Source organism: Styela clava, chromosome 1, assembly GCF_964204865.1.
Source record: "Styela clava chromosome 1, kaStyClav1.hap1.2, whole genome shotgun sequence".
NCBI lineage: Eukaryota > Metazoa > Chordata > Ascidiacea > Stolidobranchia > Styelidae > Styela > Styela clava.
In genome coordinates, this window is record NC_135250.1 from 29,284,184 (window position 1) to 29,409,371 (window position 125,188).

At 35.8% G+C, this 125,188-nt stretch overlaps 3 protein-coding genes across 4 annotated transcripts; all 3 read right to left on the minus strand.

Moving 5' to 3' along the window:
* Window positions 1-3,649: 3,649 nt before the first annotated feature.
* On the minus strand, window positions 3,650-95,095 carry LOC120334720 (uncharacterized). 2 transcript variants are annotated; one of them, XM_039402216.2, is made up of 20 exons: window positions 94,853-95,095; window positions 92,009-92,115; window positions 91,578-91,657; window positions 39,234-39,370; window positions 38,330-38,485; window positions 15,679-15,790; window positions 14,911-15,063; window positions 13,778-13,879; window positions 13,251-13,363; window positions 12,849-12,959; window positions 12,449-12,571; window positions 12,076-12,186; window positions 11,508-11,621; window positions 10,689-10,842; window positions 7,733-10,160; window positions 7,246-7,395; window positions 6,924-7,022; window positions 6,395-6,543; window positions 5,909-6,095; window positions 3,650-5,234 (listed from the first exon to the last, which is right to left on the minus strand). In XM_039402216.2, exons 1-20 carry the CDS (start codon window positions 94,940-94,942, stop codon window positions 5,129-5,131), a joined length of 4,782 nt encoding a protein of 1,593 aa, XP_039258150.2. In that variant the 5' UTR covers window positions 94,943-95,095; the 3' UTR covers window positions 3,650-5,128. The 2 variants fall into 2 exon arrangements, with proteins under 2 accessions (XP_039258150.2, XP_039258152.2); XM_039402218.2 differs by lacking the exons at window positions 91,578-91,657; window positions 92,009-92,115; window positions 94,853-95,095 and adding an exon at window positions 45,126-45,346.
* A 6,304-nt stretch (window positions 95,096-101,399) lies between these two features.
* On the minus strand, window positions 101,400-110,493 carry LOC120334988 (cytochrome P450 2U1-like). The gene is made up of 9 exons (XM_039402504.2): window positions 110,189-110,493; window positions 109,460-109,605; window positions 108,860-108,962; window positions 108,088-108,197; window positions 107,337-107,458; window positions 106,205-106,326; window positions 105,252-105,396; window positions 104,300-104,463; window positions 101,400-103,631 (listed from the first exon to the last, which is right to left on the minus strand). Exons 1-9 carry the CDS (start codon window positions 110,450-110,452, stop codon window positions 103,317-103,319), a joined length of 1,491 nt encoding a protein of 496 aa, XP_039258438.2. The 5' UTR covers window positions 110,453-110,493; the 3' UTR covers window positions 101,400-103,316.
* Window positions 110,494-113,585: 3,092 nt separating this feature from the next.
* On the minus strand, window positions 113,586-120,799 carry LOC120334989 (cytochrome P450 2U1-like). The gene is made up of 7 exons (XM_039402505.2): window positions 120,697-120,799; window positions 120,231-120,340; window positions 119,695-119,816; window positions 118,042-118,163; window positions 117,393-117,537; window positions 115,399-115,562; window positions 113,586-114,033 (listed from the first exon to the last, which is right to left on the minus strand). Exons 2-7 carry the CDS (start codon window positions 120,299-120,301, stop codon window positions 113,719-113,721), a joined length of 939 nt encoding a protein of 312 aa, XP_039258439.2. The 5' UTR covers window positions 120,302-120,340; window positions 120,697-120,799; the 3' UTR covers window positions 113,586-113,718.
* Between the last annotated feature and the right edge of the window lie 4,389 nt (window positions 120,800-125,188).

The following is a 125,188-nucleotide window of genomic DNA, read 5'->3' on the forward strand; positions in this document are numbered from 1 at the left end:
AATAGCTCAATCCATCAGTTAGGTACTGTTGGTCCCTGCAATATTTGGAGATATATGTCAATAATTGTTGAATCGAACGACTAGAATCCATGTATTTCCCATATACATGTGTTACTTACGTATAGAAGATGTACGGGGTCGTTGTTTGTCATTTTTGGGTACTCCCGTAGTATGTATACCAAGTTAGGATTAGGCCATAACTTTATTCCGATTTTCCTTATTTTAGTTTTATTACGAGTTCGGGGACTGTCCGTGTTAGTCAAGTGAATATATCCTCTGCTCATGGACTTTCGTTCCTTCATACAACTTGATGTAAAATAGGCGAAGAAAATTAGTTACCTCCATATTGGTACATACATTCTGGAGCGCCCATTTTTGTAAGTGGATGTGCATTTCGGTGTGAATAAAACTTATTGTTTTGCCACCTGCAATTATTGCGTTTAACGTGCATAAGGCCTGACTGCTAGTGCTAAGCCTTTCTCGTTTTCCACGGGATCTTTCAACTTCTCTGCTTCGCACAACACTATATTCTGAGATTATTACGTTTGGCGCATAATATGAATCCGAAATATGGAAATTTCTTATTCTTTGTGAAGCAGAGTTCGATTCTTTACAAAATCATCTACAGTTTAATTCGTTCAGCAGTACTCCGATCTGCCGATTAAGAATTCCTGAAAAAAATACATTTATTATATATCATTAAACATAAAAATTTATAATTTTTATAAAATTGCCAAAATGTTGGAATTTAACTCATTGGAGTTGTCACCGAGACAGAATAGTCTGCAGTGGTTCTCAACCTGCGGTACGCTTACCACTTGTGATACTCGCGATCTTTTCAATTAGTACGCGAGCAGGTTCGGGCCCAGGTTTGCGATAATTCAGTGGTGTCAATAATTATAGCCTTTCAGCGCTGACGGTAGACGACGCAAATTCTCTCGCAATCTTGCACGCAATTGATACGTTGTTACTGCATATAATTGATACGTTGAAACTTTGCAAGCTCAAAAAATGGATGTATTGCCAATTGCCATAAAGTATATTATAAAATACCCCCATAGCGCGTTACTTGTGCCATTGCCAAAAAGGGGAATTTGTCGGTGGTAAGCGGCCTGAGTAAAAACACTATAAGTGGTACGCATTTTTTGCAAAATCCATGTTTGTACTCCCAAACCTAAAAACAAGTATCAGACAATTCCTAAGATCAAAAGTAAAAAATTATGACTGTGGAACCTAGACCAAAAAATGTCCCCTGGTTCATAATGAAAGAAGACCATTAAAAACCCATTCATGAAAAATCCAACAGAAACTGCCTTGGGTTTACTACGGCAAGTTTTGGTTGCTAGAGGTATTTCAATATGTGTTAATTGCGCTATGTGGGATAATATATACTAAATTGTTAATCGAATTTCAATATTACCGTCGATTTCGGCATTTTTTTCTGCGTGATCATTGCTGGATTGCGGGTACCTCTAAAATATGTGATGTTTCCATGTTGTTAAAAATGAAGATAATCTTTTTCCAGGTTCTGCATATATTTTATTTTTTGATATTTTACGAACCAATTGATACATTAAATTGAAAATTCGATGACACACATATTATTTGTTTTTACCAAATGACGCTGGCCAATCTTCGGCCACTCTATTGAAATCAATCCATTGGTTTGGTTCTGTTTTTTCCAGTAATATTTGGTGATATACGTCTATAGTTACTGAATTTCAGTCGAACGACTAGAGTTACTGTGTTTTCTATATACATGTGTTACTTCCGCATAGATAAATGTACGTGGTCGTTGTTTGTCATTTTTGTAAGTTCATATGACTTTAGATGTGATTAAAACTTGTTGTTCGGTACTGCCGTAGTATAAGTACCAGGTTAGACCATAATTTCATTCCGATTTTCCTTATTTTAGTTCTATTACGAGTTCGGGGACTGTCTGTGTTGGCCAAGTGACCCCTGCCCATAGGTTTCATTCCCTTTACACAACTTGATGTAAAGTAGGCAGACAAAATTAGTTACCTCCATATTAGTAAACAGACTTCTGGAGCGCCCGTTTTTGAAAGTTGATGTGCCTTTCAGTGTGATTAAAACTTGTTGTTTCGCCAACTGCAATTATTGCGTTGAACGTTCACAAAGCCTGACTGCTAAACTGTTCTCGTTTACCACGGGATCTTTCCACGTCTTTGCTTCGCACAAAGCATTAGTTAGGGGTTACTATGTTTGGCGCATAATATGAATGCGAATTACGAAAATTTATCATTTCTGGTGAAGCGCAGTTCGATTCTTCACAAAATCATCTACAATTTAGTCAGTTCGACAGTAACTCCGATCTGCCGATTAAGGATCGCCACAAAGAAGGGGCTTTGTCGGTGGTACGTGGCCAGAGTAAAACCACTAAAGTGGCACGCAGTCGATAAAAGGTTGAAAACCACTGGAATAGTTAGACGAGAAGAGAGACGAGCGAGATCCTATAAGGTGAAACTATCGTTTTGATATACTAACTATACGTCACCGCAGTTAAACTTAATTAGATGTAACATTTCGAAAGTTTTAAGAAAAAACTAGGTATGTTCTCCCAAACCTAAAAACAGGCATCAGTCGCTTCCTAAAGTCAAAAGTGAAACAATTATAGGTTTGGAAATTAGATCAAAATGTTTCCACCGGTCCACAATGGAAGAAGACCATGAAAAGTTCATTCCTAAAAAAATATGACAGAAGCTGCCTTGGGTTCAGTACGACAGCATTTGATCGCTAGCTGTATTTCAAAATGTGGCAATTGCGGTATGTGAGATAATATATGCTAAATTGTTTCTCGAATATAAATATTACTGTCAATGACTATCAATGTAAATGATAAATATTCTCGCAGTGAGTAGATAATAATAATTGCGGTATGTGTGATAATATATGCTAAATCGTTCCTCGGATTTCACTGTGGATGACCTAAAATGTATATATCACAAGGGGCTGTAGATCTAATGACGGAGACATCCGTTCTCACAACTCCGGTCATTTCCCTATTATTCGGAAATTTTATATATGTTAAATCTTTTTGATTTTCCAAGTGACAAATAAAATGACTCTCGACTCTTGACCACAACGAGTAGAAGTGAATTCACTCATTGCTCTATCGACGTCAATTCCCGTGTTAGTGGGGTGTTCAGCTGTCTCCTCCGTAATAAATCTGTTGACCATTATTTGTCGACTACATGCTTTCTGCGAGCGTAATCATCGAATACTTTAATTAGGGCTTGGATAACCAAGCTTTCTGATTCTTTAACGAATGCGACTTTTCCTCTTCGTGACGCGTAGGTAGCTGGAGTGCCCACACACTCCAGGTATCTTACGCGGACGCACTCTCGCTGTGGCAGCCTGAGTACATCTCATTCGGGGGCGTAGCCAGAAATTTTGAAAATAATTCAAGAAACTCCAGTCCAAGTCATCCTTGTGTATTGTACTTGCCTACTTTACGTTTCAAACAAAGTTTCATAATTTTAGATGCGATTGGTTGGCGCAATTGGTATTATTGGTATTTCGTTTATTTAACTACTTAACACTCGTTTATAGATAACTCTTAGAATTCTAGAAAGGAACACACCTTATCTTTAAAGATATTCACTGCTAGGCATACACTATGCACAAAACATACAAGACAAGCAATTGAAATTTATTAGGTGCATTGAAAGACATAAGTAACGAATGAATAAAATAAAATCAAGTAAAACTAACATGTCCACACCACTTTCATATCAGTCCAATATTTTTTGTTTTTGAGAATATGATGCCTCTAAAACGTGACCAGCGCTGTAGAAGCCCATGCCCATAGTACCACACTGCAACGTAATTTCGAAATGTATTTAATTACTTCTATGAACCTTCATAATCGCAGCTATATTTTTAACTTTGATGGTCACAAGTTTAACCGAAATATTGTGGAAAATATGAATACAAAATATGATGAATTTCAATGAAAGAAATTTGTCTAATTCTCGGTGAAGTGGACTCACAAAAATACGATTAAATATAATCTTGAAATAACAACTTACTCGGAATTCGGCTTAAAATTTGTCTATTAACAATACAGATAATTGAAACTATGGTTCTCTATTTGTCAAAAATGTTGCTCTTTTCCTGACAATAAATTCATAACTCAATTGTCTGTTGGGAATGTCAAACTTTGGAGAAGAGTTTATGAATGAGTGCAAACATAATATAAATATCCCAGTATAGAAGTATGCGAGTAACGAATCATAAGCCTGATATGGTCAAAAAGCATAGTGAATTTTGAAAAATTTTCAGCAAAAAAAAAAGATAAAGAATAGAAGGCCCTCGTGGAATTTTTAGGTCAACCAGGTCTGACTTGAACAAAGTGAAATAGAGTAATATTTTCCCCGTGATTTTGAGTTAATTTAAATTCTGAACACCGATATTCATTCAAACTTACAAAGTGGTAATAGCGTGATTTGCATGCTCGGTGAACACGGCTATACGCAAGCAGTCACCGACTAATTCTTAATTCGTAGAGATTTAAAAACCGTTTATCGACCGCAGAATTTCAGGCGACCGAAGTCTGGCCTGAACCAGGTTAACTGGACAGTTACCCCCTTTGCAGTTGAAATAAATTTGTATATTGGTGAAAATCTCACGAATGCGCAGCGATGGGGGAATATAAATTAATTTTGTTTTGCTAGATTGACTAACAAGATATTTTAGCCAACGTTAATTAGTTGATTACTTACACAATGTAGTTGGATCAGGGTTTCAACAAACAGTTATTAAATTGGCTTGAAAATTGTAAGATAAAAATTGAAGGACACTTATACAATTCATTTGCGATATGTACAGCATAAAGTACTCTAATCTCAAAGATAAAGACAACAGCATACTGCAGTTATTACACATGTTTTTGTCGAACATGTCTGAGAAGCAAATGCTCGGGAGCGGGAACGATTGTTTTAGCGTAGCACGCGCGAATGATGAAAGCAGGTGAATCATCAATTGATTCATTATTGCTCAAGCGATTCTGTTATCAGAGTTCTTAGCCTTTCATACAATGGCACCGAGATCGACTCTTTATGAGTTTTTTCCATTTGGAACTTTTTGTTCGAGTCTTTCTTTACTTGTTTCACCTTTCTGTCATCTTATGAATTTGTTCTGGAGATTTTTCAGTTTCGCTATCTTCAGAAATTGCCATCATTGGCCGAGTCGGAGTCCGGCTCCTCGTGTTATATCTGAATAAAATAAATTGCATTTTAGGGTTATAACATGTGTAAAAACGGACACAAAGTTGAAAATTTAGAGTTTTCTGATGATATTTGAATCCCTTTTTGTTTTCTTCTATTCTTGTATAATTGTATTGAAATTTGGGACTTATATATTAAAAAAATTTCGGTGTCGATTGCATTACAGATGGCCTAGTCTAGTGGTTAATTCGTTCAATTACCATGACTGTGTGGGGTACTCTCGAAGTATGTGAACCAAGATGGTGGACAGCGGAACATAGTATGTGTACCAGGTTGGGGTTAGGCCATAATTTCAGGTAAAAATATCACAGGAATCACTTGGCTAGTCTCCGAACTCGTAATAGAACTAAAATAGGGAAAATTGGAATAAAATTATGGCCTAACCTGGTACTGGTACACATACTACGTTCCGATGTCCGCAATCTCGGTTCACATAATTCGGGCGTACTCTGTGTGGCAGAATAAAGTTAATGAGTATAGAAGTTTTCGGCTATTTAAAATCTCTGTAGCTCTCCGCCTATATATGCAAACTTATCCGAAGCATTGTTCGAAGTGGTACAATGAAAACAACTCAGAAATTTCACATTATAGGGAATTATCGTCAGTTCAAATGATAATTCTCATTGCATTGAACGTATAAACAATACAAATAAATTTCTTACTTGCTGCTCATGGATGGTGGTGGATGTTTCTTCCCATAAACTACTGACATTGTGGCGTAGTTTCTCGCTCCTGCGTCAACTGTTCTATTTCCACGTCTGTTTGGTCTTCCTTGTCGACCCGTTGTAGATGATCCGGACGTGATGGCAGATCTTATATCACTCAGTGTAAAGACTGGTCGCGTGTTCTCTGTAATTTATTGCAATATATTAATACTGAAGGTCAATCATAGATTACAAGAAAATGTTTCAATCATGTGAAACCCCAATTTTATTTAGATTTTCTGGCAAATGTAATTAATGTTCTTTAAAACAGGTTAACCGCAAAGGCAATTTTGACCCATTTAGTGGGTAATATTGTTAAATGGCCATTTAAACGGGCCTGCATGTTGGAATGCTAAAGATCAGAATATTCACGTAACAAACCATGTGCAAAATCTCGCTTCCTACGGAAGATTTAGTGTTCTAAGGCTGCATCACATTTCGTACCTGAATCTGCTTCATCTTCATTTTCCGATGGTTTGCTGTCCAAGATATCATTTACGCTTGCAGGTCGTTGTCTAGTTAGCAATGCCGATGCGCTGGGTTTATTGCGTAGTAGTTTCTCAGTCGCAGTCATCTGAGATCCAGAAGTGCCCCTGAAAAGTTTTTTAATTAGAGTTATAAGGTTCTGCTTGTGAATAAATAGAGCCTGACATCTTTCGCAAATTGGCTAACTTTTACAAACGAGAATTTAATTGCGTTAATGATGATTGTTTGATTTATGGAATAGAGTAAATTTACCAAGGGAATTTCCAAAGAGAACGAATTCAGAAAAATGGACTTTTCTGACTATCAGTGTTGCTTACCTTATACAACGCCGTTGGGAGTGATTGAGCTTCATTGAAGAGTGCACTGTTCCCAGACAGTAACGTAGGTAACGTGTTACACAAAATTTACGTACACTAAGTGCTAAGAATTTATGTGTTGTCGCGCTGTTGATGTCCCGTGTAAAAACACATCAAACTGGGTTTCTTACCTGCAGGCATTTTGTAGCAGAAGCGCCTTGAAGTCATCGCGCGATGTACCTCCATTGCTCTTTCGTGATATTCCGTTGCGATGTCCATTGCTCGAAAGTCTGAAAGAACATAATATAAGTTTTAAATATGTTATAAATATGAGTAGTTGTTGTATTTCAATCAATGACTGTTCTTTCATCCTACAGCACATGTGCTCTCTATTGCTTATTCAAAGTAATGTAAAAATAAAATAATGGTTCTAGAGCAAATCAGATGCAGAAGTAAATTTTTCTAATGAGGTCAGATGTAAATTTTCTTTCAGATGAAAATAATTCAATTTACCTTGAGTTTCTTTTTCTTTCCAGTGTATTTCCAGGACTTTTGTTGCCGTTTGTTGATGACGTTTTATAGGAGAATGCTTCGTTGTTTGTTCCAGGCGATGATGGCGGGGATGCACCGATAGATTTTCCTGATAATGTCTCTCGCTTTGATCTGTAATAGGTGAAAAACGTTTTGTAAGAATAAATAGAAACCGAGTATGGTAGCCCAGAAACATGACCTGAATTACCTGTGTCTTCAATTCGCTTTAGGTATATCGGTGATGCAAAGCGCAAGCCAATCTACCACCTTAGAGGTAAAAATTGATTGCTACGTCGAGTAAACTTGAGGATTTTTACGTTTGTGTGGTTGCTTAAATGAAGCCCTTTTTTAGGCCAAATTTTGAAATATTCCAGTAAACGAATTTAGATAACAGATTTTCTAATAGTTTGATTGATCCCTCCTCTCTTAGCATAAAGCATAAAAACGTTGAATAAAATTCAGTACTTACTTATGAATAGCAGACATCAGGTTTTCGTATGTTGAAAATTTGGGGGATTGTTTTGCAGATTCCGTATTCAATCCAAGCCTTGCAGCAGCCGAATCCTGCTCAGCTGGAACTTCGGGGGATGGGGAGCTTGGAGCACGACTTGGACCTGAAAATTCTTCTATTTTCTCCAACCAGTCAACGCTATCAGGGGTTTGAGCTGTTGCTTCGTCGATCGGCTCTGGAATGCTCGTTTGTTTTTCGCTGTCATCCGTGGTCGAAAGTGCCTTATCGACTTCAATTTCATTCTTATCGACTTTCAATACTGTTTGTTTTTCAGTAGTTTCAGTTTGATTGTCGGTCACATCTTCTGGCTTATTGGTATCGGGTTTCTGATTTTCAGTACTCTCTTTACTTTCATGAGTTATAGGTATTTCGTCAGGTTTATTCTCCGTCGTCTCGGCTGTGGGCTCAACAAGCGGAACTTTTTTTGGTTTTGTTTCCGTCTTCGGTGCAGGTGGTGACACACTGGAGAAGAAAGCTGCTCTGGCCACTGAAGCTCTGTACGATGGAGATTGCTCGCGTGTACGCTTATTTTCGAAAGAGGATTCGGCAGGGCTTGTCGGTTTGGGGCTCACTTTTGGCGGAGTCTTATTTGTTGGTTTGATTGAAGTCGATTTCGGTGCTGTAGGTGGAGGAATCTTTACTGCTGAGTTATCTTTTATCACTGGCGATTTGTTATCTTCGGTCTTAACGCTCTCTGATAGTTTTTCTGGCTCAAGATTTGTTTTCTCCGCCACAACGGGGGCTGTAACTTTAATAGAAGTTGATTTAGGTGCGGTAGGCGGTGGAACTTTTTCGGCAGAAGCAGTGGTTGCTATTTTTGCGTGTTCATCTACTTTAGTATCAAGTTTGGCTTGTTCTTTGGCTTCAGGTAATTTTGGAACCGGGTTTGAAGACTCCACAGCAGCCTGTTTTGTGAGTTTCGGTTTTTCCTCGACCTTTGGTTTTACAGGACTTGGATCAATGTTAGCCTGCTTCTCTCGTATTGTTTTCTTCTTCAATGAAAATTTGTTCCCCATTGCTGCTGCTTGTTCTGCGATTGACATGTACGGCGCTGCAGCAGTCACATTTTTGGGTGAAGTTTCTGGCTTCGGGGATATCGATGGTGCTTCAGGCGACTTAGGGGCGACCTGAACAGGCGGAGGTGGTGGTGGGCTCATTGATGGTGGGCTGGTAGATCTTTGAGATGCCGTTCGTTGAGGTTTCGTCGGAGGCGGTGATTTACTTTTCTTCCTTTGTGCTTTTAATGAACGTTTCTTTTCTATCCTCGCCACTTCGGATGAAATGTCTGGTAATTCGTCAGGCGTTGGTGGATCGGGGAATACATCAACCGGTGGGGGAGGCGGTGGAGTTTCCATGTAAAATACCTCTGGTGACATCAATGGAGTCTCCGGAGCCGGATAGGCTTTTGGCGTAAGTTTGTCTCCTGGAGAAATATTTGAAACCAATGGGGATATTTCTTTTTCGGGAATTGATCTATGAGACAATGATGGTGATGGACTGGCACTGTTTGATAAACTTGATGCCCGTTTAGGTGGAGGAGGTGGTGTTTTCATTTTTCCTTTCTTATTAGGAGATTTTGAATCACTAGTTTGTCGCAAAGAAAGTCTTTTATTGAGCTCTGTCTGAAAATTCAAAGCAGGAGATTCTACATGTTTTGGAGTCTTCACAGAGGCTGATTTTCCACGAGGAGAAAGTAACGATTTTGGAGTGGAATGATTGCTATTAACAGCACGGTTGTATGAATTATAATTGTTTCTGCTTTCTATGGCATGTTTGAACTCATCCCCGAAAAAAGCTTGCGCTTTCTGCTGTTCAATAGGTGAAGTGACTTTTACTTCCACGGATTGCTGAGCAATCGGTGTTGCGGCGATCGTACTATCCGATATTGTTGAATTTGGTGACTGGCTTTTGGTATTCCCGCTTTCGTGATTTACAGAATTAATGTATCCATCTTGCTCTACTGAAAACATCGACTCACACAGGCTAGTGGTGTCGTTAGTAAGGCCTCCCGCAGAATGTACCGAATGAGCATCTGGGTCAGTGTTCTGCGGGGACGAATCCGCCATACTTGACATCGAAATGGTATCATCACCACCCATGCGTTTTTTTATTCCCCGGTGTTTCATGCTTCTGGTAGATCTACGATTTTTAACTGTTCTGGAAATCTCCGTTTCGTTCTCCAAAGGATCTGCTTCGTAGTTCATAAAATTGTAAGCGCCGCTAGAACCGTTTATTCTTCCTTTGCGCGATTTTTTTAGCATTGCGGCAGCGGATATAGCTGTCCCACCATCAGATGCGCTGCTGTTCAACGACAATGTACTGTTGTTGTTGGATGAACGGTTCAAAGTCACGCTGATAACTGAAGAGGCGGTGCTTTGGTATCGATCTGTAGAGAAACGAATATATGTATAAGGAATTCAATTCATATCATTATATACAACATGGTATTAAATAATGAGAGCATTGGCTGGTTTGCATGGTATTAAAAAATAACTTCATGGGACAGTTCATGAGATATTGTACATGAGATACAGTACACTTTAATTTTCAGAAAGACTCTACAACAGCAGATAGCATATGCAATTAATGACAATCATGATAATGTGACGGGTGCAAGTTTAGGACCTGAGATTTCTGACCTGAAATGCAAACACCGTCAGGTTCAACTTACAAAACATTTACCGAAAAAGCAATATAACATAAGATCATCCTTTAAAGTTTAACTATGAAACTATCAACACTTTTTACGGAAATTTAACAGATTATAGAAAAATTATTTGAAAAATGATCAAATTGAAAAAATAATAAGAGATGATGGTGCGCCTGATGTAGTGGTGTTTTTCTAAACATAATATACATAACAATAATTGCATCTTCCAAAACTCAATCCAGCATTGACCAATATTCAACCTACCGTCTTCCAAAGTGCTCAGTTTGCTGTTTATTGACATGGTTGAAAGAGAATTCGATGAACTTGTAATCCATGGTCTGTTGTCCACTATCGGGCTGACTTTACCCAATGAATTGGAATATATCGGTGAAGTTCCGCCTTTCTTTTGCTTCACCATCTGCAATTAAATAGTTTTAAGTTAAACATCATCTCGTTTTCCTACTAAGTTCAAAAATATGGAAATCGACAGAATCGCGACATTTAAATGTATTGTTGTCAAAATAGGTATATATTTTATGACATCTATTATTTGAAGCACGGTGTATGTTTCTTGTGAGGCACTTCGTCTACCTATAACCAACCACTCATACATATTATTGCGGATATAAATGCTATTTACAACAATACCATAACAAATATCCAGTTATCTTCGAACATCTTTGATAAATTATCTGTCATTACAAATGAGAAAGCGTTGAGAGCCTGATGCTATACCAAACTGTAGTCTGAAACCACAATTTTTCCCGATTATAAGACACATCCAAGCCTGTAGTGTGGTAATATTTGTGTCTTAGAATCTAGCAACGCATTAAACAGTCACGACATTTGAATCTGCTGACGTATACTGTTCGTGGTCCAATACCATGGTGTTTTGATTTGAAAGTCGTTCTTTGGTTCGTTCTGCCTTAAGACTCCTAGTTGACGTTTGATCTAATAAAAGCCTAGTGTAGAAGCTTGCTCATTTCTATGTTAGGTTATTAGTATTATTATCAGTATTAACGTTATCAAATTAAATAATATTCAATAATTTTAGATAATAAACCAGTTTCTCTGTATACTTACATTATTCAAGGCATTGGTTATAACAGCACTTTGAGCAGCAGTAATGTCGGAAGTAGAAGAATGCTGGTTGCTTTCTGTTCCGCTCCAGAATCCTGATGATGCCCTGTCCTCGCCCTGTAATACTTATAGGATTAGTTATAAATCAGGGAATAGATATATTGGTTTGTATTACACAATGCTAAGGACGGTGCTGAACTTTAACTGGAAGAAACATATAACAATCGAGGATCCTAAGCAATACATAATACGAATAGTTATAAGACAGGAAATATATATTGGTTTATATTACACAATAAGAATTTTAGGATTTTGTAAGAGATCAGCTAGTGGCTATTTAGTTCAATTATCCTAGCTCTGTTGTCATCTCGAGCTCAGCCATCTTAAAATAATTTGGGTAGACTGGGCCAAAATAATTCTGTCGCTTCCTACAGCTTTAGTTGCTGCATTTACAGAGAATCTAGGCTAGGAACATGGTAAATGAAGCTCGAATCTATCATATAATTCGTTTCGTTATTCCCAGCAGTAATTAGACCATATCAATTTGTTTTAAATATGAAAATCCACATACCTGTTGAAGTCTAGCTCCATTCATTCTCATTGCGATGTCGCTCGGTTTCATATCATTGGTGACATTTGATGTGATGGGAGATAATCCCTGTAGTTGTGGGCTTGCGGAAAGCTGAACAATAACAAAGTTTCATTTTTGATATTGAAATATTATCCAAATCTCTTATGAACAGTGGATTAAATTTTAACATTTCTAATCCCATTGAATGTTTTGGATGTTAGGGTGTTGGTCAATTTATGTGAATTTTCAGGTTGATGAATTCATTTATGAACTTTGTCTAATGTCCAATACAAAAATAATATTTTCTCAATAGCACGCTACTTCCTTTTTGTACGAAATTCTTTAATTTGCGAAATAACTCGTAGGTTCATACCTCTTGTGGAGTAGCATTACGTACTGGTGTTGGTGGGTTGCTTTCTCCTGTATGTCGGCCTTCATCTGTTGATGTGTCTTCATTCTTGACATCAAGTGAATTTGGTCGAATCAAATCTCTATCCTGTATTGTCGAATAAAAATACCGTTAAGAGTTTGTACTTCTTACGGCCATGTGTCAACTAGCTCACATACCGTATTATTCAATTTGTATAAAAATGCGTTTATTTCTTTAATTACATCTTATTACAACATCGAAAGAACAGAAATGTTTCCATTCAAAACGCAAACGTGGTCAAATATCAATGGTATTCATACCACATTCAGTCCAAAAAAGACTTTCTTTTCGCTGTGGGTGATATATATTAGGCATTCAGGTAAATAGAATTTCCTACACTCACATGAACTCCGTTTATCGGCGTTGAAGATTGTTTCATCTTCGGTACAATAGGGCATGGAACTGCTGTAGGAGATTCTAAAAATTCTGTGGATCCGTGTGAGCTCGCTGGACTCTAAATGATACATACATAATTCATTAAAGACATGGAGAATTTCTCTCACGATATTCACTAATTTGGCCAATTCTGCGCCACGGTAATCAAGAGTAGTGGCTTTCTTTTGAGATGGAATTTTGGTTTCGTTTACTATCCTATCACCTAAATCGTTTGGTTTGGCATAATGTCAATTACCTTACCTTAATTAAACTTACACCATTACAGATCACATATAATAAATCTAAATATTTAATTACAAATAGCAATAATTTGTATTACATTGCACTCAGTCTGGCCATCTGTACTTACTGCGTGGTGGCTTTTAATTGTTTTTTGTTTCATCCTTCGCTGTGACGGAGTTATTGGAAGGACTTTGACGTCATCGGTTTGAATTTCAGCGTTTCTTTGATTTGGCGACACAACTAAATTATAAAATAATAAATATTGTGTTTCAATTAGGACGCATTTCGTTTGAAAACCTCATGCTCCCTAGCTCACGAATAATGTATAAGTTTTGTGCTGAATCCAAAATATCCTGATTCAAACGATTCAAATCAGTCGCCCCTTGCACCGAGTCTTGCTCGGAAAAATATTTGGTACATTACAAAACTAGATAATATGATTTTTGAGAGACGAATTCCTCAGTCATTTAATTACATTGTTTTCAACAACGTCAAAATCTTGAATTACATATTCCGATGTATATATCTGTTATTCCCTCACAGGGTGCTCACATCTTCGGTGTTTCCGTGAATAAGACATTGCTTTGAACAAAAGAGTATAGAAAAGTCCACAGTCACACACAAAAGACTGTTCACATTGAATATGACACCTACCGTGACCGTTTATCAAAGACCTCGATTCGTCGCTTAATCCTCCTTCAATGTAGGAATTGTTGGCGTCTGAATGTAGACTGTAGGGTCGTACACCGCTATTGACTATAGAAAAAAATACGTAGTTCAGTATAGATGAATACCTCCATTAAACATAATAAAAATGTAATAATTGAAACATTGAACCCTAAGCTCAATATTTGTAATTTCGCACCATATTACCCGTTGAACAAACCAAAACCTTGGGTTTTTCCACCTATTGACATGGTACGGTACATTATTTATTCCACCTATTGAAATGTGGCATCTACTTTTTGAGAATTATAGGAAATATGTCATATAAACTATCAATGAGCACTATGATTTAGTGTTTGGCGAATTGATTTAACTATATTGGCGTCACTTGCTAGAAGTTTCGGGTATAAAACCATAGTTATCATTTTACCTGGGGTTCACTAAATTTAGTAGGCTACGTCGAGCCCAAATCTAATTATTCATAATATAACGCCATCGTCTATGATCCGCTCCATTCAAAATCAGTGTAAACATAGAGATATTGTGTAAATAACTCAATAAAACGATTTTATTGATGTAACTTTCTCCTATCATGACCCAGACGACTTTTGTAATGCTCTTTTCTTGACCGAGTGAAAGTAAATACAATCCGACAGGGCGTCCTGTTTTTAAACTTAATTACATATTTGAGCAGTATTTAAAGAATGCGACAATACTACATTATACTAATTTAATGTCAACTTATAAAGGTATACTTATGGGATAAGCATTTTGCCAAATTTGGACAAAGGCAATGATATGAGGTGAATTAGTGCAGTGTTGTTTTTACAGAAAACTTAACGTTAAATTCTCGAAAATGAGAAGCGCGCCACCTGTCCGTACACCTGTCCGTCAAACGCACCACCTGTACTAGGTATCAGCTCAAAGCGAAAGTGCATGTACTTACAGTTACATCTACAAACAATGACAATTCGGTCAAATTTGTAGGTGAAAGCCGTGGCAATGTTTGTAAGCATGTAGGGGAAATAATCAAACTGCGTTTTGGGACAGTTTTAAATGGATTACTCCAAAATTCTGCGGATTCCCGATTTTTGTACTAATTCCCCAAAGCAAATATTTACCGATTTCTGATGGCAATCCTGTCAAAGTCTTATGCTTGTGACGAAGTTGTCGTCTCTGTGATGCGTTGGCTCTTTGTCGAATCTGGGAAGTTGACGACAAACGTTGGGAACGACGAAGATTTGCTTGACGTTCAAATTTGGCTCCGGATGTATCTGAAGTAATAAAAAAAAATTAATGAGCATTCACACTCTGCGTCGTGAAATATTGGCCATTACTTTAAATATACATGTCTATAAAGTCTTTACAATTTCGATTTTGGTATGACGTCGGTTCTCAATAAACCGTAACCACGTTTGTTGTTTTAATCAGTAATTGTTTAAGTATTGTTACCTCATTCAGTGCACCTGTGAGGGCCAAAACAAATAATATCGATGAATAAATTTTGCAATTTTAAAATCTTTTAGGACCCCATGGACACCCTACACATCGTGTTCGCCATATATACATTGGACAGTAAAATATTGCAAAATTCATGGCGGTTGTAACGTGTACCGAAAGCGCAACATTTAGAGCAGCGAAACCAATTTACATACTTTAACATAATGTTTAATGTTTTAGAACGGTGCTCAATATATTTCATAGATAATAAGTTTCAAATTAAAAAGTTATTTTTCTGCACAATCTGCAATTAACCATTGAAAATATGTTTAGATTACAAGTAAGAATCTTACCCAAAGCAATTGATTGCTTGTTTCGCAAAAAAATGTCTGATCAATCAGCAACTAAAGAATACATTTGGTGGTTGAAAAACTAAAGATATTACTCACCAACTTTGATGATGTCTATTTTAGAAGATGATGAGTCAATTTTCATCTTCTGATCCGGAGTTACTGTTGAAGACTCCTGATCTTTATTTACTCTATTGTTTACGTGAGAAGACTGTAAAAAATAATGTGAAATGCTTGTCACTATATTAATTACTTAAATATGAACAATGGCAAAATTTAAATGACCTGACTATGATGAAAAACATTCTATGCTTCATAAAGGAATGAATGGGTGGTGGGGTGTGCTGAGTCTAGAGAAAGAAGCACACATTTTTTATTGTTAAACAAGTTTAGAAGACTCCAAAACAAATTTGTGTTTTAAATTGACCTCATTAAACACAAATCTACATCGTAGGAGTAATACTATCTATGTATATTCCATAAGCACAAATCCAAGCCCTGTCATTCATATAACCAATTATGTGGTAAACAAATAATAATAACAGTAGGTAGGTATAACATTGATCTATACAGTTTTAAATTGAATCGCTTTCTCATCCTGTCCTTTTACCCTTATCATTGGACTCGATTCAATTGATGCGACAATCTTTGTTATCACTTATGACGTAAACTATCCTCTTCAATTTCGTACTTTCCGAAATTCCTCGTATACAGGTCGTGTGACCTGATTCGATATATAATACAAGTCTACGATACACTGGCGATTTATGTCTATGGCAAATTCAATGATCTCTCTCTCTATCACTATACTTTGACGCAGATGGGCTGCAAAATAAATCATTGTATCGAATGCAAAAACTATTACTACTACTTCGTGAATTGCCCTAATGTCTATTGACTCAAAAATATACGTTTGTAGCAGCAAAATATCTGCAGCGCAGGCCATTGAACTAAAAATTTCATTTAAATGCGTATCTCAATTTTACATTGAAAATCACAAACCTACCTACTGAGATACCAGTTTAAATTAGTGTTGTCTTGCCAGAAAACTGTCTAAATTTTGATACCCCTTCATACGTAACGTAGTTCAACATTAAATCTACCATGCTGATTTGTCAAAATTCACGAGTGAAACTGCTAAACTAACAATAACTGTTTGTTTTCTAACACGTTTATGTGACATACGAATCCGTCTCTATGTATCTGACCCACTTCCCAAAAACGTTACAATATCATGTTACAAAGCTAACATTGTTTGACCCAGTTCCCGGTACCCCATGGAGTGTATTGTTTTTGCTCAATTACTATGTTATCCTTACTATGATCAAACTTCTCAGTGGAGCGTGATGTACCTCACACTTCTTTAGAATGGATCTGCACATTGCCTGCTTAAACTCTATTTGGGAATATCAGTTCTATATATTGTCTAAATCATAGGGTATTATGGTAGGGTTGAAATGATATATAATAAGCTGGTCGTCAATTTATAAAATAAGCTACGAATCTGAATTTATAAACTTACAAGAACAATTTTTGATCTACCTGGTTAGCATGTAAACGACATGTCAATCCAGATACAACAAAATTGGCCTAGCTTTTTGAAAACTTGTTAAAATAAACCTAGCAGCCTTCATTTTTGTGAGATTCACAGGATTTTTTTGCTGTTCGACTTGGAAAATATAGCAAGTTACTCCATTTTAGTTGCTTTGTTCTGACATAACTTCAAAAATGCGATATCATGATTACGTTGTAATTTGTGACTGTTAAATATCGAAATATTGTTATATATACTACAATAATCCGTAATAACTAGAAGTATTTCGACCTTGCATACAATTTCCAATCTAATTCAGATTTGGTATCCGAATGTTTTGCGTAGCAACAAGTAATTTAGCTCATTTCTCAAGTTTCTGTGTTATCTCTCCAGCTGGGTGATATCCTGTGTATAACAAATATACCTCGCCTAAATTTATTACCACACGAGGACGACGGGGTCAATAAACCTTAACGTGCTAAAATCTATAGACCGGAATGACACAAGAATATTGTTTGCGATGACGTAATATCACTTCTTTTGAGTGTTTCGTTCAACTCTTCGCGGCTAAGTGAGCAAGGCTAGTGATATGAACCATAACCACAAACGAGCAATTTACGAAAACGCTATCCAATTTTGTCATATTTCAAATTTAAGTTTGTTTGTTATGCGGCATGTATGTGTTGCATGTATTCTGATTTTTTCTTCGTTATTAGTTTAAAATAAATGCAATTCGTGCAATAAATTTTTTTCTCAAAATCATGTTTCCACTGATGGCAATGAGACATATAAAATAACAGCACAGTAAAATTACTAACTACCAAATGGCATATTAAACCGTTCTCATTCTCTCTAAATTTCAACATTGCGTTTCCAGTGTTATGTACTTTGCCAGTAACGACACCAGCCGCTGCTGTTTAACTACCATCACATATGCTGACGATAGATAATTCTTGACTGTTTACATAAAGCCTGACCTATGGACCAGCTTCGGGAGCTTTGTGGTCCTCTTTGTGATTACAAGCCTCGCGGCGTAGGCTTTATTCTTTATTGATATTTTATATTCGATATCTTACTTACAGCTAATATATTACAAGAAATAAAAAACAGATAATATAAGTCTACGTATTGACTAACGTATTATATCGATTTCAGTGAATTCACAAAAAATCTTTAAATCCTCTATTTCCTGGCTAAATTAGATTTCTAAGTTTTGAATTGTGTTGACGTGAATACAATAGTTACCCTCCTATAATCTTCCAATAATATTGATTCTCTACAATAACCAACATCACACTATTTTCACGGACATTTTCCATATCTCACATTAAATTTTAGTTATTTTCAAATTATGAACCCACTAGAAAACTGGCAAATCCTTATTCAAAATAAAAATTTTACTATCATATCAAACGCCTTCCTGTATTTTTGACAAATTCCTTCCCTACATAATTTTGAATTAAAATGTCAAAGCCGACGATACCTATCCCAATGTTATTTCCTATGCTATTCAAGCTATTTCAGAAGTCGTATCGGCTTCCTGCTCTAATTAAAGTACCAGTTCAACTACTGACATGAATCGTCTGCTAGACCTTCATAGAACCTTTCGTTAAATAATGACTAGTCGGACTCTCTAGCCGAGGCAAGGTAGAAAGAAGCGCACACATTCGTCACAAAGCACTCATTGAAAATTATTGAAGCGTAGCGAGCCAGGTAAAGAAACTTTATCATTCTATTGGAAATCTAAATAAACGTTCGCTGCGCTCTGTTGGATATTTTGATGAATACACCGATCCGCGAAAAAATTACTAGATTGGGCTAGCTTGGCCTAGCAGTGGTATTAACGTGAACCGAAGGAATAGATATGAACCTTATACATTGTCAAATAAGACAAAGCACGTGATCACTCGCAAGAACATATCTAATCCCAATGGCCCTTCGATACCATACATTTCCATGTAGCATGAACAATAATACGAGGTGGAAACATAAAACAGCAACATTTTATCCCATACTGGTTCCTAACTCTCTCATGAAAACACTTCACATCTCTCTCTTCTGATAATCAGAATAAACTCATCGAAAAGAGATATAATTCAGTAGTGTCCCATACTCCCATTCGGAAAAACGTTTTGGAGGGCGAACACAAAGATGCACTCGATAATGTATCAGAATAAATGAAACTAAATCTTTCTTGTCTGACATTGACAGAACTAGATTTTCCAGAAAAACTGGTATAAATTATAAAAACTGGGTCCATATTCTAAATGCCAATATTGTTGGACCAGCGCGCTGACAAATACGCTTTCGACTTAATAAGAATATTATATCGAGATACACATTCAGCGACACTCAAAAAATTTCGAACACACCTGCGGGCGTGATGTTGTTCATACAAAATGTCTTCAATTAATGGATAGGAATGCTAAAAATGTCTGGCTAGGTTTGTCATTAATAAGAGCTAAGGATTCAATTGTATGGTATTCAATAAGCCAATTTTATCCCTGAACGTGCTATTTTCCACACAAATATTATTGTACTCATATAATAGGACTGAAAACCTAAATTTAATTGTCGTCAAACTAGACCACAAAAATGCTTCTAATAATGATCAAAACAAATCTCTGATATTCTGGGTCTGTGAGTACGCAGAAAAAAATCCGAAAGTGAAAACATGATAAATGCTCACTTGTACGGACATATTGTAAAAACGTTTATAGTAAACTAACGGCATATTTTTTAAAGCATGTTATATAGCAGATGTGAATGTTCGATAAAGTTAAAAACAAACAGTATAATCCACAGTATATCGTCCAAAAAATGAAGTAAAGAAGTACGCGATTATTACGGTAATGAAATTCATTGTTGAACATTCCAAAGAAACCAGGGTTTTTATACATATACCCATCGCCAGTTTGCAGTAAAGGAAAAAATTGTTTTCATGAAGGATTGATTACAAGTTGGTACAGTAAAAGTTGGATTTGAGTTGGACTATACGAAGACGCGGTTGCACTCGTACAGCAGAAGTCAATTTTCTTCTGTAGTACCGACATTTCGATGGCCACCCCCCGCGCATGAGATTTCGTATAGAAAATGAAAGACAGTTTGATGTCCAGGGCATTGTCCAAGATGTATATTGCTAAATTGTCAGTGCATATGTGCACCATGGTGACGTAATTATCCATGTTTAAACTTGGTTGAAATTTAACACCTTTTAAACGTTTAGTTAACACCATGTTTCGCCATAAAGTGATGCGTCGTGTGTGTTAGAACCCCACCGAGTCCATTAGCGCTAGCTTTCTCTGGTTGCTTTTCATTGAAATGCGACGAAGCGAAAACGAACAAATGGTTTGTGTTCATTCATTCGTACAATTTCAAGTCTAAAACTTGTCATTTTGTTAGAAAAATACACGCTTGTGGTTAGTGAACAATTCTTCGGTAATAGCTAAGATTTAACTCAGTTAACAGTGAGCCTTTAGCTGGCTAATATATCTCTCACACAATCCAGAACATTTCATACATAAGCATGTATAATCTGCGTTGGACAAGCTAAAACATCCATGCCTCAAATAAGTCAAATACTTTTTCCATTTTAATTTTTCTATCGTATTTTCTTGTGCAACATATTATTTTACCACCCGAGTCTCGTTTTAGCTTCTCTTGTAGAACCTTGAATTGCAAACCCATCAGTTACAAATTATCAATGATCAAGTTATGAGCAATCACTAACTTGGGAAGACTCTTGCTATCACGCTCACTTTGTCTAACTGCACTGTTCAATTAAGTTAATAAGATTAAAGCTTGCGAGGCTGTGAATAATGCCTTGTTCTCAATATAGGAAATTAAAATACCACCAATACACGTTTAAATACAGCCTTGGGCGCATTACCATTAATATTATCAATAAGAGGTTTGCGTTGAAATGAACGTGAAAAATTTTCACTCAGCCTTTTTCATTATAAACCGTCCAAAACAAACGTTGAAAAAATACTCAAACTGGTTCGGTTAATATAGGTAGCAACTTCAATCTAACACATAAATCTCAAAACGACTGACATCCACGCGCGATTATTCCGAATTCGAACGGCAGTAAAACAATGCTTGGAAGCGCACACCTTTGTTTCGAATTACTCGCCGCGAAATGAAATCTTTCAATTGCTTCCAGTATCACGTTTCTATTGTAAAATGACTTCCTACAGAGTTGAAATCAGTACAGCAGTTTACATTTGATACATTCACTGACAAGATACCGTATCCGACTACCAACGGATTAGTAGACCCCATTGACCATAAAACGGTGTTATAAAAACTTGCAATTGGCGAAAACTTTAGCGCGTTTTCGGCTTTCAATTTCTTTATATACGTTATGGTTATACGTATTGCTGTATTTTTTATGTGAAGTTTTTGTGCTCATTTCGCTTAGAACAGAGCTCTACACAAGCAGCCAAAGCTGGGCCGTATTAATATTAATTTTGCTACAAATTAAATTTATTTTTGATTATTATATATTAAAACATTTTGTATTACTCGATCTCTGAAATGGGCAAACTACAGTCCGCGGGCCAAATCCGGCTCGTTGGATAACTCAATCTGATCCGCCTGATGCTGCCACAATCAAACTAAAACCTTGTTAAGATTGCGATTAGATTTGCCCACCCCTGCAGCCTATCTATCCAGATATGGAAATTGCTGGCCTAAGATCAAGTTGCTCCCGGTCCAGTCGATAAGCATTCAGAAATAGCAGAATGATATAAATCAGTGACTCCAAAGGTTAACTTACCAGTTGTCCAGTGTTCTCGCAAAAATTCTTTATCCACTACGAGACTTCCAGGCTATGGAACCGGTAACCCAAACAAACTTACGCGCTTCGTTGAGCGTATCTGACACCAGTTCACACGATGTAAGCAAGACACTCGAATACCAGATTGCTACATCATTGTGACACAAGATACTGTCTTAAACCTTATAATGAACGGCGTGTTTAAATTTTGAATTTCGAACTATGTTTGATTCTACAGCGTTTCATATGTGTGTGCACCAATATGGAGGCAACTAATTTTGTTCACCTACTTTACATCAAGTTGTGTAAAGGGACTGAAACCTATGAGCAGGGGGTATCCACTTGACTGACACAGACAGTCCCCGATATCAAAATAAGGAAAATTGGAATAAAATTATGGCCTAACCTGGTACACACACTACAGGAGTACCGATCCTACGATGTTGTATTCACATTTTCTAACGCCAACTTTGTGGAAATAGATTGTCTAGAATTGAACCTGTTGAATAACTACGGTGTCAAATTAAGACTTTTCTACTGTAGCGTGTCAATTTCGATATACTGATGACCTTTCTGTGAATGATTCACTATAACAAAAGACTAACAGTGATTCATCGTTTCAAGTACATTTTGAGTTGAGTTTCTGGTGACTCGATGGTTTAAAATACCAGCGTAGGGTAGTACCAAAATGAAAGTTCGCATAGCTTAGTATAGTTATCAAGCTCATTTGCCATTCATAAAATTCTACAAAGTTAACTTCTTAAGCTAAACGTGATTTTTTCACACTGATAAGCACAACAGTATGCGTGAATTTTTGGACATCTCAAGACAAATTTCAATGTTTTTCATGATAGTATAAATCTCGAAACAACGCTGTATTAATCTGAAATTTTTCTTACTGAATTTAAACATTATTTGGTCTAATGGGCTCACCCCAGAATTGTACAGTGTTTTTATCCATACAAAAATACGGTATTCCATTAATTTTTGGATAACGTGCGATAACTACTGTTCTTGTAAAATGCCTTCAATTATGTAATACAATTGATGTTTTCTATAACAGCTCCGTTTGTGTTAAAACTAAATTTGTTGATTCATTTCAGCGATCGCGCTTAAACCCTTGTTGAGTACACGTGTGCTGGTTTGCACTTAAAATTTCGGTGATGCAATTGGAACTAATTTGACTACTAACTTAGATCAGTCACATGAGTTGAAGTTCACAAACGCCCCAGGCAAATGCGTCAAGTTCAAGCTATATTGGGCGAAATAAAAACAACGTAAATGTCAAACGAGGTTTCTAAACTCTCACAAAATTAGCTGTAATATGGACCCTAAATGGGGTCGTATACTGCAATAAATGACTCAGCTAATACTCGTAATACATCGCGCAATGTGTAACATATGTTACAAAGCATTTAAAAGTGTTATTTTCATCTCGCATTAGGGTCGTGAACCCAATTTAATATTCGCTTTTCAGTTTGTCGTGTAACCACAAAATTTCCCCGGTGGGAGAGTCGTTAGCAAGTCAGACGTTTTTTTTGCGTTGACTCACGTATATGTAGCTTCAGGTGGGTAATTATGCCTTCAAAATAACTGCTATGGTCTCAGAAAAACATCACCGCCAGACAAAAAATATACAAACTGGTCAATTTGAATCTCGTTTACAACATGAAAACGTATATTATACAAAACAACCGTGTATCAATAATAGTGTGTAACTGCCGCCTAGCTTTCAGTAGCGCGAATCCCAGCCTGGCCCCAAGCAACAGCAGAATATAAATAAATTAAAAAAGAAGTTCAAATACCCAGTAAATTAAATGCTGGTACATATCTTCCACAATTGAAAACTCGGAACTTTGAAAACAAATGTTTATTTCCAAATGCAAAATCAAGCCTTGAGCCAAATCGGATCCGAATCGTGAATAATAACAAGTCTAAATAATCTATTGTGTAATTTCATATACTGTTTGAGTCGCGAATATCAACAAACAAACGACTATTCACCAGTTATTCCGCAAACAACGCTTTATAATAAAAGTATAACTATCTTTGTTAGGTCAAAATGGATTAATACTTGACTTGAACATTATAATGAATTGAATCGAATCTCATGAAAACAGACTATGATAACAAACACTAAATCTGTGAAAAAAAATTCACATTGAATTTACGAACCAGCAATCGATGTAACGTTTTTTTTTAAGTCAAAAAACTTTCAGCAAACATGTAATGTATACGGCTTGTCAAGCAAGGGAATTACATAAGATAATATCCATCGCAATTAAGATTGCTGGCGACGATAAGGTTTGTTATAGACGTCTGCTATACGAGGTTGACGTACTAAAACACGGCCTGACCCTTTTATTCATTTAATCGGATCTGATAATCGTGTCAAGTTTATCCTAGCCTTACGTGTTATCATCAATCTGATATACTTCATGTTTGAAGATGCCTGATTGATAGGCATTACTTATTAAAACTAAAACTCTATATCAATCAATATATCAAAATACTGTATAATAATGCGAAAACGACGAACAATTTCCCAGATTCCAAAAAAACACTCAGTAAAGAATAATGAATTTTCATAAAATTATGAAAATCAGCAAAATCACGCTTAGTCTGAAAATGGAAAACAAACATATTTGTAAAGCATAGAACTCATTTTGCTAACGATTAGTGTCCACTTCGGGTCTCCGAAAAAATACTTTTGTCTTGTCTAGATTATATAACACTTTCAAACTTTAGACTGAATTTCTGTAATAAAAGGTATGATATGCTGCCTAGTTACTGCGCTTCAATTTCGCTTTGTTGTATTTCATCGTTTAACCATAAGCACATTTTGGTAAATTCATTCATGTCAAATTACATTTAGTTGTTTGAACATGTTATTTTAAGGCCACATACCTGTCAGAAATTCGTTCATTTTAAACTCACTGTTCCATTACATTGCCTATAAAACTAGTAATAAAAGACCTCTGTTGCCTAACATTGAACACGGATGTAGACTCCTAACTGTTCCGTAAAACGTAAAGGAAATTGGCATTGCCTATTTTACTGCCATTCAGAAATTTATCCCTGAAATTACCTCCCTGACATACCAATAGTGTGAAAAAGAAAATAAACGAAAAGTAGTTTAATCTCACAAAAAACATGATCTTGCATTTCCAATGTAAAATTCTTTGTCTTTGAATGCTCGAACTATACGATTTAAACATAGATAAATGAAAAAAACTGTATAAACTGTTTACGTCCAGATAAGCAGCCGCAGCGTAGATTACTATGTTAGCTCTGGAACGCTTCAAACGACTTCCTTCGTTGCTTGTAAACATAGGTCCTTTCACCGTATTTCTATTAAGCTCACTATTTCTTATTTCAAATACTGCCATAGCTCTATGGCAGATCCTGTTTTTATAATTCAATACATATTCAATTTAAGTACTGTAATATGTTCCTCAAGCAATTCCATAAAGGTTAGAACGAACGCCGGTTCTAATTCTTCCCACAAATACAGCACGAACCAGTAGTGTGACTCTACTGCGAATTACTCAATTTGACTGAATTATCGCCTTCATAAAATTTTACTGTCTCGCACTTCACATGAAAAACAACTTGCACTAATATGACCCGAAGGGACGAAGGTCGTAATTTTCTCAGCTATACGTGCTAACGTCATACGCACGGTACGATTACTAATGTTTTGGGTTTGAAAAATATTCCGATACTCAAATTTCACGTCATTTGAAGCTATTTCTATCAAATTTGGAATTTCCATAAACGTGGTCACCTTTTAGTACCATTCAACATAACGCAACCTGTTTATATCATGGAAAAGTCTAGGACAAAATTACATGAATATTTTATTGACCCACGAGTTAAAGAACCATCTATTGTACTCTCCCCACATACATACATACATGATGTGAACTCACAAAATGGTTTCATGCGAGCCGATCGAAAACATTACTGGTAGACATTCGGCGCTCCAGAAGTGTGTGTACCAATATTCCATAACTCATTTTCTTCGCCTATTTTACATCAAGTTGATAAAGGTACAGAAACATATGGGCAAGTGGTATATTCAATTGGCCAACACAGACAGTCCCCGAGCTCGTAATAGAACTAAAGTAGGAAAAATCAGAATAAAAGTATGGCCTAACCCTAAACTGGCACACATACTACGGGAGTACCAGACATTCATTATATGATACGTATTGTTAGCTACAAAACAGACCGTTTCATCTTACAATAACACCCAGAATGTACTCATAATTCCGTCAGCTCAATGAATAATATCCTATCGTAAAACTTTAACTAGAGACTCGTGTAGTTTCTCCTCTGTGGTGAGCAAAATGCGTGAAAACACTGGCGAACCTTGTGAACGAATTCTTTTCGCTGTGACGCACGCATATGCGATTACATGCGTCTTAAATGGACCGAAAACACCGTTCTGTTGACATGGAAACCACAAAAACTTGTCTAAGCCAAAATATTTCAGACGTTACGTTGACAAGTTTTATCGTCAAGTTAACAGTGCCCTCCCTGCATACAGTATCGTTTGACATATAGCATAACAATTTATACTACAATAGCAGGCCCTGTACAATAGTAACTTGGTATAACAGATATCTTTTCGAGATTATTGCAATATGGATCTGACATTTTACCTGAGTTATATTCAATAGGCTTCAAGCTTTGCTACAAAAAGATTCTGTCACGTTGGGGAACTCGTGTCTATCCAACGAAAATCCCGTGTTTGCCCAAGGACACTTATTTGATTATATATAGCAGATACCTGGGTGAAGATGTAACAACTATACAACTATATATACTAACTAAATGAGCAGAATTTAAACATACAACAGAGATAATTTTTATATCTATTTTGTAGCATAGAATATTCGATGAAAATACTTAAAATTCACTACCGTATTCTTATCAAAACATGTTCCACTTACTGTCCATATTCTGCTATATATAACTACATGATCTGCTATCATCTTACGCGACGCAAAGTAATATGACATCTAACTCCGAGCGCTATATGTTTGCTTCAATCTGGTAACGCCCTGTATGTTTGCCATTTTATGTCATCAGTCAGGTATTCACATGTACATGTTCGGTGTTCCATCAAATCTGGCAACACCAAACTTGAGACATGGATTATATTCTAGCGTAGAACATCGTTTTATTCGCTGAATGTGTTTGAACAAGTTAGACTTCATTTCACGACTTAACGACAATGTAAATCTTATTTCCAAAGCAATGTAAATAGCAACAAAATTCAGTAAATTTATTGTCTTATACTGGTAATAGTTCACGATCTTTCTTATCTAAGATAACGCTAAAATATATTCTTGGTATCACTATTCGGCTGACATTTTTTAGACTAATAGATTAACGCTATGGTCATTGGTACATATAATTGACTCGTGATAGGCTCAATGAACAATACCTGAAACTTTACAGTTTTTGTCACAATGTGATATCAAATATTGAATTTGTGACCAAGTCTAGACTAGGGCCGGTCTGTCCGGGTTTAACTGGATAAAACAACAAATCAGAATAGGCGGAGGCAATGCGATAAACGCCTTCAATAACACTCTCAAGTTGATTCAGTATCCATAACTATCGACAGGACCTGTAACACAACCGCAAACTTTGTCATTTGGTAGGATAATGACTTCGCAAATCAACATATTAAATGTTAAATCAGCGGTTCTCTATCTTTTTTAGGCGCCCCCTTTTTTAGAATTTTTCAAGTCTCGCGCCGCACCTCAAAGATAACTAGCTAACAATAAGCTACAAATAACAGACGGTAAGGGGAAATATGTTTTATTCAAAAATACGTGGATGGAACGTAAATATCCAAAATAGGGCGGGCAAGATCAATCTTGAGAATATTTTTATTTTCAAATAGCTTCACGCCCCATCAAAAAATATCTACGCTCCCTCCCCCCTTGTAGGGCGCGCCCCACCGTTAGAGTAACACTGTGCTAAACTATAACTCTCCGAAAAGCGCATTTTTGTGTTAACAAAGTGAATTACAGCATCACGTACACGTTCAATGTTAATATGAAACTAACACGGAGTCTGGAACATTTAAATAAACCATACATTATGTTCTGATGCTTGACATCTTGTAAATTGGCAATATTTACAATCTATTTCACACTTCCTTCGAAAGAAAACATCATTTTTGGGATGGCAAAATTTGGTCCGCAAATAATATGAATCTTTTTGCCTTGAAGTGAGCTTGCGTTCCATGAGGCAATTTTGATCCCACGAATAAAATTTATGGCAAAAGTTTGGATTTCTATTATTTACAATGACCGTGCAAGTTTTTTTTATCAAGTGTTTTTTCAAAACTATTTCTGAGTTACAACGTGTAGAGAACTTTCTAAAAACTGTAACGAATGTTATTCTCGAAGCAATCTAGATGCAGTTAGTTCGTCCAGAAAACTGGGGATTAATACGTCGAAAATGCACGTTGCCATTCAGCATGATGTAATGAATTCAAACCATTTTTCGATCAAAGAAACGAATGGAAAAAGCGCTTTGATTCTTATAAAATATAGGGTTCTATGACGTTTCAATATTTTTATTAAATTGAAAAGGAAATTTATCGATACCATATGTTGTTTTGGCCATATATTGTTTTGATACATTTCGAACTGACTTCATAACAAAAATGAAATTGTAAGGGAATTTATCACCGACCACTCTGTATATGCCAAATCCAATGAACAAAGTACTGCGCTTACGTAGGCCAATACATCTAAATTAAGATGCTTCAGAGGCTCCTAATGTCAGCAATAGCAGTATATTTTGAACCGAGGTACTCAATACGTCATAATCAACGTCACATTCGCCCGCTAACATTGATGGATAACAAGGCGATTTAACTCAATGTTAGGTTTGTGTTATTAAAATGGCTCGCTCTCTCCTGTTGCTATTAAATTTTCTGAGCCTACTAATTATATCGTAACAGTGTGCAGTATTGGATTGTAAACCATAGTCACATTCATTCATTTTAAGCACAAACACCTTTTAATATATCGTCTTGAAAAACGAAAACAAAAAGGTTGACTTATTTTTCTCCGACTTTACAACTCCCAATTACTTTGTTTTCGGAATATGCAATTACAAATGAATTATTCAAGCTACAGACAAACAAAACATCAAAGTGCATTTCGTTTAATTTGCTATTTCCATAAAAACATTTTTGATATTTTGCAGTAATTTTCTAAATTTCTATCATTCAATAAAACCCAATTCACTGGCTACGGTTATATGCTATAGACATGTATTCTATGCTATGGCGCGTACGTTGGGCGACTTTACCGGATTACTTTTCCCAATAAATTGCCTCTGGAACGGCCGTGGAATCGCATGATTTAAGATGATACTACAAAAAATCAACTTATATCAACTTATATCAACTCCATTTTTTATCATTGACATTATTCTATCACTTCCAATATCTTACTCTTTTAACGGAATGATCATTACTGACGCAAGTTAGAGTTATTTGCTATAGTCATATATATCATATGCGTGCGTACCTCAAACCACTGTTTCTTTCTCAGAAAAGTACATTAAGATTTTCTCAGGAATGACAGTGAAGTCGAAAGAATACGATGCCCCACAAAAAAATCAACTCAATCATTGACAATATTTTACAACTCCCGTTATAGTAATCCTTGAATTGATCACACTCTCACCAAGCGTGGCACTCCGGTTACGCGCCATTCTGAGCGACTCAGCCACAATAGTTACTTATTCTGTTAGTGGGATGTGCTATCGAGACGCGAACTTTGGTCGACTGACTACTTGCGCAAATTGCCGCCAGGTTTCCTCGACAACGGCAGTTAGCATTCATCAAACTATAGAATTACTAACACTTCTAAGACCCCGATGAGATAATGGCTTCCTACGTCGGGTTAGAAATTGCTTTCACACATTGTACCGTACAAGGTAACAGAAAATAACTTACTGGTACCAAATAAAATTTTTATCTCAAATTCTCATAATATTCTGAGTGAATATTCGAATTAGTGATGTTTAAATCCAGTACACGTACTCCATATGATTTGTCGTTTCTCGTTTCTTAATATTCCAAACGCAAATTATTTATTGTTGTTTGGAAAAACTTCGCATCCGTCTCGCAATACTAATAATTATTGAAATCTAATAATAATCTGGGTAAACCTTTGTAGGTTTTAAAACTAAAACACTGAATTGTTGGTACTCCTGAAGTATGCGCACCAAGATGACGCACAACCTGAACCCTAACCTGGTACACAACCGGAGTTCAAGTTGTGCGCCATCTTGGTGCGCGTACTTCAGGAGGTCCGCATTTTTTTATGTATCGTTTGGCAGCCGAGTTTCTTATTCTTAATATTTCATTGGCAAACTTTTAATCATTATTTCAAATGAATTGGAAATCGCATTATCCTTGCGACCTCTTGAAAAAAACCTCCGTCTATTTAGTTAGCCCATCCTGTTTCGCTGACTGAACAGTGCTGGTCGGTCATCAAGGGATTTCTCAAGTAGGCCCCCGTATGACAAGTCATCTGAAGGCTTGTAGTGTGTGACAAGTAAGTCAAAAGTGTTGGAAACCTAGTTTAATTTAGTTCAAGTGACTCCATTTATATATTAAAAAAAATAGAAACCCTGAAACTTTCCCTTGAAGTGACTCCGTTTACATAATAAAAAAAATCAAAGCCTTAAGACTGTCCATTCTCAATAATGATTTTACAAATAGAATCGCCATATCTTTAAGAAAGCTATCTTGCCCGTGCCTGCTCGAAATAGCTACCGATACCGTAATCATACCTATATATACTATGTATTATAGTTATATATATATATGTACTATACTGGAAAAATTAAATTAGTGAAAACAGGCGGCAAGATTTTTGATGTTACTTGACTCATTGGCCTTTTAATGATGATTTAGTGGCCCTTATTCCTGAATACTCATACCCACGGATTTGGCCCTTCACTAAAAATAGGAATATTTCAACGTGACTGACGTATATCAGAAAGCTTCGTGTCAACTGCAAAGAAACCTTTGCGCGAAACATTAACTTTACCAGAATTAGCACTCGCATTCTTACTCGAATCAAAGCTTGAAGCTCAAAATTTATATCCATCATAACCCTGAACATACTTTCAAAGCGAATTTACTCATACACACCACGTTCATTCTTATTATTTTTCAAAATTCAATTAATTTATTTTTTATTATTTTGTTTAATTTTAATGCACGGCGGATATAATTCCAGAATTTGCTCAAAATCACAAAGACTTTCTTACTAAGACTGCATGCTGCTTTCCGAGACGATCCGAAACATATTATTCTTAAGTTCACCAATTTTAACATAATTAGCAGGTTCTTCGTTACAATTTAACAATAATTTCATTACCATACTTACCTCTTTGTAAAACATTAACGATAAATTTTAATGTTTCCGCTTAAATATAATCAGAATAAAACGCTCATTCTTAATTAGTAATAAATAGCTCAGTCGAAAATGAACAATTTTTAAAAATCTGCCTGATGTGGTATTTAATTTTGTTTGCCTCATACTCCCCTTAAATTTCATTCAATGTACTATTCTATTCTCGAAACCGCTTCATATTCTCGTTCTCAGCTGAAAACAATGCAATCTGTGAATCTGTATCTTGGCTTAGCGATACAAAAATCATATCACGCAAGGGTAGACATTCATTCAGCCGGCAACGTCGGTTCGGCTGAGTTTGTACTTAAAACAACAATAAACCCGCACCGTATCTCGAATTTCGCGAAATGGTCCTGAAGCCGTATAGACTTCACCGTAAAAGGAGAGCGAACCCAGAATTATTCTCACTGTCTGATACGTAGAAATCACGAATTGGTATCGCGCACAATTGACATTTTTGGCGTAGTTGGTAAATACGGCATGTTTCAGTATTTTTTTTGCAAAACGCGAGAAAAATATTAACCACAGTCGTCGCCGGGTTCTCACCGCATAGAAGCCATAAGACTATAAGATATCTATATGTGGAATTTTTATGTGTGTTTGTTTTGCCTTTGTACGGCCACACACTCTCAATATCTATGTGGAATTTTAATATACGTTTTGTTGTGCTTTTGTATGGCCACACATGCTCGATATCTATATGAGATTTTTATATGCGTTTCGGTGTGCTTTTGTAAGGCCACACATACACGATATATATATGTGGAATGTTTATATGTGTTTGTTGAGCTTTCGTATGGCCACCCACAAATGCACAAACACTCTCGTCTATTCAACAAATCTCAGTCTGGTCTGGGATCTTTCAGTATTACGATCATTAGCAAATAAGTTTCACGTCTTCTCTTGGTTTCATCCACCATATAACCTATCCATCATATATTTTACATTTTATATAATGCACCAATTTATTTCAATTAAATCGTTTTATTTACTGCGTCTAAATACCCAATTCGCTCGACTACCCTACTTTTCTTCTTTCTCTTTCACATATATTTCATAAATATGTTCATAGTTCATAGAATATCTGCTCCATCTAAATCACAGTGAAAATTTCCGTTCCATAAAGATAATGGTTATACTAAACTTGCTCTACCCAACAAAATTACTGTTTTAATAATCCTGGCTGCGTAATGTATGAACCCGGACGGGTACTTTATACGACTCATAATTTACAGAATCAACTCAATTAGTAAAAATAGACGATGTTGTAAAAAACGAAAGTAGTAAAGTAAAATCGAACATGTATCGTTACTAAAGTATATAGAATAAAGTTATATCCAGTGTTAGTTAATTTAACTTCAACACTGCCTAAGGGGACACTTAATATTTTAGTTGCCGTGTTTACGAATAGGTGGCCTTTGCTCTCTTAAATTTGACAAGGTCGAAGGGTTGGCACTTGGCAATCAGTTATTGACTTCTGACGACTTCTCACCTGCGCACAATTTATTCTAAAATTCAAAGTTGGGTGTCAGTTTTTCAAGTTTCCTGTCATTGGCAAATATTGGATTATTCGTGGCAAAAATTAAGCTCTATAACATTATAACACTAACCTCACAAACGTTGTCGAAAACATCTATAGTTTGAAGATAAAACACCTACACGTCTTAATGTTAACTAGTTACTTGCAAGGCAATAATAGCTACCGTTTGGAAACTGTTAGATTCTCCCGTAGTGTGTCACCAGGTTAAGGTTAGGCCATCATTTTATTCCAATTTTCCTTATTTTAGTTCAGTTCTATTACGAGTTCTGGGACGGTCTGTGTTAGCCAAGTGAACATACCCCCTGCCCATGCGTTTCACTCCCTTTATACAAATCGATGTAAAATAGATGAACAAAATTAGTTACTCTCATATTGGCTCACACACTTTTGAAGCGCCAACAAGATTTTGGCGTTAATCAGGATTATAACAAACATCTTGTGTGTTAAATTTTATAGGTATACTAAGGTATACCACACCAAGTAACGCCGTGATAAACAAGCCTAATCCACCACCAAAATCACCGAGCATTCACTTATTTCGGATCAGCGATTCTGCTGTTTGTTTATTCATTCCTTTCTGATGACAAATTCATCAATCTTGCAAACGTGTTATTACGTCTTCAGACATGAATTTAATTGCGAGTAGTCGCGACGTACAAGTATTGTCAATTACTCGTTACCACGATCTTAAGAACTGCAAGTTTGATTTAAAAATACACCACAATTAACAGATTTTATGTTGAACGTTTTAATTACATTTTCAATTTTAAACAATGGTGAAAACCATTTGAATAAACAACAAAATTGTTATTGTTACAATTAATAAACGGAAGAGATATATCGACTCCTCAAACATAGCATTGCCGAAAAAAAAAGGTGTAAGAATTTAGAGATGTGATATGTAATATATGCGTAGTCGCAAACTTGTCACAAGTTTAATTCGCCGAGAGCACGGTGTAGATTAATTCAAAATAATTGTATTCGAAATAATTGAAATTCTTAAGTAGACGCAGGTTTAAAATGTGAAATAACCCAAAATCAATTAAATAAAAGGGACGGCGTCCAATGACTTATGGTGATTTTTGAGCCCAAACGCGACCTAATATCCTAGCGTTTTGGTTAAAAATTAATCCCATAAACATGCTATATTCCCAACAGCCATATCAATGTTTATTGTAATGGTTCGTGATACGTCTTCATATAATATGGTAAATCAAATACATGAATCGAAATGTATTAGTATAGTTCCGTATCCGGGTTCATGACATTTTTGGTAAAAGCTCAAATCACTTATTTTGACTCAACATACCGTTCTTCATTTAGTCTTTTACTTCGACGTTGGCCACTAATCGGATTACCGGTATGCAATTAAAACGGGTGGCCATTTTTTCGCGAGATCCGACAAAAGTTGAAATCATCTGTATGTAGGATAATTAGGCGCACTAATATAACACAAAATAATTTGAAATTAGATGCGATTTTTATATTTATATGATATGGAAGAACTACACGAAGTAGCCTATGCAATTCACATATGGTGTTGGAATAACCAGATTATTGTTTAATACGCGTAATCTCAAACATGTTGTTGGACCTATGTTTGACTCAATCTGACCGTGTTCAATAAACACACACAGATGTGAGTAATAAACCTGGCAAGTACCTTAACGACTCTGAACTGTGGTTAACATAGCGTTGTGCTTAAAATTATGTATATTCACCTCTTCAATCAGCAAAAAAACAATGGCTGACGAAGATCTGTCTAACATGCCCATTAATCACAAGTCTGTCCACTTTCTAAGCCCGATAATAAAATAAATCTCTCTTCCCTTTTCGTAACGTACAAGTTCTTTTTTGCTACGCTATTCAGAACTATTAAATTAAATTATGATCCTTTAAATTACCAGATAAACCACCAAGCAACGCGTTTTGTTATGGAAACGTTTTAAACAAGCGCAGTCTAACGTGAAATTGTACCATGGCGTTCCTCCTACCAATTACTTAACGTCATTCAATGCTGGACATTATAGAGATTTAGTACATTTAATCCAACGCAGAGGGCAGCTAGCCTTTTCGCCATTAGAAGATGAAAACGTAATTATATATATATAATTGGGCGCTCCAGAAGTGTGTGTACCAATATGGAGATGAATAATTTTGTTCGACTATTTTACATAAGTTGTGTAAAGAGACTGAAACCTATGAACAGGCTATAAGTTCATTTGGTTAAAACAGACAGTCTCCGAACTCGTAATATAACTAAAATAAGTAAACTCGGAATAAAATTATTGCTCAACTCTATCCCAATCAATGCAATATTACAAAAAAAAGTTATAAAGGTAACCAACAATTTCCCAATTCTCAGATAATCAAGAAAATATTTTATGTCAGAACGCCGCACAACAACATCTGTCGAATAAGCCAACAACTCAATTCTAAATTTAAAAAAAAAAAAACAGAGCACCAATTAGTTTTAATTTCCGCACGTAAACAGACTTTTTTCTTACTCTCCTCCAGACCAAGTCTTCAATTAACCAAAAATTTTTTTGTAAACAAGTAAACAACAACAAAGTAGCATATAACCATTGCATCCAAGTTTGGTCCATATTAAACTCGCGGTAAGTCTAGGTCACTACTCACTAGCTCACTACTATAATGTAAAGCGTGTATGTTGGAAATGTAGAATTGAGGAATTAATAAAAACCATGGCTGCCAATTTTTAGATTTTAAAGGTCCTAAAATAAATGCTAGTTAGATATACAAAAAAGTAAGCTGATTATGAAGCATATCATTTAACTCAGTGGTTCTCAAATGTTCAGTGTTATGGATCCGGTGAAGCGGTTGATATTTTTCACAAGAAAAAATAGTTACATACCGATTATATACCTGAGTAAATTAAAATTAATTTATCCAATGACATGAATGTATTTGCTGCTTGTCAAATTTCATTAATACCGCTGTTGCTTATTTGGACAGTTACAGAATTAGCCAAGTCGGTATTTTAACTCATTAGAAGTAAGTTCTGCTCAAAACCTATCTTCTTGGATCAGTTACGTCTACCTTGGGTACTGTTAATACAACAGTACAGAGCATTTCCGCGTATATGTAAACTTAAATACGAACCTATAACACTTTCTCAGATCTCATTCGACTAAGCTTTAACAAAATACTCTGCGATTTTCATATGAAATCAAAACAAAACTTCGTTGAAATCCCGCGGTCAGGCTGGTTGTGTATACAATGACCTATTTATAACTTCTTTGGGCAAACTTCAAAAGATTTATGCTTTTTAATCCGCTTTCTGGGTTTTTATGTGAATTATTACAAGTTAGGATTCAGGAATCCTATCAATCATATATGCTGATCGGGCACCTTAATATTTTTAATTTAGTTATGCCCAAATTTGCATGTTAAACGATGCAGTGTTTTTCAACAATAATTTTCTGATCTGTTTATCCCATATTAATTTAGGACAGTGGTTTCCAAACCGCGGGCCATTTATGAACCGCGTAACGATTTAATATGGCCCGCCGAACTTAAGTGAGATAGTTTAACACTTTATGTTTTTACTATTTAGCGTTATAGATATAGATATATAGATTATAATTTTCATGTCATTATCACAGTTTATTTGGTCTAACCCTAACCTGGTACACATACTTCGGGATGGCCAGTATAGGTATCATCTATCTCTTTCGCAACTTTCCATAATCGCTAAATTCAGGAACAACTTGTTGAGTTTTTCTTCATTTCACGGACAAACCTGCCAATTCGTAATCAATACCTGATACAATTCCACTAAAATGAGTGAAATTTCGCACCTTCGGGTTATCCCATGAACTATGTATGTGTATTTGAAGACTATTCGCCTATGGTTTATTGTTCAAATCATAAATTATGTATTGAAATGAAATGCGCATACGCGCCTTGTAAAACATTCAAACTGTTATATGCAGAATTCATTTACATGCGATCATACGAATTACGGTCTTTCCCAAAAAATCCAAAATAAAAGTTCATTTCGGCATTAAACTCAATTATTAGTTTCTCCAAATGGACTTTGATGTTGTGTTTCTTTCTCCAAAAATTGAATGCAAATATTTTTTCTACATTTCCATTTTTACATTTCCATTTTTTCTACATTTCCAACTCAATTATGAGTTTCTCCTAATGAAAATTTGACGTTATTTGGCCAGACATAATCGCAAATAGGCGTTGGGTTTCAGATAACGTCTTTTGGCGTGTTATTCAAAACTGAAAACACTCGTTATCACATTTGTAGCCATGAAAATTTGACTTCGTAAAATAAGTAATAGTAATTTGCATGAAAAACTGCGTATTTTCAGACTCTTTTCACTTTTGCAGAATTCCCTTCCACCTAAAGTACAATTTGAATTAAAGTTCATTTGTCTTGTGTCTACCTATATATTCTTAAAAGTTCAATCGCCAAGATCTAATATAACTAAGTTCTTAACTTGTCATTAACCGCTTTCAACTATTCTTTCAATAAATTTTCCACTTGTAGCTGGGGTCACAACACCATGCTTTGAGTAAGAATAAAAGCATCCATGTTATTTAGGATCAGGCAATATTATTAATTTTTCATCGCATGACTATGTAAGCTTAATATTGCTCTTCTCATACAAAAGAAACTTATAAATAGACGAATAAAAACACTGGTCAAAGAATAGAAGGCGGTAGTTATAAATTATATGGTTAAAAGGCGCGTCGTCAATAAATAGATAGTTTTGATTTCCCACGAGCCTTTGCTGTGTAAATTAAACTTTTGCAAACCATATATTACATGTTTACAATTTCGTTGTTATGATTTTGTCATGAAATAAGATTTATTTTTTTCTAATTCCTCAACTTTGCTGCTTTGTGAGCGTCTCTCATGGAGATAAAATGCTTTCAGTACAAAGATTCGAGTGCTGTAATCACGTTAATTTGAATTCTTGTAAGTGCATTGCTATACCAGCAAATACACTGTCAAAGTCGTTTTTTTTTATGGTTCATTTAACTATGATAGAATGGGACATTCGCAGTCGTTATATTCTTACTGCTCCGCCATCATCAGCGAAATTTCTCGGATGAACTTCCCGTACTGAATTCAATCAACGAATTTATTTGTAACGACTTCTACCTTTTTTTTATTCAGACAACCACGTATATTTTGTTAAAATCGGACCATTTTTATTTGTGCTCCAAGCTCTTCGTTTTGGTTTTAGTTCGGGTTATACTCAACAACCCAACGGCAGGGGTTTGTATAATGACTATGATTTATATATTACATACTTTACGGATGTGCACGGTTATGAACCTTCGACTATACGACTAGAGATTACGCCCCACTGAGTCTAGTTTGGTTCATTATGAAGCTATTTTAAAGTAGTTTCTTACGCCACCTTACGGATATGAATTCAACTTACCGTTGAAAAGAAACTCGAGTTTCTTGGTGATCGAGACGAGTACGCGTCTGGATCTTCGTAGTCCATCTCGTCCATCAATAATCTTGGGTCGAGAGATTTTGGTCTTGCAACAGATTTTGAATAAGCATCAACACCGCGAAGTAAGTAGTTCAAATCCTAAAAATATGATAAAGTCATATTTCAGGTGAGGTAAAAACGAATTACCGAATAGGCAGAAGGATAATCCCGATTAAGAAAAAAAGTGATCGGAACTTTGACTAGTTTTGTAGTATCTTTCTTCTTACTGGGATTGAAAGAAAAAATATCATCGCTAGTATAATAAATGACGCATTTTCTCAGCTTTGGCAGCAAGTGAAAAAAATCAAAACGTTTTATTTTGAAATGCTTAAGCAAGATTTTTCAATATCGTTGTTTTATGCATTATTCCAATAAAACGTGTAAAGGGGGAAATGTGACGCTAGAATTGAATTTCGAGTAGCACATATTCGAAAACAAACAAAAAAGAAAATTTTCCGGGGTTAGTCTGGTAACTTTATTGCACCCATGTGTTTTACCTTACTTTCACGACCTTACGTATGGATAATATGGGTTTTATCTGACATGGGCAAACTACGGTCTGCGGGCCAAATCCGGCCCGTTGGGTGATTCAATCTGGCACGCCAGAGGCCAGATGCTGCCATAAATTTCTGCTTTCAACCAAATATGCGTGTAATAAATAGTTGTTGTTATTGAAATCTGTATGTTGCAATAACCTTGTAGTCCGTGGTTAGGTTGACATTTGTCACAACCAAACTAAAACCAAATTTTGATGTTTTAGATACAAACTAGCTCAAGGAATTTATTAGGATTGGGATTAAATTTAGTTTTAACATATGTGTGCTTGTATATATCAGAAATGGCTTACCTGCCCGTCTTTCTGATGTAAATGTATCACACAAGGAATTCTGGAATCCATTGTGAATAAGTCTTCCTCAATTGAATTCGGTGATCGGTATTGAAGGTGATATGGGATACCTTGTTCCACGTCCAAATCAGAAACAGCTGAAAGAAACAAGAGATGTGAATTAAATAATAATAACATTTGCAAGTAGATGTAATTTGCACAAGTAGTTTGACATTCCAAATTCCATCCTTATTCTCATATTACGCGAAATCGAGGAAAAATTATTTTCTATAAATGATAAATAAATGAGAAGTTATTCGTCAACCAAACAGCTAAAACAATTCATTCAAATATTTTGTTGCCTATACTTTTTAGTTAACTAAATTACGTTTAAATTGAAACCTTTAACGCTTAAACTTTTTTATTCGTACAAGTCTCTAACTGAAATACAATATCATTCAGTACATGAAATAATACCATTATTCAATCGTTTATTGTATTTGGCGCGTGTGACGTAAGTTTATATAGAAATTGACAATCATCCATATGCCTTCCCAACTACCATTGCTGCAAATATACTGCTATTGTAGGCGTTGTAAGATTAAAATAGACTTTTTAATCGAATCCAAAATAAGTATTCCATCTCGAATAAAAAAAAATGAACTTCTTCCATTTTTTAACGCCTGAAATAGTTCATGGAATATACACACAGACTTACATTTCTATTTTCCATTCTGTCAAATATCATACTAAAGTAAAAATCCTAAAGCCCTGACGAAAACATAATATTGCTAAGTTGTATTTAATTCAAGAGTCTTGCTGCACACATACACAAATATACATAAGTATATTTGTGTAAGTGTGCAGCAACGAAACGTTACAGAAATATATTTGTGTAAGTGTGCAGCAAGACCCTTGAATTGAATAGAATAGTCATTTTCACTCTTGCTACAGCATCCTTTCGTTATACGCATACGAGTCCACCTGCGCAAAGGCATAGAGCAAGGAAAGGTAGTTAGTTTCACGTAACCCCAACTGTTAGTTGCTAAGTTGTGTTTCAAACTTCTGTTTCATATCTATGGTACATGACCAAATAGACTTGCTACTGCTAATATGTGGGTTGGGCAATAGTGAAAACCAGGCGAATCTGATCTTGGAATGTCGCGATAATCAGCGAACCCTTCCTTGGTCAGTGAAAAACAAACATTTCTGAAATGAAGAAACGAGTTGTTTAATGAGTTCGGTACAAAATAGTACAAGTTTTTTCAAAATTTGGAACTCCATCTCTAGACCTACGGATCTTTCTACATTTCTACTATCAACCCTATGCGACACGTCATCAACTATGAATACGGCTTGCTGGTATGTTATCGAGTTTCTCACACATAACTTGTAACTAATTACTGGACAGCGCACTCCTCAATCTACTCCTATTCAGCTAAGGTAGCATGTAGCAACGAACATACGACATATTTCAGTAGTGGATGTCATTTATTTATCAGTAGCACGCCCTTTCATCAAGTGCGTGAAATGTGCCCAACAAAATTACTGTTTTAACATTAAATCGGTCAAACCTGATTAAATGAAAAATTGTGTGTTTTTATAAAGATCTCGTACGGTTCAGTAGTAAGTCATATCCTTGAGAAATATTGATATCGCAATAAAAACAAACAGTCTCATAATTAAACAAACATCTTTGTTATCTTCATGTCAATCTGGCAAAGCTTTTATCACATTTTATTAATAAATGAAGTTTAGCTATGGCCATCCTTGTCTATAATTACCAACAGACAATGTCATATAAGCCCCGATCCTTATGGTAAAGTGCAATACTTTTTGAGAATGCATTTACCGATTTCTATCCTTGCAAAATATTATTAATAGGCAATGCCAGCCAAGTTCTAATCCTTTTAAAACGTATTCACCCCTTTTTTGTACATGAATTAATTCCTTCGATTTGAGAAAAATGATGAGGTCTATCAGAAAAATAACTCAAACGAAAACAAGCAATGTAGGATAATGTTCTGAGCGGGACCTTGCGATACATGCATCGATGCTTCTTATTTTAGAGAAATCTATACTCTTTTATTCTGGGATGAAATGATTTCCTCGATTTGAATAACTATAGCTAGGTACCCGGCAGTAACATACGACAAAGTTTATCAAAAAAATAATCAATTGCAAACAGGCAATGGATAACAAGACTTTGCGTCAATATACATTGGTTCTTCTCATGTAGGCAGTAGCGTGCCTAGAGGGGGGCGAAGGGGGCAACAGCCCCGGGCAGCACATTTGTAGGGGGCAGCAGAACCAAGCTGTAGAGTTTGAGTTATTACACATGCTCTTCTAGATGTGTTCTTATTTAATTTAAAGCGAACATTATGTGTTCTGTGGTGATGGTTTTTAAACAAGGGTTGTTTTCCAGACCCTTGACCTCAAAAAAAAATTCTCATATTTTACAATTGCAACATTTTTTTGACGCTTAGTTTAAAAATCAAACGTTTCTTTCTTACTTGACCTTTATTTGATTTATTCTCGTGTATGACGACATCTATAATCTGTTTAACACCCTAATTATTTTAGAAGTTAGGTATAAGGGGCAGCATTTTCAGAAACTCGCCCCGGGCAGCAAACTAGTTTGGCACGCCCATGCATGTAGGAGACATATATACTCTTTTTTCGTGGATAAAATAATTGCCACGATTTGAATTACTGCAAGTCGGTGGTGTATTCTGGTCTGGAGAAAGGCCTGGCAGTAGTCAGCGATGTGGTGCATGAGGAGATTTTGAACACTCAAAAGGAAATGCGCAAATAGTATGCTGAAACATGATGAACAATTGCAAATATTATAAATGCAATTGTTACAAATAAATGACGTTTTGTATCGTTATATTCATTACAGGTTTCAAACGATTAGAATAACTTCATTCAATAAAATGTCTGTATTCCTTGGTATCGTGTGTTATATGTTTTACAATACTGATTATATTACTCGGCGTGACCCAAGTCACGTTTACATGTTTAGAATTACCTGGCGCCCCTCGAACAAGCAAACAATTGTTTTCTCATTTATACGTTTGACGCTACTTGAATTTATGTTATCCGCCCCTTTCTCCAACAAGTTTAAGATTAACTAGAACATTTCGCAAGACGATGATGACGGTGACTACGGGCACACACAATTAACACCACGAATATGCATCCCGCAATTTTACAAATTTATTCATTTTGCCAAATTTTGAAGACATTTTTCCAAACTTTAAAACAACTTATATCGAATCGTATTATCTAATACAGAAGTGAAGTGAACAAATCATTGGCGAAATTACTATAAAATTCAAGATCATTTTACGTTTATTTACACTCTCGTATATTAAGAGATGTGGAGAAATGAACAAATATTGTTCCTACGCGGAAGTTAATCATTTATCTCATTAGTATTTTAGTGACATGTGGCTGCTAGATATTACGGGCGCGGTAGAAACTTAATTAACCTTTGAATCAAAGTATCATCATCATCACCTCAGACAATTTGTTGAAATTGCTAGATCTCCTCTCTGTAGCACCATCTAGCGGATAGTATATATTGAGATCATTTATACAAATGACATAGGTGAGAAAAGTCGTGCTTGCGGGAATTTGAATAAATAGGCCTAGATCAAACGGATTTACCCTGAGGCAAATGAATTCAGTAGGGGGTCTTGTGTTTATTGCAAATAGTTGGCAATGTGAGTGTGGGCGGCCTTATACGTGATGATTTATTTTAGCATCATTACAGGAACTTTCATTTTGAGTTCAACGTTCGAGACTTAAGTTGAAATTCTAAAATTGATTTATAAACCCACACTATGACTATATATGCATACCTCAACAAACGTTTTTGAAATGCGTAAAACGTTTGAATTCAGTGGTGTGTTATCTACATAATTATTGAGAAATATAAATGTCACTTAACAAGACCCCCTATTCGTTGTGTTTTTGAGACAATATTTCGTGCTCAAAGATAATGAAGCATGTATAATGGCTGGTGGATGATATAAATGCCTTTAATCTACATTTTGTTTGCGGCTCTAGCCAGCAAACATCAAGAGCACTTGCTGACAGGTACTTTGAACCACTTTAAAAGTCACGTGATTTTAATCAACCAATAAACATAGCTCAAACAAATTACGTAATCATGTGACGCAATTCATGCCGGCGTAATCACAATACCTACTAGATTACTGGCTAAGGGTCCTCGAAAGCGAGCGAACGACGCTCCGTCGTACTTTTTGGTCGAGTCATTATTCGTGAATAATAGTGTTAAAAACTTTGCCATTGTTTTTCTCGATCGGCATTATAATGAAACAATGGAAACAGTTAAAGGATTTCTATGGAACAATGCTCGAAAGGAAGCTAATTCTAGTAACGTGTAAACAACAAGAAACATTGTCTTATCGTGGTGACTAGCGGAAAAAGTAGACCTGTGAGTCTGTGACCCAATGGTATTGCTGGCGAAGGGTTTTTATGCCCGACATCAGGTTTACCACGATTTATGCTAAATATGCGATTTAAATCATTTGTCTGAAGTAAGATATATTTCACAATTCAGAACATATCATCAAATGTAATTGAGCCACAAACATATCCCTTAAATCGGATGATCGTGCGAAAAAAAAAGTTTTTTCGTTTCAAACTGTCGCAATAAAAATTGGCATTATAACCGGTTCTAAGCAACATGCATTTGTGATACAGCAACAAAACGTTCCAAAATCCCATAAACCGGATAGTTGTGCGAATAAACACAGTTTTTGCGTTTCCAACTGTAGCGTCCAACGTCGCATTAAAAACGACATTAGAACCAGTCATAAGAAACATGCATTTGTGATACAGAAACAAAACGTTTTATTATAGAACACGTTTCAAGCTTTTGCCACACACATAGGACTCTTAGAACATGTCATCAATTCTAATTGAGCCGAAAAAATATCCCCTAAATCGAATGATCGTGCGAAAAAAAAGATAGTTTTTTCGTTCCAAACTGTCACAATAAAAATTGGCATTATAACCGGTCCTAGACAACATGCATTTGTGATACAGCAACAAAACGTTCCAAAATCCCATAAACCGGATAATTGTGCGAATAATCACAGATTTTGCGTTTCCAACTGTAGCGTCCAACGTCGCATTAGAAACAACATTATAACCAGTCATAAGAAACATGCATTTGTGATACAGAAACAAAACGTTTTATTATAGAACACGCTTTAAGCTTTTGCCACACACATAGGACTCTCAGAACATTTCATCAATCGTAATTGAGCCGAAGAAAAATATACCCTAAATCGGATGATCGTGTGAAAAAAAAGATAGTGTTTTCGTTCCAAACTGTCACAATAAAAATTGGCATTATAACCGGTCCTAAGCAACATGCATTTGTGATACAGCAACAAAACGTTCCAAAATCCCATCAACCGGATAATTGAGCGAATAAACACAGTTTTTGCGTTTCCAACTGTAGCGTCCAACGTCGCATTAAAAACGACATTATAACCAGTCATAAGAAACATGCATTTGTGATACAACAACAAAACGTTTTATTATAGAACACGTTTCAAGCTTTTGCCACACACATAGGACTCTTGTAGTAGTCTGGGAACTTTTGATTCAAACTGAGAACCATTTCACATCCTAGGTTGTAGGTAAGAATGCACAGATCGATGGTTGAACCGAAACTTGTACATATGAAAGCGCCAAACGCGCTAGAAGCTTGCTCCCATGTTTTATCATCTTTGCCCTTTGAATCGTTTTTTATCATCTCTTTACCGATGGAGAAAAAACAATTATCTTACATAACCGCCTCATTTGAATATTCACTGTATGTGGTAAAACAGACCGCTTTCCAGATCCTACTTGAGTAATTATAAAACTTACTTTTATAGTATCCTCTGGGTTTTCGTAAACTCCATCGTTTACTTTTTCGTCTTCCAGAACGACTGAAGTCATCGACATAAGGATTCCAATGTTTAGTGCTATCCATTTTGTTAGAATTCAATGAATTTCCCATATTTAAATATCTTTCTTATGGTATGTACAGTTTTACACTTGAATTAACTCGTTAGGGTTATAATTCCATATATTTATTTATATTGCATATATATAGCACTAAGACAGTAAAACAAGACAAAAACATGTTTTTATAGCATCATGTATTTCATGAAAGTAACAACGTCCTCAAAGTATGGTGCCGGGCCATTGACTAGAATTTACAAGAATTCAAAGATTTTCATGCTGGTGGCGCGAGATTTAAAACTATTCTTAGGACACAGCTCTACTGTATGCGAAAAACACCCGAACATTTGATGAAACCAACTTACTTTTCATTTAAATAATCATCCAAATACAATTTACAACAACTGGCTTCTACTTTTCCTTTTCTACTGTTTGTCCACTAACAAAACTAAGATACGATCTGCCCCATCAGAGCACAAATACTAATCTGGCGAAATATTCTTAAATAATTATTATCAAGAAGGCTCAGTTTTAATAAACCACGGCGAGGGATATTGTCACAATACTAACTCGAATGCCCTATACTTTATGTAATAACTCTATGTATTCGTACGGTGACTATACGGTCGCACACTATTAACACCACAAATATATATCTCGCAAATGCATTCCACCAAACTTTAAAGCTGTATAGGGTCGTATTATATCATAAAACAGTGTTGCGATCAATTAGTCCAATGTGAAAAAGCTTAAAAATTTATTTATACTCGCCTGCCCTATACTAAATGTACCAACATCACTACTCGGGGTTCTAGACGTGTGTGTGCCAATATGGAGATAACTAATTTTTTGAGCCTATTATACATCTAGTTGTAAACGGATTGAAACCTATTGGCAGGGGGAATATTCACTTGGCTGACACAGACAGTCCCCGATCTCGAAATATAACTAAAATAAAGAAGAACGGAATAAAATTATGGCCTAATTCTAACCTGGTACACACACTACGGATACCCACTGCTCTATGTATTCGTAGACTTAATACTGAATATCGCAAACAAAACATAATAATAGAAACATATCGATTCCCCGTAATCTTCACAAAGCATACAATTTCCTCTCAATTAAACTGCCCACACATATCATTAATACAGCACAGTGAGAATACAAGCGATAGAAACAGACCTTCTAAGGTTGAAGTCTTACACAACGAATCCTCGAAAGGAAAACTGCTTACAGCGATCTAGACTTCACTTCAGATTTTCTTTCTCAAGTACCTGAAGTGCCTCGTCAAAACATGGCCTACAATAGCGGGAAGTTTTACACTTTCCTACAGGGCTAGTTTGAGTCAAGGAAAATTTATCAATTCGGAAAACTGATTTCGATTTCGAATCCCATTCAAAGAAAACATCAATTTAAGTTTAAAAATCCCACTTCGACAGCTAACTCCAATAGAACTAAAATTTTGGACGCGCTTCACTAAAAATCCTTTTCAACCTAAGTTTGAATGGATTCTGCTGACAATTTTGAAGTTTAAATAAAAACTAAATTTAACAGCAACAATTCAGTAAGAATTCTACTCATTCATTACCTCAATCATCCACTCTTATTAATTAATCTTTTTTATCACTCTTATTAATCACCCTAAACAAGACCAGGTACAAGCATCTACTGCTGTATATCTGTCGAAAGTTTAAAAAAACTTTTTTACAGACTTTTCTTACGGTCGAAGCAATCCAAGCGCTCAATATCATTTATTTCGATTTGTTTAGGAATGATTAACAGTAAGCCAAGAACAAAAATGGAGTAAAATATTGTTGAAAAAGACATAGGATTTTGTGTCTCACTGTAAATACCACTTATCATAAAAAATGTATTAAAAAAAATTGCGTTAGCCTACAGCTATTCATATGTCAGGAACACATCCTAGAATTATTTTTCAACTCTTCTATTGGTGAAGTTCCACATATCGTCCTAATTTCTCTTACTGTATTCCGATAAGCAGATGGGAGTGCACGCGGCAGCAACTCTTCCGCATTAGTATTGAATTTATGTTTATTCGCGGCGTTCTTATTGTTATGAATGGACGTTTTCAATATCTAGCCAATCGTTTCTGTAATATTGGATTATTGAATAGCACGCTAAACTATTGTATTGAAACGGATACAAAACACACTATAGGCGCTGTCACATGAAATGTCACCGACTGCATAAAAAGTATTATGGAAACTTCGAATTGGAATATTTTAGAAATTTAGAATTGTTTAGGAGAAATATTGAATATGATGATATATGCCAAATGCGTAGCGTCCGAGATGCTCACAAATTCGTCATTTAAATTTTAAACGACGTTTCAATTCCTCATTCGAATTGGATTTCCTCATTTACGGAAAATATTCAACTTTATAAAAATAAAGAGGTGTATTACGTGTCCGACGCTAAAGTTGATACAAAAACAGTTCATTATTTTTTTTTATAAAATTGACCGTTTTATTGTCAATTTCGAACAAACATCCCAACCAGGGGTACCAAGGGGGTCGTTTTGCCCCTTTTTGTTTATGTAAATAAATGGAATGCATTTTTCTGTATCATACATACCTCCTTTATACCCTCAATACTCCCGACACCCACTTTTCAGACCCGCTAGCCGTTACAATCTAACTTGACGATTAGAAATTTTGGAAACCCCCTTTCAAAAATTTCTGGTTATGCCCTGATCCAAACATTGGATTAATTAATTTGTTTTGGCAGAAATAACCGAAATGGAAAAAGTAAAATAGGCAGTGTTGAAAATATTTACTATGTTAATACCGTTGGGACATCTGCAAAAAGAATTAGTATCGATATTTCGATCAAGTTGGAAATGAGCGCAAAGTGAATAGAGACTTCATATTACTTTGGGAAACAAATTCGATGAAAATTGAGCGGACAATCTGTCGTTGAATAGGCTTATTAAATTGTGGTCAGCTATCGGGTATAATTCTTATGTAGAACTCAGTGAATTACGTCATCGAGAATGAAACGCTGGTCAAAAGTTATCTAATGCAGATGGCAATGTCCGAGAGGCATTTGATCAATAAAATGACTGAATTGAAAAACTATTATCATATATGATCGGGCTAGGATGGGTTACAGGACTGTGAACTAATATACAATAACTAAACGTATCATTCCAGTCAAGAGCTGTTAAAACGTCGAACTTGTCGGGGTCCGCAAGATTACGAATATATTATGAACCGCTCATGAAATTCGAGTCTTACATCATTTTCTTTCAACTATAATAGTTTTGAGCAACATTTTAACTGTCAGTAAACCGATTTACTTCTCGTTATTATTGTCGAATGATATCCAATTGCCACTTTTCAATTATCAACAATGCAAAACATTAAATCAACTTAAAGTCTAACAATCAAGCATGTGTATGTTCCAAATAGGAATTGGTGAACTTCGAAAAAGAAAATATTAGGCTTTCAGAGAAATTTTTGGGATTTCTGCAAAATCTTTCTCATTTCAAGTATACATACGTGCTACACGCTGCATACTTTATAAAAACGCCTGCCAATCACTAACTAAACTCGCCAAATTCTGATTTTAAATCTTGTTCGTGAATATCGAAAACGAGTAGTAGAGTATTCGAGAACAGTTCTAGTTTATTTCATCAATAATTGTAAATATTCAAATCTAAAAAAATATTATATCTTGCTCCCTATGCAGTTTTGTACATCCCAGAAGTTTCTAAAGCAACCAGCCTTCAATCCGCGACTATCTGGCGTAATACCCTGGGCACTTTGCCCGTACAAATCTTCCCACTTACACTGTTCAAACTTTCACTACATCACACCTACAATAGGTCGCGTAATCCGAGCCATAGTTTGCGACATCGTAATCACTTATTCTCTGTGTTGTATCTATTCTCGTTAACAACTGATTCACCTACTTATTTATCTTGGTATCGGATTTCGAATTAAATCATTTCCGCCCATTTAGATTTTCAATCGGGACTTTCGCTCCATCAAAATTAAGTCGATACTTTCCCTTATTATTAGAAGCAAGATTGATTGGTAAGAAAGGAAATTTCCTAGAATTTTACTTAAGATAAATTTTCTATCTATTAGACATGTTTTAATAATATTTTCAGAGGGGTATGCACTAATATGGGGATCACTAATTTTGTTCGCCTATTTCACATCAAGTTGTGTAAATGGACTGAAACCTATGGCCAGGGTATATTCACTCGGCTAACACAGACAGTCCCCGAACTCGTAATAGGACTAAAATAAGAAATCGAAATAAAATTATGGCCTCACCCTGACCTGGTACACATACTACGGGAGTACCACTGTGACTATATTTTAATGTAAACGTTGTCAACACTTTTGCTTAGATGGGTTCTTTGATACACATTTTATTTGTAAACTAAGTCATTTGTTCACTGAACCATGACGAGCCAGAATTGCCCTTTAAATAATGGTAATATACTTTGTCGCTGAGTTCAAATATTTTCTATAAGAAAGGCACTTTTAGGAACATTATTAATTCAATTCATGTTTAGCATGTCTACTTTATAACTTATTTTCAAACAATTATCTTTATATGTTGTTTAGTCAAGAATTCGCCAATTTTATTGATTATTTAACTTGCGCAACACCCATAATTTTACACCGATTGTTCAAATATGCACCTAACTTTGCCTTTCTTGTTATAGTTGAACTATGTATGTCTGACCTTGGTCAGGCGAAACGACAACGTTACAGAAATATGTTTATGTTAGTGTGCAGCGAGACTGTTGAAAATTACTTAGGATAGTTATCTTTTATACACTCAATTAATCATGTCACAAAGTTACTTTCTCTCAAATACACTAACCGAGCATCAATTCATTTTTAGTGTGTCTAAACGGTTTTAGTGTGGCTATTTTGTTTATCTAATTCTGTACAACTTTGGCCTCTCCTTTAATATAAACTAGATCAAACAATCTACTTATCTTTCAAATACACTAAGCGAGCAAAAACTAAAGTATCTCACTGAACCATCACACGTCAGAATTGTCCTTGATGAAATAGTCTTCACACTTTGTACATCAACGTAAGAGCAGTCAATATTTACTTTCGGTTCAACCCATACTTATACCTACATGACTCGCATGTCATGGTTCAAGAACAATAAATGATGAATAAAGTTGACCCGCCCTTTTGATTCCAAATAATAGATCTGAAGTAAGTACATGTACACAACAAGCAAACGGTGCAAGTTATATCAACACTTTCCATTTGTGGGATTAATTGGGTATTATGGAGGTTTATATATTCCAAGTGATTCAAGAGTCTTGCTGCAAGATAAGTAAATATTCGCCAACAGAGTCGCTTCTCTAGTCCAAATACACTTCTAAAGTAAGTACATGTACTAGCATGTAACAAACGATCCAAGTTTTGACAACACTTGCCATTTTTCACAACAAAAGTGCTTGTCCATATGGAGATTCGTGAAATATTTATCATTTATGATTTAGCCACTATGAAAAAGAAATCACAAAAGAGTCTATTTTTGAGTCCAACTCATAGATATAACATGAACAACTAACACACGTTCTGTCGACAACTGCCTTTTTAAAATAAAGTGCTTGTCCGCATGGGATTCGTAAAGATGGCAAAATGTTTACCATTTAAGCAATACGTAGCCAATAAGAGTAGTATGGTAGTAGCTACTCGCTAGCAGAGTCTAATAAGTACTGAAGTAGGCACTGTAATAGGCACATGTACAATTTATAACAGGCAAACGATACAAATTTTGCCCACACTTGTCATTTTTCACAAAAGGTCTTGTCCGTATAGAGATTCCAAATTGAATGAAACTTTTATCATTTGCGCATAACTTACTCAAAGGAACCTGACAGTAACTACTCACTATCAGAGTCTAATGCCGGTAAACGCTAAAGTAAGTATACATACAATTAGTAAGAAACAAACAATACCATGTTTGCCGACTGTTTTTCTTCTCAAAAGTGTGTCGTGAAATAGACAAGAAAAAATGGTAAAGTTTGAAAAACTATTCCTGATTCTGATTCTGCACTTACTCAGGAGTACCTGCCAGTAACTACCTGCAGAATCTAACAAAAAATAATAATAGTTTGTTAATAAGCAAACAATATAACTTTTGCCGACACTTGAATTATACTGATAAAGTGTGCCTGCGTTGGTACAACGTCGGCAAAACTTATTGCTTCTTACTAGTTACGCATTTGCTCACAAGCTTAAATCTGATAGTAACCGCTCGCTAACATATACTAAGTTATTCAACTTGTGCTGTTTCTCTCTCTTCTGTGTTTCCAATACGCTGCAGAACACGGAAAAAATTGATTGCCCTTTCCCCATTAAGCTCGAGTGGGTTACAAGTATATTCAATTGATTTTTACTCACTCTTCACTTTTAAATTTCCGTTGACATTTTCAGCGTCCCCACACAAGGGTTTATATCTATTAGAACTTCGACACAAGCTTGGCCCGCAGTTATAGAGCTGACATGGACAAACTACGGCCCGCGGGCCAAATCCGCCCCGTTGGGTAGTTCAATCTGGCCCGTCTGATGCTGCCACAACCCAACTAAAACTAAATTTTGATGTTTTAGTTGAAAATATGCCGAATGAATTTGTTGCGATTGCGATTAAACTTAGTTTTGGCACGAAGGTTATTGTTTTCAACTTTTGATTTTGTAACACTGTAAATATTGCTCATAAAATGTAACTTCTAACGTCACACTTACATGGGCCGCCAATCCAGGTGGCAAAAGTTTTGGCCCCTGTGTCAAAAACCATGCCCACCCCTGTTATAGAGGGTACTCAAACTGACTTACATCCACATTTTTCATCTGATCCCATTATAGAAGTGTAACTATAGCGTTTACCATAGAAACTATTAGAAATAATACACTGTGAATATAGTTTAAACATGGCAGTTACCTAAATTGAACAATATTGCCTGACTATACTAGATGATCTTAAGTGATTTAAAGTCTTGCTGCACACTAACATAAATATATTTCTGTAATGTATCGTCTGGCCGAGGTCAGCTATGGATAAGTAGTTAGTCCCGCAGGAACCAAATCATTAGCGCAAATTTACTAGTAGATGTGTAATTTGTTTGTAAAATTCAATAGATACTATGAACATTACAATCTGTACAATCAGAAAATTCATATATGTTTGTAATGCATACTTACTGTACATACATATTCACCCCAGAAGGATATAGAGGAACTTTAACGGATTTCTCTTAAATATGATGATTTGCAAACAATACATCAAATTAATCCTATTTCTGGTTGTCAATACCACTAAAAACTGACCAATGTGAGCACATTTAATCTGAACTATAATGATTAATCTGAACGCTGACAAGTTTTGTGACTTGAATGATAAGCAAAGCAAATAGTCACATTGTAAATTGAAACATCTTGTTAAGTCTCGTGCGTGTTATGTCATACATTGAGGTGCGGCTCTAATACAATCAACTATACAAGTACTTGAGTCAAAAATATGAACTCGCGGACTAGTAAAACAGCTATAGTTGTTCAAATACGTTCAACAAATCGCGTATTATTGTTGAATTTAGTGATTGTGTAACATTTTCCTATACAAGTTAATGGGCTCATAAAGGACCCCTTCGCAAGAACGTATGGCAATTTGTAGAACATTCTAGTTAGGTCAATAAGCCGCTGATAATCGTAATATTTCAACATATATTTAGTGGTACTCCAACATGGTTGATATGTTTTCAATATTTTTTTTTGGAGTATATACATATTGAGTCCGTTTTGAAAGTTTTAACCAGTACCTCTTTGGTACGAATTTTAGAATAAATATTTATCAATAACTATATCAATTGATATAATTAAATTGACATAATAAACACTAAATAAATTATACTTTTTTCTTTTATTTATATATCTATTTTTTTCAACTTTGCGGAAACTCTCTGTCTGCCATTTCCCTCATAAATTATTTCTATACTGCAGAAGCAACACATAACTTCGCAAAACTGCTATGCTTAACTTTCCTACAAGTCTATTATTACCTCAATACTTAATTGTATTATACCTGCTTACTGCAACATAACAATACCTTTTATAACTAAGTAATAAATCCTTACTTAGCCTGGTTTTACTCCTATAATAGGTGTAATAATCCCCTGCGGTATATGCTAAGTAATTAGTTTGAATAATAAGATTGTAAAACCGAATGATTGCTAATAAATCACCTCGATTTAATAGCCAGCTAAAAACGATATTCGGATATAAGTATAAATCTAATGATAGTGAATTATACAAGTTTGGATATTTTTTCAACATGAAGTGGAAAGAGTACTAATATAAAAGTTAACAGTTTTCCCAAAGCAAGGCTCCCAGTCCTAAAGGCGAAAAAAGTACTGATAGAAGGATTGTAAGTTAGCTCAAGGCAATGTTCCGAGCCTCCTACAAGAAAGTGGAAAGAGTACTGATAAAAAGTCGCGAGTTTGCTCAAAACAAGATACCACGTCTTCAAATAAAACTTAAAAAGTACTGATAGGAAGAGTTGCGAGTTCGCACAAAGCAAGGTTCCAAGCCCTCAACTAAAATTGTAGAAAGTACTGATAGAAAGGTCACGAATTTGCTTTGAACGAGGCTCCTCAACTAAAAGTGGAAAGAGTACTGATAGATGGATTGTATAAAACCTCTGACTATTTCTATTTATTCTATTTCGTATTTTGGGTGTAGAAAAGTTATAGCTACAAAAAATAATTGTTTTACACAACACACATTTTAAAACTTCTCTCTCCAGATCATGGTGAAACGAATAACTCACGCTTATTGAAAACTTGTTTTATAATGAGCAAGATGTTTTCTGCTGTTACTTTAAATCCTTGACTCAATATTGCCAATTCACCACGGCTACTCGGCTAGGTTATATACAGTTTCAACAGCACAGAAAATCGTAACAAAGAGCAGGCGATCCCATGGAGTACAAAATATTCAATTTTTAATAACGCCACAGTTTTTAAGCGGGCTGACAATATTGTAATCTAAATATCTTGTACTTTATGGGTCGCGTGACGAACCGACTATATTTCTGTTCTATGTTTCCACAATTGAATCTACACAAAATGACCCAAATAAATACCCAGGGCATATTCATATCTCTCATATACAGCAGCGTGTACATTATTCCCAGTGTTCTACGATCGTGACAAGTTTATTTCTCTCACAATACAACTAAAGCAGGTTTGGGACCATTTCCCATATCTATTTCGGAAGAGGTAGAATTATATAATGTTAGGACTTGATCTACAAATTGCTAGGTTCGACCGTGGGGACAATAGATGGATGACTCGTTCTGGTGGAATAATGGTCCTTTGACGTTTCTTATAGTCATTACACATCTAATGGTTTGGTACAACACTATCTTATTAAATGACAATAAAAAATCGTCTTGATTAACATTAAATTACAAGACTGGTTCCACATTTCATGACATTCGATCGATGCTACATGCGAGCTTGTTTTGTGCATATAAAGGATTATAACGCCACTAACATCCGCGAGTTGTACTCTTCTCCATGAGTAATTTTTATCGTTTCATACTCAAGAATACTCGGGTACTCAAGAATATTTATTCACAAAAATGTATAAATGCTGATACAAAAAAAATTCCATTGAGAATCTTTCCTTACTATACTCAAACTAATCGTTGTATGGAAAAACAAAACGAGACTCCACCAACTCAATTGAACGCAATTTGACTGACATATGCGACATGATTAATCAATCTAAATCTAGCTTGCCTCACAGCGAGAAGTATTTTAAAACACTGCAAGGATACAATGCAGTAATGCTATTCCATGTTCGCTCAATTTTACGATTGAAATTTTCCCACAAGAGTATTGTTTATCCATGCGTGCTAATTCGTCATAATTCCGTAATCTGTGTTTCTCTTATCGCCCGCAGTTCCTTATAGAGTAAGATTAGGTAATTCAGAATACATCACAGCAGGTACACAACTCCGATTACTGCTCCACCAATGGTACGCGATCGGTGTTTAGAAAGTATTTCCGTAGTGTGTGTAGGTTAGGGTCAGGGCATCTATTTTATTCCTATTTTCCTTATGTTCGTTCTATTACGAGTTCGATGACTGACTGTGTTGGCCAATTGAATATATATATATGTTTCGGTCTCTTTACACAACTTGATATGTAAAGTAGGCGAACAAGATTAGTTACCTCCATATCGGTGCACACACTTCTGGCGCGCCTTTTAAAATATGTCACTAAAATCATGACTGAGCGACAAAATTTCTGACCCCCGAATGCGATTGGAAAATATTTCCGCCTGGTCTCCTAACTCATAATTTCAATTGTCGTTTGCCAGTTTTTGTCGTTTTATTGCAAACCCCGATCACTTATTCTCAGTGTCATATTTGAGTCCGACGTCAGACTCCGTGAATTTCCAAATTTTAACTCCAGCTTTAACTACATACTTCGACAACTTCTGCTTTTGCACTATAATCCCAGCGCAGAAGACAATCTCCACTCCTCCTTTCATTTTTAAATACGTATATGACTATGTTTATATACATATGACTAAAAATATTATTGAAAACATATTTGTTACAGAAGGAAAATTGAACATTACTACATGATTATCTGAACGCCCGATGCCTATTCGTGAAGAAGATTGTGTTCTCATCACTAAAGTAGTGTTTTAAACTCATGTTTATTCACTTTTGATTATACTTTTTCGACCCGATTTACACTCATAAACTAAAACTTATTATTGCGTAAATGCACAACATTTCAACAAAGCATATAAATTTGTTTTCGTCTATGACAGTGGTGGGACAAGGCTTGTGGACTAGAGGCCAAAAATGTGGCACATATATGGCGGGCAATGTAAGTGTTACGTATAAAGTTACATTTCATGAACAATACTTACAGTGTTACAAAAGGAAAAGTGGAAAACCTGGTGTCAAAGTTAATCGCAACCCTCAACAAATTCGTTGAGCTGTTTTTTACCCAAAACATCAAAATTTGGCTTTAGTTTGCTTGTGGCAGCATCAGGCGAGGCGGGCCAGATTGAATCACCAAGCGGGCCGGATTTGGCCAGCGGACCGTAGTTTGCAATTGCCAGGTCTGAAACATTCTAAGCCGTTAGAACTGCCAACCGGTAAGCATATGTCCTCAATTATTATATCAGTGTTATCAGCCAATGTAAACAGCGGATCACTCAGTTAACCACTCCACTCAGTTAACCAGTCGCAAGAAACGCTTGACAAATAACCTGTTATCTACCGTTCTACAGAATAACGATTACTATTTGAAAAAAATCTCGAAGTGTGCAGCCATTTTATATTCAAATAATTGAGACCAACCATTCAAGTATAATATATAAATCAAGGAGTTCCCTCATTTATCAAGCCATAGAACAATATATATTTAAAACTACATATAATACTCTCAGGGTAAACATTTTAATAACTTGATCTCACCCGACATTTTGTTTCTTATATCGACTAGAAATCTTGCCCATTTGCCACTACCTCAAAATTTTAGACCCATTCAATGCGGGCTTGGTGTTTCAACCTAAAAATCAAATATAGGTTTGCGCACCGACCAGGTTATTTCAACAACGAATCTAAAAACAAGAGAACTCTGAAAAACTGTATTTCCCGTTGGTACTTCCATCAAGTTTTTTTTACAAATATTTAGATCCTTAGGCTAATTGGCTATTTTTAAGGTCTGTCCAAAGCAAAGTTAAAACGAATCTTCCTAAACAGTTTCACAGTACCACTGAATTACTCACTCAAACTATGGCACATACAGCACCTGAAGCCTACTAAACCCTGACACTATCGTTCTCGCTCTGCTGAGGAACAATAGGCCCAAGTGCGTATCTCAAATTCTCAATGCAACTTAGGAACTGAAATGAAAACGACACCACAACAAAATTGGTAAACTTAACAGCAAAAAACTGTAATTGTTACAATTACCACCGATATACATCTGGAGGCGTGAATGCCATTATTTGGAGTTATCTTAACTATCATTACACTATTTCTCGATACCATTACTGAACCATTTAAAAGGCCATAAATAAAGCAAGTTTTAATATTTTGATAACGTCAAATTGCCAGTAAAATTTTCGTTCATTTTCGTGTCGCTGCTACACGCAGACTCGATTTGAGTTTACTAGTCAACAACAAACACAATAGAAGCTTAAACAAACTAGAGATGTACCGATGTATCGGTATCGGGTATCGGTATCGGCAATATCGGCCATTTTTTCGGTATCGGCCAAGTATCGGTATCGGTTAGAATAAGGCCGATATTTCCGATATATTTATCTTTTTGATATGATCCAGAATGTTTTAAAAGATAAGTTGGAATACTACTTTTTAATTTATTTTTTGTCTGGAGAGATCGTGAGCTATGAGCCATACATGTCCCCACCCCCGCGAGAGAATAGGATGCACGTGTTTTTAGCTATTTATCAGCCAAACTAGCTCGACTAATTTGGCTATTTTCGCTGTCAACTTTTTATATTGACATCCATAATATTACATAGTAATTATAAAAAAATGTATCAACACAGCACATAACAAAAAGCATACAGTGGAATTGGGGTCCTTATTAACGGCACATGGACTTTTGGCACGGGTATAAATTCTGACTGATTGTCGTCAAGTACGAGTGTCATTTAGTCTGTCGACATCGATAAACTAAATTCCGACACAATTATCCCTCTACGCATGTATTAATTTTATTTTTGTTTAACTACACAATATCTTTATAGATATGTTGACATGACCGCCTAGCCCTAGACTGTCTCAAAATATATGATGGCAATTTTATAATAATATAAAATAGTAAAGTGGAAAAACATCCTCGACGGTTATAGGTAGGCCTTCTTTTGGTCGGTGCTGATTGATATTCTTTCATGTTGGCTTCGACTTATTGCGTCGACGATTTCGATTAGCCACGAAATAAAATATTTGTTATTTATTTAATTTGAACGTAGGACGGCGCCGCTAGAATGTGTGGGTGATATTCGATATTCTTTTAAACACGAATAACGATATTCGAAGGTCGCGATATTAACATTAAATTCAAATTGGACATCCCGGCTTATGAGTTTTCTAATTAAACACCGAGATTACTAGCGTTACTGTACAATGTATCTTAATCAGTTAAAGCATATGTATACCAAACATTAATTTCATATTATGTAATATATCTTTTTTTTCGATCTGAAATAATGTGTACTATGAACAACGTTCAAAAACCATTGTTTTAACCCGCCTGCCTTACACAGCACACCTAATTAAGTCACAATTACATAGTATCGGTATCGGAATATCGGTAATATCGGCCTTATTGTAGTATCGGCGTATCGGTATCGGTATCGGCGTTTTTAGCGGGTATCGGATCGGTATCGGTATCGGCGACAAAAGTGGTATCGGTACATCTCTAAAACAAACCAGTTGAAATGTCGTAAATTGAACCAGTTGGATATGTTTCCCACATATTGAAGACACGCTTTGAGGGATTGTATCTACTATTTTATAACATTATCTCGAGTGCATTGAAAAGTATAAGTAATCGGTCATTTACGATAAGAACGCCTAAACTTTGATGCGCAAGAAATAGTAAATTTTATTTTGAAATTTTGTTTTTTCAAATTTGAATCTTTTAGTTATATATTACTGCTTGATTTGGATATACTATATCTTACCACTAACTTACGATACATGCCAAAATTTAAATCTAAACAAATTTATAATAAATTAGGGTATTACTAAAAACTAGTATTTTTCCCTCTCACGAAGTGTCCGAAATATTCCTAGAAAATTTCCAAATACCCAAAATAAATGAAAAGATTTCAGAATGTATTGAGAATATGGCGAAGACCAATAACGCAGATTTTGGATGCTTTGATTACTGCTCTCGTAGACTAACACTCAGTGCATGCGGAACTATAAGGAAGTTTTAGCCTGACTGATTCTTGCTATATAATATCTCTTCAATTAGTGCGGCGGAAGGATTCATAAAAAAGAGAAGTAGTTCATCACACGTGACTATAGTTTACTACGCGTTGTTTTTTTGTTGCAGAGCACATTCTGAAAGAGAAGTTTCTGAGTAAATTAAAATTGTTTGGAACTTCTAGATAATATCACATTCGAATACCGCCTTATTGCTCTTGCATAATTTTATTACTGTTTTTATTGCTTCTTGGACAGTTTAGCTAAGTCAGTGTTAAATAAGTAAACGGAAAGCTCACAAAGCCCACAGGTTTCTGTCATCGAGCCCTGGAGAGAACCCAAGTTCTAAATCCAGAATATCATACATACGTTACGAGCATTCGTGCCCTTCTACAATGCAAAGCAACAAATATAAATTTTAAAATTAGTTTACAAAACCCCCTCCAACACAGTCCACTTGAACGTTAGGTGAGATGGTACCAACGTGGACGAGAACCTGGTAACATACGACGCGACTATCTCTAGCTCACGCTAGCTCAATGCGACTATAAAAACAAAGTCTCTAGTCTGCTTTAGTTAATGATTAACTATGGGATAGGAATATGTTATTGGGCAACAATATAACGCGTGATATGGAAAGTTTCCTAAGGTGTACATTCTCTTTAGAAAACTGTAAAAACCAAACCATGCAATCGCTAACTTTAAACGGGTAACAGCTCATCTAAACTGGATAATATAAATCACACACCTTTGACCTTCTGAAAGCTTTATATTCCATATTGTTTTAGACTCATCGACAATTATTGATTTTAATATATAGTACATAAGTAAATTCCCATATTAATAAAGACCTTTATTAGAATCCTTCGCCAACAAATGCAGTGGAACATACATAAAAAAACAACAACAGCAATGCAACAAAACGAGAGAAATTAACCAAATTGTGTTGAGTCGAAAATGGGAATATATCAGACGTATCTATCTAATTTAGTTTACTTACTTACGAGCACAATATACAAACTTCAAATTACACACCAAATTCGTATATTGGATTTGGAGGTGTTCAGGAACTTGTATAGAGAAATATTTTAAATATATATGTATTGACACCCAAAACTTTCCCGCCAGGTGAGATAAGTAGCCCAATAACCCTTTCCTCGTTTTTCAATAATGAAGATTAATTTCTGATAAATGCAGAATCATAGCTTGTAAATCAAACATGGTGACCCGGTACAAGCACACACAATATAATTGTTCGAAAAAAAAGACCAACTTAAATGCTGAATAAGTTGAGAGCGCTCCTTGACATTTATACATTACATTATAAATACAGAACTAGAAGTGATATAAACGGTATATCATACATTATTTGATACCTAACTACCTATAGTTACGTTTACTTTACCTCTCTAAGTAGTATTTATCCAGCCACCCTAATTGATTTTTAAAATGCATACTCAATTAGTCTAGATTCGCAAACCTTGCAAAAACTTTGCTCCGCGGTCTTCAACCAAACGTGGAAAGATTAGAGATTGAATAGATACAAGCGACCACAGACGCGATTACGCCACTAGGTAGTTATAGATATTGACAACTTTTTGATTTTTATATATTTATACACTTTTCTCCCGTGGCCGATCAAATTTTTTATCAATATTGAAAAAAAATGAATTTCCCTCAAAATAAGAAATTTATCAAATAACTAACTAAAACGATTCAGTTAGTCTGCGTTTTTAATTAACAATTTTTTTTATCTAAATTGTCTGCGCATTCCTAGTCTCCGACCAAACACTAGCCTAATCTAAACAGGCCTTGTAGGCTTTTGAACTAACTAATATGCTAAATGATAGCCAATATTAAATTTCAGACTGAAACGCTGATATCAAGTGCGCCGCAGTCAAAACATGCCTTTACTATAAGGAGGTGTGACTAATACAAATTATGGGAGAAGGTTATATCACGCTGACGAAAACAAACTCCGATGACGTAAGAAAAGAAAATTCCACCAGCAGACGGAAAACAAATCTGTGGGATAATCAACAATTCAACTCAGAAAAGCATGTGCACCCATTTTTTCTGGGTAAATAGATAAAGAACTGTTGTTTATCTAGAGAACCTTTCAAGCGTACAAATAGTCATTTGCTTGAAGTCTCATATCTTAATGACGCATATACCATGAAATCCACTCCTATCTGGTTCTCCGAACACAATATGAATCCCACTCCATTTTCTTACTCTAACCATTCGCCCTAAGTTTTATATCTACCCTAACCCATTTAGGTAGTTGTACCATGAATTCCACTCCATATACTCACTCTAACCCTTTGCTTAAAGTTTTATATCTATCCTAATCCAGAAGATACCATGAACCCCACTTCATATGCTTACTCTAACTATTTGCCTAAAGTATTATATCTATCCCAGCACAGAAAATATGGTGAATCCCACTCCATATACTCTACCCATTTGTCTAAATTAGAAATCTATCCAGACCCTGAAAAATCAAATCTATTTACAAGAAAGTTAGTTTTCTACGTAAAAACACTGCCACCAAAAATTGCATAAGTTTGTGCAAATTTAACTAAACCTAAATCTATTTCAAATTACAGGTTATTTCTGTAATTTGACACTTTTATGATGGCGTTTTGCACAATTCAAAACTTTTATTTATTTTACTTTAAATTGTATTACTCACAGCATGACACGGTATACGAGATGAATGCCGCATATCAAAATAAGATTGTTCCTGGCATGTCAATGTTTCTCCTTTGAATGTTTAGCTTTATTCCTAGTACATAGGTGGACCCTTACTTTACTAAATGGACCACTTACAGATAATACCCTTGATCACTTTATTTTTTTTTTAATCCCAGCAATTCCGTTGTTTTCTTCGATATTTTCAACGGAAATTTATATCCATAAAAACTAGTCGGAATTTCAGCAGGTACAAGTGGGCCGGATGAAACACTTTAGTGGGCTGGATCGTGCCCGCGGGCCGTAATTTGCCCACCTTTGCCGTAGTGATTGCTATACTATAATTTAAAAGGATCACAAAAAAATCAGCAAGAGAGTCGGATTTATTCAAATTATAATAATGTTTCAACCCTCCAAAGATTGTTCGACATTATAGCTTTCACAGTAAAAATTCGCATTTTATACCAAGGGATTTTACAGTATACAAACTTAATTGTTACATATTAGGTTTTCTTACTACCTTTATCTAAATCAGTTGGATTCTATGGTCGAATATAACAAAAATTATATTGAAATCTGTGATCAACTCGTCGAACCATAGTGCAGAAAACTCGATCCTACAAAGTCAAAGTTGGCTGATTCCGAATCTAGCACGCATTCACATTTCCACTTCATTAGACCTTTTTACAGATTGTACGATATATCTTCTACTAATGCACTTATCTAAATACATTCTATTTTATTGGCTTTTCTCTACACTAAATAACTATAAAATTGTCATTCAGGCGTCTTATTTACCAAAGACTTCATATGAAAGTACTCGGGACTATAAATGTCGAGTTAAATGGTCGGTTAAAATGGGTCGAGTCATGCTTCGATGGAGATCAATGCTTGTTACATGGGTTATTAGAGCCAAATGGATAACATTGGGAGAGCTAGAAAAGCAAATAGAACATGCGCAACCCCACTAAATGAAAGAATAAAAAAGTATGTCAATAACATAATAAATTGTCCTATTAGATTTGCCTTATGTGAGACACTTTTTATATTTCTATCATACTATCAACAGTCATGAAATAAGGTGCTGTGCAGACCATAATGCGCGAAAAAAAAAATATGTCATGTTGTTAATATACTACAGCAGTGGTTCCCAAACGCCATCCCACGTCGCGATTTAATATGGCCTGCCGAACTCAATTGAAATGGTTTAACACTTTATGTTTTACTTTTTTGCGTTCTAGATACCGCCAATTGTTACGTCATTATCACATAGTATATTCGTAACAATTCAATTGGCTCCCGGTCCATCAATTTTGGGAACCACTGCACTATAGGATACGGCTTGTATATTCAAAACCTCAGATGAACAAGTAGTAAATACCATGCTGCCCTTCTCTCTATACACATGAAGTAGCAAATCCAGTGATTTTCTGTTCTATCTTAATGTCCAACTCTCAAGACACTCAATGTCGACAAAACTCCAATAACAGCCGATATGGGAATTATTCAAATTGATCGATAGTACACGGTTTGTCTACACCAAATAATAATAAAAGCAAGGAAGACACAGAAGCACTATAATTTGTGTTATATTCGATTATAGAAAAAATTTAGAAGCCAACCAATTTCAGTCAAGTGTAGTAAGAAACCTAATGTCTAACAATTAAGTTTGTATACTGTAAAACCCATTTGCATAAAATATAAGTACTTGTTACTGTAAAAGGCAAGTCTTTTTATTCAATTTTCCTTACAGTATTAAGTGTTTATTGAACCAGAACCTCTCAAAAACAACTTTGTTTTGTTTCATTTAAAAGCCACGATATCTTAACACACACCCAAACCAAATCAATACAAACTTTTAATTTCTACAAAATACGCTTAAAAACTGAAAAAAGTAATCACACTTCTTTAAAACTTATTCTTTTTCATTTCTGTACCACCTAATTTTGCACAAAATTAGTCAAACCATTCGAATAGCTTCAGAAATAGTAGTTGAGTTGTCATGTAAATCAGCAATTCTTTGACGAATAAACCTGGCAAAATTAATCGCAAAAGTGCCGTAAGTTTGATATAAGTGGCAAACCTAATAAGTATTTATCATATCTGAACTATATAAATATATAGGCGATTAATATAGACTTTCGAATTTGAAGGTGAACTTGCAAAACCCCCGAACTGTTCTGGCGAAATTCTGGTTGAAAACCAATGTTCTATATAATGTCAAACCGCTAGAACTCGTCCAACAATTCAGCCCTGCTAATTCCACTTCACTAAAATTTAAATCGAAAACAACTTAGTAATTGGCAGCACGATACTACTTGTCCGACTTCTTTAATTCGTCAATAGCTCTCAAGAAAAACTCGCACAAAAGTGTTTTAATCGAGAAATAGCACTTACTTGACGGCTGTTAATACAAACGATAAATCTGAAAAGGAATTAAATAGATCGTGAATTCCCACTACTTTCTTTCGATTTCTAATCAGAATTTCTCCTTCATTTTTTCTCTGAATGATGTTTTCAAAATCTTCTCCAAGACGAATATTATAGTGGGATTTTTTGTACAAAGCCCCCTTCAACTATCAGAATATGAAAATTAGTGATTACCCAATTAGGGTTAGAAATGCAAATCGCTCTGAAAATTCGAATTTTCAAATCATTCCTCATATTTTTGCAGTAGTAGCGAGAACTTTGTGCTGAATCCCTATAGTGGAGCACATAATCATAAGTAGAGTAGTAGTTGCTAATAAATTCGAAAAAAAATTGAAATCGAAGTAAGAAGTACCGTAGTGCAAAACCACCAAGACGACGAATCTGTTGAACAATATAGGTGCTATAGAGCAGGGATACTCAACTGGCGGACCGCGGTCCGAATCCGGATCTTTCGAGTATTTGATTCGGACCGCAACTAATTCTTCAGTTCAGATCCTTAGCCCCACTTTTGCAGTTTCCTTTTATAAAATCAATTTTATAGTTTTCAATATATATAAAAAGAACTATAACACCATAATAAACAATCTTGATTAGCTAATAATCATTAGTCAGCCGAGAAGGTACGCGTTCAAGTATGCGGGAATGTAATTTCTGGGAAGACCGGACCCAAATATTTTTGAAGTTTTGTATGCGGATCCTGGGCAAAAATAGTTGAGTAACCCTGCTATAGATATTGAGTAGTAGACCATCGGCTCTCGAAATGCTCTATAAGGGGCTCCGCGAGCTATTTGTTTACTTATTAAAATACGGATTTGGGTAATTTTTTAACTGTCCAACAACCAATAACAGCATTACTAAAATTTGACAACGGTAGCTTGATGTGGAAATGTGGCAACAAGGCGGTAAGTCAAAAATTACATTATCCATAACTTTCAATAGATATATATTGTTTTTTAATTTATCGCGGGATGCCGTAAATAAAGGTCAATCTCTTGACGGGCTCGAAAACACCCAAAGTTTATAAACCCCTGCATTAATAGACCACCTTATACAATTCTATCTTATATTAAACTTTTTCATTAATCCTTACTTGAGCTGCTTCAAATTTATTCCTTTACCACAATCTACTCACATCATTCGTCCATGGCTATAGCTTCTGTAACACTTCCAACAATTTAGTAATCTCTTTACTTTTACTTTTAGTCGAGGTTTCAGGAGCCTGCTATATTGGAAAACCTATCTGATAAAAGTAATACTCGAATAACCGCTATTTCAAAAGCCTGTATTAAAGTACAATAGCGGTATAGAAGATTTGTTAGCTAAGAGCGGAAGAAAGTAAAATTAATCAAACATAGGTTTAAAGTTTATTAGCAGAACGCACATTGGTATGTTTGAAAGCGCCATTTAAATTCAAACAATAGATTTATGCTTTTCCACTTTTGAAATTATTTGGCATTGGCGACCAACACCAGTACTTACAATTTTATGTTTGGGAAGATTCGACGCAGAAAATATCTTAATTTAGAGGTAAACAAAAAGTATATAATATACATACAGACATGGAAACTACTGCAAATTTTTCCTTATTGCTTATGTCAAGTTCATTTATCCACAATTATTCTTGGCTTTTCGATTACCCGTCTGCTAATTTGCATCATTGCTGTAAAATGCTTGTCTGAGGAAGTATGATTTTGGACAGACGAAACGAAACGTTACAGAAATATATTTGTGTTAGTGTGCAGCAGGACTCTGCATATCGTTTGAGTTAGAATTGGACAATTTTTTGCGGCGGCACAAGAATTTGTATATTTTCAATATAATACCCAACGTTTTAATGGATCGTTGCGGTTTACTTATCTTAATAATAGTTGTCGAAGATTGCTAAATATTTTTGCTACAGGTCTACGAAATATCTATAAATCTGTAACGGCTTTCGAATTTGGTTAAGCTGTTATATAATCGGGTTAGCACGACCTTGAACCCCGCAAACGACGTATAAATAGTTTCAACAAAGACGAGTCGGACCACACACGAGTATCAGACTGAAATAAAATCAGTCCAACTTGAGACATAGAGGGAGGCAAGTTTTTGGACCCCTCTAGACTGGCGGGCCATGTAAGTGTGACGTAAAATATTACATTTTATGTACAATAATTACAGTGTTACAAAAGCAAAAGTGGAAAACGATAAGCCTAGTGCCAAAACTGAATTTAATCGCAATCTCAACAAATTCTTTGAGCTATTTTTACCTAAAACATTAAAATTTGGTTTTAGTTTGGTTGTGGCAGCATCGGGCGGGCCAGATTGAATTACCCAACGGGCCGGATTTGGCCCGCGGGCCATGGTTTGGCCATGTCAGAATTGGACATATCGTCCCAATTTGCAACACAGATTCGGATTTCTTACGAAATTTGTTATCATGAAGCATTTCAGTCAGTTTTAACATTTTGCATAATTGTGATAGTTAGAAATAATTTATATTAAACAAATGGTACTTCCGTAGTGTATGTACCAGGGCAGGGTTAGGTCATAATTTTATTCCGATTTTTCTTATTTTAGTTCTATTATGAGTCCGGGGACTGTCTGTGTTTGCGAAGTGAATATACCCCCTCCCTGCCCATATGTTTCAGTCCCTTTACACAACTTGCTGTAAAGAACATAAAACAAAATTAGTTACCTCCATATTGGTAAATATATTCCTGGAGCGCCCAACAAATTAATTAATTATAGCTCTGATCATCTTTGACGGGGTCTGAAACTACCTATTTTAAAAACTGTGAATATTTTAAACTTTGCCAATATGACTCACTCTGATTACTAAAGTGAACTGTACTGTGAACCCTCTCCAAACTAAAAACTTTATAATGTTTTCATACGCGAAGCTTATTTCGCTACGAACCAGGCATTGTGCAAGTCACCACTGATATCTAACGCAATGTAAAAAGCTCTAGACAAGATCGCGTATAAGTTATTACTGATATCTGACTATATTTTTGAAACAATCGGAATTTTTCTGACTTGATCTAATTACTCAAATAAACTGCACCACGGATGACCTTCAATTTTATCAATGGTCGGATTCAGAGGGTTGGTTTTTAGAATGCCGTAATTAGCAAACCTGCTCTTGTTTCAGTTTGGCGTGGTTTTCTGTAATAAGGGAACCCGCTATTATTGAGAAAACAGAAATTGTTCTTAAAATTTTTGAACTCATAACTCGATCTAACGCTTCTATAACGTCTAGAACAAATATTTTACCTTCTAATAAAATCACGATTTGAGATTTTAAAATCCGATTATCGCCCATGAATAAATAATTTGTATTCTTCGGTGGGGGTAAACGGTAGGGGTTTCATAAACCTGAGATAATTCTATAACAAACACGGGGATCACGACTTACGATAAAGAGACGCCTTGGTTGGATAACGTTAACCCTTGAGTCACAACCCAAGCAGTTAAAGTTGAAGTATATACGTGGTGAAATTGAAATAAAAATCATCGGGGACATAATATTTTTCGATTGAGTTAATAGTATAGAAGTAACTATATTTTCATTTTTTCGTGAAAAAAGGTAGAGGTTTCATGAGGTACAATATAAAGATTACATATTTATATACATGGTGTCCATAAAGTCTTAAACTTCAAATTGAAAATTTGGTGTTCCTATAAACTACATATACATTCTTACTACATTAAATCTTAAATCTAATACTTAGAAGGTATTTATTTTCACACAAAAAAAATTTAAATTGCAAAGGTAATTATCGATAATGTTTTGGCCCTCGCAGATGTATTAAAAGATAAATTGAAATACTTACTGATTAAATTGACTGAACAATTACGGATTTAAAACAACAAACCTGGTGAAAATATATGGAGAACCGACTTCATAACAAAATTAAATTGTAAAGGAACTATATGTACACCCTGTATATATAATACATTTTTTTCTATAAATTAGATCGATCGGGTAAGATGAAACCATATAAATTGCATGTGTCGGACAAAATTTGGCAAATACAAGGATAGTTTCAGCGTGACATAATATGTATTGTCGATATATCATTATTCGTTGAAAAAAGTGTCTTGTCTAAAGGGCACATAGTGTATATTTTAGTAATTATCAGATTTTTGGTAAGCTGCCGTATAAATACGTCGGAAATTGAATAAAAAAAATTGACAAGAAAAATATATTCGAAAGTGTAATGAATCTGACTGCGTTTCATTAATCAAACCATTAATTAAACTTATCAGGTTGACCAAAACAAGTGAAATAATTTCCACCAAACGTCCATTACTTTAGAAATGATATCGAAAATGAGAAAATAATCAACTTGAAAAACTAACAACAAAATGACCTAAATAGTCCTGAGCAATATCTCGCCACTGGTGTTCAACAGGGTTAATCTCTCAGTGGTGTACCAGACCAAATAAACGGAGAGTTTACCAGGAAGATTACGAAGATAAGAATTATGATTTATGACATTTTTTATGAATGGGAGACGAACAATACGCTAGAAGGTTGACCGCGGCTAACCTGATTCTTACGGGTGTAAAACCAGAGAATTTTTCGTCCGATGGTCTCGCACGTGACGCTGGTTATTTAACGTCGCAGGTCATAGATACCAGTAACATGTTTAAAACTCACATACACTAGTACACTCAACGTTCAATAAATTGAGAAGGCAAAGTTGAGTTTTTCCAATAAAACCATCATTTCACCCAAAGCGCAATAAATTAATAGGCGAAAATGAACCAGAATAATATCGTTCCTTCAAATAAAACTAGTAGGTTTTGAACCACATGGCATCATTTAACCCAAAGGTCAATAAAATTGAGTACGAAGAGTCGAACCCATAAGATATCTTTGTGGCCCGCGGGTCGCTTATTGCTGTGTTGCACCTTGTCTACAGGTTTGTTCGGAAGGAAAGTGTAACCCATTCATAAAAACTCGAGACAACGATGGAGTAAACTTCGGATCAAATTTGGATTTGGAAAATTCAATTTTTTTTGGCAACATTGAACTCGTGCTACCGATTTCGAAACAAAACCAGGGTTTTCTTGAACTAATAAAATATGACGCCTAATCCCTCTATATGTGTTAAATCTTTGTATAAGCTATATTCATCATCATATGATATTTGAACACTCACCTCATCAAATACGAGACAGGTGTCTGATTAAGATCGCATTGTCAATAAAAATTTGCAACAATGAAATTAGAATAAAAGATCTAAGGGAGAATGGGCCCGTCTTTACAAAATGTACGCAAGCAATATTTCTTTTTTTTATTTCAAATAGCAAAAACCCAATATTGGCCTCGAAAAAGAAAGTGTGCGTTCATAGCGCTTTGGCACATCCAACATTTGAAATAATTAAAATCAACCAATTATTCTATTTTGTGCGTATAAATTCACGGAATGACAACCCGTAAGAGGGTTCTCAAACTGGGCTCTTGCCCCCTTGGGGGGCAGGGTACGTTTTATTTCTGGCTACCATTCGCGATGATCACATTTATTCAAGGTAAATTTTTTCAATTTTTTTGCTTTCCTGTGCTGTCGTTTCATTAATAAACGTGGCGTATAAAAACTGTTGGAAGCGCCCTAAAATCAAAATGGGCTATATTCATAAGAAACAAAAGATCACAAGAGTTGAGTCTTTGGATACCAATTCAACCCCAATAACTTGGGTGGATTTTTAAAAAATCCTCAATTTCAACTATAATCATTGCATAGTTGCAAGAGCCGACACTACATTAGGTCCGAAACTGACACAATAATCGATCACAACTTAATGTATGTATTCATTTAAGCGGTAAAACGCTCCCAAAAAGTTGAAGCAATCATGTAGTTGAAATAATCGTCGGCATATGAAACTCGACAGTCTGCGTTCAAGACCGATTGGCCATATTGGCTTATTTTCGTGACCCGTAAAATCCTATCTTTGAATGACCGTATGAACAAGCGTATTTGGTCATACAGAACTCTAATCTGACTCAAACTTTAACATTACGGAACACTCCGAATTGCGGAATCATTGCTTTTAGGTATCTTCCTCAATAAATGCTTATACTGAAAAAAACAAGCCCATATAAAGTAAGACGTTTCATTCATAAAAACCTAACATTTAACACTATTACCTCTATCTGATAAAAACACGTTTTCAAGACGTTTTACACTTACATGACTACAAGGTATTCGTACCATTTTGATTAGGTCGAATATAAAGTTTAAAATCCTTTTCTGGGCTTGTTTTTCTATACTAGGATCGTTGTGTATCTAACAAGGGATTAACTTGAATATGCATTCGAGTGGAACATTAGACAACACCTAATTAGTTGAGAAAAACGAACGAGTACCAGGCATGGACAAGCATGAAATAGACGTTTTATCAGTACTTCATGCTTGGCGAAGTATAATAAAGTGATACAAAAGAAACACCACTGGGGGACATTGTATAGCGAGAATCGTATTATACGGAAAGAGATTAAGACTGCTCGAAAAAGTTGTGAAAATAGGATTACGTTATAATCCGCACAGGTGTGAGTTTGAAACTTTTTATAATAACTCATATCCGGGAAGAATAATTCTTTAGAAATGGAGGAATAGCAGATATTAATATTGTAGTACCATATTTTAATATATATATATATATTTGGGTGTTATATGGTTATTATATTATAGAATTTCGGTAATGAGAGTTCTATTTATAAATTTGTTTATGCACACTGGCGTGTCCCAGATCTTATTGAATTTGGGCTCGAGTGTATTGGAAGAAATCTGGCGACTAATGAAGGATGCATGACACAATAAAACCCAAACTCGGCCTCTCGGCACTCATAGCTTTTATATGTATATAGATTATAGAATAGCACTTATTCAAGTTCCATTATCCCCGTTAAATAGCTTAATTCACGATCGCTGAGGCAATGGACTATCTGCTGCGTTTAGATTGACTTTTCTTCCTGTCATTACAGTCACTAAAATCAATTTTTATATAACAATGCTCTTCAAAATACTAATTCTAATTGAATAAAGCATTACATTAATTGAAAAATTCTAATCTGTTTCAGGCAATATATGTTTTTATTGCGTACTATCGCTTTGAACATGATTTAGACAAGCAGGCATTTACAAGGTACAAATCTAACGAAAACAGTAACCCGACCCGACGAGCACATAATATCTGTCTTATACATGAAACCTTGTCTTTAAGACTACATCTACACGTTCAAATATAGTCATACTTTGAAATCGCTCTCGTCCGCTAACAGAAAAAAAACATTGTGACCCGACAAAGTATTAAAATATTTATATTGTTTTCCTTAGTGTTGGTGGGCAATCATCGGACGCCATGGCTTATCAGTTGCAAAATCTTTCAACTTGAAAACATTACTACTGTACTTCTCAGCTACTAACCGTTATCACAATTTCTATTTCGACACTACACTGAGTTGGTACCTCATTTATCATAGTAAATGTGTTTACTTCTCTATATACGTTCTGTCCTCGCTATGAATAATTATACAATATCCACTTTAAAAGTATATTTGCCTTGACTGAATATTAGACATAAAAGGCATTGGCACTTAAGATTAATATTATCTCATATATGGCTACAGGATTTGAGGCTTTCAAGGCCGACATAATGCTACATTAGAAGGTATGTGAGCACTTCAAATTGAATGATGCCCAAAGTGTATTTAAGACCTCACACGATGTGTACAATATGGATAAAAATGAGATAAATAGAGGAACTTATATTTGAACTAGTAAGTTTCGGTGTAATTTGCCTTCCATACGAGGTAACATTGGCCCAATTCATTTTTACATTTGTAATATACATGTGGTGTTCATTTCGAAATTGCAATTTATCGATACCATATATTGTTTTGCTCCTCACAAATGTTTTAAAATAGGTAAACATACTCAAACAATTACTGATTAAAAAACAACAAACTTGGTTAAGGTATATTGAGAACTGACTTCAGAACAAAATTGAAATTGTGAAGGAACTTTTCACACCGTCAGTCCAGTCAAGATCATAACGACGGCAACTGAAACGGAGTAGCCATAGCTACTGTCCTGCCTGCCCTTTATTTAATATTCTTTGATAAGATTAAAGTCACTAAGCTAGAGATTTTCAATTTTTAATCCTAATATCATTTTATCCTAATAATATGGTAAAAACTGTCCTTGCATTTACAATACCACAAAGGACACAAAACTGTCTCTCACCAATCCACTGCCTGATACTTTATTAATATCAGAAGACAACCTATAACTTAGTTTGAGTATTTAATCGAATACATATTTGCAAAGTCAAAAAAGCGAGTGAACGTAGAAAACAGCAATCCGGCCAGCATTGAACAATCTGTACTTATCTATGTATTTGTTTTTCGCATGTCAGAATCAACACTTACTCATACACCATGTGGCGCGCATGTACCGGAACCTTGTGCTGCATGAAACCAATAATATATATATTTAAAAAAAAATTAGACCATGCCAATGTACCCCAATTTGCAACACGTTCTCTCTACAAATATATCGAGTCATTCCGGTATAATAATTATATAAATATATAACAGTTATATTATATCCCATATAAGTTCGTTCTACTGCAAAAACCTGTTGCTAACATCCGACAACATTATTTCTGTAACGCTAGTGTGAGTTTATTGAAATTATTGCAAAATAATAGGTATGAAATCAGTCAACTGTGACTTGTTTACCAAGCAGGAAAACACCTTGTGAATATTGTAGTCTGTACTGTGTACTTTCCACTTCAGCAGAGACGCACTATCTTTATGAGTAATATTTATTAGAATTTGAAAGTATATACCTCAAAAACTGGGCCTGTACTGTTATTGCTACTCTAATGATACCTATATTAGTAATATTCATTAGAATTTGTAAGAAATATCAGAATACAAAAATACGACTCCGATTCTTCGGCCAGTATCATATGCTTGCAACCTCTTATTCTTGTTAAAGAAAATACATTACAAATTTGAATAAGTAAAACCTTGTTCGGAGCGACGGCGTGAACTCTTGTAAGTTGGGTCTGCATTTTCTATGGTCTATAGCAGATCTTTCCAAACTTTTATGCTGGCAATCATTCCAATATATTGAAATTTCCCGCGACTCCTGTTAAGTTGGCATTGCTATGCAAGCCGGCCGCTTTTCCGACTCTGTGTATTCTTTCGCAATCATGAGATTTATGTTTTGCACTAATTTCAATAATTATGTTTCAAATCAAACGTATAAGTACAATATATATAATACTTTGTGTTAAATCACTGTACTCTTTGCGACCCATAAAATTCATTGCGCGCCCCTCTATGGGGTCGCGACGCCCAGTTTGGGAATCCCTGAACTATAGACTAGTTAATATTGCAGAAATACAAAAATACTGTATCTATGATATATAGTCTACCGGCACTAAGATATATCTATCTGACTCTCAAAAACCAACTCAAATCAGAATTCCCCAAGCGTGCCCGACCACACATACATCAAACTCAAACACTTGTCAATAGATTTACGAAGAATTGCTTTGAACACGTAGAATACCTATTCATCAAATAAAGTAGGTCACACAGGCAGGTTATGTATAGAACTATAGAACGGTAAAAAAGCGTAATTTATTACGGGTAATATTTACAAACTCAAATTTTCAACACTTACATATATCATACGCTGAATACTGAAAAGGTTTAAATATCCAGTATACATTGATACGAGGGAGAGAATAATGTTGTATGTACCAACCATATGTAATATATGATCTCTAAATAGTTAGACAAACTGTGGAGTGATGTAGCATTTTGGTTTATAAATCATCGATACGGCACAGTAAACACCCTGGAGTTGGCCCACCACTAGTTTTCAGGTCTGCCCAACATATGTTTCCCTGAGCATCGAATTCCTTGTTTATTTCCGTAACAATTACAAATCAGCAATAACTTAACAATGACGTAACAATTACAATTTATGCAGCCGCTCATACACTTCTCGCGTTCAGATATTCTAGCGTGGTTATGAATATTCCCCCTTTTCGGCAGTTTTGCGTGTTATTTGACAGATTTTAGTTGTGTTTCTAAAAAATAGTTGTAAATCAAATAATTTAATTGTCATTGTGTCTTTCGAATACCTTTATTTTAGGTACAATAATCAGAAATTGATTCCACAAACGCTGCGATAGACTAGTTTAAAATTAGCTATCAGTACCTATAAGCGGCAGGTGGTTTATTGTTTTGATAAAAATAATAGTTTTGAGCACGCTAGCTACTTTGTAAGCGATAACTCTCAAAAACACTCTGAAAATCAGCGTTGAAAAATTTGCAATGATAAAGTGGTATCGAAATTTTCCGAAACGCTAGTCCACGAACCCATGCAGGTTAAACTACTGCGCTATTGCGTGTGTATTTTTGAACTCCACTACGGTGCCATACCCGTCGAGACATTTAATATAAAAACACAGACATTCTCAATAATATCTCAATGACAAGGGCACAAAAAACTGGTAGGAGGGGAGTCCGTATCGCGATACACAAAGTTCAAAATTATCACTTTTCGCTCGATATAAAACTAGGGAATGGCGATGTAGAAGCCTCTTATTACATCTATTCAGTGTTATATATAAAACAAGGCTTGCCATGCCAAACAAAAAACACCGACACAATAGACCTCGCTATTAAAGTCAATCCAGACTAGACGCGAGTTCCTGTTTACGTATGTTACGTTTGTTATTTACAACACCAGGGCACATTTTATACATCAGTCGGGCATTCGCTTATAATGATAAAATTTTGCTTCAAATATTTACACAAAGGCAAGTTCACGTGAGTCATAAACGCGTGATGGAAAAGTAGTTATGCGTAGACTTAAAGTACAGACTACTGGATTACATGGATATGTTGTGTTGATGTCATAGCACATTCGATTTACTTTATGAAATTGCAATGCCAACAACTAAAATATTCTTACAGCCAGACGAATGCCAATTGGTATAAGTTATTCATCCAATTCCAAAATCGTTACTATATCGTTAACTATAACAGTAAACGCGTTCTACCTGACCAGTGTCACTAGACTAAAATCTTCGATATAAAATTTTCAACTACTATAGCAATTAAACTGAAATTTTTACCCCAAATTCACAGGGATATATTCATATGCGTGGTTAGAGGGTTGAAGGTTCGTTTGTTTGGAGCAAAAGGCACGAGTGAGCGTGGTATTACGTCATTATACAACAAAATTAGGCTGGCTACGGTCTCTGATATATTACGAACAATAACATTTGCCCTAGCAGAATTTACACGTTATTAATAAGACACTAGCCCAAAACCTTCGTTCCAAAATCTTCAACTTCTACAACCTATATACTGAAAACTATACGTTTTACCTTCACTGAAACCACGCTCCAGTTTCATATAATAACAATATTCAGCGTAGAGTAGTTACTATGGAATTTAACACGCAATGTCTGATACAACGTCACTCGACTAAGACATTCTCTACAAATTATCAACAAATTTCAATAATTACCATAACCGGTAAAAACCTAATTGGCGAACAAAGACCAGTAATTAGAATAATAAACGCTTACTGGAACTGAATGCCTGACGAGTGTTAAGAAACAATGTTTACTGACGCCCACTGTCTTGTGTAAATGAATTACATCACTTATTTTGTATCTTTCATATGTACTAATGGCTCGTATTGAGCGTACATTAACTGAGGAAGGTCAACAACAAAAAAATTTTTTATTGCGACACGGAGCGGAAAAATACATATAAAATAAAATTCTGGTTTTATACCCAAGGCCTATCAAATATAAAGGCTCTAATTTGAAAGGCTCGTAAAACGTCATGGATCTACAAAATTCTCATTCTCGTCGCTAGGCGGGAGTTGCATACTTACATATTTAGGTCCTTGTTATATTTTTGACTTGATATTTTCACATCACAAATTCTTGTATTATCTAGTATACTGAGCAAACTATAGATTTGTTAAGAAAGTTGGAATAAAACTAGTAACATTTTCACGTGCTATACTTTATCTTTATCTCTTTAAAATATCTATGAGAGATCTGCCTATCCCCACATTTATGTATGTCGTATGTCTGTCTCTCAGCAAAAGCTCTCAATGTTCCTGTCAATAAGGTTACCAGGCCAACACTTTCAAGGAAGATTCAACCTATTTCCACCAATGTCAATTACTTTCGCCTGCAAATCAGTTAAATACCGTTGTCTATATCCTACTTTCTAAAACCAACCATCCCCTATTAAGGCGATTTGTAATATTATAATGTTTCGCTCATTCAACAAAGCCTACGACGATATGTTTGTACAAGGGGTTGGAGCAGACGCTATTTGACAGACGATCTTCTCTCGCTTTCATTGACTGGACTGTGACGTCATTATCATCGTACGAGAATGACAATGAAATAATAAACAAGGTTGTCATCTGCGACTCCATTATGAAAACGACGTTTTGATGTTGCAGTATTATTCCCTTATTTAGAACTAAATTTTTACGATGTGTTTTGCTTCTTAGCTACTACCAAAGCTCCAGACAAGCATGTAGTGATAAGCAATAGTAGGCTTTTATGGTATAACGCAATAACCACTGCAGCTTTGCGATTTTTATGGTGTCTTTTGCAATTGAGCTTCGGCAAAAGTTATAGACAAGCAAGTAGTGAATAGGAGATACAATTTTAGCTGGCTTCTAACAGAAGAAGAAGGTAACTAATTTTATTCGCCTACTCTACACCAAGCTGTGTAAAGGGATTGAAGCCTATGGGCAGGAGGTATATTCACTTGGCTAACACAGACAGTCACCAAACTCGTAAAGGAACTAAAATAAGAAAAATCGGAATAAAATTATGATCTAACCAGGTACACATACTACGGAAGTACCAAAAATACGCATACATATAATTGATAGACAGAAAATCTTTACTTAGCGGTTCCCGATCCTTACTACAGTACCAGTATCTTTGCACTGATACAGATCCACCAACACAAAAGCATAAAAAAAGTAGCTAGTTGGGCATTATATCGCATTACTAGTTTGAAAACATTGTTTATTTATTTACTTCATGGAGAAGAGAATGTCGAAATATGAGGACCAGCTGACAGATTACCGCAGATTTTGTCAGCACAATGACCGATACAAATCATTTAAACTTGGTTAACGTAAACATTCTCACGCTTCTGCATTGTTCGCCAACAATTTAACGATTGTTTATTATTTTTATGGGTGTCGGAAGATCGCCAAGCGATTTGTTCCAATTTGGTTAGTAATCGAGACGAGCTGCTATGTCTGTAGGTATGTTTATTTGCCTAAAAATGTAACAGTATCTGCATAATAAATAAACAGAGACAGGGATGCATGTTCGAGACCTTACTGGCTTAAGACACAGATATGCGACATGCACCCATAACAAGTATAACTGCAGTTTAGGACCGCTGCGTTATAGTTATTTAACAGACATGAAATATACATAAAACTCTAGTAAAAATATACAATACACAGGACAAATAGGTATACGGCACAGCGACGATATGTACAATAGTCAGTTTATGACACGTTCATATCCCAGCTTCTGGTGTGGAAGGATGAAAATAGGGTATAAATCGCATTTTGATGTGTTTATACAGTAAATCTTACGAAACACGTAAAGATTTGTTAATCGGACATAAATTTTTCAATCGAGTTATCGTCATAAGGTATGACAGTATCTTTTCCTGAGGTACTACCTGCCTCGTTCATAATTCCATATATATTTAAAAACAAACATACTCAGCGAGATATACCTTGTCCAAAGTCGAGGTAATTTGCTTGTAGATTACAATATGCTGAAAAGGGGTCAAGTTTTAAAATAATACACTAATAAGGGACACATATACTCGATCAAAAAAAATCGCACCGGTTCGAGAAAACTGCCGCACGGGTCAAATTAAACCTAAACTCACTCAAAAATGTTTCACCGACTCGAAAATAACGCTACACGGGTTAAATTACTATATTTTGTTATTCTCTTTTTTTATATCCAAATATATCATTTTCACTTGATATAATTTCATTCCAAATTTTATTGCCATAAGCAATTCCTTTAAGCAAAATGTTGTATGATGTTGAGAATGGAATAATAGTTCTGATTGCACCTGATTCAGGACTAATTCTGATCCCTAAAATACGCACTTAATCCGCGGTGCTATTAAATACGGTACCGGTGGTTGAAGCTTATAAATAGACGGTCTAGAGCGGGGCTGGGCAAAGCTTTTGAACCAGGGACCACAAATTTTGACGTAAAAACTTACATTTTATGAATAATATTTACAGCGTTACAAAACCAAAAGTGGAAAACAATAAGCCTCGGGCCAAAACTAAATTTAGTCGCAATCTCAACCAATTCCTTGAGCTATTTTTAGCTTAAACATCAAAACTTGGTTTTAGTTTGGTTGTGGCAGCATCAGGTGAGCCAGATTGAATTACTCAACGGGCCGTATTTTTCCCATGTCAGGTCTAGAGGCCGGAATATTCCAATCAACTAAACAGGCTACAAATTCATTGAGAGAGTATGTGATTTATTTTACGAGAATAAAAATTATGCTATTTGTTGAATAAAACAACTTGTTTTCAAACCAACAACACATTTTTAAAATATCACACTATTTTTGTTTCGAATACTCCCTTTCTGTTCGTTTTCTATATTTCACTCCCACGTTCAACCATGTGATTGCTAAGTGAAACAATAGATCCTAGTTCAATCCACTTACAGAGCACAAAACAAAATGTTATTATATTTACATTCTTCCTCATCCATAATGACTCATTGAACGTAAAGTAGTCGTAAAACTATAATTTTACAGCCTCTTTCAGGCCGTAAAACTTATGACCCGTGCCAAATGATTAATTTACAACTTATTATTCTACGAAGTATACTAAACTGTAAACATTAAAGAGGTTCGTCTAGCAATATAATTCAATAATATAGCATAATATTAGAATTAGCGCATCGTTTTTGATTAAGTAAAGCAAACTATGAAATAATTTTTTAATTACCTCTGCAAAAGTAGTAAATTATTTAATTTTGTTTAAAGTTTCAGAAATCTAGGACGTTATTCTAAGATAATGCGGCACACAAAGTAAAATTGTGCGGCCAGTGAAACGAGTTTTCAATTTAGTTCAATCTGGTACGCGCGAGTAATTCTAAGCCAATACCAGAGTCCATTTTTTTCTTGTTTATGCTCATGACGTTACAACCATTTAACAGCTAGCTTGTGCGAAGCGCACAACCCATGTCATATGATCAATATTCAAAATTATATCAGGCCCCGCTGCAGTAACTGTTCCAAAATTCCTCCTCGGCGTTGGAAACATACTTGTATCCGTTTTACAAAAATGTCAATTAAAAGTAGGAAGTATTTGAAAAAGGGTGAACGGTATCGGTAAAAACACGAAAATTTATTAGTTTTTCCCAGACATGCCCAAGTACGTTTTGAATGTTGCTAATCTTCTAAACATGTTTGCAAGGACTATGAACATCTTGCAACACCACATATAATAATGAGATCGTTTCCTAGCTCCTACATTCGTCCATATATTAATTTGCACAACTAATGAACAAGAAGATTCGCTGCAATATGACATTACAAAAAGTTTGTTTCAATTATTATAAATGTGTTTGCCAGCTAAAGAATAATCTGTATCACTTCCGATAGAAATCCAGTCTGGATACTGGATGTGCTAAGAAGGATGCGATAACAAAACTGATAAGATAGATAGATAAAACTAAAACAACATTTTCCTTATAAAGATATTGTTATGAGATATCTCCAAACACTTAGATAGTTTCCTATAGCACATTGGATAATAGGATGCCACTGATATTCAAATCGGTACACGGGACGCAGTTTCCTGCGTTTCCAAGTATTCTCTTGCAAGGCCTAACACACGAATATGAAATGTTTATTCGTATTTTATTGTCTCGTGCAAATCACTTAATTATTAAAAAGACAATAGGGCTAATGCTTCAATTGATGATGGTACTGTAGTGCAGTTGTTTCATCCTCTTTACTCGTATTGTTTATTTCGGATCTCGTCATAGGGAGGGGTTCGCTATGCGTCGAAACTAGGTTTGGGGGTAGCTTTCGCTGATGACCGTCTATGGTCGTTTCGCTGCCTCCTGTCTATAACGAACAACTTTGCGTATGTTGTTGAATATTTTATTATTATTGCTGCAATGCTCGTTTTTTCAGGCTGACGAAATAATAGGTTCCATTACATTTGAACTCACGTACATTTGAACCCACGACAATTGCACCTGCATACTATTGCACCTATGGATTTTTTTTTTCAAATGCACGGTCACCGAAATAATAAATCTCTCTCTTTCGTTTTGTTGTTTAATCTTCATTGTATCATCAATAACTAGCAATACAAGCAACTCGCACTTTGACCTTTGCACAATTTGAATAGATTTTTTTAAATGCGAATAAAGATGTAAAAATACCAAAGAAATAAAAAACTTAAGTAAAACTACAGCGAATACAAAGTAATATATATATTTTCATTTCCTCCGCGAAAACAACCAAATTCATCCCCGACCTCGAAACATAACTTCAGTGTAAACACAGACGTTCGTTGTCATCTGGTTTTCATCCTGCACACACCTCAACTAATTGATAGAATAAATACATATCTATACAACAATCAGCTCTAGCCTGATTTCAGCTTGGACATTATTGATGAGTGAAATCGAGTGGGATGATTGAGATAAAAAAAAGATTTTTATCTGTTATAATTTAGCATATATAAAATATGCACAGTACTAGGTTTACAACGTCGATCTGATATCTGAAAAGATCTGAGTTTTAATATATTGAACTTGGATGAACCCTCAACAATGATGGATGCGGTCGGTTGCGCAGGGCTGCACCGCAACAAAAGGTTTATGACTTGGACCCGGATATTGGTTATTCATCGAGAATATCGCAAATTTACGGAGACTTAAATTTATTGAATTGAACGGTGTTTTATTTTTAGTTTGGGTAATGGCAATCAGAGGCGTATCAATGTAAAATAGCGCCCATGATAAAGTTTTGAAATGCCTCTTTGATCGTTAACGTCTGAAGTTGAATTGAGTGATCCTTTGTACAAAGCCACCGCTAGTGATGCAAAATTGGGACATTTGTAAAAACAGCCGCATATTTTAACATACCAAATTAGTAATCATACAGTTGGACTTAGGCTAAGATTAAAAAAGGTTTACGAATTTTTATTTCCAGCGCAATTTTTCTTATTTTGTGCGTGAGGGTGGGGGGGGGGGGGTGTTTAGCGGGGGCATAGTACATATAATCCGAATTGCGATCCTTGTATCTTATTACTCAAGTGACAATACGAGTTTAATTTACTTCCAATTTAAAATAAGTTTATTGGAACTTATTACGATTAAAACTTTTTGCGCCCCAATCCAAACAGCTCCCATGGCACGAGTCATACGCCACTGATACAATATATGGATATAGTAATCTCAATCAGGTTCTTGAAATCGAAGATATCAATGTTTGATAAATTAGAGTCATTTTCAGATTTTTAATTCGGGATCCACATACTTAAGTCCCATCTAATAAAAACGACACCAAATTTCGTCTCGCAATAATTCAAGTTTTGGCGCTCCAGAATTATGTGTACAAATATGGAGGTAACTAATTTTGTTCGCCGATTTTACATTAGGTTGTGTAAAGGGACTGAAACATATGTGCATGGGGTATATTCACTTGGTCAATACAGACAACCTCCAAACTCGTGCTAGAACTAAAATAAGAAAAATCGAAATAAAATTATGGCCTAATCCTAACCTGATGCACATACTACGGGAGTACCCAAGTTCTAGCTAACAATATGCTCAAACGTTACAACTCTCTGGCTCATCTGGTGGTAAATTGTGCTAACCCTGTCGTGCACTGAATGTTCAAAAGTCAAGAAAGAAATCCCTGTTATAAACGAACAACCAGTAAAATGAAAACTGATAGGTTACCTGTCGATACTATATGTCGTTGTATGTTGCGAACGCGGCCTCTAGCATCTCAGTAACACCAAGAATGCAATGACTCCTGAGCACGACCTATCGGAAATATTTTCTTTACTATTCGGGTAGAGGTAGACGATGTGAATGTTGCTCAAAATAAAATGTGCAATGATGTCATATTAGAGTGGTGACCGTCCATTTGAACCCATGTGTATATCCGGTGCTAAAACCCATGGGTTGGGGTTAGTATGGGTTCAACTATCCGTAAAACAAAAATAATAGGTGCAATAGCATGCAGGTGCAATTGTCATGGGTTCAAACGTACGTGGGTTCAAATGTAATGGAACCATTTTAAGTGATTTAGGAATGGGGCTGTATGGTAACACAAATGCGTTCGATCTAGCCAATTACTGTAGTTAAATTTATACCTGTCTGAGGGAGACTCGCATAGACGAAACATTACAAAATAATTGGTGTTAGCAATAGCATACAGCAAAACCCTTTAATCTCTCACAACATAGTTTACTTCATTCATTACTTTATACAAATAATTCCAAATCCGTTGCCTCGTCCAAACTCTAAACCATACATTCTCTAGAAAACCAAAGCCTCTTTCCAAGTAACTATATAACAGGGATAGAATTGCATGTAGGGATAGATCGAGTAACGGACTTTCATTACTAATTCATTGAATGGCGAACAGGAAACTGTATGTGGCGATTTTATATTCTGAAGTATTTATGAGTTAGGAATTGGTTTCGACGTTCAAAAATACTTTAATCACGCATCGAGGAATGCCTGTCTAAAGCCTTATACCGGGTGAAAGTATGAGAACGCCATATGAAAATATTCGGGTCATGGTATTTTTTCAGTTTTTTTTTTTTGAAAGGGATTGTAACAATTGGAATTTTTTTAGAATATATGTAAGTATATAAGTTTAGTGGCGTTAAAGATAGTTAGGTAATTCATCGTTCGTTGTCCATATGTGTGATTTTTTATGAAATATACAGTGGAAATCTAATCTCATACAACCTAATGACAACAAGGTCATTCAGTGGTTCCCAAACTTTTTGAAAAAAATTCCATGACGGACCCCTTGCAATATTTTTAATGATTCCCGGCCTTGTGGACTAAAACAAAACATTAAAAGATCACAACAAGGAATCAAGGCGCCGTTTACGTATAGTGAAACAAACAAAAGAATATAAAGCACAACTCTAATGACATGTGTGACAATCAGTCTGTTTCGATATTTGGTAAACGTGCAGAAGGGCAGCGTCGGCAACAGCTCTGCAGTTAGTAAACTTGTGGTGGCATGAATTGAACTCTCTATGTGATATCACAGACCCACACCTCTGTGACATCACAGTGGAGCAGCGAGGTCGAAACAGAAAGTGAAGAATCGATGTCTCCAGCGGTGATTGCGAAGCAGCAAAAGGCGACAAATGTGTATTTGCAAATTTAAGCACTTCCTTTATAGCTTGTATAACTTCTCGTATTATCAATCTATTAGCCATATTACAGATTTGTTTCGCGGACCCTCCAAAAGTGCTTCACGAACCCCAAAAGGTGCGCGGACCCCAACTTGGGATCCACTGGTTTAATTAATCAACAAGGCTGAGTTTCAATTGACATTAAAAATGTGATGTGATAATACTGCGTTAATCATAGATAATTCTAATTCGCCTCATCGCATATAAATATATATACTAAAATAGCCATATATATATATATACATTGTGAAAATTAAGACGAATAGTTCTCTTGAAAAAAAATTGGGTACTCTCGAAGTATGTGAACCAAGATGGCGGACACCAGAACGTAGTATGTGTACCAGGTTAGGCCATTATTTCAGGTACAGATACTACGTGAGTCACTTTGCTAGTCCCCGAACTCGTAATAGAACTAAAATAGAGAAAATTGGAATGCCATTCATGGCCTAAACCTAACCTGATACACATCTTACGTTCCGGTGTACGCCATCTTGTTCACATTCTTCGGAAGTACCAAAAGTTGTTTAACAAGCACGCGAATAAATCTACATCCTAGCCATACTATCAACTGTAACAATATCGTGTAAATTGTAACAACCGACGCTAATTAACATTGTTTTAAGGTTTTCATTTTTATGGTATGCATATCGGATTACCATATTCGGCATACCCCGCATAGCAGTATAATTCCATGGAGTTTTATGTTTATATTATGTTTTTATTATGCTGAGATATCAATAAAGGTTCGAATACCAGTAAAGTAACCAGTGAGTGAAACGCGACATCTACGTCACAAAAAAGAATAAAAAAAACGGCCCATGTTACAAATATTCCATGACAAAGGACATAAATGTATCATTTATCCATTTTATCAAACTATTTAGCCATATTTTCTCGTACTCCATTATTTAAACCATTACGGTATCATACTGACCATGAACCCAAAATATTTTGCAATTCATACCGTTCGTTCTAAAAACATTCGAACATGTATTTGTCAAAGACACCAAGTAAAGACAGTTGAAAACCATTTCGAATTTACAGATTCATTGTTTGTGTGAATTCACTCAACACTACGTCTTGCTCTTTTCTTGGCAGGTACACAAATTATAAGAACTCCAAAACAAAAGCGCACGCGAGGACGCATACTGAAAGAAATCGAAATTCGACACGCAAAATTACACATTACAAAAATCTCTCTTTATATATGCAAGGAGGCACCAGCAAAAAAACATCATCATTTTACCTTTGAAAATACTTAGTGCAACTAAATAAAGATAATGAAATCTTGTATACGTGATATCGTGATGAACTTTATTTGCTGTTTCGGCCCGGTGGACCAGGGCCTGACCCAAGTTTGAAATAGAATTGATAATTTATCAAATCTGCTTCAAACGTGTGTTACGGTGAGTGGGCCTCCTTTATGCATCAGTGGCCCAACCTAAAAATCGTTATAAAAACATTCGAACGAGTATGAGTCAAAGACACCATGTGAAGTTGTAATACAGTTGAAAACTTATTTAAATTTACAGATTTTTTTGAATTCAGGTAATATTACGACTTTTTTTAGCGGACCCATCCACTATAAAAAGCTAGAAACGAAAGCGCAAGTGAGGACATATTTATACTGAATTGAAACGAATTTTTTGAGTTTAGGTAATATTACGATTTGCTGTCTTCTTGAAGGATCCATACACTATAAAAAGCCTGAAACAAAAGCGCACGTGAGGACGTATTTATACTGAATAAAAGCGAAATTCGACACGCTAAAGTTCACATTATACTAATCCTTCTAAATCGTATGCAAAGCGGCACTAGCAAAATTATTTCACCCGATATACCTAACACGACCAAGCTGCAAAGGCTTCTATTTATCTAATTATGATATCGTGCGTGGTACGTTGCGGTTTAATTGGCGGAGTTTAGAATGAGGTTATATCTGCCGCTATCTATCGAATTCGAAAGTATCGAAATATATTATAATATGATTTTATTTTTGACTGACTGTTGTACGAGAAAATCTACCATTTATTCAATTTATCGCATAACTTCATTCCGACTCAAACAAAACCCAAGCAAGATACAATCCTAACACTCTTTGCTCTATCTATATTACCCGGGACACAACTACCATTCTACATGATCATTACTTTATCATTTTGAATACGGATGCTGCTAGGCTGGTATTGTAAGCTATTACGTGTATGGAATAAGAACACTCCCGCCTCAATGATAAAACTCTCGATGGTATATTGACAGGTTTTACAAATAGAATGTACTGGGCCCAAACCCTAGATAGACTCTAGTTCAGAGGGGGGCAAAATACGGCCTGCGGGCCAAATCTGGTCCGTTGGGTACTAGGGCTGGGCATTTTCGAATACCTTGTGATTTCAGAATCGGATCGGATAATTTTTTCGAATCGAATCGAATCTCGAATACTTGAAAATATATAATTGTAAGCGACTTTATTATAGTAATTGGTCTTCTCAACAAATGAATTACTGAAGACATAGAATACATCACTCAGATAGATTACTGAGCGTTCACACAGAATGACAAACACGTTTTATAAATAACTCACAACAGAAAATAGTCATAAGTTAGAATTTCGTTGAAAAACTATGACTTCAATGAAAATTAAATTGGGGAATTCACCTCGACCATTAGCGGAAAGATAAAAACAAGATGGCGGCAATTCGAAATTTAGCTCTGAACCGATTCGAATAATTTACTATTCGATTCGATTCGAATATTTGATTCGAAATGCCCAGCCCTATTGGGTACTTCAATTTGGCCCGCCTGATGCTGCCACAACCAAAATAAAATCAAATTTTGATGTTTCAGCTAAAAATTATCTTAAGGAATTTGTTGATATTGTAATTTAACTTAGTTTTAGCACCAGGCTTATTATTTTTTTCTTTTGCTTTTGTAACACTGTAAATATTGTTCATAAAATGTAACTTTCACATCACACCCACATGGCCCGCCAATCTAGGTGGCCCGCGGTGCAAAAACCTTGCCCATTCCTGCTCTAGTCCAGGGGTGGCAAAGTCATTGGACCAGGATCCAAAAATTATGCCGACCTAGACTGGCGCGCAATGTAAGTGTGACTCGAAAAAGTTACATTTTATGAACATAATTTTATTTACAGTGTTACAAACACAAAAGTGGAAAACAATAAGCTTCGTGCGAAAACGAAACTTAATCACAGTCTCAACAAATTTCTTAGGCTATTAGCTAGCTAAAACATCAAAATTAATTTCAGTTTGGTTGTGGCAGCATCTGGCGGGCCAAATTGAACTACAAAACGGGTTGGATTTGGCCGGCGGTCCGCAGTTTGCCCATGCCAGCTCTAGTCTAATGCTACAGCGTAGTTACACCAACAAGCTAAGCCATCGAACCAAAATTTCTCCGTCAATCTAGGCTACGCTAAGCCTCCTTTCCTAAGCCTAGTTTTCAAGAAATCTTGAATTATTCACAAAGGCGTAAATATAAACAGTTTATGCGAGAAATTCCGAGTATGCCAATACCAGGTGTTATTATTGAAGTTTTATCTCGAGAACTTCAAACACAGATAAAAGGGTGATCAGGACTGTAAAAAAAATCGCAAAATTCATGCAAATTCTAATGCAATGGGTATTTTTGGATACGAAGTGAATCTAAGTATCGTTTTATTATTATTATTATTATTATGTTGTTGATGTTGTTATGAAAAAATTGCTTTTCTCATTCACTAATGAACTAATCGCTTTAAAATTGACAATGGTCAAAGATTTTATTTGTCATCAGAAGTTTACTTCATAAAATAAATCGCTACACTGGGTAACCCACTGCTTTATTTTTGCCCCGCTGTATATTTTCTGATCATTCCGTCTTTCTTACGCTTAAACAGAGAAAACGATAGTCTAACTGAACTTATCCGTAACCTAAATTTCAGCTGTGGGCCAATAACAAGCTAATGCCCGTATTTTACCTTTACAAAAAGTTTTACAAGCATATTTATAACAATGAAGGATAATGGCAAACCGACCAAAGTCATTTTATACAATATTTTGAATGAATTGATTTGGATCTGCGTCTCATTTTAAGCGACACAAATAATATCTTAAATAAAATTAATTCTCGGCTTTCCTCGTATACTCATACTAATTCCAAAACTACTTTCTATTTTTTTAAAAATGGCTATGAGTGTTGTTTGTGAAAAGGTAGAGTTTTGCCACTCTTATCATGTTTCTAGCACAATTTAACAAATAATTTTCATTTCGATTTCATTTCTAAGTTATTATATATATACAACTTCTCAGTCCGCATATTACAATCACTCGACAATTTCAGTTAAATTTTATTTTTATCTAGAACATACTTTCAAGCAATCGAGGCTTTGTGAACCGTAGCTTTAGAAGTGAGATAATATTTTAAGCACCCGGCAGCGATAAGATGCCGCATACTTTGCCAACTAGAATAGTTTGTTTAAAAAATTTGGCACTACCTGAGAATGTTGATATTGGTTTTGTTATATTTATATAATGGGTACTTGATAAATAAATCAGTTTTCTTTGTAATGGGTAAATTGGCATGGTACAAAAAAAACTCTACAGGATTATTACGATTCTCTGTTTTAATGTTTAGAAAAAATTATATGAGAATTTTAGAATTTTTTGCATTGGACAAATCGGAATAACACTAAAAAGACTGCTGAGGAAATATGTTTATGTATTGCGTTTTATTCTCCTTTTATTCCTGGGAGTTTGCTTTGCAATCAGTACAACCCAGAGAAAATCTTAGAAATGGATATTCTGATTTATTGTGCTCTTGGTTGCATGTTGATAACTAAATTTTTCAAAAATCAAATATCTAGTTGGAATTATTTTATTATATCAACCAACTCCATTTGATTGCAATAAGGACGTGATGAATCCAATAGAATATAGATGTTATGGTTCAACCAATTTCTATGTTCTATACGACGCTGTTGAGACACTTATTCGCATCGCAGGAGCATCATTATTTTTTAATTCAATTTTATTATTTACATACTATATTTCATCTCCATATAACAATTTATATATTCAATGTTCAAATAAAAAAATCTTATGAATATTTCCCACAGAGCCCCAAACCCCGTACTAAAACGGTATTTCATTTCAGTGCTTCTTAAAATAGGGTTTATCAAAAGCCATCTTAAACGATTTGGCATAATTTTTGTTTACTTTTCGGCGTCCGATAGAGTGTTTTATTTGCGTAGCTAAGATGCGTCCATTACGTAACGAGGGTATGGCAAAATTGGGTTACATTTCAAAACCAGCACGTACTGATATGAATCACTTAACAGTAGTGAGAATACAACGAAAAAATTGAGCAACATATCCTTTTCCTGCTTTACTATGAGAGCATTGTACCATTGAGCGATGGCCTATTGGTCAAAGCGTTCGACTTAACTGTGTTGGCATCGCAAATTACTCATTTCGGGTTCTTGTCCCTTATCTCGTCAAGGGTGTAATAAATTGTGTATCACTTTCAAGCCGGATAGATTCCGGTACTTCCAAATGATAGTACCTGCTTATATATCGTCAGATAACAGTGGATGCCTATATTGTTTGGAGCGGAATCTGCAAATAAACGTCACATATAATATACCAATCTTCCGTAATTCTAAAACCAGGGCACCCAAAATGCTATATCAGCGCTCATAAGATTAACCTAGTCGCCCTGCTTGGACCAAGCGATCATATGTTGCTTTCACTCACAAAATATACACCAGCCCTGTTCGATAAATGGTCGGGTCTGGTTCTTTTAAAAGCATACTAGATGTTTAAGTTATAATCTCGTCTAGAATCTTGCGTAGAAAAGATGTGGGGATTCCAATGAGAATCATGGACATCTTCAGGAAACCAATAATAAAGTTAAAGAGTTAATAATACAAGATGTGCATAAAGTCTTATCACAATTTCAAAATTTTGGTATCAAGTCATTTCGGATTGTTTCATTGTAATCAGTATTTATTTAATTTTTTTTAATTCACGCAATACATCTTCACATGTCCACCATTAGTTGCACGGAGCACATTAAAGTTCTATTAGCTAATTTAACACATGAGCCACACGAAGAAATTTCGTCTATATAAAAATTTACAACAGCTTCCATGGCTCTCCTCCGTTTAAATTAGATAAATTCAGACAAAACAAAGTATAATTATATTTACATTGTGTCATCCATCTGTACGTTCTATTTACTTTAAATTCGTTTGACTTTGGGTAAACAAGAAATCTCTTGATAATTGCGCGATGTCGCGACCCGCTTTTTTTAATTAAAACGCAAACATGGAGGTTTTACTGTCGTCTTACTTTTTGTTAAAAGCATGCTACGTAATGGTATTACCAGAAGCGTAGCTAGGAGAAGAGGGTTGGAAACCTCATTTTGAAATGTCATAAATATATATATATATTCTGTATTATACATAGCAGTTTTTTCGCAGCTTGGAACGGTTTTTAGACCTGCAAGGCTCCTGAAACCCCACTTTTCATGGGACTCACATTTGTAGTAATTTCTGGGCTAGTTTGATAATGTTCTCGCCGACTCGACCAATTTCCTATCACATTTTTTTTTGAATCTGTGTCATTGTAATAGTGTTACAGCAACCCATCTACAATTTCTTTAAATTTCAAAATATAAGAAACGTATGAAAAGGATGTTTGAAAACTCTTTGGTGCGATTTGACGTGGTATCATTCAAGTATAGCAGCATGTCCAACTTCTGCCGCTGCTCAAAAAACAACAGTTGCGAAGCATTTCATACAAAGCCAACGGTTATACTCAACCCGTAGAAAATAAAACGCTGAATTGTCTCTTATCAGTACCAGTGGACCCCAGAGCAGTTGAGGGGGACCACAATGTTAATTTTCTATTGCCAGAAAACTCCCCGTTTTTCCTAGTTTTATTGCTTAATAAGGTTATTTCTCGAGGTATTTTCACTTTGCCGAGCATGAACATGTTTGAACATAAAGGCATTTGGAAAGTACTCATCAAAATTACATTATAAATATCATTAGAATGATGAACAGAAGGGTCATGAGTGCTAAAGTCTTCGAAAGGGGCCAGGCGTCATGGAGAATTGCCAACCATTGTCTTATATAATCCAGTATCTAAGCCAAGGTTGTCCGCTCCGCGGGCCACAAATTTATTTTTTCATTGTTCGCAGGCCACAATAGTGCCAAGAATAGGTGAACAGTGCAATATAAAACAAACGCTTTTATTGTGAAAACACATAGTTATCAGACATAGCCACCCCAGGCTAGTAGAATCCGCATTCAAATTTTAGTTTTGTATGAATCCTATATTGTTAGCATATATTCCCGATCAAAAAGATAGAAAGCCAGATAATAATTTAGACTGCCAAGCACATTATTTAACTTCGCTATTTGCCTCGGCTAGCCATTACACTCGTCAATTAAGTGACATTAGAGATGTAACAATATGTCAAAAGATTTTTCTGATTAATTTTTTCACGAAACAACACGAAACGAGATTTATTGTTTACTCTCCGAATGTGACGCGGGCCACAGATAATGAAACGGCGTGCCACATGTTCTAAGCATTGCAAGCATTTAGAAGATGCAATTCCATTGAAAACAGCACTCTATCCAGGATATAACTACCCTTATGGAAGAAATGAATACCGCGTTGCGCTATATGTGATAAAATCACAAATCACTTACGGATTTTCACAGCCTTGTGATCCAATGAATCAGCTTGTATTTGAAGTTTCTGAATTCTCTGTGAAGCCTTGCGACAACGTCTAAAGAAAGTTACATGTCATTTTATTCATACTGAGCATGGTACTTCCATAGTATGTGTACTAGGTTAAAGCTAGGCCAGAACTATATACCTAATTTCCTTATTTTAGTTCTATTACGAGTTCGGGGACTGTCTGTTAGCCGAGTGAATATACCCCCTGCCCATAGATTTCAGTCCGTTTCTACAACTTGATGTAAAGTAGGCAAACAAAATTCCTCCATACTGGTACACATACTTCTGAAACGCCCAAATAACACCTACAACTACAATTAATCCATCCATCGGTCAAATACGTTTATTTAAACGTCCGAATTAAGACTGTACAACAGTAAAATATTGTTATATTTCCTACTTGTTGACGGTCAGACATTCTTTGTTTAATTCTCCGAATATTTCTTCGGCATGTCGGCATAGGTTTGCGAGTTGCATTACTGCTCCTGCCATTGTGTAGTTGTTAACCTGAAATAAGAATAAGATTTGAACGCCAGATAATAGAACAATTATCCTGGGATTGTATGAATGCTGAATTTGATGACATGTTTTGAGGAGTGTCTCAAAAATATCGTGTCCCACTCGTCACCGTGTTTTAAGTATGGAAATGTGAATATGTTCAGGATAGGGGCGCAGCCAAGCAGTTTCAAAGAAGAGATTTCTAGAAGAATTTCTAGTTTCCACGTTAGACTGTATCAGCTAGCGGGTCCGTGAGTCTTGAGGGACAAAGGAAATTTTTTTTTTTCACATTTTAAAAGGGTGGTCGGTCCTCAACTAGAGCTGGGCATTTCGAATCGAATATTCGAATCGAATCGAATAGTAAATTATTCGAATCGGTTCAGAGCTAAATTTCGAATCGCCGCCATCTTGTTTTTATCTTTCCGCTAATGGTCGACGTGAATTCCCCGATTTTTTTTTCATTGGAGTCATATTTTTTCAACGCAATTCTAACATATGACTCTTTTCTGTAGTGAGTTATTGATAAAACGTGTTTGTTATTCTGTGTGAACGCTCAGTAATCTATCTGAGTGATTTATTCTATGTCTTCAGTAATTCCTTCGTTGAGAGGACCAATTACTATAATAAAGTCGCTTACAATTATATATTTTCAAGTATTCGAGATTCGATTCGAAAAAATTATTCGAGTCGATTCTGAAATCACAAGGTATTCGAAAATGCCCAGCCCTATCCTCAACACCTCCTTTATGCGCCCCTGGGACAGACCAGGTTACGGATATGTATAAAACTTAGGGAAATGATTAGTGTGAGCATAAGAAGTACAAGTTGTAAATGAAATGATAAATGTAAATAATTTTCAAACCATTGTAGTAAGCGTACGAAGAGGGGGGGGGGGGGGGGGGGATTTAACGCATATGGTAAATAAACGTGTTAAATCTCCCACAGTCGTTTGAAACCAAAACTAAACTTCGTCTGTAAAAAAAGGCGCTTCGGAAATATTCGTACCAAGATGACGCACAACCTGAACAACCCTAACCTCGTACACATACTATGTTCAGGTTGTGAGCCATCTTGTTACGAATACTTCGGGAACACCAAAAAAACTACTCCGTTTTCACAACTAGTCACTTGACTATCACGTAATACCACTTTCGCTCATCAAAATTTATTTAATAATTTTACAAGTAAGCTTCGCCCGTGACTTTTACTTTCTCATATTCATGTATACTGTTTATGAATTTATTCTTCTCAGTATGATTGCCGTGATGTGTTTTTTCAATTGTGTGAGTGTGGGTGAATGGAACGCTGGTTTCAGCGTTCGCTACCTTTCTCTAGGGTTTGCCCATTTTCATGTCTTTCCGTCGCCTATGTTATTTATTTATTCGTGTTCTGTGTGGTAGGCGAATGGTCGAAATAAAATTGTATTATATATTAACATAACGTCATGAGTGATAAACCGAATTCCAATGTCAAAACTTTTGACTCGACAGACAAAACAAACTTATTAGGGAGTATGGCGTCAATTCATAATATTATTTCACAAATCACATGAAAATTGAAAGCTACAACTAATAACAGTTATTATCGGGACAATATGACATGGCAAAAATCCTGGACTTTCCAAATTTCCAAAACTATTATCATGACAGAGATAGAGACATGACGAATAACATTCCAAGTAAACTGGTATTACTGTATTTTGTTGTTAAACAATTCATTAAATATTCATTTCTTTGGGTTGCTTTCTGTCCGTTATCATAATTTGCAGTAGAAATTTCTAATTGTCAAGTTAGACCGTAGTATGTAACGTGCCCGGCCGGAAAAAGTAGGTTTCCAATTGTCTTTAGAGTCTAAAAAGCATTATAAATTACGAAAAATTGATATGTATGATATGCTTTGTTAATTATTCAAATGTTTTTCTGTTCTTTTATTTTCTCAAGAACGTTGTCTTGGATGAATATTTAAAAATGGAGTAGTAAACGTTTTATTGAAATAGAAAAAATAATACTTCCGACACCATAGCCAATCACAAGATTGTAACCCATAACTAACAGTTGATTTTTTGTACAAATTTCTCGCCAGAAAACATATCCGCCACCGTTTAAAACGATAAAATTAATAATTACTAATTATCAAGTTATGGTTTGGGTTAGAAATGTAGATTGCGCTTGACATTCAGATTTTCAAATCATTCTTAACCTAACCTTCAACTAGATCGTATTAGTTTTCTAAAAACGTGCCGTGGTGTTTTTTTCAAATCTAATATTTTTGCATTAGTAACGGGGTCTTTGTTCTAAAGATTCTATATTACATCCGACTTATAGCCTTTAACGAAAATTAAATTTAAACTCTAACGCACAGAGTAGACAACAAAAAATTGACTCCTCTGAAATATCAAAATTGTAATGTCGGAAAACCGGACCTTTCCTTCCAAGACCCCGTCATAAAAAAAAACGGCGATCACGCTCGAATTGAAAAAAATAGTAATTATTCAGTCACCGCAAGTACATAATTACTAAGTTGTAATTTCAAAACATTGCGGGAGTGTTTTTCTCAAATCACACATTTTTGCATTAGTTGCGGGAATCCCAAAATTGTTATGTCGAAAAACCTTATAAAGCTGCAGTAAAACTTCTTTATATTCCAGAGTCTTACTCCGGACTGCTCATTCTGACACAGACGCCACCGCTCTCACAGTAAATGGAACCTTCTATTTTATTGTTTACAAATATTTCAGATAACTTACCTCATTAAAATCTTCGAATATCGATCTGTTGCTCTTCTTATCATGTTTCTTCAAATAAACTGGCTTTACCATTCGCTGAATAAAAGGCATCTTGGGCAGTCTGCGACAACAATTTATTCGCCAAACAACGCAGCAATAAAATTTTTGATTATTCTAGAGATTTTTCAAAGTTGTAGTGTTGTTTTCTCTAAATCCATTTACAAATGTAATTCTATGTGATAATCAAATTTGAGTAGTAGCAAGTATTCTGTAAGAAAACGCATGAACATGGTGAAGAATTAAAAGTTTGACAAATATAATTCTATGTGATAATCAAATTTGGGTGCCCCCGAAGTATGCGAACCAAGATGGCGGACATCGGAACGTAACATGGGTAACAGGTTAGGATTAGGCGATCATTTTTGTTTTCAATTTTCCCTATTTTAGTCCTATTATCAGTTCGAAGACTAGCCAAGAGTCTCCCGTAGTATTTATACCTAAAATTATGGCCTAACCCTAACCTTGTACACATATTACATTCCGATGTCCGCCATCTTGGTTCGCATACTTCGGGAGCCCCCAAATTTGAGTAGTAGCAAGTATTCTGTAAGGGAACGCATGAACATGGTGAAGAATTAAAAGTTTGTTCATCGAGTATATCAATGATTCTCAAGCGGTGTGGCACGGCCAACAAGGGGGGCGTAAAGGCACAATTTTTTAGGGGGCGTGAAATAAAAATATTTCTTAGATTTGATTTTTCCCGCCTTATTTGGGATATTTACATTTTCTTCATTTTGTATATTCACGTTCCATCCACGTATTTTTGAATGAAACACACTTTCATCTTACTATCTGTTATGTGTAGTTTGGGGGCTCCCGAAGTATGCGAACCAAGATGGCGGACATCGGAATGTAATATGTGTACTAGGTTAGGGTTAGGCCATAATTTTAGGTATAAATACTACGGGAGGGTCTTGGCTAGTTTTCGAACTGATAATAGGACTAAAATAAGGAAAATTGTAAACAAAATTATCGCCTAACCCTAACCTGTTACCCATGTTACGTTCCGATGTCCGCCATCTTGGTTTACATACTTCGGGAGCACCGTAGCTTGTTATTTTGAGGTGGGGCGCGAGTAATTCTAAAAAGGAAGCGCGTCTTAAAAAGTGAGAACCACTTGAGTATATGATATTGAATCGTATGGAGAGCCCCAACCCAAGTATCCAACTAAAGACCCAACATCCCCCACTACAAAATAGATATTTTCGGTTGTTGTTTAGGCCTGTATGAATTGGTGGCAAAATTAGACTTTTGAATAGTATTTGTACACAATGAACTGTAACAAGCCTAAACGTTTTTTTTTTTCTTCAACAAAAAGACAAAATTGACACTAATAAAAAGACACTAATAATATCTTTTCACTGGAGCTACTTACTTCATTCTACTAAAATATTTTCGAAATTTGTTTTCAAACTCACTGCTATTCTTTCCTTAATTTACCTGACTCACCTAAGAAAAATGCGATGAATATTTAATAGCATATCGTGAGCTCCCCTGAATAATGCAAATCTAACGCAACTGTATTCACAAAAAAGATTTTATCTGCTTCTAGGTTACACATATCCCGCAGAATATATTGCAGCTTATACAAAGGATTCAACAACATTTCTAATTGAAATTTGTTTTTACAATTCAGTGGTTCTCAAACGCTGCAGCGCGCCCACAAAGAGGGCGTAAACAATTTTTTTTTGGGGGGGGGGGGGGAGGGAGGTGGAGCTATTTAAAAATAAAAAAATATTTGGTATATTTTATTTGATCTCGCCAGCTTTATTTTCGATATTAAAATTTCTTCATTGTTCACATGTCTTTATTATGTCCACGTATATTCAACGTGTTGAAACATACTTTCGTCTTACTATCTGTTTTTTGGAACTTATTGTTAGCTAATTATTTTTCGAGGTGGGGCGCGAGACTTGAAGACAAATTCTGAAAAGGGGGCGTGGCTTAAAATGTTTGAGAACCACTGTGTTACATTGAGTGCCAGATTTGTCAAACGTTATTTACTAATTCAAATATACGTTTGAATGTAAACCTATTGATATACAGATTCAGTACAACAATAGCGCGTGCGACTTTGATAGAAGCTAATTACAAAACCTGTCAAAATATACAAAAAATTACACAAATTCAACTGAATTTCTTTACTCTCACACATAGTATTCATACAATGCGAGTAATAACCTAACAAATATTAAACTGATACGGGACTCAATTCTTTTACCTAGATAACAGATAGTTAGTTGTCAGTCATATTGCATGTATTCGAGGTTGATGCGAGACCATACCGGTTCAGATCAAAACTATTAGAAAACAACTACGTGTTAGCAGCCTATTATACAATAAAGAATACACCTTGACAAAGCATACTAAAATTCACACAAATATAACCAAATTCGTTTCATTTTTCTCTAGTATTAGTATAATGTAAATGGTGCTTCCGCTAAATAACAATTATATTATATGTATTCGAGGTTGGTGGCGGGATTATATCGGTTGAAGTCAAAACTATTGGAAAACAACTGAGCGATACTAGCTAACCAACCTAGAATTTTTACGTCGTTACGACCAGAAAACTAGCAACTACACAATTAAACATACTCGAATTTGCATAAATACAACTAATTCATCGATTGCGATTACGCGATACGATCTATCCTTGCAACTACACCAAAATCCTCATCAAAATATAAGAGAATTTGCACAGACATAAAGGAATTATCTCTCCCAGTATCAGTACAATGTGGATAATAATCCCGCTAAATAAGTTCCACAACATGTAAGTGGGGCACTAGATCAATAATCCGTGACCGTCGAATTAAATGGTACTTCAATCCACTTTAACACCAAATACACACAAGTAGCATTTAAAAAATCGTAAATTTACTGAAAATCATGTGTGATTCAACAAAAACAGAGGTGTGCAACATTTAACACAGAAGGGCCAGGTACAAATAACTGGGTGAAACCGCGGGTCGCAACTTTGATTAGGCTTTCTATTTACAGGCACAAAAATTTGACATTGCGTTGTTCGCTTTGCACAAGATCGGGTACAGTCTTTGCAACGCAAAGAGATCGGAATTATTCGCACGTCCTAATTACAATTTAATTTAAAAAAAACTCGTCTCGCGGGCTGCACACTATTCTAAATTAGTACTTTTTTACGGGGCGAACAACTTTTCTTGTAAACCAAATTTGGCCCACAAGCCTCATATTGCAACGCCCTGGGTCCTAAAAAAAATCAGCTGGTCCACTGTTATAAACTGGTCACCAGCCATGATGCGTGCGCTCATAGGCGTAGCCAAGGGATGGTTTTAGGTGTCGGAACCCCCATTTTGAGATGTAAAAAAATAAAATCATCTTTCTGTATCGTACATATCAATTTTTCGTAGGTTTATATGCTTTTTATACCGTCAAGACTCGTGAAAACACACGTTTTCCGGCGTTCGGTCGGGTCCGCTAGCTGTTACGATCAAACTTGACAAATAGAAATTTCAGAACCCCTCCCCCTTGAAAATTTCTGGCTACGTTCCTACGTGCGCTTGAAAGTTAGGAGACGAATAGGTGCAAGAGGAATGATGGACTCATTGCCGTGATAGATTATGATTGGGGCTCCCAGATCTTTTGTTCAAAGACTTTGCCAAACAACACCTCCGTCAACGCCCAAAATGGAAAAATTAGTAAATATTCAGTTAAATTGACGTGGATAAGTTGCTAAATGTTCGCTGAAAATAGGTTCTGCTTTACGTAATCTGAGGTAGAACACTAAGAGACATAATTATCAATTCCCTTATTAAGGTAATCGGGAAACTTTCTTTCAATCTACGTCAATGATAGCTTGTTTACACTCTGTGAACATCAAACAAGCCATACCGTGTTTCCCCGAAAATAAGACGCGGTCTTGTTTCAAATTTCGAAAAATAACACTAGTGCTTATTTTGGGGAGATGTCCTTTATTTTCATTTATCAAAAACAAAATTACAAAGTGAAGATTTGAGAGATTTTCGAATATACAAAATATGAAATACGATATTCATTTACTAAACATAGATTATTCATAATTTTAAACGTGTAAAATAGATTTCTTGCTATCGACTAGTTCAAATAAAATGTCGCGCTTTCGATAGATCTTGGAGAGGGCTTTTGGAATCATTTTTTAAAATTAGGCTAGGTGTTATTTTCGAAGGAAACACGGTATATACAGTATATCAAGTAAATGTCTCCTAGGAAGAAAACAATATTAGTTTAGCAGGAATTACGTTACCGTTGTTTATTATACAGACATAACGTCAAATACATTCGAAACACGACAAATGTCTTATCGCGCATTTAAATACTAGGTAAGCACAATCTTACTATAATCAAGCGTGGTGGTAATCACTCGCTAATCAAAACATATGTCGCAAAAGACGATTTGTTTACCTCAACTTTTGTTTTGTCTATTGTGGCACAGTAACGTAAACATACGAATTATTGTTATCCATTATGGTAAAGATAGTGTTGCTTTTTGAGAATCTAACTATTGCATTGTTATGTTCGGCTAGGTCTGTGTTGTCTAAACAAAATTGCTTCCAGTCAGGCGCACATAAACCTGGTAATCAAAATAGCCATAACCTATAATTTTAAAAACCATAATATTATCATCTTTTCCACTTTAACTAAGGGCTAAAAACTTGAAAGAGCGCACTAAATTCTATAACAGGTCAGCATGGAATTACCCACAGTACTACCCCTACCCAATGCTCGTCTGGCTGTGCTTCGACGAATTGTGGGTATTTGATATGGTGACCGTACATTTGAACCCATGTGTATATCCGCGGGATTAATCTATATGCGGGTGCTAAAGCCCACGGGTTAGGGTTAGTATGGGTTCAAATATCCGAAAAACAAAACAAGATTCCATAGGTGCAATAGTAGGCAGATGCAATTGTTGTGGGTTCAAATGTAATGGAGCCATTTGATATCAATATAAAAGCAGAATATTTTGTTCCTGCAGTATTAACTCTATTTGTGCCCACACTTCGTTCCCCGTTTTCAATAATCGCATTCTCAAATTTATTTCATTCAGACAAACACAAACTGAGCCTATAGCTGTTAATATGAGAGAAGGTTGATTACTATCTGATTGTTTGTCAATACTGTAGAACGCAGGCTCTAATCCCATTTACTACTGAATTAAATCAGTTCCATAGGTGTGGGCTACTGTTATACCCCCCTAAGTCATTAATGGGCGTTCGTTTGCCCAATCTTCCGTCAATACACTGAAACCATATAAATATGTATGGGGCGTCCTTACCAATGTATGTATGCATGTTTATTTGTCTCGAAATGTAACAGAATCTGCATAATAATTAAACAGCGTAAAAGAGACGGAATACATGTTCAAGGTTTACTGGCCCAAGACACAGATGTGCGACATGCATGTTTAGGACTGCTGCGTTATATTAGGACAATAGACATGAACTAGGCTATACAAATAAAACTGAAGTGCAATACAATGCTCATGCTATAAGCCTCTAACTATCCTCCGACTTAGAGTTACTGGTATTTATTTGGCTATCATTGAAAGTCTATCATCAAACTGTAAACAAAGCTATTCAGCTATACATCTAACGCGGTCTCCTCGCGTCCATTCCTAAACAAAGAAACACAACGAGCATCTATTAAGTATCGACACTCGATCTGCGGCCGATTTGCCGCGTCTCTCGACAAATACAGAAAGCCTGTGACTCATTTTTTGTTATAATTATAACCTTTATCGCCAACTAGAGACTAAAGGTCTTTCTTGATTGAAAGTCTAGTCTTATTTTATCTAGTGCTATTCTGTTATTGAACACGAAATGGACGTAGGTTTTGTTGTTATTGTTGTAGTCGTTAGTATTCTTCTTCTTTTTGTTGTTGTTGTGAAAAATCATTTTTGTCTTTAACTACTGCATCAATTCCTTTGAAATTTCCAGTGGTTAAAGATTGTTGTTGTCGCTAGAAGGCTATTACTTTTATTCATTCAAAAATATCTGTGGTCTATGGTCATTTCGGTGGTCAGGCACAGGTTTGGCAATAACAGGATTATACTCTTCTTTTTATCACGAGGTGTTGTGATATTATTTTAATAAGTGTCCTAAGGATGCTAAGGATGACTACTTACAAGTATTAACCGATTCCTAAATTTTCGACTCCGATTCTCAATTCCTCGACATATCTTAACGAGAAAACATAACCACTTAAACAATACTATATGAAATCGAACAAGAGAGCGATGTTCAAGTATATGGACACGAAGACCAAAACTAAGTAGTATGGGCATTCAATCTGTAACAGTAGACACAACAGTAGACTTGTCACAAAACGTTATACCTTGTTTGTAATCCAAGTTTTAATTCCGAGAGTCGATTCCATGGCATCGGAATCGGTTCTAGTCGAATTCACGAAGAATCCTGTGTCGAGTCCGCCATCCCTAACTAAGACTAGGTGAAATTTCTATAAAAATGAATTTTTTTTCTCTTGTGTTTATTTTCCTGTTAAATGGAATAAAAATGCATATACTTTTAATAATACAAATATAGATCTGGACAGTGGTTCTTCGAAGAGAAGTAAATCATATATATAAATAAAAACAATATATATTTGCTATATAATACCTTGAAGTTACTGAATAAAATTCAAAACAGATAGGGTGGCCCAAAGTCATTTGGAACATCATCAGGATCAAGTCATTTGGAACATATTCTAAAGAAAAAACAACTTTCTTGTGCAAGCGTCCTAGATTGCAGAAACATTTGGGTAAGATCATACAAAAACAGAAGTAGATTTGAGTAATTGTAGTACAGAGAGAAGTAAACAATATATATAAATAAAAACAATACTTATATTTTACAATACTATATACTTATATAAAACAACGCTCAAATATATGGACACGTAGACGAGAGCGAATCAGTCCTTAACGGTACCTTTGACGCTACCGGTACCATCAAGAAAATTCTAGATTTTCAGTAGCAGGAATTTTGCAGAATCAAAACGTACAGCCAGTCTCCACGCGGACTGAAATCTGTGTTCTCGTGGATAAAAAAATAAAGAGAAATTTTGGACGAAATATCAAATTTAATGGAATTCATACAAAATTTAGAAATAAATAAAAGTAACAGCCTTCTAGAAAAAAATTTCATCTTCAACTACTGAAAATTCCAAAGAAATTGGTCCAGTAATCGAAAAGAAAACAACTTTTCAAAAACGTGTCAAAGAACAAGAACAACAACATAATATTGGAACGATCGCTATGTCCACTACGTGTCCAATAATACTATAAGAAAAGTTACTAAACTGAATTTGATGCATGTCCGTAAAGACAGACCCAAGTCATTTGGAACATATTCTGGAGAGAACATAATTTTTGTGCAAAGCGTGCTAGATTCTGAATTTTTTGAGTACAATCACGCTCAAACAGCAGTAGAGTAGAACATATGAAAATTAAAACAATGTATATATTTGCTATATAATACAGGGTGTCCATAAAGTCTTAAAATATTTTAAAATGCAAATGGAATTTTTCGATACCATATATTGTTTCGACTCTCACAGATGTATCGAATGAAGTAGAACTACTTAGACAATTACTGATTATAAAAACAACAAACCTGGTTAAGATATATTGAAAACTGACTTCGTAAAACAATTAAAATTGTGAAGGGACTTTATGGACACCATGTACTACAAAACTTATGCATACGCATCTAAATTTCAAACATATACGGTGACTTATAAAGATAGACCCAGATCATTCGGGACATATTCTAGAAATCAAAATTTTTGTGCAACGTGTCTTATATTACTAAAACATTTGAATACTGTCATATACAGACAAAAGATGTTGAATGTTAAATAAGTATTTTTCATTTTCCTGAATGTGATTAAAAAATGTATGGGTTACGTTTTTTGAGGCAGAAGGGGGCTCTATAATATAAGTTTCAGTGATCAAACGTCTTTACAGTATATAATTTAAAATAAGTAAACAATATAAAACAAGCTTATAGTTACCATTTAATGCTACTATGTGTATAATGATGAATAAGCAGATGTTATGTAGGGTGTTCTTAAAAGCTTAAAGAATGCAATGGAAACTTATTTATTTATTTATTTTGTAGTATTGTCCCGTACAAGTGCATTAAAAAGTTTTCATCGTCTTTTTTTAATTTTTCAAACACCTTTCACTAAACTTAGCGAAGAGAAAAGATGACATGGGCCATGAGGTACATGCACCCATGTAGTAATTTTATGTCTCATATTCTGAATCTAATTGGAATTCCTCGCCACTTTCCAGAATCCGTCTTGTTTTTAGTAAATTTTTGAGGTGTCATGGTGGAGTTTTATCGTAGATAAATTATTTTTAATCTTGCGGTATTCTACATGAGACCACATCGCGAAAGAAGCATTAGCGACGAGAAAATATTACGTTAAAATCATGAGGTGCATGGACTCCTCCCTCAACTCCTTCGTGGAACGATGGAAGCGGGTTTTCTGGGTCCGGTAATATCTTGAACCATTGTACAATTCCTGTGATAAAGATGAACAATTCTGCCTTTGCAAGCCTTTTTCCGAGACAGTATCGAGGTCCAAGGGAAAAAGGAATAACTTGCGGACTTGGAACGAACTTTTCATCTTCTCCAATGAATCTTTCAGGCAGAAATTCACGAGGGTTTTTGAAATATTGTGGATCGAAATGAACCGACCAAGGGTGTGCAATGATCTGAAATAGGAAATCGTAGTTTGTAAATAAATTGTAAGCTTAGTCGCAAAGAACAATAAAATTAATAATATTCTGGCTAGGTATACTTACAGTAGCGGGATTCGGGGGGTCGGCACGGGCAAACCTGTTCTTGGGAATATCGTGATGATAAGCGAACCCGGTCTTGTGTCTGGACAACCGCAGCAAATAGGTCACGTGCACAGCTAGCGAGTGGCTTTATATTTGGCTTTTCGAATTTGTGTATTATTAGATTATGTAAAGCGTACCATGTTACTTAGAAAACAACGTTTACTGAAGTATGTATGACTCGGTGATAAGTACTACCACTAAATTTATGAACACGACAGTACCTCTAATTTCTATACGTGTGTTTTCGTGCATGCCGGAATGCCAGAAAGCACCCAGAAAACATCTACGCATTATCTTCCTTGGGGTTTCATAGATGCTATTGAAACCCAGGCGAAGCAGCTTGGGATAGAACACCATGAAAATCAAAATCAAACTCTCAAACATTAAGCCGGCCATCTGAAAGACCATTACGATTTTGGTACACGGTCACGAACCTGGTTCATTGTCCGTGTTTACCTTGTAATAGACACAAATATGTTGCCGAATTTTATTTAGCTTTAAGACTTTGCAGAATTCAAGAGTTAAAACTTAATACCTACTGGAGTATTCTTTGGGATATAGAATCCTTTGAACATGACACTCGCAGTTGTTTTGTGCGGAACAAAAATGTTCAATACGATCCTGTGTCTCGTGATTTCATGAATAAAAGCGCATGTGTATGGCATCAAATCTTTGTCTTTAAGACTTGGTGCTCGTTTTATGCCTGGAATATAAATTCAAATACATTTAGAATTAATAATAGGTGCGAATATAGGACCCCAAGAGCCATTTGAATAACCTGTGAAATCGTGGCTGATGTATTGACAGCAGGTTAGGTCTCGGTCTTCAATTGAATAGCCTCCTCTTTGCGGGCTATTGAGCTGCCTTATAGACTGCAGGTTAGGAATAGAGATGGATATATGGTCCCAATCGCTATTTGAATGGCCTCCTTTGTGAAGTGATATTAGGGTTGTTATAGAGAGAGAGCAGATAGGCGATATGGCTAATATGCTACCATGTGAACAGCGAGTTTAGTAATTAGTACCGCTAGGGGGTTAAATTTCGCTTGAGTAAATTATTAGACCTGAGCTATGGACCCGCTAACCAGAGTCGTAGTCAGAAATTTTCAAAGGGAGTTCTGAAATTTTTATTTGCCAAGTTAGATCAAAACAGCTAGCGGGTCCGATCGAATGCTGGAATACGCGTGTTTTTAGTAGTCTTGGGGTCTAAAAGCATTTCAAGCTGCGGAAAATCGCTATCTATGATACAGAAAAATGATTTCTTTTTTTTTTTATTTTAAAAGGGGTTTCGACCCGCAAAACCACCCCCCTAGATTCACCACTGCCGCTAACTTTAAATATAAATTTCAGGCCCCTCTTAAAAATTACTGCCTTCGCCCCTGGCTAGAGGTACCCCTGTTCTGGTGCAGAAATATATTATTGTTAAACATATACGCGCCATGTGTTAATTTAACTCCAACACAAAACTCTTGTTTCATGGTACTACACTCACCAATTACGCTTTGGATCTCATGAAACAATTTTTCTTGAATTTCTGGGTAGGTTGCAAGACATAACATACACCAACGCAACGTGCTCGAGGTTGTTTCAGTCCCAGCTACGAACAAGTCGCTCACGTAATGAACCAATTGCTCATCCTGTATAAAAAATGAAAATCTCTTTTAATGTTTGTCCAGCGGACAAAGATAATTAGGAAAAATCAGAAATAGTTAGAGAGTAATGTTGTGTTCTTAAGTCTCCTTATCTTCGTAAGAAATATACACGTATACACGTTGTAGCGACTTCCTTCATAGGCCAACTAAAACCACGGATTGGTCGGAAACTCCGGACAATATATATGTGTTAAGCGTATTACATGAGTAATCCTGAGATTTGTGACAAAATAAATACACCACAAGAAAGAAGAGCATTCAACTATGGAAAAGATTTTCATAAGTGTCGGCGAGTCTCAAGTCATAATAAAACAAAGACTCGGAGTGACTTGACTCACTTGAATGAAATGAATCATACTCAACTAACTGCCATTGAGACTCAGATTAGTGACTCGGGGTTTTAGAAACATTTACCCAACACTGAGTACTGACGTGACGTAATTTATGTCGTTGATTTTTGGGTTAGATTTGAGATCTTTACCCATAATACCTAAATAATCAGAACTCAGTGCGTTAATTAATACTTTATCTGTGAAATACAATATATTTTGTACAGCTCACGTGAATTTTAATGTCTATATATATTACGCTCTTATTTTGTTAGATTGCGATCAGTGTGCCATTTGGAAATAAATTCTATTTTCTTGACACCCTATAAGCCTATAATATTCATATTGTTTGGTATTTCGTGGAAACAGAATGCAATTTTTATTCATAATGAATAAATAAATATGTAAATCCTATCCTATCCCTTCATCACTGAAATAAGTTATTACTCAGCAAAGTCCAGTACCGTGAAATTCGAATTCTCGTCATTTTGGGTTTTCATTTCTTTAATGAATTCATCGATGAAATCTCGAATATTGTTTTCATCGTAAGTTTGTTTGTGCTCGTCAACAACAGTTTGCAGAGTATCTGTGACATAATAAGAAATGAGGAATGAGATACTGCATATATAAAAACGAGACAGCGATGCTCAAATATATTCACACGAAGGGCAAAACGAAGCAATACGGGTATGTCATTTGTCACAGTGAACTATAGGTACTACAGTCTTTACAAATTTGGTTGGACGACGTAATCGCACACAATAAACGAATCCCACAGACCCCATAGAAATTTGGAGGTGATATTGCTAACTTTCTAGCTGAAAATAATCACTGAGAAAAGCGCAAGAAGAAGAAGTGTGACTGAGCACCGAGTTTGTGAAATCAAAACAACGGACCGTCGTACAGTGTTCCGTGAATTAAAATAAAACAACGAAATTTCGGAAAATGAAAAAAACAAACATCAAAGGTTGAGCGTTTGGTTTATCCGTTACTGGTAACCAGGTTGTGGCTTACAACAGTATTAAACTGCTCTGTGATTGTTTTATCACCATGAATGGGCATTGTTTGGGTTTCATGTATTATGACGCTGGGTAATTCCCCTTGCTAGATCGTGCATTCTTTTAATCTTGTTTTAAGTTGGTTGGGCAATTGTTTGTCTGTTTTAGGCGTCAAATCACGAAATAGTTTGCAATTTATATCGTTGCATTGGATATTCGATTGCTCAAGCATAGAGGAACAGGTAAGTAAATGTATTCTTTATATCGTTAGAAGTGTTGTACACAAGTCCCTTAACCGTTGTTCACGGGTTGGTCGATTGGATCACTGAAGTGAGAATCACTGGCGGTCGGGTGAGCGGAAGTCATAGCCATTTCATATATCATAGAAAAAGAAAGTCTTTGATATATTGTGATTGAAGTCGAGGCAATCACTCGGGCATCCCCGACAATACAATTACCTCCATCATTCTGTTAAATTTGCACATGTCCAATTGCACCCGAGTAAAGCGAACAGACAATTACCAATTTTTCAAAAATCTAACCCGCCATACTTGAAAAATGGGTAACTGTCTGTTAGCTTAACCCTGGTTCTATTTACCCAATAGAACTTTCCTCGATTTTGCCAATCGGTTGTAACAACTCCAGAATAACGGTAGAAATCTCGTAAACGGAGCCAGAACCATGATTCTGTACAGTTTCCCATCCAGTGCGGCGGAAAAGCTGAAAATGAATGAAGGTTTTAGTCAGGACTGTGTTTAAGAATAAATTCATTTGGAAATGCCGTTTGATATTGTGATGAAATTGAATTCGCGCTACCTCATGTGTGGCAAGGTGGCACCATCGCCGAGCGATCTGAAGATGTTAACAGTCGCGTGACAGAGCGAGGGTTACATTTGGTTAGCGTGCGTGAAGATTGCTACATCTTGTAAATTGTTCTTTTTCTTGTTTTAGTATAGCAGTAATGTTTAAGGTAATAAAAGTCTTGAATACGGTTTAAATGAGTTTTCCTCTAAGGGTTTCACTACATGTGGCATTGCATGTAATATAGGCTATATTATTGCCTAATTGAAGTGAATTAATTTTGGAAGCAACATATTTCTATTTGTATCGTATTAATCACCAAAATATATGTAGTTTTGGGAGCTCTTGGCTTTCCAGTGTTCACCGGCACCTTTGCTCAAAGTAGCGTTATGAGTAAGTGCGTGTGTCCGTTTTTTCACAAAAATATTTGGAGCACCAGAAGTATGTGCAGAGCACAACCTAAACATAGTATGTGTACCGGGTTAGGATTCAGGTTGTGCGACATCTTGATGCACATACTACGGGAGCGCCAAATATTCTATACGAACCTTTCGTTCATCAATCTCAGCATCTCATTGAAATCTTTATCTTCATATGGGAATCGTTTGCTCATTGTCATTCTGCAGACGATGTTAGCTACGGCGTTGGAAATTAAACTCTGAAAAGGCAAATTGAGTTTCTTAGAAAACATTTTCTTCACACTTATAAGTGATTTGCGTCTGGGGAAGTCTGATCTGGGTCAGATGAAATGTTAGAGAAATATATTTGTGTTAGTGTGCCGGAGGGTATTAAGACCTGATTTCCACTCCATATTTAATCAGCAAAGTTCACAACTTCTATCCTAGATAACTATCCTAAGTGATTCAAGAGTCTTACTGCATACCGACACAAATGTATTTCTGTGACGATTCGTAACTTCTTCAGATAAACATTTAGCAAACTGACAGTCAGAGGAAACGTTACAGAAATATATACGTGTTAGTGTGCAGCAAGACACTTGAATCACTTAGAAGGTTATCTTCACTATTGCTACAGTATCCTTGCATTATCCGCACCAATAGACTCTAAGGCATATGAAAAGAATTAGTGATGCGGTCACAACAAATGCGGTCTTTGATAGAATTAGATCTGAGTTTTTAAAAAATCCTACTTCGGTTCTGATGGACAGAAACTTAGCCTACAAATCGGTTTCAAAATAGTTTTAACTCCGACCTGCTGTGTTTAAGAAAGTCACTATTCTCAAGAATAAAACGTAAATCTGCTCAATCATCTTTGTTGAATAGTTGACATTGTTACCGTTATTATATTGGTAATACTTACATGACAGTTCAACGATTTACCGTTGTATGATTCAACTTCGTCGATAAGATATTGGACTTCTTCTGAAATGAAATCTTCCATATATACGTTTTCGAATCCAAATCTAAATTATAGAATTTTAAAATTAATAGGTCACCAACGGTTAAAGACTTCGCAAAATAAGGCTGCATTTGTTATGAGATAGTTTTTTATATGATTCTTTGTGCTTCAGTGGCTACGGCAAATATTCCATGGCCATTCTTTCCATTTTAAGTTAATGTATGGGTATGTTGCTTTGTGTCATGACTAGTGATTTAAAAATGATACAACCTTTATAGCTTGCGATGTCGTACTCCATTGATCAAACAACTTGCGAAAATAAAAATGCCTTTTCTTACTACATAAACCTATAATTAGCTCTTTGCGCGTCAATAGTTGTGAGTACATCTTTGAATACTCTATCCACTTTGAGTTAATATATTTTAACTTTACTTTAACTTTACTTTAAAGTAAATAAGTAAAGAAATTAAGACAGCTTATTCATCACTTTTAGCTGAGGTCTTGCTTTGAACAAAAATTATTTTGTGAATCATGTTACATAGAAAATGTCTCGTAACCAACCTTTTTAAAGTATTCATTCCGAATTTTCTTTGTTTCTTCCAGAAAGGCCCATAGTCAACGAACCCGATTCCTAAACCCTTTGTAAAGGTTTTATATATGTGCACTTGCGGACGGCCTGAGAATACTTCCCCGTGCTTCACCAGTGCCTGAATCGTATGAAAAATATATTTCAGATAGGATATGATTTTTAAATTCATCCCGGCGGATAGAAAAGTCAATAGGAAAAAAAAAATTTGCTAAGCAAAATTAGGATGGTTTGAAACAGGACGGTCTGACCTATTGCAGGGTCCGTATGCAAAACGCATTGCGTGGGGCTTGTCAATGTAAATTTAATGATAATAATTTAAAATTAAGATTTTGTAATCAAAAATGAATTATAATACATTTTATCTAAGTACAAAATCGCGATAAAAGTAACTTCACTTTGCGAGTCTTGCGTATACAGAGTAAACACACCGATCTATGAGTGCCTGTTTATGATATTTCAATTTAATAATCCACATCTAGAATTAGCGCGGGGCCCGATGTAATAGCATTGGTGGTAGTGATCTAGGGCCAACAAGAATTTAAAAATATGTTGTTTTGCGTCACAGATCAATTTGAATTAAAAATCCTATACTGACATATTATACAATATTCACCAATAAATAATTATACAATTAAATCCCTTTCAAGAAGTAACTGATTTTTTAATAATAATCTGTAATAATTACTGTATGTTCTTCTTACCTCATGAAGAATGTCATATGTATTCAATACAACCCAAGTTTGATCACCCATTTTAAGAGAGAAAATAGGTCCAAATTTATCCGCAATTTTCATCATTTTTTCCGAAGCTTTATCTCCAAGAAACGGGGCATATCCTAGCAAAGGTATACCCATAGGTCCAGGCGGGAATCGCTTCCATTTGTATTCACGCAGATAGAAGTAATATGCAACCAATAACGAAACAACAGATATTATAATAGTGTTAATGCTATCTCCGAACAACATTTTTCATCTGTTAATGTAAACCAGCATATAATATGTGTATAATGCCAGTTAATATAAGTAATACTTTATACGAATATATTCGTATTTTCATTTGCGACTTTAGCTCTAAACAAGGCTATGTACAAGGAATATTCACTAATAGATGGATGTATCCAGAAATTTAAGAAGGGGGGGGGGAAGGGGGTGGTTCTGAAAATTTCTAATTGCCAAGTTATACCGTAACAGCTTTTTAATATATATTTTCTTATAGATGAAGTAACTGTTTAAAACAGCGTTGCGCTCTCAAAAACCTTGGTATCGTGTCTCTCTTGTAACTTTTGGGAAAACTACATACGATAACTAACAATCATGACATGAATAGCACACTATATTTTTATTTTTACTGATCAATTAAAGTTTCATATCTACCCTAACCCAGAGTATATAATTAGATTTTACTTACCTACAATAACTTTGCTTCAAACTAACTATTCGCACAAAATATTTTTACCACTACTACGTTTCAAAGTCGAGTGAGATAACCACAATCGATATCGGCGTGTCATATCCCACTCATGCAACAGACATGTGAACAGGAAATAGTACTTTTGCGAGAACAGCTGATTTGAAGCATAGCACTTCTAGTTGAATGGGATTTTAGATGCTGTTCTGATTTAAGATGTAAACGTACAGCTTACGCGCTCCAGAAGTATGCGTACTAATACGGAGGTAACTAATTATGATCGCCTACTTTACATCACGTTGTGTAAATGTACTGAAACCTGTGGACAGGGGGTATATTCACTTGGCTAAGACAGACAGTTTCGAACTCATAATATAACTAAAATAAGTAAAATCGAAATGAAATTATAGATTAACCCTAACCTGGTACACATACTACGAGATTACCCAGCTTACAGCAGCGTACGGTTTGCCGTACCGAGATACAGTCCGAGATCAGCCCCGTTGGAGTGTGGGGCAGATGCTTGCCTTACTTTGTTAAATTATATAATGTACGAATAAAAGGGAAATCATTAGGAATTGAATATGCAGCGTTGGATCTCACGCTATAGTACTAGCTTAAGTAGGCTTACCCTATATCTGAAGCAAACACCGGGACAGTGCGGATTGGACAAGCCAACCTTGGTTCGATTCCAGAGGTTTAGTAATAGTTTAAACGTTTTTCATGCCATTGATTACAGGCATCAAAATTAGCCGTAAACCCTATTAAAATTTCCTCTATTGGTCTTTGCTTCAAATCATGAAAATCGTTTAACTCATTAGAAAACTTGCACTTTGTTTTCGGCTTTGGCTGTTGAATTAACACATGGTTCATAACTATGACACAACAACTTTTTCGCTATCCGAACTAGTTAGTGAAGTGAGACGCAAATCAATGGTAAATCGGCTGCCTCCGTTGACAAAAAAGCAATTTTGTAATAGTATCAAATAGAAAAATTATTTATGACTGTCATGCTGCAAAACCGGAAGATTCAAGTCCATCGCCGGGACGGCGAAAAAACATGCTAAAACCGGGACTGTCCCGGCTAAACCGGGACGTATGGTAAGCTTGAGCTTAAGCACTGGCTCGACTCCTCGAATCGTTCCACTGTCTCAAAGTATCGCTTCGCCTTAATCCGACTAGAGAAGTGACTTTCAACATGTCTCTGTCGTTGAGGTTGAGAACCGGTGGGAGACGTACAACTAAGAGTACTCCAGAAGTATGTGAACCAAGATGGCGGACACCGGAACGTAGTATCTGTACCATTGTGTTGGGGTTAGGTCATAATTTCAGGTACAAATACTTCGGGAATCACTTGCCTAGTCCCGAACTCGTAATAGAACTGAAATAAGGAAAATTGAAATAAAATTATGGCCTAACCCTAACCTGGTACACATACCAGGTTCCGGTCTCCGCCATCTTGGTTCACATACCCAATTAAGACCCTCTCTGAATGTAACCTGAAGCTCTACTCAGAGCGTAACACAAAACGCCTACTAATACCTCATAACGTAAATCTCTTCCCTTATGGCATACGGGATATTGCTCTTCGAGGCTTGACTGACGTCATACACAACTTCCTGTGTGTACTCTCTATTGTTCACACACGGTTATCGATTGATAAAAAAATTCTGGTCGCATAATGAAAGGTCATAACATGGCGCTCCAGAAGTGTGTGTACCAATATGGAGGTAACTAATTTTGTTCGCCTACTTTGCATGAAATTGTGTAAAGGGACTGAAACTTATGGGCAGGGGGTTCTATCCACTTGGCCAACACAGACAATTCCCGAACTCGTAGCACAGCTAAAATAAGGAAAATCGGAATAAAATTATGACCTAACCCTAACCTGATACACACTACGGGAGTATCCATAATATTACATCAATTTACTCTATGTGCTTTCTGCTCTTGTTTATGGAATAATTCGTAATGCTTAATAAGGTTATGACAACAAATACCTGTGAGGGCGTAGAATTTAAAATAACGTATTTTATATATTGTATTCCGTGGTATTCAACACTTTTTTATGTGGACTAATTTTTTCGCTGTGAGAAAGTCGAATGGAAAGTTTTGTTACATCTTTGATCCATACGAGTCTTTAAATAAGTAATCTCTGATATGTAAGGAGCAGGGATTTTCCTACACCTCCCTATAGTGGTGAACACTAACTCTGAAATTTCAAACAATAAATTCCAATTATAGCAGTGATACACAAAAATTCTATAAATCCAACATTACATATAAATATTTTGCCAAATGGGTTTTTGTTCATATATCAAACGATCATTCATTTCAACTAAACAAATTAAATACCTTCAACAAGTTTTTAATGTGGTGAATTTAAAATTCCCAACGAACTTGTTGGGTCTTGAAATCTTTTCCATTTTACTATTTGGGCCTCAATTAAAAACAATGTCGATCACTGTCCTACACGCACTAATACTTATAACGCAGTATCTTTCCTGTTCATGAGGCCTGCTTGTCACCATCACAAGTAATTTCCTGCACCCTATTATACTCACACGGTTAACGGAAGAAATATCGTTTTTGGTCGCCTAATTACATAGCGAAGTATCATAGAATACTGAAACTTTTGGGTACATTCATACACAAATAGAACTTCTTAAATATAAATTTCCGTAAAAATAATCGAGAAATTTATTTTAATTTTCAGAGGTCATTCTGTTATAAGAAAAAGTAGTACCTAAATGAATTATTTTATCTTGCATTATTCTACAAGATACCACATCGACGCAGAAGAAAAAAGGGCTTTTTACAGCATTTAGCGGCGAGAAAAGATGACGTTAAAATCATGAGGTGCATGGACTCCTCCTTCAACTCCGTCATGGAACGATGGAAGCGGGTTTTCTGGATCCGGTAATACCTTGAACCATTGAACAATTCCTGTGATAAAGATGAACAATTCAGCTCTTGCGAGCTTTTCTCCAAGACAGTATCGAGGTCCAAGGAAAAAAGGAATAACTTGCGGACTTGGAACGAACTTTCCATCTTCTCCAATAAATCTTTCAGGCAGAAATTCATGAGGGTTTTCGAAATACTTTGGGTCGAAATGAACCGACCATGGGTGTGCAATGATCTGAAATATAAAAATTTGTATGAAATTGTAGACGGTTTACAAATCACAGTATAATTAAATATATTTTGGGTAGGTTACTACAGTGGCGGGAAATGCGGGGGTTCGCGCGACCGAACGTGTTCATGGAATGTCGTGATAATCAGGCGTTAGTTAAAGACGTTCGACGACCGCAGCAAATGGGTTACGGGCATTACAGCTGACTGACTGGCTTCGAATGTGCGTATTAGATTATGTGAAGCGTGTCATGTTAATGCAGCCCACATATAAAACAACGTTTGTCGAAGTATGAATCGGTGATTAGTAGCCTACCCCTCGCTAAGCTCATGAATGCGTTTTCCGCACCACCTCTGAGTATCGCGTGAACTCACGGACTATAAGCATATGGTGATGTGAGAGAGCATTTAGAAAACATCTGACGCATGATCCTCTTTGAGGGTTATGTTGTTTTCAGCCGATTTTAGTGATTCAAGACAGTATGCTCCCCAGCTTTTTATCTTGAGGCTGGGGGTCAATGTTCCCTCTAATTTTTTGTAGTATGTGTGCGCAGAAATTTTGGTGTGTGCGCACTTTTTTGGAAATGACCAATATTTGTGCAAAAACCAAAGAAGAAATTTTGGCGTTCTAACCTTTCTTTGGCGTTTGGCAGGGAACATTGGTGGGGGTGTTTCCAAATTTAGCGGGTGTTAGATATTTTGGTATTAGTGATAAACTCATAAAAATGTGTTATGTATCAACTGATCATCTTCACCGGCATATGGGACACTTTCTGAATATTTAAATACATTTTTATTTACCTTAAGAAATAGGGTGTCACACCTGAAAATTAGTTCGGGTGTTTGAAGTTTTAGGGGGCGGGTGTTCACCCCCTATGAGTGGTCACCGATTCAAGAGAAGACTCCCCACCACTTATCGCAGTGGTTGGATAAATACAGCATTCTCAGGTGTCAAGCCTATGAATACGAAGAAGTATTTATGGACACGTCAGTGGACATAACGATCGTTTCAATATTATGTTGTTCTAGTTCTTTGACACGTTTTTAAAAAGTCGCTTTTCTCTTTGATTACTGGACCAATTGCTTCGAAATTTTCATTAGTTAAAGATGGAATTTTTTTCTAGAATGCTATTACTTTTATTAATTTTAAATATACCTGTGAGCTTTATGGGATTCGTTTTTATTTTGAGCGATGACGTCATCAGAATTTGCCTCCATGTGGCGATTCGGCAAACACATATTGATCACGTGATCAGCGAACAGGTTCCGTGGTCAAGCCTGCTGGTAAGTTACCGTACCGTACTTCAGTGAATTTCAGCGTAACGCGTCCATATATTTGAGCATAGCTCTCTTGTAACTACTTAGTACTTACCGGAGTATTCTTTGGGATATAGAATCCTTTGAACCTGACACTCGCAGTTGTTTTGTGTGGAACAAAAATGTTCATCACGATTCTATGTCTTGTGATTTCATGAATGAAAGCACAAGTATATGGCATCAAATCTTTGTCTTTAAGACTTGGTGCTCTATTTGCGCCTGAAATAAATGTAATTTGTATTAAACTTACCGTTGAGACAATAAGAATGAATGTAAGGGGCCCTAAACTCCATTACCATGTCCCGCCCCTCTTCTTTATAAAAAGCTGTTTGGTTGCTATACAGGCGCAAACAGGTTAGGCATTGCGTGGAATACGAAGTCCCGATCGGTGGGCAAATTCCGGCCGGATATGGCCCACACTAGTGTTTCATTCGACCCAGTCGTGTTTGCTGAAAGTACGACTATAATTTTAATGAATATAAATTTCCGTTGAAAATATCGATGAAAATAACGTCATAATGACCTCGATTGTTACATTGTGTTTCTTATTATATAAAATTTTTGCTGAGCTGTTAGAAATATACTGTTTTTGTTCATAGTTTCATATCGAGTTTTGAGCCTCCGGCACAGTAACCAAGTCTATTATCTGTACCTGGCCCACTCAAAAAAGTAATTGCACACCCCCATGTTTGAATTTTCTTTTCTATACACAGCAGACTATCAACAGAGCTCCACTTAAATGTCTTCTTCTATAAAATATTATTAGACTGGCATAGAGACACCAGGTCTCCTTTATAAGGAAAATTTGGCTGCTATACAGACAGCAGGCTAGAAATATATCTATGCCCCCAAATCTCATGTGTATGACCTCCTCCGCAGAAGGGGCGGTACTGGCTTACATATATTTGGGGTTTGTAATATTGACAGCAAATTAGGAATAAAGATATACTTTCAATTGATAGTTCAATAGCTAAATTCACATGGAACAGTCAGCAAGTTAGAATTGGATGTATGGTCCCAATCGTCATTTAAATGACCTATTTTGTGAAGAGATAATGGAGTTGTCATATATTAAGCAGGTTAGAGTTAAGGGTGAATTTATGCTCTAATCATAAGAATGGCTTGCTGCGTAGATGACTATTGTGCTGCCATGTGAGCAGCATGTTTATTTTTATGACGGCTACATCATTTAAAATGAAAAATCAAAGTATTTAAATCATACAAGCGTGGATGTATAATATTAGTTCATCTTAGTGGGTTTGGCATTGCTACCAAAATCAGAGAACAGAAGTTATGTTTGAAACTATATTCTAATCGCAGTTATCGAGTTATCGTCACAAGGGGGAAATTTTGTCATTGGGGCCAAATTATTTGACCTGAATTGTACAATTTGCAAGCAACAAAGAAAATACAAGACCAATTGTGGCAGTTGGCCAAATGGTAGATTGCAACGATGTTGAGATTGCAACGTCTTATGTTGCGCACTAAATGGTATTGTGCTTATTCCGCTACAGGGAGGCTGTCTTACTTGACGCCACTTTTTTCATATCCCATTGAGAGAACAATCAATAGACCATCAAGGGGCTATTATTTGGGGCTCCCGAAGTATGCGAACCAAGATGGCGGACATCGGAATGTAATATGTGTACTAGGTTAGGGTTAGGCCATAATTTTAGGTATAAATACTACGGGAGGCTCTTGGCTAGTCTTCTAACTGATAATAGGACTAAAATAGGGAAAATTGGGAAAAAAATTATCGCCTAACCCTAACCTGTTACCCATGTTACGTTCCGATGTCCGCCATCTCGGTTCGCATACTTCGGGAGCACCCATTTTTTTTATCATTTAATATCGTCATCATTTTTCGATTTTATTGAAACTCTTTTAGGCCCTCAAGACTCTTTTGAAAATCAATGCTTTCGGCCGAACCCGCTAGTCGTTACAATCTAACTTGGCAATATATATATATATATATATTGTAAAACATATACGCGCGATGTGTTAGTTTAACTTCAACACACAACTATATTTGTGTGATACCACACTCACCAATAACGCTTTGGATCTCATGAAACAATTTTGCTTGAATTTCTGGGTAGGTTGCAAGACACAACATACACCAACGCAAAGTGCTTGATGTTGTTTCAGTTCCAGCTACGAACAAATCGCTCACGTAATGAACCAATTGCTGATCCTGCAGAGTAAGTATAAAGTTATTCAATATTCTGACTCACTGTTGGGAAGAACCGCGTTAATAACTCGACTCGGACATCGGTCACCATTCATCTTAGATTCAAAGTGGAGGAGGTTATCTAAATAAAAGGACGGGGAATCGTCATCATCTAACCTAGTGATTCCCAGCTGGGGCCATGGACCCCAAGGGAGGGCCACTGAGCTCTTGGTGTCTAAGGACTTTTAGCTAATACTAAATAGTATTACTGTGACTAATTGCATATTTGTTAGGATAATTCTGAAATTTTTATACCATGAAGCAAAAAAAACAGATATTAAGGCGTGAAAATTTAATTCTTCGGTGAGATTCAGTATGTTTAGTACAGTTTCTGAAACCTTGCATGTCTGTGTTTATCACACCCCACATTTGTTAGAGGAGAACTAAGTTTTATACATGCACTGTGCGATTTTGAAAAGATTTCGACCTTTTGCCTCCATAAAGTATTTATGGGGCGAAGTCCATTACCGTGAAATTCGAGTTTTTGTCATTTTGAGTTTTCATTTCTTTGATAAATTCATCGATGAAATCCCGAATTTTGTTTTCATCGTAGGTTTGTTTATGCTCGTCAACAACAGCTTGCAGAGTATCTGTGAAATAACAAGCTAGAAATGAGAGACTACATATATAAAAACAAGACAGCACTGCTCAAATATATAGACACGGGGGCAAACCAAGGTGCTATAGGTGTACAATCTGTCACAGCAGAAAACCGATAGGTTGAGCGTTTGTTCTATCCGTACTGGTGTCGAGGTTGTGGATTATCACAGTACAGTAGTACTAAACTGCTCTGTGATTGTTCTATCACCATGGATAGGTATTGTTTGGTTTTCATCAATTATGACGCTAGGGGATTCCCCTGGTTTGATCGTACATTCTTCTAATCTTGTTTTGTGTTTGCGAGACAGTTGCCTGTCTGTTTTAAGCGTCAGTTTACCGTATAATTGGCAATGTATTTCGTTGCATCGAATATTCCCTGTCTCAGTCATATAAGGACATAAAAGGTAAATTAATGCATTTTTTATATCATTAGCAGTGTTGCACAGAAGTCCCTCAATTGCTGTTTACGGGTCACTCGATTGAATCAGTGAGATAAGTCTGGCGGTTGGTTGAGCGCCAGTCTGAGACATATCATATACATGACTGGAGCATTTGATATATTGTAAGCCCAGTCTAGGCAATATCTCGAGCATCCTCAGCACTTCTTATTTGTACCAATACCATTACGCTCCATCCAGTGGTGGGATTCAAATTTTTTGTCAGCCTGATCCATCACAAAAAGTCATATTTTTCAGCCAGTTCTGTTACAAAAAGTCTTTGACAGTAAGCAGTAATGCTAACCCGCTCGCTGATCTCATAAAATTCCTTGAGACGGTTCTATAGAACCGGTGCGAACCGGCTGAATCCCACCACTGGCTCCATCATTCTGTTAAATTTGCACAAGTATACTTACACGGGTCTTACTACTTACTGAATACAGTGCGAAAGAGCGCAAAACAGAAGGAAACAGCGCATAACAGAGGAAAACAGCGCGAAACAGAAGGAAAACAGCGCGAAACAGGAGACGCAGTTATTACCACTTCATGACGGCTCGTGCCACGAAAGAACCACGGCGCCTCTCGCCGTGGTTTTATGGCGCTATTACCGGTATATTTACAAGATTATGTACCGGATTTTAGGTCATAATGCAAAATTTTATCTACTTTTTTTTTTATCTAACCCTGAGGCCAAATCAATGAAAACTGCATCCATATGGAAAATGTTCTAAATTACGGTACCCAAAATGTGTCACCTGCAGAGGAAGACCCGCCATTACAGCCTACATGCCTTGGTTTGTGTTTTTTATTTGCTGCCGTGGTACCCCAACTCAAAAAAAAAAGATGCTCCAACACATTGCAGAATTTTTTCTGCTTTTTGCTGTTTCCCTCTGTTTTGTGCGCTGTTTCCCTCTGTTCCGCGCTGTTTACGGTGTTTTGCGTTGTATTCAGTAAGTAGTAAGGCCGTACTTACACCTGGGTAAAGCGAACATACAGTTACCCATTTTTTAAAAAATCTAACCCGCCATGTTTGAAAAATGGGTTACCATCTGCCTGAACTGTCCATTAGCTTAACGCAGCTTACCCAATAGAACTTTCCTTGATTTCGCCAATCGGTTGTAACAACTCCAGAATACCGGTAGAAATCTCGTAAACGGAGCCAGAACCATGGTTTTATACAGTTTCCCATCTAGGGCGGCGGATAAGCTGAAAATGAATGCATTTTTTAGTCTATGCTGTGTCTAATGGAAAGCATTTAAAAATGCCGTATTATGTGGCATTGCATGTAATATAGCTTATATTATTACCTGATAGAAATGAATTAATTTTGGAAGCAGAATATTTCTACTTCCGACACAAGTTTTTATATTGCGTATTAATCACCAAAATCTATGTAATTTTTTAAGCTCTTGGTTTCCCAGTGTTCGCCGGCACCTTTGCTCAGAGTAGCGTTGTGAGTAAGTGCGCGTGTCCGTTTTTTCACAAAACTATCCGGAGCTTCAGAAGTATGTGCACCAAGATGGTGCTCAACCTAAACATAGTATGTGTACCGGGTTACGATTCAGGTTGTGCGACATCTTGATGCACATACTACGGGAGCACCAAATATTCTATACGAACCTTTTGTTCATCAATCTCAGCATCTCCTTGAAATCTTTATCTCCGTATGGGAATCGTTTGCTCATTGTCATTCTGCAGATGATGTTAGCAACAGCATTGGAAATTAAACCCTGGAAAAGTGATTTGAGTTTATTTGGAAACATTTTTTTTGCAAATGTTTGTGTGTCTGAGAAAGTCAGACCCTAGTCAGACAAACATTTACAGAAATATATTTGGGTTGATGTGCAGCAAGATTCTTGAAGCACTTAGGGTAGTTATCTTCATTGTGACTACAACACCCTTGCATTATTCGCATCAATAAATGCAAAGACACAGGAGAAGGATACGTAGTTATGTATATGTATTAGTAATACTCACTTTGCAGTTGAACGGTTTGCCGTTGTATTATTTGATTTCGTCAGTAAAGTTTATGAAATAGCTACATTGCTTATCGCTGTCAATTATATATTAGGAGCGTAATACTTACATGACAGTTAAACGGTTTGCCGTTGTATGATTAAAGTTCGTCAATAAGATGTTGAACTTCTTCCGAAACAAAATCTTCCATGTATACATTTCCGAATCCAAATCTAAATTATAGAATTTCAAAATTAATGGGTCACCGACAGTGGCGCATTTTAAATAGTGCATGATTGCCACCAGGTAACCTCATGTTGATAATAAATGAAGCCCAACCGGTGTTAGCAAAACGATGTAATTTGCCGACGTTTTTCTGTATAGAAATTCGAAACGTCGGCAAATTACATCTTTTTGCTAACACCGGTTATGCTTCATTTATTATCAACAGTGGCGCATTTTGCTATTAAATAAATTGTTATATAATTCTTTGCGATTCGGTGACTACTGGTAAATGTTCTATCAACATTCTCCCCATTTTAGTTAATGTATGGGTATGTTGCTTTGTTTCATAACTGGTAATTTAAAAAATGATCCAACATCCATACACTGTCGTACCCCAGTGATCAAAGGCCATACGAAGATAAAAAGACATTTTCTTCTTTATACATAAACTTATGAAAAGCTCTTAGCGCATGCGTCAATGGTTGTGAGTACATCTATGACTACTCTATCTACTTTTGGTTTAAAGCTCTTGACCTTACTATAACAAATTAATATATTAAAATTGTCTTAGAGCAGTGATCGGAAACCTGTGGGCCGCAGCCAAATAATCATAGACCGGCGAGCATTCTCTAGCGGGTCTCCATTAAATTTCAATTATATAAACCTGACATTACATTTAGATTTTTTGCCAAATGTTTTTTTTATGTATATTCAAACGGTCATGCGTCACGTTCATTTCAACTATAGTACCGTGTTAAATCGTATTAGTCATCACTTTTAATTAATAGTTCTTCATTACTTAAATGATCTCGATAAGTATGTTGATGGGTATTTGTCTGTTTGTTTGTCTGTTAGACACTTTCGTATACGATATCTCACGAAAGCGAGGTTGAATCTGCTCCAAATTTTGCATGTGCATTTATCATATTTCGGACCAGGAGCCCATTGATTTTGGATGAATTATGTCGTATAATTAGTGAGTTATTAATTAATTAGTGATGAGACACTCGGTGTCGCTATTGAGTCAAAGCGAATTTTTTTTTTATGTTTCACGAGTAAAATATTGAACATGCGGAAGATCGATAAGTCGGCGGTCTACGATTGCTATCTAGTTTTAATTTTGTTCATTCGTTGTTTACAACGAACATTCATATGCCGTGGCAAAATATCCGATAACAAACCTTTTTAAAGTCTTCATTCCGAATTTTCTTTGCTCTTTCCAGTAAGGGCCGTAGTCTACGAATCCGATCCCTAAACCCTTTGTAAACGTTTTATATATGTGCACTTGCGGACGCCCTGAGAATATTTCTCCGTGCTTCACCAGTGCCTGAATTGTATGAAAAAATATTTGAGATAGGATAGGATTTTATATTTATCCGGAGGACAGGAAAGCCGATAGGGCGGCTTGCGTACCACGAGTCTCGTCAGGTTACCACGTGTTGTGTATTGATATAAAATTTGCACTCAATTCCGCAACGGTTAGGTCCAATGGGGTGACCACTCGCTTCTAAGCCAAAATGAGTGAATTGAAACAGGACGGCCTTGCATATTGCAAAACTCATTGCGAGGGGCCTGTTTGTGTAAAGCCAATGATAATAATCATAAATTATCATTTTGTAATCAAAATAAATTATGTTACATTTACCTAAGTACAAAATCGCGATCAAAATAACTTTATTTTACGAGTCTTGCGAATACAGAGTGGACACGCTGATCTTTGCATGCTTTTCAGGTTCTCCCTTAGTATTCGTACCAAGATGGTGCACAACCTGAACATAGTATGTGTACCAGGTTAGGGTTGTTAAGGTTGTGCGTCATCTTGGTACGAACACCTCAGGTACGCCCTTTTTTATAATGGTTAAATTTACTAGTTTACATTTAGAATTAGCGCGGGACCTGCGGAAGTGCGGGGCCCGCTGTGGTAGTATTGGAGGCAGTGGCCTAAAGCCGACCAGGATTTGAAAAAAAATATGAAATTCCCGCCAGATCTTCTTACCTCATGGAGAATGTCATATGTATTCAATACAACCCAAGTTTGGTCTCCCATTTTAAGAGAGAAAATAGGTCCAAATTTATCCGCAATTTTCATCAAATTTTCTGAAACTTTTTTCCCAAGAAACGGGGTATATCCAAGCAAAGGTATACCCATGAGACCAGGCGGGAATCGCTTCCATTTGTATTCGCGCAGATAGAAGTAATATGCAACCAATAACGAAACAACAGACAATATTATAGTGTTAAAGCTATCTTCAAACATATTTGCACTTGTAAAGGTATATAATCTGTAGACAATGTGTAAAATGCCAGATAATAAAGAGTAGTACTATTGTTCCTGCTATGACGCCCCTCGATCGTCTTTAATTAATCATTGTAAAGAACTGAATATATGTCCGGTAAATATTATCCATTTACTTACAAATCCCATAATTATACATTTAGTTAAAGAATACGTTCTCATAACCAGTAGAAGCATTTAAACACCCAGTGCGCAATATTATTAGTTCGGGTGCACAAAATAATAAGTTATAAATAAAATAATAATGATGCGAATAGGTTTATATTTTTATAGGACGCGAATTTAGCTCTAAAGTAGGGTCGGTACAAGCATCAAATAATTCAGGGTCGTATTCAGAAAGAATAAAAAGAGGAGGGAGGGTTGTCATTTCTGAGTGCCTAGTTCGACAGTAACAGCCAGCGGGTCCGGTAAAAATGCCTTTTTTAAATTTTGAAACTGAGGGGCGGGGTCCGATCGTCAAACCCCACCCCCCTCTGTTTCCTCTGTCTACGCCCTTGCACTTAAACTATTCACTGAATAGACCGGAATCTTTCAGTTACAGCAATGCCTACTCAATTAGTTATCTGTTGTACAATGAGTGAGGCTTATTATCCTGCATTACAGTTGAAAGCAAAATATTTTGCTGGAGCTTTTGCGCAACAATGGCTGGTAACCCTCAATGTAAAACGATGAGTTTTTTTTAATATTCGCTGAACGAAAACGTGATGGCTTTAATTGCTTCCCATATCTTTTCAATTACGACTTTTTATTATAGATTAGGTAACTGTGTAAAGCAACTTTGCTATCCACCCCATACGATAACTAACAATTTTGACATGCGTTGTACACTATACAGTTGTACTATATACGTTATATACGTTGTATACTATATCATAACAAATCGATTAAAGTTTAATATCTACTCTAACTCAGAGTATATAATTAGATTTTATTTAGTTCTTCTGTTTCAAAGTAACTACTCGCACAAAATATTTTTACCACTACTACGGTTTCAAAGCCGAATGAACGAACCACAATCGATATTGGCGTCATATTGAACTTGAAAGACTCTTGGTGCAATAGAAAGTAGTACTTTCGCGAAAACAGCTGATTTGAAGCATAGCACTTGAAGTCAAATGGGATTTTAGATTCTGTTCCGAGTTAAGATACGGTTACGGTGCTCCCGTAGTATGTGAACCAAGATATCGGACATCGGAACGTATTATGTGTACCAGGAACGGGTTAGGCCATAATTTTATTCCAATTTTCCTGAAATTATGGTTTAACCCTAACCTGGTACACTTACTACGTTTCGGTGTCCGCCATCTTGGTTCACATACTTTGGGAGTGCCAATTATTTAATGCAGGACTAAAGGAGGGGGGAGGCATTACGGATGGAAAGAGAGGCGTTAAATATCACGATATAGTGCCGACTGTCTCAAAGTATCGCTTCTCCTTAATCCTACCAGGGAAGCGACTTTCACTCTTTTTCTGTCGTTGGTATTGAAAACCGGTGACGTACAACTTTATCTGAATGTAACCTGAAGATCAACTCAGAGCGTAACACAAAACACCTACTAATACGTCATAACGTATGGCCCTTTTCTTATGGCATTCGTGATATTGCTCTACGAAGCTTGGCTGACACCATACACAATTTCCGGTACTCTCTATCGTGCACATACGGTTATCGAGTGAAATAAATTTTTTGATCGCTCAATGAGAGGTCATATTATTGTATCATTTTGCTCTAGGTGTGACCCTTGCTTGTTTATGGAGTAATTCGTAATCCTTAAAAAGTTTATGACAGCAAATACCGGTCCTATACTGGCGTAGAATATGAGATATCATTTTGATGAAATAACGTATTTTTTATAATATATACAGCTTGTTCATAAAGCAACTTTACAATTTCAATTTTATTATGAAGTCAGTTCTCAATATATCTTAACCAGGTTTGTTGTTTGAATACATCTGTGAGGGTCAAAACAATATAGGGCATTGATATATTTCCTTTGTCATTTAAAAAATATTTATGACCTTATGGACACCCTATATATATATATCATTAAACTCTTTTCCTTGTGTATAGTCTTATTTGTTCGCTTTGAAAAAGTCGGAT

What these genes read in the sequence shown, in the direction of transcription:
- LOC120334720 (XM_039402216.2), bottom strand. Translation starts at nt 94,942, where the DNA reads ATGCCTTTTATTCAGCGAATGGTAAAGCCAGTTTATTTGAAGAAACAT. An exon ending in GAATGTCTGACCGTCAACAA is followed by an intron (nt 91,658 to 92,008) that starts GTAGGAAATATA and finishes AACTTTCTTTAG; the next exon opens with ACGTTGTCGCAAGGCTTCAC. An exon ending in CTGCTACAAAATGCCTGCAG is followed by an intron (nt 6,544 to 6,923) that starts GTAAGAAACCCA and finishes AAAACTTTTCAG; the next exon opens with GGGCACTTCTGGATCTCAGA.
- LOC120334988 (XM_039402504.2), bottom strand. Translation starts at nt 110,452, where the DNA reads ATGTTGTTCGGAGATAGCATTAACACTATTATAATATCTGTTGTTTCG. An exon ending in CATATGACATTCTTCATGAG is followed by an intron (nt 109,606 to 110,188) that starts GTAAGAAGAACA and finishes CATACGATTCAG; the next exon opens with GCACTGGTGAAGCACGGGGA. An exon ending in GTAAATCGTTGAACTGTCAT is followed by an intron (nt 108,198 to 108,859) that starts GTAAGTATTACC and finishes TTGCCTTTTCAG; the next exon opens with AGTTTAATTTCCAACGCCGT.
- LOC120334989 (XM_039402505.2), bottom strand. Translation starts at nt 120,301, where the DNA reads ATGACAATGAGCAAACGATTCCCATACGGAGATAAAGATTTCAAGGAG. An exon ending in ACAAAAACTCGAATTTCACG is followed by an intron (nt 117,538 to 118,041) that starts GTAATGGACTTC and finishes CTTACTCTGCAG; the next exon opens with GATCAGCAATTGGTTCATTA. An exon ending in ATATCCCAAAGAATACTCCG is followed by an intron (nt 114,034 to 115,398) that starts GTAAGTACTAAG and finishes TTTATATTTCAG; the next exon opens with ATCATTGCACACCCATGGTC.